The 144,179-nt window shown below is 38.4% G+C and overlaps 2 protein-coding genes across 3 annotated transcripts; one reads left to right on the forward strand and one right to left on the reverse strand.

Moving 5' to 3' along the window:
• Window positions 1-16,007: 16,007 nt before the first annotated feature.
• mtss1lb (MTSS I-BAR domain containing 2b) lies at window positions 16,008-113,137 on the reverse strand (the record flags this gene model as incomplete). The annotated part of the gene is made up of 14 exons (XM_055154830.1): window positions 16,008-17,708; window positions 18,035-18,197; window positions 18,946-19,131; window positions 22,793-22,867; window positions 23,808-24,075; window positions 25,985-26,082; window positions 26,180-26,287; window positions 27,198-27,355; window positions 30,411-30,485; window positions 32,087-32,178; window positions 34,175-34,259; window positions 76,123-76,196; window positions 76,301-76,362; window positions 113,030-113,137. Coding segments are annotated over 14 exons (2,409 nt in total), but the record flags the coding sequence as incomplete, so codon positions are not given.
• A 2,175-nt stretch (window positions 113,138-115,312) lies between these two features.
• Window positions 115,313-122,562, forward strand: dhcr7 (7-dehydrocholesterol reductase). Of its 2 annotated transcripts, XM_020927483.2 has the most exons (8): window positions 115,313-115,415; window positions 115,973-116,075; window positions 117,219-117,441; window positions 118,244-118,334; window positions 118,949-119,162; window positions 120,156-120,360; window positions 120,696-120,827; window positions 121,586-122,562. In XM_020927483.2, the coding sequence occupies exons 2-8, from the start codon at window positions 115,975-115,977 to the stop codon at window positions 122,048-122,050; spliced, it is 1,431 nt and encodes a 476-aa protein (XP_020783142.1). In that variant the 5' UTR covers window positions 115,313-115,415; window positions 115,973-115,974; the 3' UTR covers window positions 122,051-122,562. The 2 variants fall into 2 exon arrangements, with proteins under 2 accessions (XP_020783142.1, XP_055010576.1); XM_055154601.1 differs by lacking the exon at window positions 115,313-115,415 and having other exon boundaries at window positions 115,970-116,075; window positions 117,310-117,441.
• The last annotated feature ends 21,617 nt before the right edge of the window (window positions 122,563-144,179 follow it).

Genomic DNA, 144,179 nt, shown 5'->3' on the forward strand with positions numbered 1-144,179 from the left:
GAATTTGTATGTACAGTGAGTGTGCTGCTTTCATGTACTTTTGTGTGATTGTTGTTGTACTTTTCCCTGTCCTGTAGATGATTTTACATCAACCTGCCGAGGGCCTGAAGATGGAAATTAGCCACGCTGGCTGTAATCTTTACATATTAATAAGTGCTGTCCCTTTACTAATACATAAATAAGAAATAAGATGAAATATCACACCGATTTCAAGATCTAATACAGCTTCAAATGTAGTGATTTTGATACACATTTGTGCTGAATTTTATTCAGTTGAAACTATTGAATTTATAATTATATTCAATCTGTTTTATTTGTTGTTATATTTTTGCTCAAATTATGAACTTGGTTTAAATACCTCTAAACCCCTCAGGCTTTTCTGCAGGTTTCAAAATATAATAAAAAATCCTTTAACTTTTTGATCTAGTTAAAAAATCTGTTGGAGTAGAAAGTACAGCTACCTGCTCTTTGATATAGTGAAGTAATAGCAAAAAGTATCCATTTAAAATGTACTTATGTAAAGTGCAGATACCTAAACATTTTCTTGGTTGGGGTTCCGTCACCGTCTTGTGTCTCGGATATGTCATTGCTCTGCCTGGAATGTTCCACAGTATGACATTAAATGGTTCCACCTTATATTTATTCAATTACATGTGGTTTTATAGCTCAAAGATATGTAGAAAACATGCATTCTGACAGTTAGGGGGTCACCTTTCCACAGATCTGTGCTGCAACTTGGTCTGGTTTGGTTTCCATGATGATAGAAAGGTTTAATGCCATACTGTGAAACATTCCAGAGAAAGTAATAACATCTTCATGAAGAACATCTACACAATGCATCTTTAAATGCTACTTTTGCTTCATTATGCTCCACCACTGGACACAGCACCTTTAAAAGCAACAACTTTTTAAACAGAGAAGTAGTAACGTCCCACGAGTAGCCCTCTACCCATCTGCACATTTCATGACTACTTTCAAGAACACACACTCGTACTCAGCACCGTCCTCTCAGGTCTTCAAATCATCCCTTACGTAACCAACTCATCTTTTGAAATCTAAACTTGGGCTGTTACCACTTCACAGCAGCTGACAGCATGAGCACCTTCTTTCCACCTCTCCTTTGTTACGGCTCGCAGCAGCGCACCATAAGCCCAGCTCCCACCCCCCCGGCTATATCACTTAAACATTTAATTAGAGTCTCAACACGAGGAAGACTCTACGACCGCTCCTGCGTTTTGTTCGCATTGTTCCATCTTGAATGGGGAGCCTGTGTCAGATTAATTGTGGCCCACTTATTTTTAATTAAAGTGCTTTTGTGCAGACCTTTTCTGGAACATAGAAGTATGCAGGGGAAGTGGTGCGTCCTTGACTACCGTTGCTTCCGCGCTTTAATCAAGTCTTGGGTTGATGAGATTGGGCTAGGTTAAGCAATGGCTCCTCATCTATTCTTAATTATTACAGCCCACGGCGAGGGGCTACTGTTGGTTTTTGGAAATATTTCTTGTCACAATTAAAGCTACGTTTCCGGGGGTGTAATGAATATTTGACTAATTGATTCATGTGGTATAAAGAGGATTAGCCTTCCATTCCGCACCACTTGAGGCGACGTTAAGCGGGGCTGGTGATGTGAGGGGAGTGGAGAGTTCCCTTACAGTAGCCCAGGTGACCTATACTGTAAATCAGCGTGGTAATGGGCTGTCTGTCTCACTGCATTATCATCAGCTCAGAACAGGCAGCTGATAATGGTTTAGGGGGAAAAACAGTATGCTACGGCGCCCCCTACCTGTGCAAAATGAAGTTCAAGGAAAGACTGTTGAAGCAAATGGGATTTCTATATAGGCATTAGTTGATATTACCTATTGTCTTTCTTTGTAAAGGCATTTTTGTTCAAAAGATAAATTGAAATAGGAGTTAAAATTTAATTAGATAGGTCATCTGTGTATAAACAAATGACAGCAATATAATGGTAAAGGTGCACTTTGTAAATTTTCTGGTGCAGGGTGCATCAAATACTTTCTCTTCTCTTTGTCTGGAATGTTTCGCAGTATGGTATTACTGTATTTTCCGGATTATTGAGCGCACCTGAATATAAACCGCATTAACAAAATTTTAAAACTGTACATATATAGGCCGCACCTGAATATAAGCCACAGGTGTCCACGTCTTCAACAACGTTTTCAAGTTGGGGCCATCTGCTTTTATCGCCTCTGAAAGCTTTTGTCGTCTTTCCGCACTGCGTCAGTTCGTCACACTGCCGTTGCTAAAATCGCACCATTGCCTCACTGATGCCGAACTCACGTGCAGCAGCTCTGTTTCCTTCTTCGAAGCCTGATTAGTTGCCTATAACTTAAAAGCTGCATCATCTGCATTTCTTCATGTGTTTTCCATGAGGAGGGTGTGTGTATGAAGCGCAAAATAACTGTTCAAAACACAGTCAGATGAGCATCTTCCTCTGCATATCACCCCTGTCTAACCCCGAGCTCTACTGCACATGTCTACTGTAGTAAGAGCCGCTGTTCTGTCTGTATCATGTCAGTGTCTTGGAGGATTTCAGCAGATTTCAGACTCTCTCAGGGGCTAGGTTAGTTCTATCAATCAGGTATGAGTGGATATCCAGCTACTGAAGTTTGAGATGTTTCTTCTCGTCATTTACACACACTGGTAAGACGTGTCCTCCTCACTAATGTTCAGTTAGCATCATAACTTATTTTATCACGTGGTGATAAACTGAGTGCGCTGACAATATCACTAGTGTAGCAACTTCATGTTAATCTGTGTGTTACCAGCACAGACAGCGTTGTTTTCTGCACTTAGGCTGCGCATGTATCCGCTGTGTTACCAAACCATAGACCATTTTAATGGGCAATGTGCCAAACAAAGAATCCGTCCATATATTAGCCGCATCGTTTTATTAGCCGCAGGGTTCAAAGTGTGAGAAAAAGTTGAGGCGTGTAGTCTGGATTGATGGTAAACTTTTCTGTCATCATGGAGACTAAACCAGACCAAGTTATAGGTTAGATCTGTGGGGAGGGATAAATGTAAAGTAGAGCTGTTTAATGTCACACTGTGGAACATTCCAACTGGAGCAAAGATCCATAAAAACAAGCAGGTGATGGACCCTGAACCCAAAAAGTTATATAGTAATACACCTTTAAAGCCAAGCTTGAAACATTTTATACCAAAGGGACTTTTTCTGTCTTAGTACAAATTCTGCACAAACATTGAACAAAACCAGTATGTGTTCTTTTATGGACTGAAAAGAATACATTCGGAGAGGTGTTAGAGAAATTGCACCGGTATGCTGTACTGTAGGCACCGATGGCAGCTCAGTCCTCATTATCTTGGTCTACATCATCACAGGTGTAATACTCCCTACAACAAAAACATAGCTAGACTAAGCCAGACTGTTAGTGTGATCAGACTGGACTGGACTGCACTGCACTGCACTAGACTAGAATGGACAATATTATCACATTGTCAAATATCCAATCCAATTTACTTTATTTCTATAGCACATTTCACAAACAGTTTCCAAAGTGTTGCACAAATACATAATAATAAGCACAATAATAAAATGATAAAATAAATGCTCAGATTTAATCATACTAGTCTTAAAATAATAAAACTAATCAAATAAAATAAGAGCAAAACCACAGAATAGCAATAAATAAAGCCAATAAAATACATAAAAAAATAAGTAAAAGACACAGAGGACCACACAACTCACACGGAGTTAAAAGCCAGAGAATAAAAGTGAGTCTTAAGACGAGACTTAAAATACTCCACTGTAGGCGTTGTTGAGACGTGGGGGGGCAGAGCGTTCCAGAGCTTAGGGCCAACCACAGAGAAGGTCCTGTCCCCTCTGGTTTAAAGTCTCGTCTTAGGCACCAAGAGCTGGAGCTGGCACTCAGACCTCAGAACGCGTCCAAGGGTGTAAATTTGGATGAGGTCCGAGATGTCCTGTGGGGCTAGTCCTTTCAAAGCTTTAAAAACAAACAATAAAGTCTTAAAATCAATTCTAAAATTAACAGGAAGCCAGTGCAAAGACGCAAGGATTGGGATAATGCTCTCTTCTTTTTGTTCCTGTCAAAAGTTGCGCTGCAGAGTTTTGTTCAAACTGTAGTCGGTAAAGTGCGTTTTGTGAGATGCCGGAATAAAGTGCGTTGCAGTCGTCCAAGCGTGATAAAATAAAAGCGTGCGAGACTTGTTCAAAAAGTTTAAAAGATAAAAAAGGTTTGACTTTAGATAAAAGCCGCAAATGATAAAAACTTGATTTTAAAACACCATTGATGCTTGTTAAATTTAAAATCACTGTCTAAGGTGACGCCAAGGTTGGTGACTGTGGGGCAAACATAACTTTTGAGTTGTCCCACATGAATGAGGGTACTGCTGGCCCCAGACAGTATCACCTCAAATATGTTGTACAAGAATAGCCTGATTCATCAACCGGTTTCACTTTGCGGAAACTGTCTGACCTTGCAGCATCAGGATTTGTTCGTTCGAAGGCAGGCAGGTACAGAAAGAACAAAAGTGTGGCTCCTTGCTGCAGGTGTTCCAATCAGTGGGACAGGTAGAGGGTGCTCTTGGAAAAAGGATAAAACTCAAACACAACAGGACTCCAGGTTCTCCAAAGAAGTTAAAAAAAGTAAAAAATCACACAAGGAAATATATAGTAAAAGGCCTTTATTTAAATGGCCAAAGCCAACATGTTTCAACCTTAACTGGTCTTCATCTGGACTTAATAGTAGGCGGGTACTTTTTTAAAATTAAAACCAATTGCTACTATTTGGTCGTGACGTATGTAATGTGCCGCTCGGGGCTAACTAGTATATTAAGCTTTTCTCAAATTCTGTAGGAAGAAGGGTAATAACGTATTTCTCCTTGATAAAATTCACCAAACATTCTCTTTGTTCTGGCTTTAAATTCTCGATCTGGTGAATCGTTTCCAACATAGAATATATGGCTCTGATTCTGGAGCTCAATACTGAAATATGTGCATGTTTAAACACATGGAAGAATGCCCAAAAAACTTGCTTTCATGCAGGCCAAATCACCTCCGGGGTTTTTGCCGACACCTGGTCTAGTGTATTCTGATTCGTGACCTAGTGGCTGGAGAGAAATGAGATTGAGCAGAGGCACTAGGTGGCACCAGCCTGGCTAGTACAAGACAGGAAGGAGCAGACCTTCCTGGAATGTAGAAAAAAAATATATATGAGAAATACATGTTATCATTATACTTGATTAAATGTAATAGAAACCAATTAAATATGTATAGTCCAAGCAAAAACAAACATCAGACCTGTATATTATGTCTTTTATTCCCTCACCCCACTATCCCTCTCCACCTCCGTGAATGATCTACAAGTCTGTCATGTGCACTGGCTCGGAAAAAAAAGGCAAATGAAATCAAGTGGAGACAGCACACTCAGCACTGGGCCTAATAGAAAGCAATCCTCTCTAAATGACACTGACTGGACTGATCTAGACAGACAATGCTGCTTCTGGAAACACTAACCACACTACAGCATTCACTCCTCCCAGGCAATGGTGCATATTGTTGTGGTTCTATTATTACAATCAGATATCCAATCAGAAATCAGGAGCCCGTCACTTTGGGTTGCGAGATCCTACAAAAAACAATTTGCACTAAACCCAAACAAGCCCTGAAGATATGCCCTCACTATATGATACGATTTACCACAGTTTATACCAAAATGTAGCAGTAAAGAGGTCTGATTTTACTATCTATCTTTATGTAAACGTTTGGCTTTAGTTTTCATCTTCATAGTATTCTTCCCCTCAGTTTACTTGTGCCATTATATAGATGTAACTTTCATTATTTGTAGGAGCGCTGTATTTTATTTGATTTAAGAAATTAAACATGTTTGCAATGGCCATTTGAAAGTAGATTTAACATCTCAAAGTTCAGATAAAACTGTGCCATTACTCTTCTTCTTGTCTTGAATTTTTTTGTGCTTTGCTTTGTTTTATTTGCCAAATGTGGAAATTATTTTTGTCTACAAGGGTTTCATTTCCAAGTAACATTATTATAGGTTTATAATTTTTGATTCATTTGTATGTGTTTGTTACTGTGGCTACCTGTATTTTCTTAGACAGAGTTGTACACAGATGCAAACGTGTCTTACTGTTTCATTTGGTCTGACAGTGAATACATCAAGTGCCATGTTTTTCTGCTTCTCGTGAGGATATTGTAGGGGATTTTAGGATAATAGTGGGTTGAGTTCGGATAGTGAAACTTTAAACCGCTCGTCACCTCAGTGCCTATGTTTGAGAGGAGCCACGCAAACTGAATGCTGCAACATTAGCGTCAATAATCTGTATGGTCATCTCTTTTTACAGCATTAGTTACCTGTTTCTGTACAATTGTTTCATAAATGGTTAAAGGGACAGTTCGGAATTTTGGACATAGGACCTCATTTCCTAGTTGAGCCAGAGTGCTGGAAACATGTGGACACACTTTTTAAAATATTCCATCCAGTCCTTGTATTTGTAGAGGTCGCTGGTGCTAGGCTAGTGCATGTCAATGGCCATAGTTAACCAGCCACTAAAAACTTACCCACTCCACAAAGCACCCGAAGCAAAACAATTATTACGCCAGACTGTCGATGTGAATGTCTGTGTTGACAGAATAATTTTAAAAATAAAACCAACCTTGCATTTGAAGGATTTATGTCTGAGCAGCAGCAGCGAGTTGTACTTCCTAATAGAAAGCATGGCAGTGGCGGACTGATATATGAGAAAATAGTCCCTCAACATGCGGCGATTCATGCGATGCAAGTTTGGTTTTATTTCAAACATTATTCCATGAACACAGACATTTACGTCGACAGTCTGGCGTAATAATAGGTTTTCTTCGGGTGCTTTGTGGTGTGGGTAAGATGTTTGTTTTTAGTGGTAGGCTAACTATGGCCATTGACATGCACTAGCCTAGCCCCAGCGACCTCTGCAAATACAAGGACTGGATGGAATATTTAATAAAGTGTCTCCACTCATCTCCAACTCTCTGGCTAACTAGGAAATGAGGTCCAAAATTCCAAACTGTCCCTTTAATGGTCCACTTTTATATAATACCTTTTCACCTTCAAGCACACCACTAGGGGTGCGGTGGGTTAAGCGCTTTGCCGAAGGACAACGACAGCATTCACCTGTAAGAGCTGCGCCAATCTGTGGAGAATCTGACTGAAAGTTCTATGACGTTTTATGTCAAGAGCAGGATTTGAACCGTTAACTCAACTACCAACTAAGCTACTGTAACCTACTGTAACTGTTCCTTTTTATGGTTATTTATAGTAATGCTTGTTTGATAGCGTACTTAACCTCACATTCCCTATCCATGGGTTTCACAGTGACGAAAACCTGGCACTGTTGCCATAGCGATTTATAATTATCAACTCAATCACATCTCTTGAACGGTCAAATGTCATCAAAATGCCACATATAAACAGGAAGCCGAACATGACTCCTGATTTTCAAACTATTTTGGCTCTACCAAAATAGCCTGAAGTCAGTTTGTTTTCAGTTCGTCATGCATAAAATTGGAACTTTTTGTTTTTCACAATGAGTAACCACTCTAATCACACAAAGCACAGTTTAAGTACAACTTTTATTAATACTGGAGTCATCACAGTGCGTTTTGTTACATTAGCAGTGACTAAAGTTAACAAAATGGGTCAATTTTACAAAAGAAAAAGGAAGACAGAAAATAAAACCTTTGTCAGAGTGAGAGTCAAAAAAATGCTTTGTTAAATTAGTCACAATAAATAAAAATAAGAGCCAGGTCAGGAGGGGACAGAAGCACAGTGAATCCAGGGCTAGATAGGAGCAATAATGGTTAGCAACAAAAATATCTGTCAATTTGTGTAGCACTTACTTTCAGTTTAGTTTTAGATAACAATGGCAAATCTGATAAAATTATAATCATGACTTTAGTTTAAAAAAATTAAATAAAATAAAAGCTAAATGCCTTTCTTTTCTATAATTTTCAGTTTCATCATTTTCTTTCAATTTCATGGATCTGTTCTGTTGTTCTTGTTTATATTCTGTTTTGTTATAGAGATTTAGAGAATTTTGGTTGTTTTTAAATTTGGTGTGTCACATTTTCCCTAAAAGAAGATGCAAACACAAACACTACAATGCTTATTTTGAATTTTTGCTTTGACGGGATTCTTAAAAGACCCATGTTGTGCGATTTTCTGATCTATGTTATGTTGTTTCCTCATCACAAACATGCCTGGAGTTGTGTTTTTATTCACACGTTTTGCAGATTTACTGAGTTCTTTTCTGAAACAGAAAGCATGTGGTAATACAAGAAGTGCTCCGTTATGTTTTTAAACTCCATACACCTTTAGAAGAATCATTTGGATCATTTTAGCCTTGAATTTCCAATCTCTACTGTATTAAACAAAAGGTAAAAAGTAGCTGGTAACTTGAAAACTACTGCTTCGTGACATCACAAGGTGGAACAGAACATTTCGAGCTGGGGATGTAGACAGCTCAGTCACGCAGGATTGCTCAAACATGTGTGAATGAAACAAAACGCAACTCCAGGTATGTTTTTGATGAGGTATTAACATTCTAATGTGGCTTAAAGCTCACAAGAGAAAACTTTGCGTCATATAGTACCTTTAAAATATCTGAAAATTATGGGAGAGAAAGATATTTTCTTTAGACAAATCCTAAAAAACAAAGAAAAAAAAAACATTTCATACAAATAGTTGTAATTTTGTGACATGATTTTTGATTCCCAATTGAAAAACTAACCCAGCAACCCACAATTTTGACAGATTTGAACCTCTTTTACAGAACTGAGCGCAACAAGTGATTTCTGAGTAACACTACTGCAGCCAAAGTGGACAAAAATGAGTGTGACTTTCAGTTATAATTACAACCGTGGCACTTTTGGACACCCAGCTCACAAGTTACAATGTGTTTCGCCGATGCACTGTTTCGCACCGTGCAGAATCAATCTTAGTCATGTTTGCGAGCAGCCTTGTGAGTTTGTGTGTTTATGTGATGGAGCAGGAAGCGTTGACAGCTTGAGTGTGGGAGGTGGCGTGGCAGTACACTTGGGCCTAGATCACGTGACCGAACGGACCAATCGCAGGCGTGCACCGAATCGGCCGCTCTCAGCTTAACCTGCGCAGATGGCCGGGAAAGGGTGGGCAGAGAGAGAGAGGGACAATGCTTGGATGATGTAGCAGTTTGTAGAGGTTAGGTGGCGATGTAAATAGTAATTATACGGATGTGATGAATGTTTTCGAGAGGATTTTGTCAGTAGGATTAATGCGATGGCAACATTTGAGGGGGTATAGTTTTTAAAATGAGTTCAGTTTAGGGCCATACTAGTACATAAGTGGTATGGTTTATGATTAATAGCTTTTATAATTACTGTGCCTATCTGCATGAAAAAAAGACTGTCAAAAGTTTCAAGTCATATGAGCTGTTCAAATAAATTCAACTTCAACATTATTTTTGCATTATTATCACATAATATAGTTACAAAATGTTTTTAATCCAGGTTCATATTAACTGTGTTGGTATCTAAGGTAATTTATCATTTGTTGATTGTCATGGGGAATTTTGTCCTTCGAATTTGACCCAACCAAAACGATAATTTTCAACATTTGTGGATAAATGAAAAAAAGCTGTTACTCCTTCAATTTGCTATTTGGACATAATCACATTTTCGTTTTCTACAGTTTTTCCAAATTGTGTCCAAACTTTGTGCTCTGTCGACTAACCTCAGTGTGCACTAGACATAGGCTACGTTCAGACTGCAGGGCTTAATGCTCAATTTGGATTTTTTTGTGAAATCAGATTTTTTTTTTGCGATGTTGTTCACATTTCCAATTAAATGCGACTTGTGTGTGATCTCCAGTGAGAACTTTAAATGCCCAGAAGTGTCCCATATGTGCACTGGAGGACACGTGTTTACGGAAGTAGCCTAAACACTGGGCTCATCTCCCAAAATTCGGATTTTTTTGTGAAATCTTTTTTTTTTTTTTGCGAGGTCGTTCACATTTTCAATTAAATGTGACTTGTATGTGATCTCCAGTGTGAACTTTAAATGCCCCAATAGCATGTGCATTGGAGGACATGTGTTTACGGAAGTAGCCTAAACACTGGGTTCGTCTCTCAAAATATGATCCAGTCCTTAGACAGGTTACACTTCCACAGTTGCTTAGTTTGTTTGAGTCTTTAGCCTCCTTGTATTTGGCTCGCACAGCTCTTTATTTTCGTTGACATTGGAGCCAGGACCGCCTGTAGTCGGCTCGGCCATTTTTTTTGGCAATCATTTGAGTAACCGCCCAGTAACGATAAGACAACTCCAATTTGGCCTGAATACAGCGATCCCCCCAAATATTAATAAACTTGCTAACCTCGCTTTGCCTCCGTTAACTAGACTCCGAGCCTGACATGTAAGTCTGATGAATGCATGTATCGTTTTTAGGACCACATATCTGAGTGGCCTGGGTCGCATAAAAAAAAAAAAATCCTATCTGTGTCGTTCAAACCAACATTAAAAGTTCAGATACGGGTCACGTAAGGGCGAAAAAATCTGATTTGAGTCACTTCAGGCTGCAGTCTGAACGTCGTCTTAGTTTTATTTACTTCACTTTCGGGTCGGTTCTTGTTTACATACACAGCGCATCATTCAACCCAAAGAGTCTATCAGCTGATTGCCGAGCTTATTTCCATGACAACGCGCTTCAAGCAGACAGACCGTGAATACAAACGCGTGTGCTTGTTTCTCTGGCTCTATACGTCGTGTTTTTTTCTTTCACTTGCGGCTAAACACGGGCCCGTCGACGGAGATTTTGGGGCCCGGGGCAAGAAGCCTGAAATGGATGAGTGTGAAAACAGCCATTGTTGATCTATATACGTCAGAAGGAAATGCATTTTTTAAGATAATAATAATTGCACCTGAAAACCTAATTGAATATTTACCTAATCAAGACCCGCACATACACCTAACAGCACTATTATTACTATTACTGGTGAAAACTGAATGACAAACCCGACTATATTGTTGTGAGAGTAATATTTGTCCTGGCCTGCTTTTATTAGATGTGATGTCCTCTGAAGCCACGGGGCCTGCCTGTGGGACTGTGATCATAACAAGTGTTTGTCAGCCCGAAGGCAACTGCAGCTGTGCCAATGGGGGCCTTCTTTTGTTAGAACAGGACAAGTACGTATACTGCCTACAGAAGTGAGAGCTGCACAGTCCAACGCTGGCTCTGAGGCAGGTCAGAGATTGCGCTAGGATATTGTCCACATTACTATAGTTTGCGTTCGCGGCTTGCTGCAATTTGATGTCATGAATTTTGATGTCAGCAGAGGGTTGTAGACTCACTATTGTCGAAAGGAAATGGAGAAATGTTGGACTTTAGGATGTTTTGAGAGGGTTTGAGTCAGCAAATTCCCCATATTAAAAGGAACTGTTCAGGTCAGAGAGAGTCCTTTTAGGTTTATTTAGACATTGGAACTGGCAACCCAAATGATTCTGCGTTTTTGATTGGACAGCCTTGAGAACTAAATGAATCAAATTACAATTCTTACAAAGCTATAGGTTTTGAGCATGTCTACCTTGTATACGGTGCAAGGATAGGTCATATTTATGGAGTTTAAAATCAAAATCGTGCATACGGTTCTTTTAAACTTATGGTAGTATTGTGCGTTTTGTTTCATGCGGATAGGCCCAGTAATTACAGACATATTAATGGTGCATTGCGTAACTTTTCCGGTTGAAGGTCTGTCAAATGCTTTTCTCTATGGAGATGTTATTGCTTTGTCTGGAATGTTTCGCAGTATGGTATTAAACGTTTCTATCTTCATGGAGACCAAACCAGACCAAGTTACAGGAGAGGCAAAGTATTTTTGAGCTATAAAACCACCTGTAATTTAATAAATGTAAGTTATAGCTGTTTAATGTCATACTGTGGAACATTCCAGACAGAAACAATGTCAAGTGAACCCAAGCTACTGCCGATGCACTGTCAAATTTGGTGTAATTTAGTATATTTTCAAGCTAGTCATATTTTCAGGCTGCATTGTTTTCCACAATTTCAGCAGCTTTTTACTCGCGAGTGCAACAAAATTAGAGATTTTTTGCCGTTCTTTTTTGGATAGCTGCTGGGTGGAATGGAGCACAGCTCAAACGATACAATAGCGGTTTTATTTTCCTGGCAATTTGGAGAGCTGTCTTATTATTTTGGATTGTGCTCAAAAGAATTGGAGATTTGACAAGCATATAAAGGTCTATTTTTCAGCTGTTGGGTACGAAACTTCATCGTCAATAATGTGAATGCGCAGCGTATAGAGGCCGAGAAAGTGAAATATTTGGCATTTTGTGGTATTTGTTGGTTAGCTGATAGCAACACTAAAATGCGTCCAGTTTTAGTAGCCAATATCTGTCTGATGAGCTGTACTGTGTTTGTCTGTGTGTGTGCGTACTTTTTTAGATTGCTAACTATCTGCAAAAAGGCATTAAGAGAATTGTCAATTAAAACATGTCATAAATTAACAAAACTGAAATTGTAACAAAGTAATCCAACCACATGCACAGGGGTCACAAGGCAATGTACTTTTTAAACCAGAATAAACACGTAAGGGAGGGCATCTGACGTAAAACGTACTTCAAACCGATACATAAATCAGGTGACACGTGAAATACAATAGTTTGCAAAATGAGATGTGTCCAAATTCTTAATCATAAACACACAAGTTAGATATTTGTACAGAATTTTTCAGACTGTGTGAGCTGTGTTAACCTACTATCCTAAAATCCTCACATTACAGTTGCCATACAGATTTTGAAGTATCTGTTTGTATATAGTCATAGTAAGTCATGGAGTAGTCTAGAAGCAATCACTTTTGTGCATGTATGTGTCAGCACGCATGCCTGCACGCATGGTTTACTCAGCACTTCGATGGCCTCTATGGAAATTCGTATTGTTGTATTAATATTTTCCGTTGTTGTATATTGGTAAGTCTAATTCTACCCCATACACAGGTACATACAGTACTTATAATCAGAGCTGCAGAATTAGCTGCAAAGTACTTTTTTTGAGTTCATCAGTTAGTAGTAGGGATGTAACGATATCCAAATTTCTTGATATTTTCACAATTTGCATCTCACGGTACGATATTTATTGTGATCTTTTGCGAATATGCTTTTTCTTTTTAAATGCCTTCACAAGACTTTGGTTCTGTCATCATCCAAAGAACTAACATTCAAAAAATTGTTGTTGTTATTATTATTAGCAGTTATTTCTTCATGTAGTCTGCACTTAAACAGAGCAAAGCATTATGGTCTATGTAGTTCTCTATTGCTGTACCATAACAATGAGTTTAAGCAAAGAGACTTCAGTATATTGTGAAGGTCCACAATATTATTGTGTGACTTTTGACGATACAGTATCACGATATTTCGGTTATTGTTACATCCCTATTTAGTAGTAGTACACAGTTATTCTCAAATAGACATTGTATTACGATAATTGTTGTGACGTTTCGGCGAAGATACTTGAAATTAAATAGCAGTATTCTTACTTTAAGGGAATAACATACTGTAGTATCTAGGAATACAATGTATAATCTTCATTCAAATTGCATTTTCCAGCTATTTTGCTCTCTATAATTGACATTGGATACATTACTGTCAAATTCTAAATCTAAGTTGAAATGTTGATACCTACAAATAAGAATGCTGCTATTTCCATTTAACATCAAATAGAGTCTATGGAGCTCAACAGCGATGCCCTGGTTTTGGAAGCCAATTTCTGATTCATTTTTCCAATAGATTTTCTTAAAAAAAAAAAAGTTTGAAAGCTTGCCAGGGTTAATCAGCTCCATGGTGACTAATGACCACGAGGCCTATAACTTTATTCAAAATCTGTTTCTGAAACTTTACAAACTGCTAAGTTATTAAAACATTTCGCCTTCGTCTTGCATTTTAAACATGCTTTTTGGTTTGGATATCAGTTACCACATAGCTGGTTAGCCTCCGCAATGTCTTTGAACTCTTAATATTTGAATTTTTGAAAAGTGTATGGGGAAAAAAATATGGAAAATTTACTTCTGGAACCAGAGCTGACTTCAAGTGGGCGGGACTGTTGAGCATCCTTAGCTGTAGTAATGTAACAGACACAGCAATGGCACACTTCAACGTCAGTTTAAAAGTTCTACCCAAACAACAGCTGCTCAAATACAATGCAACTATAGATTTGTTGTTCCCAAATGTGCATTCTTAATTTTGCTATTTCAAAATTGTGATCCAAGTCTGCTCTTCCCTCTCTCCAGTTTCAAATTCATTTTTACACAACATTGGCATCTGGGCACACATACAGCGATTAGACAGTGTATGCCAATGGACAAACCCAATTCCAAAAAAGGGCTAGACATTTATATTAAAACAAAGATTTTTATTTCAAACAGCCACTTCTGTTTAATCTCTACCAACATTGCGCATTGTTGCTGTGTACTTGGGCAAAACACTTAACCCAAATCGCCCACCGTTTACATGTTACGCCCATTTTTTTGTCTTCACAGTGTACTATAAAAACGTTTGAGATTTGACAATGTCTGTTGCTTTTTAAATTAAAATTTGTGTCAACTTTTTTGGAATTGGATTTCTGTAAGAGTTGCATCCATTTCTCGTCTTAATTTAACAACCTCCTCATTAGAAATTCTACTTGAAGCGACAAAATAAATAAAAATATTAACAAAATATCGACAAGATGCCAGTTACAGTTTATCAAAGTGTCACAACCACTATGTCCATCACACACCCATGTCTCACACTTACTGTAGTTTCATTTTTACATTTAACACAAGATTTTAAAATGAAAAAAAAAAATGTGCCTTGTACAGTATGTTACAGCACATACCATTATAACGGGCAGTGAAATGCTCCTTCGACATCTGCTGCTCATCTCTCCAAATCGCCTTTAAAACCGTTATCAAGTGCGTTCCAATGTCCTGAACTGAATCCTCGTTTAAAGTGCAAATTCACGACGCCTTTGACTACAGCATAATGTAAAGCACTTTAACTACGCAGCCATAATAGGTGGTGATTGAAAAGATAATAACTGTCTGACAATCCAGGGTTTCATACATTTTCATTAAAGACCCTGTACCTGTACCTATTTTTCTCGTGTATTTGAGCAAAATTTGTCTTGCCCCAGTACAGAGATAATGTATCGTATGTTTGCATCTAATTATAAAGCGTTTTGCTAACAGAGAATCAGGAAGTTCACTGTTAGCATGCTAGTTGTTTCACTGAGAGTTGTGAAATGTGCTCATAAACTCATTGTAGTGAGTAAATAGAATGTTCGGAAAGTGAGGAATAACTTTGGACTAAACTGTTTTAACTGAACTAGTTTTGCTTTCACTTTTTGTTTTGTTTTTTATCTGTAAAAATCAGGTACAGCGTCTTTAATGCAATATGTAGGTACAGCGTGTGTATACAGCAGTTATGTGGCGCAAATTCTCCTCAAAGTAAAACTGACAGTATATTAGGATGTCTTTTGTGATCACAGCTACCATTTTGTTTACTCTAAATTTGTATTCTACTTCCTTATCCCATCTCTCATTTCACCAATCAAATTCTCCCATCGTCGTTCACTTCCTCGTCATCCCTCCTGTCTTTTCTTATAAACTAAATAATCACCTCACTCGTTTTGTCAAGGGCAGACTTATTATTGGCAATCCAGACCTCTCTCGGTTACACCTCCATTTTAACACTATGACTACAGCGACATCTAGTGGCTATTACAAGTACTCGACCATCACCTACCAAAGTGCGTACTGTTTTACTTCAATTTGGCTACCCCAGAGAGAAAGACTGAAAAAGATGTGTTGCGAAACTGGCTATAAGCATGAATTCACAGTTAATTAATTTAGCATTCCTGATGTGGCAAAAGAGAACGTATATAGTCCCCTCCCATCCTTCAAAACAAGAAAATAAATCACATTTATTGCTCCATTTCTGATTAACATTGTCTCTCTAGAAAATATATAATTATGAATATCTATACGCCTGGATTACTACAGTGGTAACAAGGTAAGGACGTCACGATAGAAACAAGCAAATACGCACACGACACACAGAAGTAAAGCCCTGCCCTCAATGGGTGACCTGTAGCTGTCCCGCAGCAGAGCCCGACCCACCCCTCACTCGCTCCACACTCACACTGTTTATCTGATACACGCACGCCCACCCGCACCGAGAGAGAGAGAGAGAGAGGGGAAGGGGCACTAGCACGGCTCAATGCCCACAGCGTGTAATAACGGCGGCTGTTAGCTCCCCATGCTAATGCCTAAGCTTGAGTTCTAGTGGGCCGTAGGTACAGTGCGTTTGCCCGGTTCAGATCCAGCAGTCACATGGCACCTCTCTCCTCCTCTTCGTCAGTCTCTTCATGTGGCACTAGACCAGCGGTTAGTGGAGAGCACAACTGAGATAACTAGAAAGTGGAACCCAGTCTTTCTCTCCAGAAGCACTCCTCGTCATCACAGTTTGTCCTGCAGGTTCCTCCATCCCTGGGTGAGGATGTACTGAAGACACACATGCGTCCAACACACACTAGTCATGGTGGCCCGCTAAAGCCGGTCAATATTTTACTTGAATTCTCAGCATGTTAATGTTTATGTTTTATCATTATTATATTTCATATATTATACTCTAAAGATGGTTTTAAACACTTGTATGTTTTTGTTTTCATTCGTCTTCTGTTGAAGTATTCCCTACATGGTTAATTTTGTGTATCTCTATGCAGTTGCACCTGACTACACTGGCTGACAAACAAACATCTTGACTTCCCGTGTTTTTCATCACAAGATGCGAGGTGCTGAACGGTCATTGGACACAGTCTTGCGGAGGCGCACCCCTCTCCTGATGGTGGTTAGCATGTCCCCCGTTCCCTCTGCCCCCTCTGTTCCTGTCTGAGCCTCACCAGAGCCAGATGGTGGTGTGGCCGGATCATCAGGAAGTGCGGGGAAAGGAAACTGGCCTTCTCCGAGAGCGTGTGCGCTGGCCACTAGCTCACCGATCTTCTCCACCAGACTGTGTCGATTGGCAGCGATCATCTGTTCCTCCTCTGATCCTGAAGCCGTGCCCATAGCCAGGCCATGCTGCTGGGCGTAGACCTCCAGAGCGGCCCCTGACCCCCAGGCCGTGTTGGGCAGGCTGAGGCGCTTGGGTGATGCCTTTACGTAATCCAGCGCTCCCTGTGAGTCCTCCGCTCCAGCAAAGAACACACACTCCTCGCTCCCCGTGCGTACAGGGACCCCAGCATGTCCCCCACTGGCCCCGGGTGAGTGCGAGTCCCCGGGCACAGTGGGCGTCTTCACAGGCACAATGGGTGGTCGGATGGGGATGGGCCCTGCGCTGGACAGTGTGCGTCTAACACCAGGTTTAGTGGATGGAGTCCGGCGGATGGTGGCAGTGCCAGGAGTTCCAGCTCCTCCTCCACCAGCTCCACCAGGCTGCCCCGGTATCCCGTGAACCCCAGGACCCAGCACTCCACTGGGTAGGCCGGCAGTACTGGCTGGCCTCTTGGTCTGGATCATCCGCCGGTAGTTCTGAGCAATGTTGGAATGGCGTGGAATTGTAGAGGACTTATCAAACTCTGTCTGTCCATCTGCGCCCTCAGTATCTCCATTCACAGAGTAGCAGTCATAATCCGAGCCTGGGATCAAAGGAGACAAAGACACAGGAACAAAGCTTCAGAAACACAGCAGAATGTGAACTCCTTGTAGTGAAGTCAACTTGACTGAAAAGTTTAAAAGATCGAACCACTGCCTTCTGCTTCTCTCTTCTGCTTTTCTAACAGATGAGGCAGCAATAGCAATCTGTTCATCCATAATTCATTTTGTAATAAGGTTGGAATTTCCATGGTGACAGACACTTTACAACAGTCTTTCAGCTCGTTCTAGTTCTTTGTTTTGGTAATTCCTTTTTCCTCATTCTAAAATCTGTTCTGTTCAAAGGCAGTCTGACTTCTTTGGGTGTTACCTTGTGAAGGGATGGTGTCTTCCGAACATGATGGGGTGGTCGTCTCAGTGCTGTATCCACTGGAGTACTGTAGAGAGTCTCTGTTGCTCTTCTGCTCCATGCTCAGCCCTCTGGTCAGCACCATGGCCAAGTCACTAGCCGCAGGTGATACCTCGTCCCCATGCTGGAATCAAAGTAAGAAATCAAATACAACATGTCCTCACAAGGGTGCCATGCAAAAAAAAAAAAAAAAAAAGTAAACAAAAGATCTGTTTAACAACCCAATAAGCTGCTACTGATACATACATGTATCACACTTTTGAATAAATGCAAAATTTAGTATTAACCATCCTAAAAGACTTTAAAAAAAACTATATTTATATGAATCCTGTATTTTAATGAACTTTTGTTTACTTGGTCCCTAATTAAATTTCACAATGCTTCAGAATTTATTCATTTTACTAATAAGCTTGAAGAAATTTATAAGCTTACAAAAATGTACAATTAATAATAAAATGTAGTTAATCCTGATATTAAACTTGTGAGTTTAGTATGATTTTTGATGCCAGTGCTGTTTTCTAGCTTTGAGAGGGCCCTTTGCAATAAGATGTCTTAATAACAGTGCCTCAATCTGCTAACCCTGTTAAACCAACGAAAAATACATCTGTAACAAAACAACTAATGTCAATTTGATATCTGCAAAATAATCTGCAAAACTATGATTGTGGACTGCATTGAAAAAGACATTATTTACCATCAATTCTTCAATCTCATCATTTCTATTTTATACAGTTTTGTTCAGTTTTGTTAGTTTTTTTATTACCCAATAGGAAATGTAAGTGAATTCCAGATAAGAGTTAACATAAACAGTCATAACTAAACAAAAAATATTTCAAATTTAACCACTGCTTTAACCTCCAGTCTATTCTCACCTTGCCCGCTACGGCAGCCGCCCCCATCCGGGCCCTCTGCGCATCATCAGCGTGGGACGGCCCCGCGTAGCCCTGTGCGCTGGGGGACCCCTCGCTCTCCCTCAGCCTGTCCACTGGCTCCTTCCTCCGCTGGACCGCCACCGCTGCTGCCACTGGCTGTTCATACTGGCCTGCTTTTGACCAGTCCTGAGGAGGTGAACGGAATTAAGAACAGAGCCAGACAGAGGAGGGGGATTGGTGCAGACTTGTCCGCGATCCAGCAGTTTTGAGCCCTTTATCTGAGTGTAGAGACAGGGGGCTTTCTTTGTGGATTTTCGGCTTGAGCGAGTGCCGGAGTGTGGGTGTATGTGGGCAGAGGACATTTTTTTTATTTTGGTTTTATCAATGTTGTCTTTGTATTATGAAAAAGGAGTGAGTGAACGCCAAATAAAATGCATGCACACACAGCAATCTGCAAATGGAGATGGTAATATAAGCCAGTGGTTTCCAACCTTTCTTGTCTTGAGTATTCCTAAGATTTGTCTCCCACTCTGAGACCCCTTAACTGGGATTATAAAATAGACAATAAATCTTACAAGTATACTCACTAATTTTACCATTATAATGTTTTTGTTTTAATGGACAACAATTGCAAAATCGACTTTTTTGAGCTCTGAATCATATTATAAAATTGTTCCCTCATCAAAAACATACCTGGATTTCTAGTTTGCTTTATTCATATATGATGTTGCTCACTATAGTTGATGATTTTACCACAGTAATTCAATCTACTGACAGTAGATGAGGACCTTACCCCAGTTCTCAGTAAAGGCATTGCATCTATAGTAACAAGGTCTGTCTGAAGATTGTCTGAAGAAGCCAAGTTCTCTTAAAGGTCTTTAGGATGTAATAAGCAGTGCAAAGAAAACTGTATATTGAAATACTATTTAATTCCATCTTCCAAAAGGTTGGGAAACACTGAATTATAAGAAATGAAATAGAATGATAAAATTGTAAAACATGAGTAGAATATTAAAGAATAGGAAATCATAATTTTGATGGAACAGAAGACATAAGGTGCAACTGAAGAATGGAAGCGTATGGGGAACAAACCTTCCACATAGGAACCTTTGATGTGGGAGAGGAGGAGCTGGATCCAGAGGGGCGGATATAGGGTGGGGACGCAGGAACAGGAAGAATGACAGAAAGAGGTCGGGTGGGGCCAGAGTGAGAGAGAGCGGGGCGGAAGGTAGCGAAGGACGAGCCAAACTGCGGGACGAGAGACAGTCATCAGAGAGGATAGGAAACACAAGAGATTGGCCTTGGCCTTGGGAAAGCTTTTGCCAACACATGCTATGGACATCACATTATTCACACTGCACTGCAAAAACAACATCTGCACATGTTAAAATGGCTTGAGTTCAGAATATTAAGCTTGTTCTTTTGGGTATGATTCATTTGTCTGGTTCGGCCCCAGATTTATGAATTTTCGAGGTATTTTTGACTGGTTACAATTGTTTTAATTTAATTTAATTTCAAGAAACAAAAACTTTCTGAGGAGTAAGACAGCAAGCTTGTCTGATGTCTGAAGCTAAGAAAGGATGGGCCTCAGGTTAGAACTTGGATGAGAGACCACTGGGAATACAAGATCTCACAGAGTGGCAGCCGTGGCTCTAGGGGAAACTGTCCTTGGGCAAGACACATCACTCAGTATGAATACGGCGTGTGCATGAGAGCTGGTCATGCTCGGAGTCCACCCCAGAGCTAGAATTCATCAAATCAAGATCAATATTCTGATTTCAAGTGATTTTAACTCATGTAGCTCTTTGGATTTGCAGTGTACCGATCTGAATGACATCAGGAAGTTTAGAGATGACAGAAGATCAAGGTCTAGAACATATGTTAATATAAGAGATGGAATTAATGTAAAGTCACTAAAAGCTAGAAAGTCTACAATGTAAAGCTCCATGTAATCACTGTCTAAAGGCCAGGACATGTTAATATGGCCCCACTCATGCATGCCAGTCAACATGTCCAATTCATTTAGAATTCTGTACTACCACATTTCTCTATTGATTAAACCTAGTCTCATATCAAAGCAGTTTTAGCAAATGGGAGATTGCAATAACAGAATGCAGTACATGACCTGGTCTGATAATGCTTGTAATTTAAATGAGAGCTGCGAAACTGCATTCAGATGCCGCCTGGTAATCAAGTGAAGGTGAACACAGTCAAATATGAAATCTGTGGAGCATGACAGAAGCTCCGGCAAAACAGAAATGGATGTTGACTTTGCCTCTGCGTCGTCACGGCCACAATAGAAAATCACCCTTTTTTTCCGAGATGTGATTTTCAAGAAAATAGGGAAGACAGGCAAGGTTTCACATGAATAAAAATGTGATGCAGGTTTTATTGTGTCTACACCAATTAAATGGAGAAAAAGGCACCGTCGAAGTTTTTTTGTGCGGGGGTTGTAAGAACATTTCCAGAAATCTTGACACCTAAATTGAGCTTTGTCACTGGATTGGTACGGATACTGAATTTCTAATATGAGCAAGGTGAGGGAAAACACAAATAGTGATACACTTTGAATCCAAAAATAAAGTTGTTGGAAAATAAGAAGTCTACTCATAACTAAATTTTTGTCATTGTTAGCAAAACATAATGCTGAATTAAAGGTTCTGTATTACACACAATTTATTCTTGTAAGCATTAAGCCATGTTATAATGCTGTTACCTCATCAAAAACATACTTGGAGTTGAGTTTTGTTTCATTCACACGTTTGAAAAATCCTTTATTATTAGTCTGTCTACACAACCAAAGCTCAAAATGCTCTGTTCCACCTTGTAATGCCAAGTTGTTGTTTTTTTTACAGATATCCTTTGTTCAGTAGAGATTGGCAATTCCAGATCTTAAATCATCCAAATGATTCTACTGAAGGTGTATAGAGATTAAAATACAGTGGAGTACTTCCTGTATTATCACATGGCATCACAAGCTGTGTTTTTTTTTTTTCTCAGCCTAAATATGCAGGGTTTGTGTGTGAAACAAAACATAACTCCAGGTCTGTTTGTGATGAGGAAACAACATTATAATTAAATAAAATTATTATTTAAACAAAGGACTAAAATCACAATATAAAAATATATAAAAGCAAATAATACTTGTAACATTCCAATAGTTATTCCTAAAGAATTCATAAAAAATTGCACTGTTTAACTTTTCTTATGGGAAGTCTGAAACCTGCTTGTCTCCATGGAAATGTTATTGCCGTCTCTGCAATGTTTCACAGTATAGCATTAAACTTGTCCATCTTGCATTTATGTAGTTACACGTCTTTTAATTGTTAAAACATACCCTGAAAAAATGCATTCTTATTGTGAGTTGATTCACCTCTCCATATATCCGAATGTAGATGTTTAATGCTATACTGTGGAACATTTACAGCAAAGCAATAACATTTCCCCACAAGAGACCCTCCACCAGAAAAGTTGCACAGTGCCCCTTTAATTTAAATCATTTTTTTCTTGTGTTTTTGTCAACTTTATTGCAATAAATAAGTAGCACTTATATTCACAATGAGAAGCTTGTAATTTGCCATTGACCTGCTGGGCTCATTGACTGCAAGGCTGTTTTAATTTAATTACCCTCACAGTTTATTCTCAACATGTAATTTCTCCAACATTGTATAGAAATGTGTTACATATGTGATACAAAAACTACAAGCCTTTGTGAATGTGTTTTGCCATGTGAACTCCAGCTCCAGAGTTATTCTCAGAGCTTTGAATAACACTACTTAACTTTGTTCTGAATAAAACTCTGTGATTACCAGTGGCTTGTGTAGTGCTGGTGACAAAAGGTACTTACAGTTGTGGGCGAGCTGCATTCACTGACTGACTGGCACGTCTCTGAGGCCTCAGAAGAAGCTGAACTGGAAGATTTCTGCAGCACAATAAGAAAAAGCAGCACCTTGACTCAATGGAACTACTTAAGAAAAAAATCACATACATTGAGAGGCAATGCACAAAGAGCATAAGTGGCATTGTGGGCTAAATCTAATTATACCGTGTATTAAATAAAAGTGTATGACATTCAAGGCTGAACATTTTCATTGATTTTGAGGTATTGAAGATTTAGAGGTACAAAGTAATATTTATGTTATATAATATTCTCTTTAACGGCATTGTGATGTTTTTATCTGGCTCCAGGTCTTTGTACTAAGTTGTTTTAAAAAGGCATGGACATGTTTGAAATCTGTCGTGAGTTGTAAAGTCCGTGCTCGGAAATACATCTGTAAGAGACAGGACTGTGCATCTGACCATTCCTCTGCAGAGGACACATCCTTGTTTTGTGTTTGGGGTTTCCTCATATGACAATCAATCGCACAGTGAATTTGGGAATCATTTGGAATGTCTTAAAATTGTACAAAATTGCACAGAGAAAGCCCAGCATTACAGTGTCCCCGAATTTCTTTGATTCATCAGGATGTTCATACAAAAAGTGCCTATTTCTGCTTTTGTTGTATATTGGAATTCTGAACGTTTGGACCCATGCACAGTCCTTTGGAAATTTAGTTCCAAAGAGATATATTATATTATTATTATATTATATTTGTGTTATTTTCAAAGAATTTCTTCAATTCTAAATTCTAAAGTATAAACTTTATGGACAGTAAAAATGGACAGCAGATATTACTACAACATCTACTGCCCTCAAATACAGAGATAATATCCTCAAAGGGACAATAAAGCATTCCATAATCTGTGTGTGTGGGAAATGAGATCTTTGAGACATTTGCAGAACAAAAGAAGATAGTCCTGTAAAGTTACCAGAATGTGCGTCTACCCTTTCTATTACTAACACCAGTTTAAACTCTTACTACCTGGCTGGTGATGTCCGAGGGCATGGGCGAGGGCGGTTTGGAGTAAATGTTGGCGTCCTGGGACACAAAGCCCGAGTCGTGTGATGAAACGCTGCTGAGGCGGTGTGCTGCAATGCCCCCCGCTGGAGGAGGCTGGTGTGGCAGGCTGCTGCGGTACCGGACCGAAGAGGAGGAGGAGGAAGAGGTCGGTGAGTGAGGCAGAGAGCCCCCAGCAATACTGCCCCCTCCTGACGAACGGGAGGCACTACTGTGGGCACTGTTGACACTGCTGTGGATGCGAAGAGGGGAGGGGCAGACAGAGGAGGAGGATGGAGAGATGGAAGAAGGTGTTTGATTGGGGTATGGGTATGGTATGAGAGTGAGTGTAGAGGGCAGCGCATTGATCCAAAAAATTGACAGGCAAGCAAAAACCCCAGCGAAAGAGGGCAGCACAGACAGACAAAGAGATGGATCAGAGAAAGGTAATAAAGGGGAAAAGCGGGAGAGAGGGGAGAGATAATGTGAGATTATGAGCATTATTGTATGTTAATTTACATAAAAGAATGCAAATGAATATGACTGTAACCTGTAGCACCTATATTCCTCTATTAAACTAAGCCACAGCACTTAAAACAATTTTGACCTAAAATTTACTTGAGAAGTACCCCAGATCCCATTGCTAGATTTGATATGGATAATTTACAACACACAGAATGTGGTTAGGTCATATTTGGCTACAAAAAAATAACAGGGCACTACCATGCAAATTAGCTGATTCCTGTTTGCATCGGGCAACACTTTGAGCTTGATCCAGAATAATGTGCTCTAATGCTGAATTGAAATGGCTCATATTGAGCTATTTTCTGATCTGTGTTATGATGTTGTTTCCTTATCACACACACCAAACCTGCATATTTAGGCTGAGTTCTCCTCTCAAACAGAAAATACTCTGTTCCACCTTATGATGCCATGTGTTACTACAGGAAGAGCTTTACTGTGTTTTTACACCTTTACTAGAAGCATTTGGATCATTTCAGCCCTGGAATTGTCAGTCTCTGTTGAAATAGATGTAAAAGGTAGCTGTTAATTTGAAAACAACACACTGGAGTCTGAAATAAAGCTTGATAATGATGATGATCTATTCTACAACTTACAGTATATAATGGTCAATAAACACTTTATATAGCAGTATTACTCAATATTGTGTGTGTGTTTACTTTGACATGTTTCGTGTATCATAATGAAGCAACTTTGCCAGGGACATTTTTATATATTTTGTGTGTGTGTGTGTTTTTTGTGTGTGCGTGTGTGTACGTGTACATTTCAAGCATATAAACTTGTACAAGGCAGTGTGATATGTTCCCGTGTTGACCTAGTGAGTGACAAACAGCCGTTCAAGACACAAGTGCGCAGAGCTCCACATTTAGAGTTTCTGTTCAGCATCATAGTAAGTGCAGGTGTATGTCTGCTGCTTCCTATAAGTGAATGTGACAGGCAACGATGAGTGGAGGAGACAGAGACAAAGGACCAATGAGCAAACGCACAACACAAAGGCTCCTCTTTCTGATGGTACCTGAATGCATCACAAGTATACCTACACAAAATGCTCTTTCTTATAGCTCCTGAATGCATCCTAAGTATAGGTACTATACATACCCATTCTGAGTTACCTAAATGCATCACAAGTAGTATGTCTACATCCACGGCGCTTTTGTATACAGGTGAATGCAACACAAGTATTGACGTGTTTCAGTTTCCTGTTTATTGCAACATCTTTCTTTCTCTTATTATTTCCTTCTCTTAATAACACAATATTTAGTTTGAAATTGTACAGTCCTGAACAGTCCTAGACGTACAGCTGTTTCTCATAGCACCTGCATGCATCAAGAGTATATCTGACCTGGCTAATGATGGTATGTTTACATTGTATGTTCATTAATATGCAAGGTCTCTGTGTTTAAAAATCTCAAAATCTCTAGCTATAAATGAACGTAAAAAATAATACGCCTGAACACAGCATGTGTATACTGAGACAATCATGTCTTTCTGATCGACCTGTATGCATCATGAGTATCCCTTAACAAGCCCCTCTTTTTGACATACTTGAATGCATCACAGGTACACAAAGACTGACACATACTCCACGTTCTGAAAGACTTGAATGACGCATTCAGTGAGAATCCCTATTTTGAGTGTACCTGCACATGCTGCTCTTGCGTGAGCCGGAGCTGCTGGGGGAAGAGGGCGGAGTCTGATAGGACCAGGTGTAGTCAGAGCCCTTCAGATCTTTAATCACCTATTCAGTCAAAAAAGGCAGAACACTTAGCTTCTTTCACTTCTGTTCAACAGTAATACCAGTTCTGATATGATTTATGGTAAAGTGAAGCTGTTACCTGTTCACTGGCAGGAGGCAGCTTGTGAGGGTCGGTGGTCAACACAGTGAGGTCATCAATAATGGCCTGGAGGTGTGTGATCTCTCCTAACATTGCGATCTCTCCATTCTGTAAAACCAGTCTGTACTTAGGTAAAGTTACACACATGGCATGAGTCATGAGTAAAAAGTATGTGATCATGGCATTACCCAATGTGCTCAGAACTGAATTATGCTAGATTACTATACACTATACTAGTTTACCTAATTCTGACCTATACACATATTACATTGCACACAGAGGCATATGCAATAGCAAAAAGTAGTACTGTAAATACAACTTATTGGCAAAGTAAAAAAAAAACAACAACAAAATAAACCACAATTTAGACATACATAATAATGAATACATTTTGCTGTACAGTTCACAATGTTAGCCTCACAACTTTGGCTTATTTATTCTGCTTGCTTTTGACACAGTTTTAACCTTCTTTACATGTAAACACATGGAGAAAAAGTTCATTTTCCACATGTGCACAGTCTTGTGGCAATTTTATCTTGCAAGATGCAGTGGCACAAGAAGATGAAGATGCATGATTTGTTATAAAAAACTTGATAATGTTCAGCGTAAATAAACCCCAATAGTAGTTCTATTTTTTTCACAGAAATCTTAAACTACTTCAATAAATAGTCAACACTGTATTGATTAGTGTTAGTCATGACGCTAACATTTCAAACTCAATTCAGTACGAAAGAATAGACTCGATATTTGACTACTGCACTCTTTTAGACAATATTGTCATTTTCAGCACACAATAATAGTATTTGTTTATTACATGGACTCACACAGGTTCTGATAAAATTCAAGATGACACTATTCAGGGAATAGGTCACATTTTATCCAGCTATTTGATTTGATTTGATTTTTTTTTCAGCACTGATACTTGCTTAAATGAGTATCTAGTTTTCGATACCAATTTTAGTATTGATTAGTGTCTGATTTTCAATACTCTGACAGCCTGAGTATTGATTGCTCTTACCACCACAGGCTGCAGAAAGCCAATGAAGGTGCAGAATCGGCCCCTCTCCTCCACCAGGGCCCTCCTCACCGCCTGCTTCTCTGTCTCCTCCATCAGCAGGCACATGTCTGTCACATCCTGCATGGCACTGTCCAGCTGGGGCTGCAGGTCTCCACGACCTGGGGAGCGAGGGCACACTGGAGGTCAAGGTGAGGGCAGAACAATAGAGTCAAGTCTCCCCAAAATGAATCAGAGTAATGTACAGTTATTAATGGACACATGAGGGAATGGGGCATGAATGTTAAAACAGACTTTGAGCACTTGGAGTCCAAGACATCCTCCAAGGCATCGGCCCTATCCTGCAGTGGTAAGGATTTAATACTCAGTGGCAGATTCAAACGGGAACATTCAAGAGTAAAGACTAGTGTTGTGGTCAAAATCCAAGAGTTGAGTTGAGATTAAAATGCTACACCAAAATGAAAAATCAAAGGTTCATTGGTAGAACTGAATAATGAAGATTTACTAGTCTAGTCCTTTTGTACATCTATGAACAAATGTATAACTTTATAAATATTGTTTGATACCATGCAAGTTTCATAAAACAATTATATTTTTACAATATTAGGTTAGAAAATCTCTGAAAATATCTGAAAAGAAATGTGAAAAATACACCTTAGCAAAACAGTATGAAAGTGCTTGGTCTACAAAGGTACAACACTAACAAAGTTTTGATTTATCACTATAGTAAAAAAAAAAAAAAAACCTAATTAAACCTAATTTACTTGGTAAATCTTGTCAACATGGTGTTCTGGATCTACATATGAGAATGGTCAAAACTTTACCTACTTTAGCTTAGTATGCATGTTGAATAGATGATGCCATTTTTGGAAAAGCAAGCCATGCAAACCCGTAGAGGATTCCAGCATGCAGAAGTCTCACTCAAAGAAAAACCCGGTGTGACTACAAAGCTAACTGCAGCTTGTCATGCAGGAGTGATTACGTCAGGCACTGTCGCTAAAAGCCTACTGAGCTTCAACTACTGAGAAAACTTTGAGGTGATACACGGTAAAGTGGAGAGACTAATATAATGTAATGTGTTATATCACCACTACCCAGAGATGGGGGAGTAGTCAAAATCCACTCAAGAATACTGTTGCTTACTGAGCATAATGTCTGTCTGAACCTTAAGTAGTAAAATGTAAATGTGTATTGTTTGTACTTAGTATCAGATTTATGTTTTAGTATTGGTGTAATCATACAGACTTGATCTTATTGCTTTGCTGGAAATGCTCCACAGTGTGGCATTAATCACCATGGACATAAGCAGGTGGTTGACTGCAGGCCAAATTATAGTACAGATCTGTGGGAGCATATTTTCTGCACTATTGGGCGCTCTGAATTATAAGGTGCACTGTCATAGAATGGTCTATTTTCAAACTTTTTTCACAAATAAACCACACCAGACTTTAAACGAAACACAACAGTTAGATGGCTCAGCGGGGCTTTGTTTGGCGCGTTCACGGTGACTCTCGGCTTTGTTCAATTGTGGCGCATAGGGAGGGTGCTGTTGGGGACCGCTAGATTGTTGGCGTGTTCGCAGTGACTCAGTTGTTCAGTTGTGTTCCTCCATTCAATTCCTCGTCGGCGTGAAGTGATGAGTGTGGCTGCGGGTGTGTTTCGCTGCCCCGTCACTGTCTGCTCTGTGTGCGTTTGCGTGCGCTGCGGGTGGTGCGGCTTTGTAATTTACTGAAGTCGTGCTGGGACACCCGAGTGGTTTCGTGTATAGGGCGCTCTGCATTGAGGGGCGCGCAGTCATTTTTTGATGGGGTTAGAGGCTTATGAGCGCGCCCTATGGTGCGGAAAACACTGTAACTAACATGCAAGTACATTTAATGTGATAATTTGGAGAAAATCTGGCAAAGCAACATCATCTCCATAGTGACAAACACTATGGTACCAGAAATACAAACTTCCAAATCATCTTGCATTTGTCACTTGTAGACCAATCCAAGTAGTTTACAATTGGTGTTAAATTAACTCTTAATATGGGGAATACTAAATTCTCCCCATTACTCCTCTGGGTAGTATATTCTGATTTTGAATGTGGATATGTACTGCTAAATGTATGGCTTGACATGCAGATAAAGTGACTGAGGTCAGAGGTGAAAACAGCAAACAAAAGAGCAATACTTACCCTGCATCTCTACAACAGGGATACACATTTGGGACGGAGACAGCGACAGGGAGGAGGGGGAGCGAAAGAGCAAAATAAAGAGAGAGAGGGGGCAGAAATAGCAGAACTTATGGTTAAGGTTAGTACAAGGAAGCCATCACAGGACAGTCACAGTGCACAGGTTAGAGCAAATCATACTTCTGCAACAGAAAAATACAGAGAAATCAGAAAAGCAACTGAGAGCAGCAAACGCACTGAGCAACTTACAGATTTCTGTACATATCAATCTGTATAATTTTACTTTTGAATTACAATGAGACTGAACCAAAAACATGATTATAATTAGTAGTAAAAGTTTCATTCTTGTAATTGCTGTCAAATTAAATAAGTCAAATTTTCATGTATGGTTTATGTAGAGTTGTTAAGTGTGATGTCACTTTCGGATCCAAGGCAGGCAGCACTGTGGCAAAATAAAATAAAAATAAAAAAATATAAGGGTGCTAAATGATTATGTCAAACTTCTGGTATGATTATTGATCAAGTTATTAAAAGAGCACAAAAATTACTAGTGCATTCTGGTTTGGGGATCGTTTTTAGACAAAAATATGAAATTCATTTTCACTTAAGACTTCTAAGCCTAAAAGAAAAATACAAATTAATTAATGTGATTGGACAATGGGAATATATCTTCAACAACAATGTCTTCCTCAAAATAGGTTTTTACTTTAATAAATCTGTTTGTGCATGGGAGTTTTGACCTAAACAAACTGTACTGATGGAATGTATCAGACTCATCCTTCAAGGCCAAGCCAATCTGTATTTTCAATTTAACAGTCTTGACCACTTGGCAGTCTTTGTATGAATGACCTGCTATTCTGTTTTTCACCACTAGATAGAGCCAGTCACCCATTTTCCAAGCTAACAGCGCAGCACTTGGTTTCAGTGAGTGACAAATCTTTTTTTCATAACCATGACTAGAAATGTTATTAAGTATACCTGTAAAAAATGATCTTGTCAGTATCAAAATTCAACTTTTTTATTCTTCATGTTTTTCTTCATACCTTTGCGCGCCTTCTTCTGCAGCTTCATGGTGTCAGATGACTTCTTTTTGATCTCGTGGCGTGACCTCTTGTACTCTGCAAGCAGAATCAACAGAGATGTCTTAAAGCTAGAGGAATGTCAGTCTGCCCGGGTTAATTATGTGTGCTACCAGAACTAATGCGTACAACAACTGTGGAGGCTACAACTCTGCTCCTTTTACAGTCTTGATGTTACAGTGACAGATTTTCATCTCTTGGTATTTATATTTTTGCTCAGTGGGAAAGTACTTGTGGTTAATATGCATCGTAGTGAGAGTTTGTGGGGGAAAAAAGTACAAAAAATATAAATATTTTCAAGTTGAGAAGTACAAAAATATAGGAAATAGCAGTTCTCACACGAATACCCATCACATTTTCTGCCAGATCAAAGACTGATTTAACAAATATGTAAACAGATGTGTGTTTTCATCTATTGGTATTTGTCAAATCATAACTATTGCATTCATGAAAGTTTTGGGGTAGAGTTCTGGAATTATCTCTACATATTTCATACCTTCAATAGAATGATGTTAAATATATTTTTGTGCAATGAGTACTCAGACTTGTCATATGAGCTCTGTAAAGCCCTATTTACACATGCAGCCTGACCTGGGAATTTACTGGGAACTATGTGTGAATGGGGCTTATGATTTGTGGACATGCGGATTCATGAAAATACATTTTACATATTTGCAGTGCTTGTCGGTTTGGCATGTGAACAGAGAAAACTGTCTCTCCTGGTGGAATAACAAAGGTGGCATATCAAAGTGAATACAGAATATAAAGCAACTGTCTGAAGTCAGGATCAGAGGAGGGCTTTGGTTTTCAAAAGGGTTTCAAAAGGTCTCAAAGGGCATTGGCTATTTATTTACTTATTTTTAGCAATGGTTTGTTTACGTTCATATTTTTTATAGCAATGCGTCTGGAATTTGAAGAAATGTTCTTTAAGAAACGGAGTTGAGGGAAGCTATGGCTACAACAGAACCTTACCATCATGTGTGGAGTGAATGAATAATTTGCTATAAAGTATCCATGAGTGTATTTATATGACTTAATACCATAACTCTAACTCCTAAACTCTTAAGGGTCCTGTATTACACAATATTGACTGCTGTGAGCTTTAAGTCATGTAATAATATTGTTATCTCTTCAAAAACATACCTTATTATTAGTCTGTCTATATCTCCAAAGCTCAAAATGCTCTGTACCACCTTGCGATGTCATTAAGTGGTAGTTTGCAAGTTAACAGCTACCTTTTGCCTTTAGTTCAGTAAAGATGGGCAATTCTAGTGAAGGTGTATGGAGTTTAAAAACACAGTGGAGCACTTCCTGTATTACCACATGACATCACAAGGTGGAGCAGAGTGTCTAAATATGCAGGATGTGTATGTTAACCATGTGAAAATGAAACAAAACAAAGCTCCAGTTTAATTTTGATGAGTAAACAACATTAAAACAGATCAGACAAAAATCAAAGAGTAACATGGGCCCTTTTTATGTGATACCTAATATTAATGGATTTGATTGCATAATGTATTTTCCACTCCACAGTCAAATTGTAAGCATTTAATGAACAATTTATCATACCCAGTGTCTGATTACATATGTCTTGGATGCAATACTTTGAGAATTAAAAGAGTGTAAAGAATTCCAAATACCTTTGGCATGATCCTTGTCCAGCTGGTTTGCAGTCTTCTTCCAGTCCTCAATCTTGTCCTGAAGAGGTGTGATCAGACTCTCCATCAGAGCACTGTGGGCAATGGACAGCAAAGTGTTAGCAGAGACCATATGTTACACACAACACAATCATTTAAAAAAACAAAAACAAACTTGAATTTCACTTTAAAACGTCACTGCCATACCTCATAAAGGCTTAATAAAGTATATGTCAGTCGATAATGGTAGTATAAGAGCATATCATGTAGTAGTATTAGTAGGCAGTAGTATAAGTGATGAAATTATTTTGAATTGATACTTTGAAGGTGGTGCTAACGGTAGGCACTGCTCTGTCTCAAGCTCTGTTTCTCAGTTAAGACTTTAACCTATATAGGCTCATATTGATCACAGGCTCCTGAAACAGAACTTGCTAATGTGTGCATTGAGTCACCATGGTAACTGCTGAACATTCCGCCACTAGACATACATGTTGAACACCCCTGGCATGATGTCACTGCAAAGTATCAGTTAGTAGGCAGTAGTAGAATTGATTAAATATATATATATATATTTTTTTTATAATTTGTCATTTTTGAGGGAATGGACACCCAGCACATTAATAACAAAGTAGACATAACAAAATGTAAGACTAACATGCATACAAAGAAGGGAAAAAAAAATGTGTGCAGCGCAAAGTTTCTGAATACAGTGTTTGCATGTGTGTATTTTCATTTTAGGGCTGTCAAATCAAATTTACATTAACATATTTTCTGTTCCTTTATATCTTTTGTTTGTTATTAAGTAGAATTTTGAATAGACAAAACAGAGCTGTCACTTTACCTTCATGTGTCTGTTATTTTTATATAAATCAAACTTAAAACATGTGGTCACAAACCATCTCCCTAGAAATTGCTACAAGTGTGTTTTAAAGAGGACATTATTTTACTTTTAAATTGCCCTAGTCTTATTCTGTAGCACTAAGGCTTTGCACATTGGCATTCAGATAGAGTCAGTCCATCAAGCGCCGCAGCTGCTGTAGATATGACCCTGTGCCAAGGGAAGACAATATGGAATACTGGCCTCACCTTCAAAGGGCCCCATTACAGTAGACATATATCGTAATCATCATTAACATCAGTGTAATAGCCTGGCTGTGGAAAAGTCATTAGAGTAATGTATGGAGTGGGGAAACAAGGGCAAACAATGGCTGAACATGGGTCCTGGGTGAAGCTTTCTGATTGGTCAGGTATGCGTGCAACTAGACCAGAGGTATATATCTATTATGCACAGATGAGGTTGCATTCAATTGACATCATGTTACTAAAGAGCCAGCTGTTTAATACTGATGTCAGAACCATATGGTAGAATTTGACTTTTGACCATGTTATGCTATTTTCTGATCAATGTTTCAATATTGTTTCCTCATTAAAACATACCTGGAGTTGTGTTTTGTTTCATTCACAAATGTTTAACGGACAAACCCTTCATATTTAGAGCACTTCTCTCAAACAGGAAACACTCTGTTCCACCTTGTGATGTCATGTGGACAGAAAGTGCTCAATTATGTTTTAAACGCCATTCATCTTCATTTGAATCATTTGGAAGATCAGGAATTGCAAATCTCAACTGGGCTAAAAAGTAGTTGTTAACTTGAAAACTACTGCCTCCTGACATCACAAGGTGGAACAGACCATTTTAAGACAGACTAATAAACCAGGATTACTCAAACATGTGTGATTGAAACAAAACACAACACCAGGTATGTTCATCTTTAATGAAGCAACATTATTACATGGCTTAAAGCTCACAAGAGTCAATTTTGTGTACTATAGGACTTTAACTTGTCCACTTGAAATTGAAAAGTTAAAACATTATTACAACAGACAGACTTGAAAAACAGGATCAATATAAGAACTCACTCCCTAACAATATAATACAGTATGTAAGCATTTTCTGTTGAGACATTTCCTTCCAAATCAATGAAAATTCATGAAGTTATATTGCCTCATCCCTTCTATCTCAAATTATGACAGCAAATTCTTGAATGACAGCAACATTTTGAAGCAATTTATTAAAAGTAGTTTTCTTACTTTGTGAACTGTCGAAGTTTGGCCTCGATGCTGCGATGCCTCATGCACATCCTGGTCAGAGCTGAGCCAATATCTCGGGTCGCCCCTGGAAACACAAAACAGTTCCACATTTTAGTTGCCATTGCAAAATAATCACTCAAGTGCCCTTTTACTCTGCAATTTTTACCAATTAAGGGCTGATGTGGTCCTCTGGGAATGGTAATAACATGGAAAAATGCACATTAAGGTGTTTACAAGTTGGGGAAAGGATTAAAAGGTGTTGCTTTCACTTTCCAAATGATAATTATATCCTTTATAGAAGAAAATATAACTAACACTATACTTAAGTTTATTGGACGCTGGCTGGTTGAAAAGTGCAAGTTACAATGCAATACAGTTTAGTTAAATTTCTTAAGCTACAATAACCATTAGTACACATTCAAATTTTCATTTGTGAAAATAAATAAATAAATAAAGGCACAGTATGTAACTTTCTGAAGGAGATACCATTGAAATTTAGAAATGGAGATGCAAATCTGCTCAGAGCAGGATGCATGTTTTTTAAAATGGAAAAACATGAATTTAAGTCTATTTTGGGCCAAAAAATTATATACTGTGGCTTTACATATATTCCTTAATCAGTAAAACCAAGCAGTAAGTAAAAAAAAAAAACTTTACCAGGTCAAGTTATAAGTAAGATCTGTGGAAAGGCAAACCTGCTTACAGTAATGTTGACTTTCTCTGTTTTGTTGGTTTCTGTTTTTTGTTTTGTTTTACCTAACAATACCTAGCAATACCTAACACCTTTAATTAAAGACAGACTAAGTTAGACTGAAGATAGATATGTTTAATGACATACTGTGGAATATGCCAGGCACAGTAATAACGTCTAAAAGGACACAAGCAGCAACCCCACAGTGCACCTTTAAGTGGAGATAACAGTCAAATGGTGCAACAGGCCTCAGTGTAATTTACACAGAAATACACCAACAACTTCACATTTTGGAAAGGCAAACATCAGTAGACCTAAAGTATATTAGGTATTAACCAAAAACAACGCTTTTAACCATCCTCTATCGACTCAGTGTTTACAATACACTGCTCCAGAGACACTCTACATTTAAAACCCTTCAATCCAAATAAACGTCTCCCCCATGAGTGTGTGTGACCCATATTCACGAGAGCCGAACCTGCCACTGTAAACACAAGTCTATTTTCAGCCATAGCACATCCCAGTGGAAAAAGCTGACCCGGGTGAGAAAGTCACTTTAAATGATGGCAGTCTGCGCCAACTTCCAAACAAGGCCTTCTGAGACCGCAGGGACAGTACAGGTGCAGAGCCAACAGAGGAACAAGAGCCAAGAATGATCCATTTGCAATGGGCTAGGAGACATAGTATAAGTGCTAGTGGCTGAAGACATGGCTAAAAGGGTACAGTAATGGCCCTGCCCAGTCAAATGTAAACAGTAGAGATCAGATCAGCCAAGCGGGATTTCCTTAGATGACACACTGTTTATGACAAGAGCTTAAGAGGCTCCTGTAACAGACACTAGGCACCGGGGGAGATGGCATTATTGCATAGGGGCAGTTTACACATCAACATAATGGTAATGTTATAAAGAGACTTTAGAAATTCTATTAAACATAATAACAACTTACTTATGCCTTTATTATCCTTGCAAATGCATGAATAAAGATGACATGAATAATGAACAAATAGTTAACTGATGCAAATTTTGAGACGTCCAGGAATATTATCAACGAGTTAAACTAAACTAACTGGACTAACTGGCTTGTGTCGGTGACTGTGAATCCCACCAGATGTAGAGGTGTCTTGTGATGTTTTAGTGACATCCTTCATATGGCTCTATCCCAGCAAAACATCTGCTTCAAAAGCTAAATCCAGTTGGTTTAGTTTCACTTGTTGATAATCAGCAGTGTATTAAAGATAGGGTATTATGCAAAATCAACTTTTTGAAGCTTTCTACCATGCTATAGCATTGTTCTCTCACCAAAAAACATGCCTAAAGTGGTTTTATATGTCATTTTGCAATCTCTCCCAGGCTCTGTTGAAACCCACCTTACGCAGTACGATCCTGTCCAAAACTCAGCCCACAAGTCTATCTCCATCCATGTTCCCACGTGGCCATTTTTCATAAATACACAAGAACAAACAATAGCAAACAATCCACTACATCTTCACAAACCTGATGCAATATGCAGTAGTTTAGAATAATTAGAAGTATGCACACTGATTGACTGTGTTTTAATAGAGCTCTGAAGGGGGAGTCACTTGAAATGAAACTGAAACTAAACATTTGAATATGTTCTTGCTAATATAGCCTTTTCAAATCAATAAAGGGAAAAACTGCGATATTAAATAATACCCCACAGAAGTGTAGTTGCCCCTATTAAAGAATGATTCAGGCTTAGTAACTTAGTACCCCAGACATAACAAATAACTCTGACTCAAGACAATTTGTAACAGATAATGACTGTATAATACAAACACAACTAGTCGTAAGTGCATCCTGACGGACAGTTCAATTAACTGGAGGGTTGGCAGTTAGATTTAAATGGTGCATACTCTATGCACTTGGATAAGACCTTTGTTTACATTGTCTAGTCCAGTTACCATGTCATCGGTTGGGCATGTGATGTAAATATAGAATCAAAGTCTAACAATGAATAGGCTCAGATCAATCAGTTTTCAATCAATGGTCATTGCACACATGATGCATGCATTGGGTGCAAATAGCCTAATACGGGACAAGATTTATGCTGCTCCAACATGGTTTCTTCTTGTGTTAAATGACCCAGAAACATGGTGGCCACGATAAGAACTCCTGTGAAAAGGTGATTTATTACTTTCATTCATATATCCACTTCAGCTTTGAATAGACAGTACTGGATCCCATTCACAAGAAATACACCGCCAGCCCATAATTCTTCTAAGTGGAATGTCTAAAATAGTACAATAGTTTCAGTTCCCGTGACAACACATCATCCAGACAGACTTCCTAGTTTAAAATTGAGCTGGAGGACAGGTTCGTATTCCATGTTAAAATTTGCTTGTTTCACTTCTGGCAGATTTGTTGACTTGGTTTATGGTTAATAATCTCTGTAACTACTGGCCAATCCACATGAGACAAATTAAATCCAACATTTTCTCTGTCAGTATAAACAAAAGTGAAATTATGTTTTCACAAAAGGTTTAGAAAGTGCTGACATTATTCAAACCCAAAGACATGATTGTTGTCTGAAAGAACTTTAACCCATAAATCGAATCTGTCAAGTTTCAGGTGCCAATTCCTCACAAATAATGATACAGTTGAACATTTGTTTATTTATGCAAAAAAAATAAATCTTCCATAGAGTTCCATCTGAAATGATGACATCAGTAAATTCAAAACTATGATTTACAGACATTTACACCAAAAAAGGAAGGTTACAACGCTCTAGTTCGCTTTGAAATCAAGGTTAACAAATCAATTAAGAGCTGTTCAGTTTTGCAAGAAAACAAAAATACAATTGCAATTTCACCTTTGTACAAGCTGAACACAAATTCCTTTACACTCTCACATCAATTCACTGCAGCATATGTGCAAATAGTGACAGTGTTCTGGTCAAATCTCCAGAGAAGAGCTCCATTCATAATTAACAAATTCCTTCCTTACGCCTCCCGTTCTACCCGGCAACCATTCACTAAGCTGCGACTCCCTCCCCATACACACACATGCCGTAGTGCGTGAGAGAACATACACTTTGAATGCTGATCAAGACTTGACAACTGAAAGTGCATCAGGACTTCCTCTTTATGTTGATACCATGTCCCAAATTGGTACATTTTTTGGATGCGATTAAAAGGGGGAGAGATAGAGAGTTGCGAAGCCCGTATCTGTCTGTGATGTTTGGCGGTGATGCGTGGGGAATTCTGGGATAGAAATGAGAGGAGAGATGAGAGAGGCTGCAGACGAAAGAGGTCATTTTGCACATTTTAATGAGATCACGGCTGTAGACAGAAGCAAGGGACTGCGGTGAGAAGCAAAGTCTATATGTGCTCAAGGTACGCCTCCGGTTATGTTAAAAATAATACTTGACAGTTAAGAGAGATATGAGTCAAGCTACATCTGGATGGATGCACAATGAAACTGTGTTCTGGATTGTCTATAGCAACCATTTCTGTAGTGCTGCTTCCATCCAAAGATTGTGTTGGAAGAATACTTGGATTGGATTGACATATTAGACATACAAATAAGTATGATTAAGTATTCCAGTAGCAAACTCAACGATTTATATCATTTTTTCCTTTTTTTATGTGCTTGCTTTGTAAACAACTGTTAAGGGCCCCCCACAGCGCCCCTGAGGCCCCCCTTTGCATCAAATTTTTAACACATTTCAGGGTTTAAGCAGGGCACAAACTGAACATACTTTAACTCTTCTTTCTCTTTTTTCTCATGCTTATTTTCATCTTACATGCTTTTCAATGGCTCAAACCACATGGCCAAGAGCTGACGTCATGAGGTGGTGCACTTCATCTCCAGGATGTGTTCCTGTGTGTTGAAAACCCACACTGCGATACACTTCCACAGGGTTGGTTTAGCACTCAAATGTCTTTATTGTTTGGCTAATCAGCAGCAATTGTGTTTTATTTATTTGCATTTTAACAACAGTTTTGTTTTGTATAATGGCTGAATAATAGAAAAAAAGTACTTTACAACTGAAAGCCTAAAACAAGCTCTCTAAACCACAAAGCCTGAGGTGAGAGAGTGCATGAGACTCGCTGATGAGCACTAAGAGACTATAACACAGGGCTTGTTTACCAACATCTCTTATAAATCTAGCTTTAAATGACAGCTTTACTGCCGTTTCTATGGCGGCCAACATCGCAGTTTGTTGCTAAGGTGAATATATGGGTTGCTAAGGTCAGACTGTGCACTGTTCCAGACAAGAAAAACATCAGCTTTGCAGGAAACACAAAGAAAAGAAAAGATGCCGCAAAAATATGCTGATGAAATCTAGAAGAGGAAAAAAAAAAATGAGTGGACAGGATTCAGTCAATATCTGTAACACAGGCTTCAGGAGAGAGAAGAACTCAGCTTAAATATGCAGGGTTTGTGTGTTAAACATGTGTGAATGAAACAAAACACAACTTCAGATATGTTTGTGATGAGGAAACATAATAACATAGATGAGAAAATAGTATAATAAACTTTAAAGCAGATGTGGGCAGGTAAGATCACTAAGCAAAATTTTGTTAGAGTATGGTAAGTTTATGAGCCCACTACCTAGTGCATAGGCCTAGAAAGTTATGAGAGACTGCCTTGTGGATATTTCTCAAGAAAATATGTATTCATTTATAAAACTGGCTCATGCCCCCATTTGGGAGCATGACATCATCACATTCTAGTCATGTAAATATGATTCGCCATCTATCCAGGGGTCCAGAGTGATGAAACATTGGGAGAGCTGCCATAGCAGTTAACAATTCAAATCTAAATATTTTATTGTTTGAATCAGCAAAAGTCCTCTAAAAGTCCTTCTAAACAGGAAGAATTCATGTGACCAAAACTCATGAATAAAAACTATCGTCTCCCAAAAACAAACAAATAGCTAGGTATGAATGAGCACAGCAACGCATTCAAATTCTGAAAAACAGCTGTTCAACAATTTATTTTTATTTCTTCATCCATCTCCACATCACATGGCAGACTTACTTACTACTACTTACTACTGCATATCCCAGATTTGGAGTATGCTTCACTTGCCCCATAGTACAACATACTGATGTAATAAGAACGACAGGCTTGTGATTGCCTTTGCCTCTTGGATGCCACTACGAGCTAACCGTGTTAATGCCCAAGCAGGTGAGGATGCAGTTGCCAGGGTTACAGACGATCACTGCAGCCGCCCATCTGCTCCTCGGTATCATCTGCACGGTGACACAGCAGCAATAAGAGCAAGGGGGACACAGAGAGGGAGACACTGGTAGAAGAAGAAAGAAAAGCTACCGTGAGATTAAAACATACAGTGGCGGAGTTAGCAATTTGGGAACCCTAGGTGAATTTGAGTTTGGGGCCCTCACTATAGAGCACTATTTTTTAGATTTATTGTCTGTTTTTCCCCATTGTTCTTGAGACATGCACAACTCTATTTATTTGAATTATGATGGATTGAAAACTTGTCTTATTAGTTAGTGAAAACTTGTCTAATAGATAACCAGAGCTGAAAGTAGTTTTATTTATTTTATTTTATTTTATTTTTTTACTAGTACAGTTCTATTTTTGTTTACATCAATAATAATAATAATAATAATACATGTTATTTATTAGGCATCTTTCTGGACACTCAAGGTCAGCTTACAACTATATAAACAAGTTAAATACTATTAAAACATATAGTTAAAAGCATACACTTAATATGGAAGAGTATTTTAATGGATTGACTGTATTGAATTTCATTACATATTATTATATTATTATTATTTTTCATATGATTTTTTTATTTATTTATTTTTTAAGTAAACTACTCTCATTTCATGTCATATTGAGAGAAAATCAAATTGCTCTGAGGCCTCGACCGTTAGTGGCATTGAGGGGAATTATTGGGGGGCCCCTCCAGATTTGGGGGCCCTAAGCAGCTGCTTACTTTTGCCTAATGGTAGCGCCACCCCTGGAAACATAAATAACTATTAATAAACACATCTCTACCATGCAATTTTGTTTAGTTTCACAGATATTTGTAAGATTAATATTAACTTCAGACAAAGTCATATTGATATTAGAATCCTAACTATGCCAATGAAAAAGTTTCTGTGACATATTCTTGTATTTATATCTCTGATCAAACGCTACTCATGTTACCAATAGTATCTATTTGCTAACATTGCCTTGGTAATTAACCATGCTGTTTTGATGTGTCATTTTCTCACAATGCAGTTCCTCCAAGACCCAGTAAACATATCGGTCCCAAAGCGTTAATGTGGCCCATTTATGCAAAATTGACTCTTCAGAGTTTTTAACCATTTTCTAGTTGTTTCCCTTCACCATTTTCTCACCCGAAGTTGCATTTGGAGTGATTTGTGCATGTTTGAGTAATCCTTAATCACTTATTTTCAAGACGCCATTTTCCCGATTAACTCCCGTTTTCACCTCCACTGGTATATGCCCACTTCTCTGTACGTACTTTAAAACATTATATCATTATTTAAAGAGTAACAGCTCCTCATAAAACACCTTCAAATTAAGACCTGAAACCTAAGACACACACCAAATCTAGGTATTCAACTCTGAAAGAAAAAACACATTTAACATGCATATGCATTATATTCAGTTATAAAACAAACACTACCAATGCAATGCTGCCTTGCATAAGATCCCATGTCTCCTTTAAAGGGCAAATACATGCACTGCAGTGAGGATCAGATCAATCAGAATTATTCATGAACCCTGGACTCTGTGGCTATAAAACCAGGCAGAGGTTATGTTTTCCAGACAAGTAGGCAGCCAGTCAGCCCGACCAGAACAAGCTCCAGGTCTGATAAAGCTACTCTCACTCTAGTATAACCCCTAGCTAATGTCCTACCACAGATCTTGTATCGCATGTTGTTGGAATGCATTACACCATGAAACTGGACACTAAAGAAGCAAACCCAGGGAGAGCTTGGTTTGGACCGCTCTGTATGGTTTAGTTGCACAGGAGATTAAATAATTTGTTTTGCATGAATTATTGATCTGGTATCAGTGTAGTTTGGTATCCTAAATGAAAATATGCACTGTTTGCCAATCCTCCAGCTAGGTAGAATAAAGTTCCTGTCTTCAGATCTCCAAAGAGTATCCAGATGCTATGATGCGGTTGCCCACTGCTCTAGGAATGCATTAACAAGTGGGTTTGAAACTGAAAGATCAAATTCAAACAACAAATTGCCTTACATGGGCAAGTGTTAGTCTGGCCAGCCAACACTACTCACCACTCTATACAAAAATGTGGAGTCTGGGCCCTGTTTAATTTCTGAGTTAATTGCAGATTTACATGCAGATAGACCATGTGCCAAAACAATGGTGGCTTCCCAGTAAAATAATGTGAGATATGAGAAAAAGATATGTGAAGTTTGATTTTGTGTAAATGATAAATGACATTGTTTGCTTTTCAACAGTCATTGACAAACCTAAATTACACAAAATTGACTCTTGGGAGTTTTAAGACGTGTTATAATGTTCTTACCTAGTCACAAACGTACCTGGAGTTGTGTTTTGTTTCGTTCACACATATTTGAGCAACCCTTTATTATTAGTCTGTCTCCAAAGCTCAAAATTCTCTGCTCCACGTTGTGATGTCATGAAGCGATAGTTTTCAACCCAATAGCTACCTTTTAGCGTTAGTTCAGGAGAGATTGGCAATTCCAGGGCTGAAGTAATGCAATATATGGATTTGTGGGCTAAATCTGTGTACCGTATTTTTTGGACTAGAAGTTGCACTTTTTTCATGGTTTGGGTGGTCCTGCGGCTTATACTCTGGTGCGACTTGTATATTAAAAAATTTCAGAGTGACAGCCGCGAGAGGGCACTGTAGGCTTGTGTGTCAGTATCTATTACTCCTGTACCACTGTCACTTCGCATTCTACTGCACATGCCTCCTGTAGAAAAAGCTGTTGTTCTGCTGCAAATAGTGAAATATGTAGCTAAAAACAGTAATCGAGCAGCAGAGAGAAAGTTTGAAGTGAGTGAGAAACGTGTTAGGCGGGGATGGAGAACACAGCTTCATGGCAACCGGGCGGGTGCACCACACAACTTTCCTGGAAGTCACTGGATGAATCGACAAAGCCTGAACTTCAATGACAACCAAAACCATCCTGTCCGGATTCAGAAAGGCTGGAATAATTCTAACTGGAACTGATATCTGACGACAGCTACGTAAAAGAGGAAGCGGCGCTCCATTTACATCATGAATCTATGGTTTATCTCTGGAGGTCACACAGAAGTGACACCGAGGATGAAGAATTCAATGAATTTAGTGATTTGGAGTGAGACTGTGAGTTTGGTAAACTTATGTTCTGTTGTTTATGCAATAATTATCTGAATAGCTGTTAATATGTTACATTAACATATTAATGCCTATTCAGCCTGTTGTTCTCTATTCTGTTGTTATTACTATAACTGGTCTTTCAAGATGAAATGTCAGTTCCTGGTCTCTGATTTTATAAAATACATTTCCCCAAAAAGTGCGACTTATAGTTCAGTGCGACTTGTATGTGTTTATTTCTTCTCCATTGCACATTTTTTGGCTGGTGCAACTTATAGTCCGGAAAATATGGTAAATGAAACAAAACTCACTACGTCACTACTTGTGATGAGGTAACAACATTATAACAGAGATCAGAAAATAGTCTAATGGGGGCATGATTTTGACATGAGATACAGAGAAGAAACCAGCATTCCTTGTACGTATAATACACAGAGAAATCCAGTCTGTAATGACCGGGCAAAAATCTCAGAGGTATTAGCAAACTGTAATTATCACACAAATGCACCTAACAGTGCCTTGGCCTTTACCCTAACATGAACCAGTAACATCACTCCTTGTCAGAAGGTCAAAACAAGGTCATCCACAGTCGAATCTGCACCATAAGGACAGTGAAACGTACAGCTGACAGAAATACTATGCGCCTATTAAGAATTTACCAGTACGTTAGCGTTAATATGATCGCACGCATCATCATTCATTCAGTTTTACCCCAGGGCAGAGTCAAATCAGAAGTCATGGCTGAATTCAAAGCTGTAGCATGCTGCCCTTGTAACCCAATGGTGTTTAAAACGCATCTCTGATAAATGTGATTGTGGTCCGGCTACTTTTTCAAAATTAATTATACAATAACACAAATGAAGTAAGGATTATTTTAAAACATGATTTGTGACATTGACACTGTTTATTATGCATTAAATTAGCAGACATCTTAAACAAATCAGTATAAGCTTTTATTTGTAGCTTTGAGTCAGAATCATGAACTCATCATTTTTAGTTCAAGAGAAATCTAAAATTGGAGTTATGCTGAAACTTAGTTAAATTCTGTACTATTTGTGACTATGAATGTATAATTTCTTACCCTGCTAAATCCAGAATGATATCTATATATTTTATTTTTACAGCCTGGCCTTCACGCCCTCTGTCACACTTCGAGTCTGAACAAATGTGATTGTGCAATCACATTTTTTTTTTTTTATTTTTTCAGTGATGCATGTAAAACGAAGAAGTTCATTGGTCACCCATCATTTTGGACAGAATCAGAGAGTTTAATGCTTCGTATGGATGGGACAAGATCTTGTGTCACAAAAAAAAAAATTGCCACAAAATTGTGCACACATACTAAAAATTAAAGTGAGCTTTTTTTCCTGATGCTTTTAGTACTCCTCCTGAGCATGCCAAAGACCAGCCGGAAGCTCAGAGGGGACAGAGCCTTTGCGGTGGCTGCAAAACTATGGAATGAGCTTTTGCACATTAGACAAGCCTCTTCTGTACATGTTTTTAAATCTCTTCTTAAGACACACTTTTATGTTAGCACTTTGGTCAACCTGTGTTTTTTTGAAGTGCATTATAAAGTTGCAGTTGCAGTTGCAGCTGCAGTACTAGTCCCAAAAAGAAGAGATACAACGACAGCAGAAACATTAAATAAAGTAAATCAAAAATTGTGAGGCTAAGACTGGGAACTGAATGGCACAATGTATTTATTATATCTTAAATAATGTCAAAATCTTGTCTTGTCTTGTTCTAGTAGATCCAGTCTCGTGTCTCGTCTTGTGAAAATTGTATCTCGCCCACCTCTAGAGCTTCGTAAATCCCTTGTGATATCTTTAGCTATGGTTTTCCTCGTAAGCAGCATAGTTGTTTTGATAAAGGCGGACCACGTGTGTCCCTGATTGAGTAATCCACCTGTCAATCATGCTCTTCTAAAAATGGGGACATTCACTTTAAAGGAGCGTGTATTCTGGATCCCAGGCAAATTATGTCTTACTCTACTGTTACAAATTAGACAAATATTGCAATACACTCTCATTTGGCACATGCATTTTAATTTCCAATGCTATGTCATTAACTAAATTGCTAAACTAACAATCTAGCTCATTCAGACATTTTGTTGAATTCTCTGATTGAACTCAAAAGTTGAATATTTCTAAAGCGGCTGTACATCTGTTGTACTAGTCACCACTTTAGCTCCTGTTAGCGGTTAATGAAGGACACCTGTATGGAGGAGTGATTCATGTAATAAGAATGAGGCCGCTAATTTGGGACTGAAATGACTGCCAGTCCCAACCAAATTGCTGGTTACAAAAACAATGTTCTGACCTCATAGAAATTAGAAGAGTCAAATAAGGTAGTTCTAGATGACCAGACAAAAGCCACACTGCAAAAAGCAACATCTAGTCAAGTTACAATGACCTTTAAATTAAGAACAGTTTACTTTATTTGAGTAGATTCAACTTGACAAGTAAAATGATCTACCAGTCGAATAAGTGTGTTTTTCTTCATTCAGATTTTGTTTCTTTTAAATTCAAACAGTTGTGTTTTTCTTATCTTACGTGTAGCATGATGTAACTACAAAAAGTCTTATTCCTTTGGTAAATAATTTTTACACATTAAATGAAAGTTACTCAACTCATGATGAAACTTTTTTAATTCAAGAAATCATAAAATAGCTACATTTTATGTTTTGCAGTGCATAGTTTCCATATGGTGCCAGCTACTCATTTGGACAAGCATCATTACAAAAATGACCTTTCCTGAACAGTTTTAGAATGATCTTGCTCTTTATTAGAAACACAAGGAACTAAGAAAAAAGCACTGCGATTTAGTGTTGAAAATTACAGTCTACTGTCTAAAAAACGGATTATCAAGTCTATTCCTTAGTATTGAAATCGAGTCTGACATTTTAATATTGCATCAGCTCTAATTAGGGCTGGGCAATATGTGAAAAAAGAATGCTGATTTATTTTCCCCATATTGACCAATCTCGATTTTCAATTCGATCTTCTCCCATCTAATTGAACACATAGATCGGCATAAAGAGCAGTGTGTCAAACTCACTACAGTTTTCATGTGTTGATAGGACCAATAATCCTGGAGAAATTCATTCAAGTTTGAAATGCATTTGTACAATATATTAAACTGAAATGCATACACGTGTTACTGATAGAGGCAGACACATGTGTATGCACATGCTACCATGACTTTCACTCATAAACAGTGAGGAAATGGTCATTAACTTTACGTAATGTGGATTATAATGATATAATGATGAAAGCAGAAGAGAAGAGAAAGAGGAGAAAAGGTGAGGAGCTGGATCAGAGAGGGAGGGGGAGGGAGCAGACGGAACCACACACACACAGAGGCAGACGCACACACAGAGGCAGAGAGGAGACGCTGGACTTTTAGTCAAACTGTGTAGATTTCAGTCAAAACCTGTGAACAGGCAAGGACTTGTGAGGAAACAGAGACACATTGTAGCCTTAACAGCTTTTTCCTCAACAAAACACCATTAAGTCCTCTTCAGCATCACGCACTCTTACTGCCCCATGATTGGCTGTAGACCTGTCGATTAAAACATGCATGCCTTATCATCAAGATCGACCAAAGTTGAGAATGCGATCTTTGACAAACCCTAGCTCTAATCCCTTACTTATACCTTCCACGTAAGTTTTTACCAGCCCCACTACCATGGCATCATCACAAACATTTGCCCACATCCCAGCTCTCTCCTCTGTCTCTCTTTATGCTGCAGGCAGAGGCTGTTATTGTTGTCTGTGGGCCATGTTCAGGTCTGCCAGCCTCATGTCTCACTTCTGATCTCCCCTGACACCGCTCCGCTGGACACACTGGAGATGGTTTTATTTTCTGTCATGGGAATAGCCTCAAACAGCTCTGACAGCCCCGAGCACGGCCGTAACAGAGAGGCAACCATAACCCAGCATGACGGAGGCTATTTACCATGGTCCCACTTCACACACATTCTTTTCTTCTGTTCTTCAAAGTCAGGTCAGAACATTACAATTTAGATGAGAAGTGATACCAAAATTAACATCTGTCGCTATGCCAGTGATCATAACAAGATCACACTTTGTTACACCCAAGTAATATAATTCAAGCAACGATGCCCTCTGAGTGAACTAAATCATATCTTAAACACTTAAAAGGACTATATTATGCTATTTTCTGACCTAAGTTATAATGTTAAGTTGCGTTTTGTTTCATTTACACACATTTAACACACAAACCCTGCAACGGCTGAGTTCTCTCAAAAAGAAAACACTATTTCCCAACTTGTGATGTCATGTGGTACTATAGGAAGCGCTCCACTGTGGTTTTAAACTTCATACATCTTCACTAGAATCATGCGGGTGATGTCAGCACTAGAAATGCCAGTCTCTACTGAACAAAGTGTAAAAGGTAGCTGTTAACTTGAAACTACCACTACATGACATCACAAGGTGGACATAGAGACAGACTAATAAACCAGGATTACTCAAACATGTGATGTGTGAATGAAACAAAACACAACTTCAAGCATGTTTTTGAGGAGGTAACAATGTTCTAGCATTGCTTAAAGCTCACAAGAGTCAATTTTGTGTAGTATAGGACCAAGTATATCTCTGTGGGGTTTTTGTCAAGCTCCTCTAAAATCGATAAAAGATTAAAAGATGTGGTGGAAATAGAGTTATGTCAATGATAACTCTTTGGTGGAGGACACTGTTCATGAAGGTAGGTTGTTCTTTCTTCTTAATTGTTTATTTATGTCTTAAAGTTGGTATAAGCGTGAAAGGGCCCATATTACGATATCTGCTGATCTATGTAAACACGGTGCACTTAGGCATTTAGGTGTTCTTCTCTCAAATAGAAACCACTTTGTTCCAACTTGTGATGCTACGTGGTAATACAAGAAGTGCTCCTCTGTGTTTTTTAAGATCCATACACATTCACTAGTCATTTGGATAATTTCAGCTCCGGAAATGCCAATCTCTACTGAACAAACGGTAAATGGAAGCTGTTAATTTGAAAACTTCATGAGATCATAAGGTGGAATATTTTGTGTTTGGAGAAGTAGACAGACTAATAATTAAGGATTATTATAACATGTGTGAATGTAACAAAACAAAACTACATGTACCTTTTTGAAAAATGGCATTATAACCTGGCTAAAACACTTCACATGACTCAGTTTCACGTAATATAGGACCTAAATGCCTACCTTTGCACAGAGCTCTTCGCCATTGTATTCAGCTCATAATTATCCCTCTGTAACTCACTGTCTGTTGCACAATCCTTATTTGTTTATTGTATGGCTGCATAATTTACTGCTAAAGTGACCGGAAGTCAAGAACTAAATAAGGCGCTGTTGTTCACAAAACATCGTAAATCTGATATAACAGTCACATGTATTAATAATGTATCTGTGACAAATTATAGTGGCTAATGTATTACAGAAAGTAAAACAGCTAACTATACTCCACACTTCAAACCACACAACTTGTATGCATTTCCTATGAGGCTGCCCAACACTCTAGGATCAGAGAGCGTCTGGCACATGACCTCCTCAAACTGTGAGAATAACACAGAGGAAGTCCATGCAGCGCCGGAATAGCCCCCCTCCACACACATACACACACACACACACACACACACACCCATACACAAACAAGTACCACTCGGACTACATTCACAACCAGCACAGCCTTCAGGAGCAGGAACCAGGAGAACAGAGGAGAGTTGCCGTAATGGTTTCGAGTGCAGTCAGCTGGCCCTGGGAAAGCATGCACATTCTCTGGCTTTGATTACAGAAGCTTTAAATCCCCCTCTCTCTATTTCCCTCACACACACACACATTGTTGCTGTGTCCCAGAAGGCCAAACCAGAGCTGAACTGCATGCCTACAGACAGGACATGCTCGCTCCAAAAAGTTTAACAGGGTCACAGGCAGTTTCTTGGGCTAAAAATACCTCGCAGTAGACAGAGACGCAAGGCTTTCCAGGTTCAACATTACAAAATATGTACACTGATAAAAAGTCACAAGGGGAGTACAAGCTGCACTGTGAATATGTTGAGAGTTGGGTCGTCAAAAGTACTGAAACAAAGATTCTAATCATTGCTAAACCTAGTATCAAATAGAGCTGTATTCCTTTAGACGTTCAGTCGATTAATCGGTCAGTGGTGTCTTAGTTGACCAAAGTTTGTAGTAAACAACAACTACTCATTTAATTTAGATTATATGTAGTGAACGCTTGGGTATGGAGTGAGCTAGTGAGTGAATCATGTGTTCAATCTACCTTTTACATATAATCTACATTTTGGATAAAATACTTTTTGCATCGATTTAGATAAGGTTGCCAGTGCCTTCTGGGTCAGATATAGCCTGATTCATCAGCCAGTTTCACTTCGTAAAAACCGTGTGATCTCGCAGTGTTAGAATTTGTTCACTTGACGGTAAGCGGGTACTTTTTTATCATTTAACCAATCACTGCTATTTGGTAGTCACGTACGTAATGTGCTGTTAATGGGGCTAATGTAGTATATTGGTATATTAAGCTTTTCCCAAATCCCATAGGAAGATGGGCAATAACATCTTTCCCCTTGATTCAATTCACCAAACATTCTCTTTATTCCATCTTTAAATCCTCAATCTCGAGAATCGTTGACAACACTGAATACATGGCTCTTCGCTGACTGGCTGGTGTCCAAACTTGCACTTTCAGGGTTTTGTGAACCGTCTAGTGTATTTTGAATCCTGACCTAGTTGCTGGAGAGAAATGAAATTGAGTGGAGGCACTAGGTGGCGCCAGCCTGGATAGGTCAGATACAGTACATGGTCAAATCATGAAAATGTCCTTAGTCAACCGAGATATTTTTTTAACTGACTCACAGCCCTAGTATTCCCTAATAGCAAAACTATTTGATCTGAAGTGTTGATGCTTAAAATCACATGAATAGGATATTAGATTTTTTTCTGAATAATTTTGATCATCATCTTGATCTATGTCACAATAATCTAAGACCACAGAGTAATATAAAGACAATTTTTAGTTGAAAGTTACATCGTATTGTTTGATAATTAGTAGAAGTAGTGTAATTTGATAAATAATAATAATAATGAATTTGCCCAAATAAAAAAAAAAAAAAAAAAAAAAAAAAACAAGAACTATGCTAAGATATGGACAATGCATATTTGAACACATTTTCTTACAAACTGTATGGCTTTATTCTTTTAGTTGTTTAGTCGATTAATCGGTTGATGAATTGTTTAAGAGCTATTGCCACTTCTCTTTACAGTCGACTAATCAATCGGAAGGACATGTCTCTCGTTTTCCAAGAATTTCCCTACTTGTGACCTTTTTTGTGGATGTCGAAATTGCCAAAAATGCATTTCATGTTAAGGTTATTTCATGTCATTGTTTATCTTAAATTGACACCCTGCTATATTGTCAACTGGGTGTACCCAAAAGACCACAGCAGCCCCCTTCTGTGTCCTTGTGAGTGCAACTGGGCTCTCTATTAGTCCATGACCTCACTAATGCATCTAAAAACACAGTGTCCTTCAACATTGACTGGCCCCATCCCAGTATTATCACTATGTACATCACTGCCGCACACTCCCTTTCCTGGAATCCAGTAACCGGACACTACAAACGCAATCAATAATAAGCAAAATCAATTGAAAATACATTTGTGCACCTTGGCAACCTTGCTATTGATCCCTCGTCATCCTCCTCGTCAATGTAAACGACTTTTCATGTATTCATTTGTTGTCGAATTTTACGGAGAATGTCACTGTCACGCAACCATCTCTAATCAGATCACTCCTGCCTTGTCTAGACCTTCAAATCGAGTCATCTGGCACCAAAATTTTAACAAAGGTCCCGTTTGATGGAGAATGTGGTGACTGGATGTTTTTGGCGTTGTCAGCAGGATCTAAACTCTGCATGCAAGGAACATAAACTGTGCACAATGTCTGCAAAATCACTTTTAGTTTTGCTAAGGTTTATCTAACTTTTGTTTCTTGTGCGCTGTGGTGGAGGTCAGATGATTATTGTTCTTGCTAGCAGGCAATCAAACTCCCATCTCTAGATCTTTAGATACTCTTCGCCGGGAGTACTGAGGAGGAAAATGTGTCCATAGAGAGCATGCTTTAGGTTGATGGGGGAAACTTACAGAGAAACTGAAGGGAAGGGACACCAATACAAAAATAGTATCTTTATTAATATCACACATTTACAACACCTAAACCTTGCTTCACAGACCACAGAATACAACTTTAACAGGCTATGTAAAACCCAGGAGCTTTTTGCTATGAGGTAAGAGTGCATCCTTCAATGAGGACATCTGAGACCAGACATCGATTGATTATAATTTAGAATTCTTTCTGTTTCTTGCTGCACTTGTCTTTATATTGACTTTGCCTGAAACATTTAATAATCAATATTTTTTTGTGTGGCTGTGTCTCATCAATATATGTTATGATGTTTCATGTGATATAAATTCAATTAACATTATGAAATTAAACTGATCTCCTGTTCTCTCATCACTCAAAACATTGATTTCTTCATGTATTGATCCTTGTGATGTCTACCATAATCCTTTCAATTAATAATACTACTCTTGCCTTGTTATCAATACAATAAATCACTTGACAATCAATACATTCATTTTGGATATGTTTATTGTACTGAAAAACACGTATCTTGGCAGTGAGTGAGCTTGCATCTCCACAAACCTCACGGCATAAAATGTATTTATCTCAATGGAGAATGTTCTCAAGTATGATTCTAACATCCATGGAGTCATGCAGGAGACATGCTTTCACAGAAACTCGCATCGTACTAGAGTCCTGCACCGATGTTTTGACACTGGACCGTAAAACCAAATTTACGCAGACAGTAAGGGCTGTGATTGGTCCTCTCTACCATCGCTCTACATACATTTCCTGTACTCCGCTTTCCTTTCTTTTAAGATACATTGAGCGTTGCACACATTTGTTTACATTTTACAGAAACAAAACTTAATACGACATGGCTAATTTACATAAATTATAAGCGCTGAAAAAAAAACAGCTCGCCCCTAGTGCTGCTGATGAGGTCAGCTTCTGTCAGACTGAAGGACACGACTCAGTGGAATATGTGTGTTCTTTCTGCGACAGAGGATGTGCTGATGATGGTGAGTCTGTTCTGTGTTTCTATCGCGTTATGTTGGAGATGGTTCATGTTAAACTTTGAACGCCAGGTTTAAATCCTAGCCTCCAAAACAACGGTGACAAGGCAACAGCGGCAGTGTGCGTTGAGTTGATGCAGAACTAAACTTTGCCCTTGAAATGGGCTTTAGGAGCTTTGACGCTCACAAAATCATATTGTCTGAGATCACGATTTTCAGTCCAAAACAATAGATTGTTCAGCCCTAATGGAGACCAAACAAGTTACCGGTCAGATCTGTGGAGAGACGCTCCCACTCATAGTCAGAGTGCCTGTATTTGTAGGTATTTTTAAGTTATAAAACCACCTGTAATTGAATGAATGTAAGATAGAACTATTTAATCATACTCAGTCAAGTCATACTTTAGAACATTCCAGGCAGAGAATAAAAACAAGCAGGTGACAGACCCTCCACCAGAAAAGTTACACAGTGCACCTTTAAATTAATTAAAAATATATATATTGTTATGAATTAACCACTTACTTTTAGAGTACATAGTGAGGACACAGAATGTAGTTTCCATACGCATTAGACAGTGCTTTTTTCTTCCCATCGCCCCAAGGCACCACACTTACCATAACCTTGCTCACCCGCTGCTATGCATTCCAATGACATACCAGGGTTTGCAAACATGACTACCATACGTGATCGCGAGCTGCATAGGAAGCTACTTGTAATGCTCTGCTCATCCACACTCCATTTCACCAATTACACACCACTCCAGTGAATGCATAGTACTACTGCATGTCTACTGCAATATGGCTCCTCGTATGTGCAAATATGCTTTCTCACGCCCTTTAATAGCATTCCCATGTTACCAACACACAATAGCTGCCAGGCACTTCACAGATGGCGTATCGTGGTCTGCTTCAATGCATGGAAATGGCTTGGAGGTATAAAAGGTAATCTGTACGTGACATAGTAAAGGGGTATTACATGCAGACATATTATTGCACATTTATGTGAACATGAACATGGTTATTATAAAGCATGAATGAGAGAAATATTCCTTATAATGTTTTGATACCTCTAATCGGATTATGGAAGCATACGCATGTCTAATTGGAACAAATGGGGCAGTGGAATCGCAATTGTGGTGAAGATCAGGATGGGTTGTGCTGAGTCACACACTGCAGTGGTCTAAATATAGCATTGTGGGTAATGTAGTTTAGGCATATGGGCACTGGTGATCCCCCCTGCAGATACAGTATTAGTCAGCTGGATTCGGGCTAAGTTAGTAGACTACAAGAACATCGGGTCACGATTCAAGCAAGTAGTTACTGTCACTATACATTAAGTTCAAAGCAGCTTCCTTGCCTTGAATGAGCTTGTTATTTTGCAATGAATTTGTCAGTTTGAATTAGTTTGATTTGTGCAAGTTACTCCAAACAATGTGAATAATGGAGTTAATGCCATATTTTGCAGATTTTATATAGGCTATATGAACTAATAATTACTACAGAATAAAAAGAAATTGGGTATTGCATCGATTAAAAAATGTAATTAAATAAATATTAAAAGTTCTATTCAAAAATCAAAACATGCAGGTTAAGCACACATAGTATTTGTATTACTCCAGTCCAGATTTGTTTGTAAAACTGCTAGGACTATTCCTTTTACTGACACATTTACAGAACTGTTCATTCATTTGCATGGCCCCTGAAATTAAATAAAAACTACTACTACAGTAAGGCCAGTCAGAACAATACATTTTGAAGTAAATGACCCAGCAACTAACCCATTATACATTAAAAAAAATTGTTAATGCAAGATATATGTGAAAGAACATGAGCTTTTATGAGATTAACCCTTTACAATCCATTAACCCCAGAAAGGTGCATGAAGAAAATGATTCATATTTGAATATTGTACAGTAATATTTGTGATATTTGTGAGAGGCCTACACAAGAATCTCTCCTTACACATCGTTATTTTTTTTCCCCTCTAACACCCAAACTGAGAACTGGGAGCCTTGCACAGAAAGTTTTATCCATCGCCAAATAGAGTCCACTTACAAGGTTTTATAAACTGTAAATGCTCTGACTAAGCTCAAAATGACCTTCCTGTCTGCACAGTTAGTTCTGACATTTAAAAGCATAAACAAAGAAGAAAAAAATACTGTGTCATCTGCAGTTGCCATAGTAACCCTGCAGTGAGGGAGTGAGAGCAGACTGGGCGAGGGCTGGGGGCGAAATCGAATCAGGTTTAATGCAGAGACAGTGCACAGACAGGAGGAGCTGGGCTATAGAGTTACACAGGATACACCCAGACTATAGTTCATTATCAGATGTACAGTTAAGGCAGCAGATAATACACAATTCAGATCTTTTAAATCGTTAAACAAAACATCATGAGCCGCTAATATTAGAAAAATAGACTTGGATGTAAAAAATGCATGCACGATGTTGATCTTTGCATTCTTACAGTGGGAAAAGGAGACACTAAATCTTACTTTAAAAACTAAACCACTTGTAGATAATATTATTTGTACTTTTTTGCACCACCTTGAAAAATGCAAGGTCAAAAGAAAGGAGGAGAAAATGAATGAAATGATAAAATCTCCTAAGACAACAATGCTCTACTCCAATGATAGTTAGACTGTAAGCAGCATTCTGTGTCTTGCTTAAGGACAAGATCCACAGAGAAAGCAGAATTTGAACCAATGACCTTCTTGCTCCCAAACTGCTCTTTAGATCAGCTGGAAAGGGTACAAGTCATATGATGATTGCAGCTACATTTACTTTAGCTGACTCCGAGAAGCCGTCCCTCCCTCTACACCCTTGGCAAAGTGAAGCTCCACTACCTCCATGTCTGCTGGGGATTAATACTAAATTTTGAGCTCTAGCCCAAACCCTGAACAACTTAACCAAGTAGCTATCGACTTGTTTGCAGCTTTTTAAAATTGATTTTCTACCGGGCGTGACAGACTGGAGCTATAGCCACTGGCACAGCTTTAAGGTCCTATATTACACAAAATTGAATCTTGTGAGCTTGAATGTTGTTACCACCTCAAAAACATACCTGGAATTGTGTTTTCATTCACACAAGTTTAAGTGACCCTTTTTTATTAGTCTGTCTACAACTCCAAAGCTGAAAATGCTCTGTTTCACTTTGTGATGTCATGAAGCAGTAGTTTTCAAGTTAGCATCTACTTTTCACTTTTAGTTCAATAGAGATTGGTAAATTCAGAACTAAAAAAAAATCTAAATTTTTCTAGTGAAGGTGTGTGAAGTTTAAAAACACAGTGGAGCACTTACTGTAGTATCATATGACATCACAGGGTGGAACAGAGTGTTGTCCTTGTAATAAATCAACTCAGCCCTGCAGGATTTGCGTGTTAAACGTGTGAATGAAACAAAAAGAAACAACTGCAGGCATGTTTTGACGAGAAAACAACATTACAACATAGATCTAAAAATAGTCTGATATAGGCCCTTTAAAAAGTGCAGCCCTTTTAGAGACCCTTTTAAAAATACAATAAATAAAAATAAAGAGTGCAGAGCCTCACATCAAGAGAGTTCTAGGTTGGAATCCTAAACCAAGACAATACTGTTTGTATATTGTCTCCTTATTCGTGCAGGTTTTCACTGGTTTCCCATCCCCATCTCCAGTTTACAATCGCAGCAGATCATGACTAAGCCTCCATCTGATCCAGTCTTAATGACTTGTACGCATACAATACTTGATTAAAATTACCTAAAAGCAAAAACACATTTACAAGACATCAGAATCTTGTTTAGAAGAAGCAGTGGGACCATCTCAGCACTGTGAGCTTGTAGCATAAAGCCAAACAAACAGACCGCTGGAGTGCGTATACATTCTCACACACTCTGCCATGCCACCGCCATCCCACTCCAACGTCCATCTCTCTCTCTCTCTCGCGCTTCTCGTTAAACAGCACTTGGCCTATGGGAGCTCGGGGCCCGGTTAGCTTCCCATGCTAAACCAAAGAGTGGCGTGCAACAGTGCATGTGCTGTGCAGCTGACCTCGGGGACAATGGGCGCTCTGTGACAGGAGGAAATGTCCTTAGAGAGCTGCCAATGACACACAGACTGCGGAGAAGGATGGAGGGATGGAGGGGTGGAGGGGTGGGAAGAGTGATGGGGCCATAGAGGAAGGAGTGAGTGAGAAAAGGGAGGCAGGGGGGACACTGGCTTAATTAAAGACAATAATGTTGTTTTTGTAGGGCCCCATGATGACAACAGGCCGTTTAGATGGAAAGAACGGAGAGGAAGAAAGATAGCATAAGTGTGTATTAGTTAGTCATACAGTAGATGTCAACATTAAAGGTACACTGTGTAACTTTTGGTTAAGGGTCCATCGCCTGCTTGTTTTTATGGATATGTCATCGCTCTGCCTGGAAGGTTCCACAATACGACATTAAACAGCTCTACCTTACATTTATTCAGTTACAGGTGGTTTTATAGCTCAAAAATACCTCAAAACAGGCATTCTAACTGAGAGCGGGATTGCCTCTCCACAGATCTGACCTGTAACTTGGTCTGGTTTGGTCTCCATGAAGATAGAAAGGTTTAATACCGCACTGTGAAACATTCCAAACAAAACAATAACGTCTCCATGAAGAAAAGCATTTGACGGACCCACCGCCAGAAAAGTTACAGAATGCACCACTCTTCAATCTATAATTTGATTTTAGACACGACAATTTTTTAAAAAGTCCTGAACCTACATTTGAACCATGAGTCTGCCCACTTGGTCCTATCTCTCATTCTAATGTTGAACCATGACTGTGAAACAACCGTCTGGGATGGGATAGTTGCCAGCGGTGCTTTCCTTTAGGTTCTCAGCCAACAAAATCTCTTTTAAAATGTATTGTCGATGTCTAGTGCTATTTTTTCTCCCTTTCAAATTGTTTCTTAGAAGATACTGAATGATATCAAGGGTATTTACTCAAGAGTATACAGTTTCAAGTGAGGCAACCACAATGCTTCTTTTAAAGGAAATCTATGTCACAGTAAACCAAAACAATCAGACATAAAGTTGACGCAAATGTAAATGATAGTATATGGTATCAGTGGAGCCAAAGAATGCTGGCCACTAGGGATGTAACAATAACTGAAATATTGTGATATCATATCAAAAGTTAGGCTGTCACAATATATCGAATTACAAGTTCCTTTGCTTAAATGCATGGTTTTATAGTAGCAACAACTACATCGGGAACTACATATCCCATAATTCATTTCAGTGCAGACAACATGAAGAGATATGTTTTTTATTTGAATTCTTGGGATTATGACAGTAATAATTCAAATCAAAATCTTGTCAAAGTATTTTAAAAGCAAAAAAGTGCCCCATCTACAATTAATATCAGCCTCTTCAAAATATCGTAATAAATATTGTACCGCGAGATGCACATTGTGATAATATGATACCATGAGATTTGGATATCGTTACATCCCTACTGGCCACTACCTAAAACAGTGGAATCTACTTCCCAACCACTCAAAGTCAAAATGCCTTTGCAAAATTCTGAATATAAATGGTAAACGGTCTCATTTTTCTATAGCACTTTTCCACCTTCAAGGCACTCAAAGCGCTCTACATCAAGGAACCACTCACCCATTCACACGAACATTCATGCATCAATGCCGTCAGTGTATGCAGACACTGAGGGGCAAGGTGTGTTAAGTGTCTTGCCCAAGGACACAACAACATCATTCATCTGTGGGAGCTGGAATCGCAACCGCCAACCTTAGAATCAGTCCGGAAATGGACCATAGAGCGAGACAAACCACTGTCCTAACTTGGAACAATCCAATCATAGCCGCTAATTTATATCACGTGTATCTTAAATATGGAAGACGTCTCCTCTCGAAAATACTTGTAACATTCAGGACAAATATTAGTTATTTTACCTTCTTTTTTCTTTTTTTTTTTTGACATTTAAGAAGCCATGTTTTGACACAGACCATGCATGGCTCTGATTGGTTAATCCACCTGTCTATCACTCCCAACTGTATTGTGGTGAAAAGATAGGATTCCAGACCCACATTTCTTTGAAAAGTTTCGTCAAAGCATGTGGTTTTGGCTGGCCAGGTATACAATTAAAAAATGTGTTTTGATGACAGCTCATAACCATTCCTTGGATTTCTAGTATACCATTACAGGGTTGGTAGAAGGTCACTGTAGGTCTATTCCTGCTCAGGACAGTTATGTATAGCCAAAGCGAAATGTTTGGTCTGTCCGACTATATCTGACCATCAGTGTATCTCCACCCCACTATGAATGGCATGCTATCTATGAAACGCAATTAAGCACCAGCTCGCTCACTCCGGTTTCTGCTCTCCTCTTGGCAACAACATGGCTATTTTTTTCTCCGCCACCACTTCCCTCTCTCTCGTTCTCATACAGGCTTTCTCTGACTGTCGCCTGGCAACCCTGCTCATAAAAGTGGTTCCTCTGTGTGCGATAGGCTGTGGAGGGGACGGAACAGCCAAGTCAGGGGCATCACTCTCTCAGGACAGTTTGGGCTGCGTTCACTGCTTTTAAGAATTTGATGTCATAGTTTTAGAAAGATGGAAGGTCTGTACAACTCTAGGGGCAAGCTTTGAATGGACTACCCAAACAGACAATCAGCAAAAATATTGAACATTACTTCCTTTTAGAGTTTAGGTCCCCAAACCTGTCATAAAGTTGTGGTCTAAAAAAATAATTTCACCTCAGTTCATTTGTAATGATGGGGAAGATATTGAATGGTATGCCAATTTTTGTTTAAAGCCTTAAAGTGAAAAAAAAAGAGATAAAAATAAAGGCATTTTCATTATGTGTTTTTTTTTTTTTTTTCTTGTGTGAACGAGCTTGCATCTCCACAAACCTGACTCAAATGTGGCCTGGAGTAGCCTGATTCATCTGCCGGTTTCACTTCGTACAAACCGTCTGACCTCGCTGCGTTAGAATTTGTTCACTCGACGGTAAGCAAGTTTTTTTTTTTATTTAACTAATCACTGCTATTTGGTCGTGACATATGTTGGAAGAAGGGTAATAACGTCCTTCCCTTTGATAAAATTCATTGAACATTCTCTTTGTTCCGGATTTAAATCCTTGATCTCGGGAATCGTTGCCAACACAGAATGTAAGGCTCTTCGCTGATTGGCTGGTGCCCGGACTCGCACTTCCAGGGTTTTTGCGAACCGTCTAGTGTATTCCGATTCCTGACCTAGTCATTGGAGGCCTGGAGGAGGAACATGGAAATTTTATTGCTTTGGATAAATGTTCCAAACGTATGGTCTGAACTTCCATTTGGAGTCTTATAAGTAACACGCCACCACCAAAAAGTTGTGTTGCTTTAATGTGAACAGACCGAATAATTATAGAGCTATTATTATACCATACCATACATCTTAATTTTAACAGTTAAAAGGAAGATTCTACCATAGAATTCAGACCTGTCCTCCCCTTCAATATCAAACTACAGGCAGCTTAGAATGTTGTGATGTGAAACTAACATTAGGTCACTCATTGATTTTATGGAAGCTTATTGGATTCTCATTGAGGCCAGTCCTGACCAGCCCTATTTGAATGGCGTGCCTCTTCACTGACAGAATGATGCGTGTGAAAGCTCAGTGGGCTTGGCATGGCCTGAATAATGTCCCCATGTTTACACACATGCCTGAAGCTGTGTGCATGTTACAGCCTCATGCACTGCTCTGTGTGTGGGCATGTGTGTGGGCATGGGGGAGCAGGCAGGTGGTCCTCCTTAGTGGGGTTTCCGCACTGTGAGCTGAGTAAGGAAAACTCTGGCTTTGTTGCATGTATGTTTGTACGCACTGCATTTTTCACATTGGATCATATTGCTTTCACTGTCAAAAATGAAGACAGTGTTCAGTGCAAAACATATTTTTCAAGCTTAGTGAATTGCATTTGACCCAAAAATACTATATGCCACTACAATACAGCATCTTGATACCCATCTGCAGATCTTGAGCCAGTACCTATACCTGTGCAATTGGCCTATTTTGCATATTTTTACCTTATCTGGCAACAGTGACATAGAGTGAAAATACCCTTTTTGACCAGAGGTGCTTGTTCCATGACTTTGGGCTTCCTTCTTTTATTGAGCTTGCAAAATCTGACAGTCAGTTGTTGTTCTGTTTGTGTCGTCACACAAACCAATAAACACTGTTTTTCTGCTATGTAATTAAGGTTACTTCCAGCTTCAAGCCTTATAATGAAGAAGCAGGTAAAGTAAAATGGAAACTGCATTTAAAACGTCAAATTTAAAGGTTCTATATTCCATTCTCTGATCTATGATATAATGTTATTTCCTTATTACAAACATACCTGGAGTTGGGTTTTGTTTCATTCACACATGTTTAACACTCAAACCCTGCACATTTAAAACGAAATCTTCTCTCGAACATACAACAGTCTGTTTCTACCTTGTGATGTCATGTACTCCACTGTGTTTTTAGACTCCAGACACCTTCACTAGAATCATTTGGATTATTTCAAATCCGTGTATCATTCATTTATTCGTTTTTCAAAATAAAACCAAAAATAAGAAAACAAAAAAATCCTCATTATTTGTCTCCAAAGCGAAAAAGAAAAAACAGATAATTATTCGGGTTTTTTTCAGTTTTTGATTTTGTGTTTAAATGAATAATGGAAAAAAACAGATAATGGACTGAACCAGGACTAAACCAGGACTAAACCAAGACTAAACCAGGAGTGTCCAGGACTGAGACCTGGACCAGACCAGGACCAGGACCAGGACTGAGACCAGGACTGAGACCAATTTAGTCCTGGTTTAGGAGTGTCCAGGACTGAGACCTGGACCAGACCGGGATCAGGACCAAGACTGAGACCAGGACTAAGACCAATTTAGTCCTGGTTTAGTGTTGATTCAGTCCTGGTTTAGTTTTGTTTTAATCTTGTTTCAGTCCTGGTTTTGTCCTCTTTTAGTCCTAGTTCAGTCCGGGTTCAGTCCTGGTTAAGTCCGTTATCCATTTTTTCCATTTTTCATTTAAACACAAATCGAAAACTGAAAAAATTAATCATTAGCTGTTTTTTCATTTTGGTTTTGGAGACAAATAGTGAAGAAAATCGTTGTTTTTTCGTTTTCTTCTTTTCGGTTTTATTTTGAAAAACAAATTAACGAATGAAACATGGATTATTTCAGTCCTTGGAATTGTCAGCCTCTACTGAATCACATGGTGGCCCAGAGCATTTTAAGCTTTGGAGATGTAGACAGACAAATAATAAAGAGTTACTCAGACATATGAATACAACTAAACACAATGCAGGTATGTATTTGATGAGATAACACCACCATAACATGACTGCGTAATATAGGACCTTTAAATAGAAAGTTCTACGTACAATCGCGCAGACTGTTACATCAGCAGTGAGCTCAGTCTATAGACGTATATTCACAGAGATGGTGCCTGCCCTTCATTAGAAAGGCCTGCACTGGGTCTCGCACACTATCTGAACCTCCTCAGACATGTCATGCATATCAAGCATCTCTGGCTTATGTAACCGTCTTCATGACACAATACTCTTTTAGTCCAACTAGTTCACTTAAAAACCAAGACTCATTGCTACACAGGAGTTTCACATGCACAGAATTACACAGTTCATTTCTATATCTGACTTTAATTTGTGTGTTAAAGTCAAATATAGTTACTTGTATTCAGTAACTTGCCTGCCTCAGTCTTCCACACTAAGGAGGGCCCATCAAACGCTTTTCTCTATGGAGATGTTATTGCTTTGTCTGAAATGTTTCAGAGTGCGGTATTAAACATTTTTATCTTCACGAAGACCAAACCAAAGTCAGTTGCAGGTCAGATCTGAGGAGAGGCAACCGCTCACTGTCATAATGCTTATTGTTTTTCCAGGTATTTTTGAGCTATAAAACAACCTGTAATTTAGTCAATGTAAGGTAGAGCTGTTTAATATCATGCTGTGGAACATTCCAGGCAGAGTAATGACATACCCATAGAAACAAGCAGGTGATGGACCCTTAACAAAAAAGTTACATAGTGCACCTTTAAACAACTGAGCGTCTCTTTCTGTGTCCTGTTCTCTGCTTCAAACCAAGAAATTCTGTTCACTGAATATTAATAAAGACTAGGGGTGGGGAAAATAATCAAATTAATCACATACTTTGTAATTCATTATTCTCAATTAATCACAGAACAATATTTTCCCCAAAGCAACATTTATTTTATGTAAATGAATTTTAGATGACTTCATCAAATAATACACACAGACTTGACTTTTAAACTCAAGCTCTTTTGATGTCTGGAAAAATGTCTTGAAAAAATAAATTGCTTTTCATTTCAACATAGTAGACAAAGGAAAGGTCCCTGTCCAAAGTTGAAGAGACTAAAGATAAAGTGTGATTTTACTTTAAGTTGTTACCTTCTGAATGTAGTGTTTCTGTGCTCACCGTGACATGTTTTGCATTTAAATGGTATATAGGGTTGAGGTGCTTTTGTGATATGCAAGTTTGTTTTAGTTTTTTTTTTTATTATAGAAATGTACCGTCCAGCAGACCCAGAGAGCTTTCATGCTCCGTTGTTCAGAACTGTGTGCGTCAGTATAATTGGTGTACCATGACATGGTGCACTGACAAACGTTCCGCATTGTTTGGCAGGCAAACTGCAGTAAAAAGCGTTAATATTTTAATACATTATTTTCTTTGTAATTAATTAATTAATTATAATTAACGTGTTAATGTCCCACCCCTAATAAAGACATCTTGTAATCTGTCGTAAGACCCTTGTGATTGTTTAGAATATTACACATATTTTAAGACACAGAAAGTAGACGTTACTTCACTTAATCACCATTCCTTTATTTTGTCACCAGCTTCATGAAATCGAACTTTCTAAATAACAAAGTAAAGATAAAGGACATAATCGATCAGGTAGTTCAGTTGAAAGAGTGTTTGTCCACTTATCCAAAAGCTGGCGGTTTGAGTCCTGCTCTCACATATGAAATCACTGTGTCCTTGGGCAAGACACTTAACCCCACCTAGTGTCTGCATACACTGGTGTGTGAATGTGCGTGTGAATGGGTGAGTGGTTTCTTGATGTAAAACGCTTTGACCACCTTGAAGGTGGAAAAGCACTATATAAAAATGTGACCACTGACCACATATAAAACTACTGAACATTTAGCTTTACTTTTCAGGAGCATAGAATGAATAGAAATTAGGTATTTTTGCTTTCAACAATTCTCAGTATTAATACATAGATTTTACTTCTCATGATTATAGTTTAAATCGTAATGCAGTTGTGAACTAGAAATCAATTAGCCGTATAATCTTGACATCACTGGTTGGGCAATAAAATAATCATGAATTCATAAATAAAATATATTAAATTAATATTTCTGAACTCAAATCTGTGATAATCACTCATTTTCGTGACCTAAAAAGTTCATATCCAACATGTAAATCTGCGCTGTACTAAATGCGTAGAAGCCATGTCATGATTAAAGTTGATACAGTTGTAAAAGTCCTCATGGCAACCACAGGCAGGATCCCTGTGTCAGAGCAGTCGTATTATTAGTGGTAGCATTTCTCCCCAAATCAGAAGCACATTTGCCATAAACGTTCATTGCTTCCTGCCTCCCAGCTTCCTCCAGCTTTACCCAAGGAGAAAAACATGTTGTGAATGACTTTTCCATCCTCACGCCATCTGTAGCTAAGACAACTCCGCTCCAACTTCTTGTTTGGTGCCGTGGAGCATAGTAAATAATCAGAGCTGTTCCTTTCATGTGCCAGGGGAAACATCAGACTGTTTATTGAGAACAGGGACAAAAATGGACATGAGATGGGTAGGCTTATTGTCGCATTGTGATTTGGCAGAATTTTACACCAGATGCCACACCATATTAATGTGACTGGAGTTTGCAATGGTGTATTACCCAAAGATACAATGCATCTCGAGCAAAGACTTCCACGTTTTTGATTTGCATTATCAATCGCTAAGAGAAATGGTCTTTTTGATCACTTTGAGATTCATGAATAGTAATAAGTCAATAATCACTGTACAAGCTGAAGAAAAAAACTCTGAACAAAAACATGATTACAATAAATAAAAATCATAAATCATTTTCAAAGGAACTACAAATCCTTTAAAGAGACTGTAGCCAGTTTCTTCACATAATACAATACACTTTGTTTTGCTCCAGTAGAAATATAGAGATGAATTCTTGTGATTTTTATGAGTTCCAAACTCTTGCAAATCCATCTTGTTAGGCTCCAGCTGATGTGTTCACTAGGTCCCGAACCAACCGAGGTGCAAGGACAGACCAAGAACAGCACTGTGATGTGGGTGGAAATAAATGGAATAAACCAAATCAAACATGGTGATGCCAACAAACATACTTCAACCTGTTTTAGCAGAAATACAGACTATTAAGTTTTTGAAAAAAGCACACAAGGAAGGCTGTGCTTTTCTCAACAAGATTTGACAAAAGTTAGATTTTTCAGCTTGTTTTGCTGTTGTGATGCTTCAATCAATTAGCCAAAAGTTTTGTTTGAACATTCCGATTGCTAACAGCGAGAGCCATCCCGGATTGATGTACTCATTCCAGAGGGCTACACACATCAATCTGACGAGAGCCAGGTTAGATATACTGTAAACGAAGCTCTAAGAATCCAAATAAAACCGCTGCGTGCTGTCTGAATTTAATTATACAGCTTTTTTCATCATCCAAGAACCAGTACGTAAGGCTGTTGCTCTGTTAGCATGCTAGTTGTTGTTTCCATTACTGAGACGGCAAAACTCCACCTCTTGTAAACTCATCATGGTGAATAAGTTGGCTTGAGTAAATGAGTAATAACATTGGATTTATAGTTCTGTTTTTCACATTGTTAAGACAGTAAAAATCAGGCACAGCGACCGCGATTTCACTTTTATATTTTGCGGATTTAAAAGATTCTTAATCCTGGTTAAATAATATGTAAGTCCAATTTACAAAGAATGTAAAAAAGACAGAAAAGCCTAAACTTGTACGAAGCTCATCACAGTTCCATTACCAACCACTATTAGAAACCACATTAGAAAGACAAATGCTTTTATATTTCAGAATTCTTTGTCGCAGTCATATGAGGACAAGCTCACTACATTTGACTTTCTCCACGCATATTGTGATTAATGACGTTGATTATTAGAAACCTCAGTGGAACGCAGTGTGTGGATGGCAATAAACATGTCCATAAAATCATCAGACACTGGCTACATGCTTTACCGCTCCGCCTCGTGCCATATGATCATTCTCTGGGTGGAAGCCATTTTTATTACTGCATCATCGTCATTATCATCATAAAGAAGGGTGATAAAAGAAGAGGAAAAAGGCTTTAAAAAATGGTTTTAAATGTGCAGTGGTGCAGAAAAAAGTCATTGTCATAATTTTCACTAATCCTCACTAAAGCGTAAAGGTCCTATACTGCACAGAATGGATTCTTGTGAGTTTTAAGCCATGCTGTACTGTTTCTGCATCAAAAACATACCCAGAGTTGTGTTTTGTTTCATTCACACATGTTTGAGTAACACTTTATTAGTGTGTCTACATCTCCAGAGCTCAAAATCCTCTGTTCCACCTTGTGATGTCATGTAGTGGTAGCTTTCAAGTTAACAGCTACCTTTTAACTGTAGTTCAGTAGAGATTAGCAAATCCAGGGCTGAAATCAACCAAATGATGACAGTGAAGGTGTGTGAAGTTTAAAAACACAGTGGAGCACTTCCTGTACTGCCACATGACATCACAAAGTTGAGTGTTATCTGTCTGAGAGAAGAACACAGCCTAAGCATTTGTGTGTTAACCATGAGCAAATGAAACAAAACACAACTCCAGGTCTGTTTTTGATGTGGAAACAACTATTACTAACAATTAGAACACTGATCAGAAAATAGCGTTATTAGGGATGCACTGATCCAGCTTTTTCAGTTCCGATACCAATTTCGATACTACAACTTTAAGTACCTGCTGAAACCCAACATCAATTGATACCAGAGCTGAGACTGAAAATAGCTTTTATTTCCTTTAACCTAAAATAAAGTAAGACAAGACTGATCCAAATGTGTCATGTAGCTGCTATTTATCTCTCTTATCTCTAAGTAATTACAGAATAAGTTTGTACAAATAAAAATTCAAACATAATGAGACTTTCTTGGCCGACTATGACCAGTAAATAGTCTTTTATTATACTTGGAAGCCAATATTAGATTGAGCTAATTTTTCAGTATCTGCGCTGATATCCGACACCAGTATCAGATCAGTGCGTCCCTAAGCGTAATATGTGCCCTTTAAAGATTTTTGCATTATTCTTACATTCCCAGACATATTGTAATCATTGTTGTCTTGTTTAAACTTACTATTCACTAGCAATCAGCGGCTTTGTTTACATGCACATGATCATTATCTGATTTCTGGAGTAATCAGATTATCGAAATGTCATGTAAACATTTACACCTAATGTAATCTGGTTTCTTTTTGATAGTTCACACCTGTGCAGGTTTTGACAAGGACAATTATGCAAGAATGAGATCTCTCTGTATTTGTTAACACAGTCTGGTCTTCACTCCCTCTGAAGAGCCAGATTCAGACCTGTTTATTTCAGTGACACAAGTGAAACGAAGGAGCTTATTGATAGCCCTGTTATAACAGCACCATGTATTACTACAGAGATACTGCGATAAACAGTAATATTTGATAATCCCAGTAAACCATTTTCAAATAGAGCTGCAACCAATAAATAACAGAATGAAATGAAGTAGGGATGGGACAAGATCTCGTGCCACAAGATCTCACGAGACAAAATTGCCACAAGATCGTGCACACGTGAGAAAAATTATCTCTCCCTTTTAATTTACCTTTGGCTTGGATTAAAAAAAAAATAAATAAATAAAGAGTTAAGAGTTGGTGAGTTACACAATTTGAGAAGCTATAATTCCAAAAAGCAGTACAATGACCGCTAAGGTAAAAATTGTGAAATGGATTAGCAGTACTTATTTATTACAAATTATGCCAAAATCTCATCCTGTCCCAATTTCGTGGTCTGTTTGTATCGTGAAAATTGTGTCTTGTCCCACCCCTAGAATGAAGCAATATTTAGCCATAGAAGGTATTTTTTAAACCTCATAACAAAAAAAAAATACCCCGAATCTCCCACTTTTACCAAAAAACTGCACACGATACATTTTGAGCCCAATAATATATTGTACGATAAGTTGATTCCCTTATTGAGGAAATCTGTGATATCTGTGATATTTTTTATTCTTGTAAGCAATGATACTTGACCATGCATCTCCTTGTTTAGCAAACCTTTGTGCTTTCAATGTGCTTTCTCTTCCAAATAAAACAATCGCTTTGAATATCCGTTCACTAACTGACACACGTCACAAGGCGTTTTCATGATCCGATTTCTTTTCTCTGATCTGATTTTTACCGCCCATGTATATGTTTGGCAAAAGACAAACAAAATGCTGATGCTGCAGGAAATTCTTTGGTATAACGTTGAACAAAGAAAGCACTTTGCCATAAGTCTGTCGGAAAGACAAAGGGCTGCTCAATTGGTCCCGACTGACATATTAAATGCATCGCAATTAGTACAAGCGATTCAAACCAATATATATGCTAATAACCAGAGAAACAACATGCCAATATCCTGTGAAAATGAGAATGGGCAGGTATTTTATTTCATCCAATTATCAAGGGTTCATTTTAAAGGCCCTGTGCCACATTTTGAACCATCAAGCCTGCTGTGATCTACGTCCATGGTAGTTTATTCTCTCATTCTTGACCATGCACCGTGATAGAGAAACAACTGGCAATTCCTTCCAAATGGTTCTTATCTAATTAACTGAAGTAACTGGATATTATGTAGCGTCATACCCGGTTGATACTTCAAGAATGGATCAGTCTGTCTCTCCTTCTTTACAAAGTTGATTTTACAATACACTCATGGTACAAAGGGTATGATTTGGGAAAAATATCTACTTGTGAATTCTCAAGTATTGTGATTAGATGTGCAATTTGTGGTTTATATAATAAGATTCCTTTCAAAGTTAACATTTTAAAGAGCCCATATTATGCTATTTACTGATCTATGTTATAATGTTGTTTCCTCCTCACAAACATAACCGGAGTTGTGTTTCAATTAATTTACACATTAACACACAAATCCTGCAAATTTATGGTGAACTCTTCTTTCAAACGGAAAAAGTCTGTTCCACTTTGTGATGTCATATGGTAATTCATCAACTGCTCCATTGTGTTTTTAAACTCTATGCATTTTCACTAGAATCATTTGAACTATTTCAGGTCCCTGGAAATGCCAATATCTACTGAAAATGGTAAATAGTAGTTGTTAACTTGAAAAATACAGTTTTGTGACATCACAAGGTGGAACAGGGCATTTTGAGCTTTGGAGATGTAAACAGACTGATAATTACTACTCAAACATGTGTGAATGAAACAAAATACAACTCCAGGTATGTTTTTGAGCAACATTCGAACATGGCTTAAAGCTCACAAGAGTCAGTTTGCGCAATATAGGACCTTTAAACATCTTCAAAATAATAATAAGAATGATAAAAAAACTGATACAAGAATCACATTTCAGATCGCAGGGTTAGCTTATATTTATGTTGTTTATGGAGCAAATGATGGTACTTCAAACATTGCACCCTTTGTGATTTCCTAATTGCATCTATTCAAATAGCAATTTCAATTTGATTATGATTAATCCTGGAGTCCTACGGAACATAAGCACCATTTTGTGCAACTGACATATTTGCTAAGTTAAGTCACTGATGTTTTGGTAACTGGTAAAAATAGAACTTCTGATATAAGCAACTCATAATTCACCGGAGTCCTGGTTTGTGAGTTGAATGGGCCTTTTAGTTCATAGCGCTTTGGTAGAATCAGTCCTGGAAGAGGAAGAAAAAAAAAAAGAAAATACAACGATTTGATTATTACATTATAAATCGAAATTTCAAATTGTGGTTCTCGTGTAATGCATTGAATTGTGCGGGATTCTCTTATTCCCCACACAATTTTGCGTATAAAACAGGTTTGCAATCCCTTCTCTCCACGGCAATATTTGTGCGACTATAAACTTTACAAAATCCATCTTTCTCTGAGTTTATTCCTTTGTCCCATGAGGCGGTTTACCCCATTGTGTTTGCTGATTCTTTATATAGAAACATAACACAATTGGAACGCCTGGTCTCCATCACAGACATCTCAATCACTCAGATACATGCCCTGGAGTCTTTTCCCATTAGTTTGGACAGCACACTTTCCACCAGAGTGCAGAGAAGCAGTTGTAAGCTGTCATGGCTGCTCGTCACATGGAACCAGTTGAAATCACATTGTGTGCCATTTCAGTGCCTCCATTTTCTTATTGTCTTTGCCCTGTTTCGTCACAAGCTCTTTACAAGGCCAGTGGAAATCAGATAACTCGATTAATCAGATAACCTTGCCTCGGATTCAGAATACACACTTCTCCAATACTTTATGAAGATGTAAGTCTGGTCATCGATGAATCTCAGGGTTCAAATGGGTGAAAAGAAAAACAATATCACAGGGTTTGAAGAACATTGTCAGTTTTTTGCAGAATCAACATACCCAACTCTGTTAATCTGATGTGAGAGAAGGCTGATGATGGATGAGCTCCTTCATTTCACTCTGTCAAATCTGATTGGATGGTTGTATTTGGGTCTGGCTCGAGGCACGGTGAAGGGAGTGGGGACCAGACTGATACCTCTCAGATGAACCATGAATTTGATCTCTATTTTGGGGTGTGTTCCCATGCGCACAAGAAATCTAAAGCATCTGGTAACATGAGTCAGTGAGTAAATTGGTGCGTTCGTCCTTTGAGTGTCCGAAGGTTGGTGGTTCGAATCCCGCTCTTGACGTTAACATCATTGGTAATGCAGTCCAATCCACTGACAGGTTTGTGGTGTGGTTCCAGCTCCTACAGATAAATACTGACAGTTGTTACGTCCTTGGGCAAGACACTAAACTCACTTCACCCTCAGCGTCATGGTTGTACATGTGTGAATGTGTGTGTCAGTGGGTGAGTGGTTCCTTGATGTAAATTGCTTAGAGTGCTGTGAAAGTGGAAAAACAAACAAATTTTACCATTTACCAGCTAGAATCATCAAAAACACCTAGTAACACCTAATACCTAGTCAGATCAATTAATGGATTTTTAGAGAAGCAGCAGTATTTGGAAGACCAAGTACAATTAATTTGGACATGTCATCAGTTTGCCCTTTTTTGCATAAAGAAATCAGCTTATTCATGTCATATGTAACTATTTGCATGACATAATAAAGAAATCAAATAAAGGGCAGATTTTTGGTGTGCATGTAAACAAGCCCAGGAGAGAGTGACTGTTTGTGTTCTGAGATGGCATCTAAAAGCGCACTCCAGTTGACTCCGCTCACCAGGGAGTTCACGACAAGCACATTTCCTCCTCCTCCTCCAAGATTTCACAAACTTGTTAAAAGTCTCTCGCCCACGCGCTCAGCATCCACACGGGCATAGCACATCACTCTCACACACTCTGCTGTCCTTTTAGCGCGCTGTCAGGGCAACTATGATTTGGGTGTGATCGATGCTGGACGAAGTAAGAAATAAAGGCAATAAAAGGACATAGCACAATTATAAAATGATATACAAGATACTAAGATGGCATCATCCACAACTTAGAATGGCCAAGGTTAATAAGAAAAAGAAAAGGCAACAGAAAACAACCTATTAATGAAATAAATAAATAAATAAAATGAAAGAAATGCACAAAAACTAAGAAAAAACAGCTGGTCTACTTTGAATTTTGGATAATACGAAGATTCCAAATTTGGCACTAAGATTTAGAGTTTTATGTCATAGCAAATGGTCCGGTTCTTCCTGTGTCTGGATGGGCAGCCTGAGTTCTTGCAGTTAGGCATTCCTCTTGACCCTGATAAGATTTGGAGAAGGGTCCCTAAGCACTGCAGTCCCCCACTGCGGCTGACAAGGTCAAGCTGGGTCAAATGCAAATTGAGGACAATTAAATGTAACATAATCTTATCATTTGACATGCATTTTTGAACATGTACAAGTGCATGCACATATATTTGCATTATAAATATCGGATTATATCATATAATTATTCATGGTTTTTCAGAGTATTTGAGCAAATAAAAACAGTATTTGAGAAAAAAAAAAAACATCAAGCAAAATTATCGCATGGAAAAAACTACTTAAGTATTAAAGTATTAAAGTACCAGTTTAAAAAAATTACTGAAAGAGTGAAAAGAAAAACTATTTTGTGAAGATTTTGAGATCTTCAAACGTACCGATTTTTTATAAAGATTTGTGCTGAATTTTGTTATTAAATCAGTTGCTTTTTGGTAGCTGTTTCAATTTGTATATTTTGTTTACTCAAACTATGAAAATGTAAAAAATAATAATAATAATCCTTTTTCTGCAGGTCTCAAACAATAATAAATACTTTTACTGTTCAGACAAGTTCATAATGTAGTGAAGTAAAAGTACAGTACCTAAAATGTATACTTTAACTTCTTAGGTTCTTTTTACTTCCGCCTACAGGACGTAACAACAGCTGATATACGACACGTCACCACCAACACCGGTGACAGTTCTGATGATGGCTTGCAGCTAGCAGCCGAAACATGTCAACAAGGTAAATACACTTTACTGCATTGTCTTTAAAAAGAACCTAAGAAGTTAAAGTATATAAGAAGACAAAATGAACATCATTGGCTTAAAATGTATACTGTATAGTACTACTATTACTTTGTTAAAGCCCTGCACTTTTCAGCTTGTATTGAAGTTCTGGTACAAAAGCAGAGCTGGGTGTCTTCAGTACTTTCCCTGTGTAACCACTCGCTCTTTAAAAGCCACACATTCATATAGCACATGGCACAGAGACAGGGAAACTCATTATGGGTGCCAGCGCCTACTTCCATCCATTTAACAAATCTATTAGAGAACGCCGCACAACATGCAGAGAAGAGCAGCCATTGTGAAGAGGCAAATGTGACAAATAGACTCCAATAGGAATGAGTCATGATTCACTAAGTACTGAGCATGTCTGGTACACAGCATTATGTGCCAGCAGGGTCTCCCTCTGGCGCCCATCTATGGTGATAAAGGTTGATTTTATTGTAGTTTTGGACAGTTTCTGAGCCCAAGATTAACTTCTGCAGTCTCCTGTTGGGATTTTGAGCTCCTAGAAACGTACACATGTATTTAAAAAATGTGTGAATATTGAAAAGGTATGGTATATGTTATGGTTATTATATTGTATTTTTCGGCTGAATCCACAAGAGTAAAAGTCTGTAGCACACTTAACTGTAAATGGTCACAATTTTATATAGCACTTTTCCAACTTCAAGCATTTTACATCAAGGAACCACTCACCCATTTGCACTCATACACCAGTGTACACAGACACTGGAGGAAAGGTGGGTTGTGTGTCTCGCCCAGTGACAAAACAGCAATATTCATCTGTGGGAGTTGGAAACACAACAATCAACCAATGACCTTTACGTCAAGAGTGGGATTCGAACCACTAACCTTTGGATCCTTGGACAAACACTACTATCACTTGTCAGTACTAGGGGTGTGCAAAAATATCAGAAAATCAATATATATCGTATCGTTTAATGTGATGATACAGTATCGATATTGTGGGCTGCTGTATCGATATATCGTAGAGTATTTTTTGGTATATTTTATAGAATTATTTTGTTATAGTGCCACAGTTTTGTTGCTTGTTTAGTGGAAGGAAACCCGTTTATACAACACATTTGACATATTCACTGTTTTGATGATTAAAATGGATTCAAATTCACTTTGAACAAGAAGTGTTTCAAAGACTTTTAGTATCACAGCCATATTTTAGCCTTTATTTTTTATTTGAATCATATGGAATCAATTTGAAATATAGTGTATCAAACCAAAAATGTACTGTATCGAGATACGTATCGTATTGTGGCCTATGTATCGAGGTATATATCGTATCGGCAACTTATTAATGATACACAGCTCTAGTCAGTACATTCCATAACTTTTTTCTTTTGGGTGGAGGGTTTGCCACCTGCTTCTGTCCATGGAGATGTTTCTGCTTTGCATTTCATGTTCCATGATATAGCAGTAAACAGGCAGGTTACACCAACAGTCTAAGCCACAGTTAAGATCTGTGGAGAGGCGACCCTGCACACATTAATAATAAGCATGTTTTTTAAGGTGTTCTTAAGCAATAAAAACACCTGTAATTGAGTAAATGCTTAAAAGCTAGGGTTAATGTCATATCGTGGAACATTCGCGACAAAACAATAACATCTCCAAGGAGACGAGCAGGTAGCAGAGCGCCACCAGAAACGTTACATTCGAGAACCTTTATCTGTAGCACACGCAAATGGCAAAAATAAAACGCTGATGTGTTTTGTGTGTGAATATTAAACACAGCCTTTGCTCTACATTCTTGGATGCAAATACGGAGGGCACTATACATGGAAGTGCGTGTGTGGCGGAATATGTAATGAGCTGACAGAGCTGGCTGATTTCCTGTCTGCGCCATAAATCAGCAGGGGTCTCTTCCTGTCCTGATTCTGTAGCCCACCTGGGGAGCACACACAGCCCCGTCCCATGTATACCGACTGCAGCTGCGTGGAAGAAGCAACCAGAGAATGTGACTATGCTTACGTGCGCTCTAGGAATAACAAATAAGTGGCTTAAACCACATTAAACCGAATTTCTAAATGTGTGGTTTGAATCTTCAAGATCACAATAAAATCTTGAGAACAAAGATTTACCTGAACTTCTCTTAGCCCCACGTTTGCACCTATCCAGTTCTTTGTCAGGCATGTAGAGTAGATTGTGTATGTAAACAATCCTGTCACAATCATGCTAGGAAAAGTCTAGAGAGAGGTGTTCAACTGCATGAGATAAGAAACAGGAAAGTATTGGACATTTTTGGCTGTTTATTGTCTTCTTTTAGATCAGCAGTGATTATAGACTATGGTCCCTCCATCGTGAAGTAGATGGTGTTATTTCATTGCTTTGGTTTGCTATATGAAAGGTGTATTGTGCAACTTTTCTGCTGGAGGGTCCATCACCTGCTTGTCTTCATAAAGATGTTATTGCTGTGTCTAGAATGTTCCACAATAGAGATTAAACCAATCTAACTGAAGGGAGACAACCATAGGCTACAATACAGGTCAGATCCATGGAAGGTCAATCCTATTCAGAGAGAGAATGTTGTATTTTTGTGTAGTAGAAGCACCCATGATGACTAAATGCTAGATAGATGTGTTTAATGTGATACCATAGAACATTCTAGACAACGCAATAACATCTCCATGAAGACAAGCAGGTGACAAACCCCTACTACCACCAGATAAGTTGCCCAATGCCCCTTTAAAGTAAAAATAACCAGCACTTCAAAATGTTGTTGTTTATGTGTGGTCCAGAGAGCAACTTGTGAGTGACGGGATTCCCAGCTTGTCTGAAAATGCTCAGTGCTCAGCGTAAATGAGACGTTGCTAATATGTTTCTGGTAAAAGAAAATAGCTATGATAGCTGTTTTTAGCAGCTGTAGCTACAAAGTTTCCATTTTAAATACAAAATGACTAGATGCTCCTGAATATCTCATAGCTCCTGTTTGCACAGGGACCTGCAGGTAGACTGGGATAAGAGTGATCTGGCACCTTCTGGGGCAAAAACAAATTAAATTTGGTTGTTTAGCGCACTCAGGAGTTCTCTGTGTGAACATAGTGAGCGTCTATGTGGTCCTGCAGTAGTATAGATAGGCTACAGCAATATTAATAGACGGCAGTGTGAGTTAGTCTGACCTCCACTGCTCTCAACCCACATAGTGAGGAAAGTGGAGCAGACTGCTTGAATTTAAACAGGGTCAAAAGGGAGAAAATAGCAGCATAAGAGCCAAATAAGCTCTGAAAGTTTGTAGTGCAATGGCCGAAATAGTGAAGTTAATATTTACTCCTTAAAATGTTGGATCAGTGGAACCAATTTGTACTTAGGTTGCAGAAGAGTTCAAATTGAACACTTCTAAAGTACTATCTTTTTTAAGTATTTTATGTATGTAACCAGGAGAACTTAATTGAGATTAGAATTTTAGTTTTTAAGAGTTTTCCTGGCCAAGAGGCAGCTTTTCAAAACAACAATGCTACCATGCTCTTCTTCACCAACACAGAGACTACCAATCAAAATCAAAAAACAGTTAAAATATACAAAACATGAGGTGATATACTAGCGAATACAATTCACAAACTGTGCATTAACAAAGTCAAACATTTGGAAGAAATAATATCAAATACAAAAAATCAGTGATTCACACGTTACTCTAAGCACACCATTAAAAACCCCATTCCTAAATTTTTTTTATTTTTAATCCACAAATCAGCAACAAAGAAACATAAACCTCCAGTGCCCTGCTCTACAAACGTCTTCCTACTGCGTCAAAGTATAATGAGTATTTTCCTTTTCCACACCCTGCTACTTCAAATACTAGGACATCTCTGACATACTTTCATTTGTCTTTGTAAACAATGATTTGAAGAGATATGCAAACTGTTCCTTTAGGCTGGGGGAACCACTTTGATCAGACAATCTACCCGCCTGCTTGATCATATCTCATAACACAGCGACGATCCTAATAAGGGTTGCCATGTAATCTCCGAGTCTGGAGATTTCTCAGCAAAAAATCAAATTTATAGCATCCTACCTCGAGTGTTTGTTGCCATGTCTGCCACTTTCTGAAAGGCATCCAGGAAGGCCACAGCAGCTAGGACAGTGGTTCTAAAGACAAAGAAGATACATTAGTGGTTGCATAATATTTGTACTTTCTTTACAAGATGAGTATGAAAGATTATGCAGTTTTTTGAGTGGAAGAGGACTCTAACCGGAGTTGTGAATGCAGCTTGGTGGCCTTGGCGCTGAAGTCCTCCCATACAGGATAGGAGCACTAGAAACAGAATACAAAGGTTGGGTTAGATATTTTTTACATAAAGGTACACTATGTTCTACAGAATGGCATTGAGCTTATGTATCTGTGTGGAAACAAGTCAGTAACACCACCAGGTTACAGGTAAGATCTGTGGAGAGATTGGCTTGTAACTTCCATGTTCCACTTTTTGTAACAAAAGGCTTGCAACTTTGCCTTCGTCAATCTTTTAAAGCAAGTCCTTAAAAAGATCACACAGGTACACAGTAGGAGGCTTCTTTTTGTAATTTTAATGTTTCTAAATAGTCCTTGAGGAGCAGAATTTGTACTTTAGGGCGCATTAACACACTCCCACCTCTAGTCTAAAAATCCCTGTTTTTCAAGGTATTTTATCAATAAAAACACCTGTAACTGAATAAACACAAGAGAGACAAGTATAATGCCATACAGTGGAATTTTACAGGGAAAGCAATAAGCAGAGATAAGTTGATAAACAGTAGGAATCTCACAGTATGATATTTATTATGATATTTTGAAGAGGCTAATATAATTGTAGATGGAACACTTTTTGTGCTTTTAAAATACCTTGACAAGATTTTGGTGTGAATAATTTCCAGCATAACCTCAAGAATTCAAGTAAAAAACATATCTTCATGTTGTCTGCACTGAAATGAATCATGGGATACGTAGTTTGCGATGTTCATAAGCTGTTGCTACTATAATACTTAAATGCATTTAAGCAAAGGAATTTGTAATTTGATATATTGTGACAGTCTACAATATTATTGTGAGACTTTTGACGATACGATATCACAATATTTCAGTTATTGATACATTCCTAATAAACAGACATTCGTAGATGTGAAATTCTCTATTTCTTCCTCTCTCACTCATAGTATATAAGACTTATAGTATTTAAAATGTTTATTTAATGCTATTTATGTAATTTATCTGATGTCCTCACCAGTAACATGTTGAACAGTAAGTTTAGCGGTCACTAGACGCTTAACAGAAACACAACAATTCAGAAATCTTAATATAATGTTGGCAAAATTTTGGGGGGTACTGTTACTTCCCCTTGCCCAGTGTCCCAAAAGACAGTGGGCATGGACAGAGCAGTCAAAATAACACATAATTTTGGGACAAATAAAACAAAAAATGTAAACAATAGCCTATATTTGCCTAAAATTGTGAGGGTGAATCCATTTTTTGTTCTAGCACTTTGCGCATTGTTCTGCCCAGACATTCATGCATCAATAATACATATATTCAGTATCACCCTAAGCTTGTCATAAATCAAATTCCATATTCCCCTAAAACATGCCCCCTCTCCCGATGCACCCTTCTCCTCCTTTAATTCCACTTGCACCCCACCAACCCCCCACACCCCGATGCTTTTTCACCACACTCAGCAGCATCTCCCCCAAAATATGATCCATGTCTCCGGTCCCCAAGAGCAGCCTGCTCATCAATCTACCCACCCAAACACAGATATACGAGGAGGGGGATTCTGACAGCTATAGTGGCATCAAAGAGAATTGCTACCACCGACCACCATCGCAAAGCTGTGTCTCTCTCCGATAGAAGTGCCCCCCCTCACCCCCTCCTCCTCCTCCCACACCCCAGCCGCAGCAGATTACATTACACTTGATCCAGGTTAACCTCTCGCACTGTTAAGAGCCTGCGAATTGTATAAGTGGGGTGTGGGGCTGGATTTGTACATGTATATTGGTGTGTATTGCTTATGGGACAAATGGACACACATACAATTTAAATTAAAACCAGTATTAAATATTTGGTTGTACGTTGATAATGGGTATGTTTCTGTAACTACATTGAAAAGTGTAGTTTTATTATTATGTGTGATTAAAATACAGGATAAAAAAGCAAGTGAAGCTTTGTCAAAATCAGCAAACTATCTTTTTTTTTTTAAATCATTACCTGAATGTTAGCATCAAAAACAGTACAGTGGACATTCATTTTATTCTATCTGCAAATTAGGGTTGTCGAATCAGACCAACTGAGCTACTGTCGGAAATCAGACACTAATTGAACTAGTATCGAAACTAGATACTCATTTGAGTTGATGATTCTAAAAAAGTCACATTCACAGGACAGAAATGAACCTTTCTTGAATAGTTTTAGAATGATTTTTAGCTGTATCAGAACAAATATAAGAGCACATAAACGAGTAAACACCCATGGACCACTATGGAACCCACCTGGACGACTGAAGGAAAATTCTTATTAAATGTTGAAAATCACATTCTATTGTCTAAAGAAAGTGTTTTCATCATCGTGGTATCGGCATTGAGTATTGAGTCTATTCCTTAGTACTGAAATTGAGTTTGATATTTCAGTTTCGTGAAGAGAATATTTCACATACACAGGCAGTTTCTCTTTCATCCTGCTTGTTTAATGCGCTCTCAAATCAGAGTCCGATTTCCCCCCGGTACCATACCCCTGCCCCCCATGCCCCTCTCTCTGCCCGCTCTCTGCCCCCTCCCTCCCTGTTTGAAGTGTCCCGTGAAGCTGAAGCGTTGCGGATGGGAGATAAGCACTGACGCCCTCCTCCACACACACACACACACACACACACAGGACTCATTAGCATTTTGGTGTATTTTAATCCAGTGGAGTCCTCCGAGAATGAGATAGAGATACAGTAGATGAGTGAGAAGTGCTCCGCCTCTTCAGTACGCAGCGGTGGAGATGGGCGGTTAGATGGTTGGGTGATGGGACAATGAGGCAGCAGAGAAAGTGCAGCAGTTTACATAATTGCTTTTCATTAAAATCATGTTAACAGTTTTATGTCCACACACCGTACTTCATTATTGACACCCCCACTCCAAATTCAATCTGCTTCTTTCACCAGTATACACACTCGCTCCCTCTATTACCAACTTGGGTATTAGGTGGGGCAGAACTTTCATGTAAGACCCATTAAACAACTCAGCAAAATGTTATTGTTTCACTTTAGGAACTACACTCTAATTCATACTGTTCTGAAAAGCTGGTACATGCCTTTGTAGTGCTGTCACGATACTAACATTTCAAACTCAATGACAATAAAAAACAGTCTCTCTTCAATAATAGTATTTTCTTTTATATTAGCATTTAATGATATCTATGTAATCCCTCAATAAGTACGAAAACAAACGACAGGTCAGAATGGTCAATCTATTACTAATATGCACATATAAAATGTACAAAGCCTTTATTCACCATATTTCAACCTTTATTTTGGTGATAATGTATTTAAAAAGCCTCAATGTACTGGCCTGATTCATCAGCCGGTTTCACTTTGTGGAAACCGTCTGACCTCGCAGCATCAGGATTCGTTCGCTCAACGGTAGGCGGGTACTTTTTTTTATTTAACCAATCGCTGCTATTTGGTTGTAACGGGGCTAACTGGTATATTAAGCTTTTCCCAAATCCCATAAGAAGAAGGGCAAGGACCGACTTTTCCCTTGATAAAATTCACCAAACATTCTCTCTTTAATTTCTCGATCTCGGGAATCGTTGCCAACACAAAATGTATCGCTCTTTGCTGATTGGTTGTTGCCCGGACTCGCACTTCCGGGGTTCCTGCAAAACATCTAGTGTATTCCGATTCCTGACCTAGTTGCTGGAGAGAAATGAAATTGAGCAAAGGTACAAGGTAATACCAGCCTGGCTATCAATGTACAACAGAAATAATCGTTGGAGTAGTCAACTGCTAAAATCATGTTTCGTTGCAGCCCTCTAGGTCTACATAATGTTAGCTTTTCTCCTTCTCTGGCTCACTGTGTACTTATATCACTGCATATATTGAATAAACTCTTTGTGTGTGAACCTTTTGACTATAGACCTTGGTCTGAAAGTAAACACACAAATCATGGAGAGAACCTTAGAAACTGAATGTCACAGAGGCTCCTGTGCTGAAAGAACATGATGTTGAAATTCAAATAAGACACAAGGCCAACTCAGTCATACGACATCTGCAGTAAAATGCCTCACAATATTGCAGTACATAGCACTGAATTTAAAGAGTCTGTATCCAATTTCTTTCATGTATTTTGAGCAAATCTGTGTTGTATTGCCCCAGAACACGTATATTGTATAAGCAGCTCTTGAGGTCAATATATGCCCACTATGTGCTGTCTGCATTCAATTATAAAGTGCTTCCTGTCCAATAATCAAGTGAATCATTAGGATACTCAGAATGTATAAGGAAAGCGAGGAGTAACTTTGGATCACTGCAAAACATTTAAAATGAACCCGTTCTGTTTTCACGTTTTTAGGACAGTAAAAATCAGGCACAGTTATTAATTTATTACCTAAATCTTTTGAAATACGACAAATTTGACTGCGCTAGGCAATGCAAATCAGAACATTTAGTAAACACTGAGTTGGAGGTTTTCTTCCCATAAATGACTAAAAGCAGGCATTGTCCTATATCTGTCTGACTTCTAAGCATGCATCTCTCTTCACCACAGTGACCAGAGTGAGGCTGTGATTACAGACTTGAAAAGCCAGTGGCCGAGGGGTGAATGCTGTGTGAGAGGGGAGAGAGGGAGACAGTGTGAAAAAGCTTAGGCATTCTGCACGATTACATCACCACTTCCTGTATCAGAGAACCGCCATAAGCACGCATGATTACCCCCATGCACACCACAGCCACTAGCACTGAAAACATATCATGGATTGGACATCGAGGGACAAAATATCAAGCTTCTAAAAGGTTAAAAAGAAAACATTATGCGCAACTGAATGCTGTCTGAACTTGTAACCTTTTTAATATTGTTTTCTCATTTAAAAAAAAACATTCCTTGGGTTGTATTTGGTCTCATTTGTGTACTTTTAAGACATTCTTTTTGTTTAGGTCATTGTCTGAACTGATAAAATGCTCAATGTCAACTCTCAACATTGGATTTCAGAAGCACTTAATTTGGAAGTCCTTACAACTTCACTAGACTAGAACTAATTACTGAATTGTCTCCAAAAATAAGAATCTGTCTAGAGTTAACGTCTGCGTTTGCCCCATCCTTAAACTATAGTCAGTTTCAGTCCCAAAAGTGTCACATCACTCGACAGCAAAATTGGAATTTGCACATTTTAAATCATAGAACAACTTAATAAAAGAAACAAGTCCCCTGGCTTCCAGCATCGCAGTAAATGTAATCACAACAAAAAGACAGCTCCTCATTAGGATCTCACGTTAGTAGCCTTTTTTTTTTCATTTGTACAGAAATGACTACGCTACACTGCTGAATCCTACATGTATCATTGGTTAAGAAAAGAAAAATGGAAAATGAAGTAAGTACAGAACAGTGGGCATATGTAGTGAAAATAATCTGCAATATAGCGTCTTGAAAATAAGTGATTAAAGATTGCTCAAATGTGCACAAATAATTCTAAATACATCTTCGAGAGGGTAAAGAGAAGGGAAAACAATCTTAAAAGTGAAAGCCTCTCAAAAGTTTGAATAGGTGTGCTTTAATAAACTAAATACCAGGTGCTGATGTACAACGCTTCAACCCTTTTTTCAAGTTATACTATATGAAATACCAATACAAGGGCGTTCTCACAAGTTATTGCAGTCATTTTCACCTTCACCTTTGATTTCTTTCCTCCTCTCTCCCTCCCATCCTCCTCTCTCTCGCTCTCCCTCCATCCCTCCCTTCCTTCCTCTGTTCTTTCCTCCCACTTCTCACAGGACAAAGACAGCCTGCCTCGGTGAAAAGTGGAGCTGTGTGGCACAACATTAAAGCCACAATAAATCACCTGCGCTAAACAGTCCTGGTGAGGAGTGCAGAGTTGAAGTAGGGTTAGTTTGAGAAAGAAAACAGGTCAAAAAATAAAAACAACATACACCGGATTTACATATTGACAAGGTAAAATTAAAAGTGACCTGGTTATCCTGCTATTGTGCAGCTCAACACTATTCTTATTTTAATGCAGTGCACACAATAATGAACTCATTCATCTCCATCACAAAGGCCTTGGTTCATAGATTTTTACTGTTTTTCAGTGGAGGTTGAATATTGTCTGAGAATTTAAAGGTGAAGTTTCTGCCTCCTCCTTGTTACCATGGAGATGTTATGGCTTTGCCTGGAATCCTCCACAGCATTGCATTAAACTTATCTTTGTATATAATGCCACCAAGCTGATATTTGGTACGGAACTTTACACCCAGATGAATCAATGCGTAGATACATTTAATGCCATACTGCGGAACATTCCAAGCAAAGCAATAACATCTGCAAGGATACAAGCAAGTAGCAGATAACTCACCTGAAATTGTCTTGTAATTTTGATCATATATTTGTGGTCCGACTGCCCGTATGTTTCTATAGTGCCCTTACAGGACCTGGCCAGGCTGGCGCCACCTAGTGCCTCCGCTCAATTTCATTTCTCTCTAGCGACTAGATTAGAAATCGAAATACCCTAGATGGTTCACAAAAACCCCAAAAGTGCAAGTTTGGGCACCAGCCAATCAGGGAAGAGCTGTACATTCTGTGTTGGCAACGATTCCCGAGATCGAGGATTTAAAGTCGGAACAAAGAGAATGTTTGGTGAATTTTATCAAGGGGAAAGACGTTATTGCCCTTCTTCCTGTGGAATTTGGGAAAAGCTTAATATATCCGTTAGCACCATTAGTGGTACATTACATATGGTCACGACCAAATGGCAGCAATTGGGTAAATGAAAAAAAAATACCCACCTACCGTCGAGCGAACAAATTCTCACGCTGCGAGGTCAGAAGGTTTTTACGAAGTGAAACCGGCTGATGAATCAGGCTACACAGGACCCACTAGGCATCTTTTTTTTTTTTTTCTTTTTCAATTCTAAAATTTTTCCCTGTATCATGCTGGTACTTTCATAGAATACCCATACTTCGTATTGTAACTACTTTTGAGTGCTAGTGCAAAAAAACATGCATGGTGGAGTGATCTTCTCAAATGGGAACCATAGGCTCATAACAAGGGTAATAATGCTTTTTACTTTATTTTTTTTCCTCCTATTGATTGTGAACTCATCTATCCACTCTTCAGTACCTTCTTATACACATCTCACCCCTCCTCCTCCCAGTTCCTGACACCACATTGACCACTATTTGCCTTCTACTTCTGTATAATCCTGGATCTCATTCCCTCTTGACTGCTCTGCCCTACTTCTCACCACCCCCCTGCCCAATACCAACCATCGCACCAGGACCATACCAGAGCCTCACTCCCTCACTCGCTCCCTCTCTCACTACAGTGGGATGAGGAGCTTACTGTCCCCTCTCCATTCTTTTGTTCCCTTTGTTTGGCCCACAGCAAGACAGAAAAACAGAGGAAATCCAACAGCAGCGCGCGGGGCGGAGGCAGGAGGATCGGGGAGGATTAGCCTGCTTCTGGGTTGGGACATCCAGCCAATTTGAATGGGACAAGACAAATGTTAGCGCAAGAACAATGGGAGATGGTAGGATTGGAAGTGGTCTATAAATCTTATGAAGTGTTTGGTAATAACTAGGGTGTATTTTCTCAAGGTTGGTATGGAAATTGAGGACACCCTGTGGAGCAAATTATTGTATATGCTCTATATTCACATTTCCCAAAGAGAGTATGAGACCTTCACATGTATTGTTCTAGCAGATATAAGCTTGGAGATACGTACATGCTGTAGAGAATGTAGTCAATTACTGTGTATAGGGCATCAATACTAAAGCTCTCTATTTATCATTTAATGACAATGATCACTGCATTACAAGATTTAGAAGCATTTGAAATGAACGCATTGTTGAGTACTTGAGTCAATAAATGAAAGTTGAATGTGATCGTAAATGGAGATGGGAGATAAATCAAATGTTTTTAATGAAAGCCTATGTGCTTATGCCTGCTACATACAGTAGTTACAATCTATGACACGTCATCACAACAAAGATACACAACATTGTGGACACATCCTACAGATAGATACAGATCAGAATTAAGAAATTAAATTGGAAAACAGTGTAAGTACAGTTAACTGGTAAACCAGAACCACATGCTTTGGCAAAACTTACAAAGACAAGTGGATCTGGAGCCGTATCCTGTCTCCCCGCTTTCAGAGGGCATGATTGACAGGCGGATCAGAGAGACACATGATCCATTCATGTAAAAAACAAACATGGCTGGTTACACATAAAAATGGAGAAAAATCTACACGAACTGAGAAACAGCGCTGACAATTGAAGCACCAAACTACTACATATTTCAGATAAAAGAAATCATATACTTTTTTCAAAATGTTACAAGAATATTTGAGAGATGTCTTCCACATTTGAGGGACACATGCTACAAATTATCATCTGTGGTTGAATCATAAAAATTTTGGACGGAGGTTTTTCATGCTCTGCGGTCCGGTTCCAGACCCTTCTGGATTCAAACAGAATGTAGAAGGGAACTGGCTGGTCAGGCAAGTACAGAGCAGCTGATCGGCAAAATGGCTTCTTGGAAATAAGCGATTAAAGATCGCACAAATCAATCCAAATACAACTTTGGGTGAGTAAATGGTGAGAAGAAAAAAAACATGGTTAAAAGCTCTGAAAAGTCCATTTTGCATAATAGGTCCAATTTGCTGAATGTCTCTACCCTCTCTCTCCCCCAGCCACCCAGAGTAGTTAGCTGGTAAATGATGCAGTAACAATTGCCAGTAAAGACTTGGGTCCGAAAATAAGAAAGCCAAAAACACACTACTCAAACTGAAAAGGTTATCCTGGATGAGCCACCCTCTATTGTCTGTCTTGAATGGACTGGATGTGCGTCAGTCCTGGACACATCTACAACCTGTCCATCCTGGTTTAATCCTGGCCCAGTCCTGGTTCAGTCATAGTTTTGTCCTGGTTCAGACCTGGTTCAGTCACGGTTTAGTCCTGGTTCAGTCATGGTTTAGTCCTGGACACGGCCTGCCTGTCCATGAGAGTGGATTTCTCCTTCACTGTGGTCATTCCTCTTTTTCCCACTGGGTTTGTTTTTGTTTTACCTTGCTGAGGGACAGGGGGCGCTCTGGGACAGTTATTCATTTGCTGCTGCTTGTCTGTTATTGACCAACGTTTCACTGTTTGATTTTCTAACTTTCTGTTGGTTAAATCAACAATTTTGTGAAGCCCCTGTGAGGCGACCGCTGATGTGATTTTGGGCTCTACTAAAATAATTTGAACTTTGAACTTGAATGTATTTTCAACCCAACACCACTTGTATACAGGGCGTGATGCAAGATGGACACTAAAGTCAAAATGGCTAATGAAGGTAATGCATAAACTCTTGAACTTTTTATTTTAAGTAAAACTTTTACTTTCTTTCATAATAACATCCATGTTTACATCAATGTGGTAATACCAAGAGAAACAAGAACAAAAAGCAAGTAATATGAGTGGCTATTTTTTCCTTTTGCCCAAAAAAGAGTGGGACAAAGAAAACTTATTTAATCCCACCCCCATCTAACAACATAATGAGCTTTCTTTTGCATTCTTCCGAGATTTTACATCAAACCATATGGACTATTACACATGAAGACAATGAGTAACTGTTATATCTTGGTAACCTACCATCATATTATTTTTACCAACAATGGTAAGAACTTAAAGATACAAAAAAATACAAATACAAGTAATGGTAATGGACAGCACATACCGGCCATGCTAAGAAAACAACAAGCATAGACCAGCACTACCAAAGGGAGTATTGCTTTGAGATATAAGACCCTCTCTATATATACTGTGACCAGACCACATGTTTAGAAAGGGTCTTACAAAACTCCCCTCTGTAGCACTGGTATGCTTGTTGTTTCCTTACCATGGAACATTTGTGAATCAGAATGGATACTTTGCAGTGACATCAGGCTGCAAATAACACATTTTCAGAAGTCTGCAATCAATACAAGCATTCATGTTTCTGTTAAGAAGTTTGATTTTCAACAAAGAAGGTGAGCATGACTGAAAAACTGCTATTTTGTGACAGTTATTTTACTTGAGAGAGACATGTTTAAATGCACAAATATCTCACCTCTTGTAGTTCCAACCAAGTCAGCTCTTTCTTGTCAGATTGTGTTAAAATAAAGTTCAGATCAAGCCTCACTTAAGTAACAGAGCTTCTAACAGGGCAGTGCTTTCACTTAGCATCACACTTCCAGCTGCAAAGTATCAATACCCTCGATCTCAGTACATTACAGAGTACAGAATGTGATGTCATTTGAAATCCAATAAGAATACCAATGCTATCAAATGCTATCCCACTTTTTATCTCCCTCCATCTGAGCCAGACCCATGACTGCATTACGGCATTGATCGTGGATGCGTTTTGCGTCTGTGTTGTTAATGGCTGACAAACAAAGCCCAGACAGGAGGAGGCCTGACTTTGCAGCCTTTTTCCCCCACCACAAATTCAGCTGATGTCGGAACCCATTCGGAGCAATCAATTTTGTTAGCAAGAATGTCCATTATAACAAGCACAACTGTTCAGTGCCTGAAAACGACTCGAAAATGCAAGCACTATGCATTATACTGGAGAGGATGGTGATGGGGGCACATGCAGATTTGGAGAGTGGATGGATGCATAATTGATGAAGAGCTGGAGCTAATTCCAATCTAAACACATGAAGAAGACAGGGCAGAGGAAGCCAGCTGCATAGAAGGATGGCTGTAGACTGAAGGCTTCTGGTAACATAATAAAAGATCTACAAACAATATGGCCCAGAGCAGTTAGCTGGTAAATGAATAATCAGATGCGGTAATAGAGATTGGAATTACAGTAAGTGGACAGTGATCTTGCAGTAAGTAAACACAGTTGCAGTTACGGACAATATGGTTTAAAAATGTGATTAGTCTGAGCAATGACCGCTGGACCGAGTGACACTGCACAACAACAGCTGAATACAACAACACAAGATTCAAAAATGACTTCAATTTGAGCTGGATGACTGGTCAGAATTCTGTGGAAAAAAATCCTTTTTAACTCTCAGATTGCAAATTTGTTAAATAATGTTGTTTCCTTGTCAAAAACACACCTGGAGTTGTGTTTTCTTTCATTCACACGTTTAGCACACAAATCCTGAATATTTAGGGTTTTTCTCTCAAATGGGAAACCCAATGTTCCACTTTGTGATGTCATGTGGTAATACAGGAAGTGCTCCACTGTGTTTTAAACTCCATACATTTTCACTAGAATCATTTTGGATGAATTCAGACCTGGAATTGCCAATCTCTGCTGAGATGAAATAGCACTACATGACATCACAAGATGAACAGAGAATTTTGCGCTTTTGATATGTATACATACTAATGATAAAGGGTTAATGTGTGAATGAAACTAAATGCAACTTCAGATATGTTTTTGATGAGGTAACAACAGTAGAACATGGCTTGAAGCTCACAAGAATCAATTTTGTGTAATATTGGACCTTAAATATGTCTGTGATTACTGGGTCTATCCATATGAAACAAAAACTAGCACAAAGTCCAAAATTTTTAAACAAAAGTGTTTTTTTTTTTTTTGTTTTTTTTTAAACATTTGTATAAAAAAAAGTGTTGCCATTATTGAAACATAAAGACGTGATTGTTGTCAGCTGAAAGGACTTCAAGTCACAAGAGAAAAATGGAAAGTATATGGCAATCTCTAAAACAAGGTTCATAAAAAAGATTCAACAGTTTGTGTATTATAAATCTGGATATTTCTTTAAAAAACTCCCATAGAGTTACACAGGCTCCTGCCCATTTATATCAACTACAACTTGACCCATTCACTTCTTTCCAATTCAAGAAAACGCTACAACAAGTGACCATGTTGTATAGTCACAAAGGCAGCACAATGGTATATATAGCACTTTCACCTCACAGCGAGGAGGTCCCAGACTCTGTTGGACCTTTCTGTGTGGAGTTTGCATGTTCTCCCTGTTTCTACTCTGAATTTACTCTGGACAATACGTTTTCCGCCATTAACCTAAAATTTTCAATAAAAAATCCTGACCCCAAAATTAAAAGCTTATCCATACCTACAACCAAATAATTTACTGAGCAACTTATTTAAAAAAAAATAAATAAAAATTATAACAAACAACAAACAGTTTTAAAAAATACCCCCAAGAGAGTAAGAAAATATTTATATGATGACCAGTAAACCAAATTCCATTCCACAGTAGTAAAAGTCCTATGTGGCTAGCAGAAAAAGCTACGCAAACACAAGCTGCTCATTAAGACGCTCACCAAAACATAAAAACAGCAACATTAAGTCTTTGAGAAATGAGGTTATAGCCACAAGCTAAGTCCCTCCTTCAGTGGCTCGGTTACAGCTAAATAAAGATATCATGACGTTATTAGTATGCAGAATGTGCAGGGTATGTATTATTAGCATATACTTCATCCATATTAACAAAAATATTACTGATTCAGTTCAGCGTTTCCGTCCCTGTGCATAAGTGGCATTGGAGCTGTGGTGGGAGGTCTGAATAATGATACATATTATTTATCCAACAGGCTTCCTTAAAGGGACCATATAAGGTCATTTTCTGAGATTTTCTTATAATGTAGTTTCCTCATCACAAACAGACAAACATTCACATATATTTAACACACAATCCCTGCACATTTAGGCTGAGTCCTTCTCTCAAACAGAAAACACTGTGTTCCACCTTGTGATGTCATGAGGTAATACACAACATGCTCCACTGTGTTTTTCAACTAGAATAATTTGGATCATTTGAAACTAGAATAATTTTGATTATCTGAGACCTGGAAGTGCCAATCTCTACCAGACTAAAGGTAAAAGGAGCTGTTAACTTGAAAACTACTGCTCCATGACATCACAAGGTATCATTTTGAGCTTCGGAGATGTTGACAAGGATAACTCAAACACGTGCGAATGAAACAAAACACAACTCCAGGTATGTTTTTAACGAGGTAACAACATTATAAAATGGCTTAAAGCTCCCAAGTGTAATTTAGGACTTTTAACAATGTGCCACCTGTTTTAACCTTCAACCTTAGACCCATCTAGATCTGTTTTGCAATAATGAGTTAGAAATATATTATTACATAGAAACAATAGAATAAAAGCATCAAACAAAGCAACATTAGAGGTACAAAAGCAGTTTGTAGATTTTTTAAAGTATAGTAAAAAAAAACAACAAAAAAAACAGACAAAAAAAAAACAGAAGAAACCAGATCACAAAGTTTCAGTTCAGTTTGTAGAGTGTTCTAAGCTGTGAGAGAAGCCTAACTAAGGGCTCGCTTCCCCAAATTCGTCCAATTGAGAGACAAGTAAAGGATAAATGTCATGTGAACGCAGGGTATAGTGGCTTTCGGCTTTCTGCAAAAGGTGGCAAAAATAGGAAGTAAGTACAGCCACAAATAGTCTTATGTCAAGAGCATCCAATGATGTGGTAAAGATGTAATTACAGATGTTTTAAATGCTCGAAAATACCTTGAACAATTGCATTACATTCTTAGGGTGAGCAGGTGTGCCTTTCCACAGATCTGACCTATAGCTTGGCCTGGTGAGACATACAATATTGCAATATCATGATTACATTCCTACTGCCAATAAAGCGTTTTTGTTGAAGGGATGTAACAATAACCAAAATATCATGATCGTACCATTAAAAGTCTCACAATATATCGAATTACAAGCCCCCTTGATTAAATTAATAGTTATGATGCAGTAATAAAACAAAAAAACAGAGGGAAATACATAGACCATGATCCTTTGCACCGACTCGGTACTGATTTGACATGACGAAATAACTGTTATACGCACTTTTAAATCTGATTTTTGGGGTTATGACAAAGCAAAGGACTGTCAAGGTATATCGCAATAAATATCGTCGTGAGATGCATATCGTGAAAATAACGACTGAGAGGTCTGGATATCGTTACATCCCTAGTTTATTGATTACTTAAAGTGCATTGTGTTTCTTTTCTCACATACCACAGACTGCAGGTCTTTCCACTGTGCAGGTGAGCAAGTTAAACCACATGGAGATAAGTGACAGCATGTGTAACGGTTGACCTATGCACTTTAAGGTGTCCGACTGTGACTAATGCTAAACACTTGGGCTTTCCTTAAATATAAAGCATGCGCAAGGTTCTACTGACCTAGTTCAAGATGTGGAGAAGTGTGCCTCACAGATAATGCACGATATAATTACTTTATGTATTTTATAATCGCACGAAACGTTTTGTGAAATGTTGCCAGCAGAGGGCATCGCTATACATAACTCAAGCGTTCTTAGTGAAAAGGGAAGTCTGGGTGGTGACATATTGCTGATGAAAATGAACTGGATAGACGATTTATATTGGTAGCAGGTTGTGTGCACAGCTGTACTATAAACTCCTGGATGTCTATAAGGTGAATGAGATAAAACGGTGTGCATAAAAACCATCTATCTGCACACTCTGTCAACATAGTTCATGCCGGGAACGGGAGTCGCACCGTCAACCTTCAGATCAGAGGACAAGCACTTGACCAACTTAGCTTCTGCCGCCCCAAACAGCAACACATATGCAGGATTTCTCAAAAGCGTGAATGAAACAAAACACTGTGTTTCTCTTAACAGGTTTTATAAGTTTCAGTTTCATTTTTGGCACCCGCTTTGCTCTCCGCACAATGTTACTGTCCCTTCAGAGCGCAATAACAACACAATCAGTATCACTAATTAAACTAGTGCACATCACATCAGGTTTGACAAGTTGTTGTGTGCAGTTTTGTATCATATTTTTTGTTTATTTATTGGGAATGAGCATGAGTGAGGTAGGCTTGAGGGCTGAACGTTGCACAGAATCTTACAACTAACTGCAAAGAGGATTCAAATAGAGCTCAGGAGAGATTTTTACAATAGTCCAAACATGCATGGGTAACATCTAAAACCTCTTTAGGCATGTTTATGATGAGGGAACAACATTATAACATGGTAGTCGAGAAAGCTAAAAAAAAAAAAAAGCTTTAGTACAATACCCCTTTTTTAAGAAAATTCACGAACGAATGCGAAAATGTCCAAAAAATCATTCAAAACCTTACAATAATGAGCGATACGTCTCTTCCTAAGCTTGGTCCAAACTTAATACTCTCGCAGTTGCTCATGTTTGGAGTTGAACAAGAGTTTATTGATTTGCCACATCAGTGCTTTGTGAGCCTGTGGTCTGTTCATAATGATGAGTGTTGTACAGTGATGAGAAGGCTTTGACAGCATTCACAATGGCTGCAGTGACAGAAGGAGGTTTGGCTTGGCTCTGCTCCCAGCTCCCTCCACTGACCACTGCTCTCCATTCTGTCAGAGTGGGGGTCCCAACAAGACCCTGAAATGAGCACGAATGCTAACTAGGCCTGTCACAATAACATATTTTGAAGCAAGCTACAGTATATTGCTACAAGGAAATATTGTGAATAATACTGAAACTACTTTATGCCACTGACACAGAGTAGGATAATTCCAGTCAACCAGTTTTTATATAGACCGTATTATTAAAAGGCATAAGCTGCAACAAATAAATGGCAGAAACAACTGATAATAAGACACAGACATGATTTGTTCTACCCTCTACAGCTCAAATCTTATGTTATGGCATAAAATTGGCGGCACAAAAACTTCCTCTTAATTGCATCTGAATGTAGAAATAATCTGAGAGAATATGGATACTAGAATGTAAACAGTTAAAAAGTTTTTGGGTCCGAAAAGCAAAGTTCATATATGCAAACAATGTGAAATGCTATTGAACCAGCACAACTGGTCAATATTGGCTAGTTTCCAAAGTATGCACACCCCATTTAGATACATGCAAATAACTACGTGGTGCTTTCTGTGTTTTGATGTGTAAGCGGAAGAAGCTTCTCTTGTAAATGCTAATAAAATAAGTGAGCAATATATAATATATATAGCAATATTTCAGCTGTTTTATTTGTATGTCTATAAAAAGAGGTTTAAACTTTCTTTCTTTGATTTGGTAATTTATTGTACAATTGACTTAAATTAGTTTAGTTATGTCTCAGAGGTTCTAAGGGAGGTTCTGTTGGAGAAAAATGTTAGATTGCTTTCATCTAATATACATGAATGGTATTATGGTATTATACTGTATGTCAGCCAAGACCACACACACAATGTTTACTGGACTAACACAGATATTTGGCTATTGGCACTGGTGGATGTAGTATTCAATTGTGTTACTCAAGTAAAAGTATAGCAACACAGACAAAAGATCAATCAAGTAAAAGTAAAAATATCACATGAAAAAATCTAAACCACTTTACCTGTTTAAAAATGTACTTTAAGAGTAAAAAGTAAAATTATTTTGCAGAGATTTTTTTAGAACAATTAAGGCATCAAATATCTTGATAAATAATTTAGTTGATTTTAAGTGAAGTCAAATGATTTCTTATTTGTGGTAGCTATTTTTGTGCATTTGGTTTGCTAGTTTGCTAGGACATTAAGTACTTTGTTACTTTCAGTCCAGTTATAAAATGTGGAATAGAAAGTACAGATACCTGTTCTCAAATGTAGAGAAGTAAAAGTAAAATGTGTCCACTAAAAAATGTACATATACCTAAAAAGTGCACTTTCACTTTTGTACTTTGTAACTTTCCACCACTTGTTATTGGTCACCCCTGGCTCTTCATGATAAACCTATTGATGTATAACTTTAGATTCACATTGTCCTTTTATTGTCAGAAACATTTTCATGCAAATAAAACATGCATCAAAGTACATGTTGTGGTTAGTTCTTCATTCTATTTTGCAAGCTGTCTCATCACCTAGACAAGGAGCGCTTTAGCTGGATCTTCTTTTGCCATACTTGCGATTTGGTAGGGAAATCAGACTAATGAAAATTTTTCCTAGCACAAGGAGAACATGCAAACTCAACACAAAAGATTCACGTAAGACTTATGGAATCAAGCCTGTGTCATCGTACTAACAGAAGACCTACTTCCAACTAGGCCTGTCAAGATAAATACTATATCAGCTTATATCATTCAATATATGAAACCCCGTACAATATACCGTGGGACTCAATATTTATTGTGATGCTGTAAATTTTGGTTTACTGGCATTATCTTGCTTTGTGTCAGTTGCATAATGTATTTTCAATATTATTACTTATCGCAATATTTCTCTGCAATATATCATGCTTCAAAATTTGTCACCGTAACTTAAAAACAGACGATTAAAATTTTGTTCTCGTTTGTTACTGCATGTAGCATGATAAACTCAAAACTTTACGTGTTTACAAATATTTGCGGAGGCTCTCATTTTGTCAGAACTTGGAAAAAGGGACCCCATGTGAAGAAATGGACTACATAGCCAGCTTACTTCCACTTGCTCTTCTCTGCTGATGTTTATTTAATTAGGGACTGCTTGGTTTTCCATTTCGTCAAACATTCCCATAAACAGCTTCCTGACAGTGAGTGAGCACGGACTCTGATACGGACACATAAATCATGAGACAATAATGTTATGATTCATGAAGACTCCATGTGCATAAAAGGTTCGCCATGCTTTGTGCTATATCCAGGGTAAATCTTGGCCCTGAGCAGTGAATGTAAGCGAAACAGATGTGTATATGATCAGTTAAACACAGCCTGGACTTAACAATTTATCATTTAATATATGACAGATGGAATGATATATTTTTGGGGGTCAATATTTACCACGGTTTTCTTTTTTCTTTCTTTTTTTGCGCTAATTGTGTATTTTTTGTTACGTGTCTGTTTTAAGATGAGATTTGAGTTGCAGAAGGTTGAATAAATAACTTCTAGGAGTCACTGTAGATACATACAAAGTACTTAAATGTGCATTGTGTAACTTTTCTGGTCGAGGGTCTGACAAACGCTTCTCTCCATGGTCTGGAATGTTTCCCAGTATGATATTAAACCTTTCTATCTTCATGAAGACCAAACGAGACCAAGTTACAGGTCAGGTTTTGAGCTTTAAAACCACCTGTAATTTAATAAATGTAAGGTTTAGCTGTTGTCACGCTGTGGAACATAACAAAGTGCACCTTTAAGTATTTGATTGTGCTGTTTATTTATTGCAGTTTGTGCCCGCGTAAACCGCCGTATGAATTTGTGATTGAATAGGTGAGCAGTTCCTTGAAGTAAAGCGCTTTGAGAGCCTCGAAGATGGAAAACTGCAATATAAAAATGTGACCACCACCAACACAAAGAACAATAAAACAAAGTGTTGCTCGCACTAAAAAAAAAAAAAAACTAAGCGAAATCCAGTACTTCATGCCCCCAGGTCAACGTTGACATAGTTGCAAACAGAAGGAGTATGGGCCCTATAAACCACACAATGCACTGGGAATTTCAAAACTGTTTATTTAAGATTTAAAGCCCCACTGTTCTGCTTTATTATACAGATATTACTTCATTTCTTGCACCACAGCCAACAAATCCATCCAAATATAGAATATGCTCAAACCAGGTGCCGGTTTTGCAGTATAGAAATGTCTATGACTTCACAAGCAAGCAAGATCCACAAATGTTTAAGCTGGCCATTTAAAATACTAAAAGTCCCAGTATATAGCTTATCTAACCATAACTCAGCATCATTTACCTGACCGGATTCTGTTCAAATCCAGAAAGGACTAGAACCAAACAATACAGGGTGAAAATCCTCTGGCCAAACTTGAGACACTCCAACCACAGCCACTAATTTGTCTCAAGTGTCTCTCAAATGCAGAAGACATCTCACCAAAATTCTCATAACATTCGGAACAAAATATATAACTTCTTTTTAGGAGCACTCTCAGATAATGTATGTGTAAAAGAACAATGGTATGTTCTTCGTATTCCTTTGATGATTGCACAAAAATGATGATATCTGTTAACTGGAGGAAACGCTCCCCTTCGACAAGGATAGAATGGACACAGACACTAAAACAAGTCTATATCAAGGAACAGTTGACAGCCAAACTTCAGATGAAAATGGACTTATTCTTAGAACGATGGACACTGGTGACTATGTACCTGAATAATAACTAACATAATAACCCCTTGTCAAGGATTGTTCTAAATGTTTATTTGCACTGCTGATCTGAAAAACTTCTTTTACTTGAAATAAGACAGAATATGACTCCAGATCCATTCGTCTGGCTAGTCAGTTAACAGAATTATACTGTCAAGCTCCATATCATTTGAAGAGAATACATGCATTGTCATATAAAAACCAACACAAACTTTGCACTTGCATTGTCCTAAAACTACAACTTTGACCCTCAGCTACTATTATGAAATCAATTCATAAAAGGTCAAAACATTTTCTTTACAAACCAAACCTATATTATCAATACTACAACTCCACTACTGCATTGGTCTAAATACTGTATGCAAGCTGCTGACCGTGAACGTGACCCTAGCATTTCACCACATTAACCCTAGGTGACCTGTACGCTACAGTGAATAAGTGAATAATGCACTAAAGTTCACCGACACTGCCCCCAGGGATCACATTGGCCATCGTCTGCTCTCTCACTTCCTGAACACAAACCCAGACTGCTCCACTTTTAAGGGCAAATACTAGACATTACAGTATCAATAATGCAGGGCTGGAGTTACATTGTCAGCATGATGATGTAGAAATTGTTTTGAAGATACGTAAAATTAGAGTAAGTTGATCACAATGATGCAGAGAGATGGGTAAAGAAACTAGCTGTACAATAAAAATGGTATTGCAGTATTGCATTCATTATTCATTATAAGTGAATATTTTTGCACTCGTGTGAATCATTTTATAATTCATCCACAGCATTCTACATTAGGGCTGTGTAATTGCATTTAATCACAATTATTATAGTCAGTGATTACAACAATAACAACACTGAAGTGTTCTATCTGTGTGCATGTGTTTCCATCAGAAAAAAAGTTGTCCATGTGTTGGAGCTTTCTACATAACAGCTCTATTTTGGGATGCAAAACATATCCCAATTGAATAAATAGCAATTTCCATTGGCACAATCATTAAATCAGCAAAGAACAAAATGTCTTTTTATTTAAAAGCACTATAAAATGCAAAAATGATGCAAAACAAAATCGCCGTTTTGAATACTTTCATTTTATCTGTTTTTTTTTAACACTGACTTTTAATTACTTATATATTTTCATCATTTCTGATGACTTGCCAAAAATATAACTGTAATTTAAATATTCCAATGAATTAGATGCATTCATTTTGCCAATGATATTTGTTCTCTAATCCATCTTGATATTTTATTTCTAATTCTTAATATTGTAATTATACATGTAACTAAATGTTAAAGAGAAGCTTTAGCAGAGTGAGTGCAGGGTGCTGGGCTGACAGAATCTCTGGGTGGAGCGTACACAGAGGAGCAGCAGAGGAAGGGACAACCTGCAGACAGGGTCAAGGGTCACAGCGAGGCAGAGAAGGAGGAAAAGGAAAGAAAAGTGCCATTTTCAACACTTTCCTCTGCTGACAAGAGCACCAGTCCGGATTTGAATGAAGCTTGGTTCACTTTTCCTTATTATACAAAAGTTATTTGAACATAAACATATTTGGGGAAATAAATGCAAATTAATTAATACTGTTATTGCCAAATTGAACAGTTAGCCAGCAATACTAAACTTGATATTTTTTTATGACACCACACCTATGCATAGCAAATGTCGTCATTATTATGGATGTTATGGTAATAGTAAGTAGCAATTATATAACAATAGATAAAAGTGAAAACCAGGAAGGGGATAGGGTTTTTAAGTTTTCATAAAGCCCATTAAAAACTAACTTAATCCAGTGATTCCATCTCATATTCCTCATGATGTCATGTACCAGCTTTGAGAACAATGGAGTTAGCCCACAGCAAAGCCGAGTTATTCATTTATGTTTAGTGGTCCTGAATTACAAACTTAAGTGCAAGAGCAATAAGCGACCCGCATCACAGCTTTAGTCCATAATAAACAGTAATCTAGTCTGTACAGTCTATACAGGGAGAATGGGCTCTTATGTGTGGAGACAGAGCAGTGGTACCTCCCTCACATCCATGTGCACAGCCTGTTGTGCAGTAGTGCTGTGTCATAGGTGCTCATGTTGCTATGCAACCATGAATGGATGATGTTCATGCCTGTTGTCATGTTGAAACCAGGCAGACTTTAGCTGAATATTAACTTATTTTGAACTACATATTAGACAATCACTCCATAATTGTGGGCTTTAATGAATCCTTGAATAACTGATACCTGCACTCATATTCTTGTAAAACATTGGGTCACCGTCAGAGTCTTCATTGATCAGAACGTAGAGCGTAACCAAAGGGGAATAAATAATAAAGTGTTTTATGAATCCACTGAACAGTGTACATTGTAGCTGTGGCATAAATGCCGTGGCTGCATCCTGTATGGGCGGGTACTGGTCACCAGAGAGTGAGGGCGACTGACAGGAGTTCCCAGGACAAAAAGCTCCTTAACTCCTCTGACTGACCGACAGACCACTGCTCCGGTGCAACCCACGCCGATGCTGGGTGTGTGACGGCTGTGCGCCTTCTCACGCCTTCATGTGCTGCTCCAGATCAGCCTGACAATAAATCAATGACGCGGCACTCTCATGGAGACGCACCGCGTCTCTGTGCACAGCAGAGGTGTAAAGCAGGGCTCAGTGTGCACTAGTCATGTCTACACAGCGGCGGACACGCAGGCTTTGTCCAACACAACGGAGCGCTGAATGATGGCGACAATGATCATGACGACGACATGTAGCATCTCAATCAGTCTTCCCTTCACCCGCAGGGCCAGGCCATTTAACGGAATGTCCGCCGCCTTTAAACGCAGTTCAGCTCTGTTACAATGGGCACAGGGAGGCAGCGGCTCTCAATGAGTCACCTCACAGCCCTATGATGTGCCTCATGTTCGCCTGGCTACTCACCTGGTTCACTGGGACTCTAACATAGTGGTTTTGGATATTTAGGCTAATAAGAATAGCAAACTGCATCAGCCCATGCGTTTAAGTCCCAGTCTACATGTAGCCTACAAATCCGTAAAGCACCATCTCTCTAATGAACGTGAGTATGATTCGCACCAGATACACGGGAAATTGGACACATAGAAGCCCATGTTAATTGTGCAGAGAAAAGGGGAAGGTGTATCACATAAGAGCACCGGGCCGCCGCATTACTGTGCCGTGACTATTTACACAGTGAACTGAACATACAAGCATGCATACACAGCCTCTGCTTTTGCAGGACAACAGACTGCAACATTAAGGGGACATTTGACCTAACCTAGTGGCGTGTACCTGGTGGTGCATGATCGATTTGACAGTCGCGTTTATTTACCTTCATGTCGTTGACAATCGCCTGGAACAGACCCCCAAGGGCCCCGCATTCCTTCTCCACGGTCTCCATGTTCGCCAAATCCACCATTCTCTGCTATTTAGAGGCGCGCTGAGTGCGCGCACCCAACACCCAGAAGAAATAAATGCAAAACGTATTTCCAAAAAGCCTCGCTCCTCGATCCTTGTCTTGGCCCGACAGGAATGAAAGGATGCGGCGAGCGGAGAGGAAAGTGTGACGGAGAGATGCCGAGAGAGAGGGCTGCCGCTGCAGTGTGGGACAGGGGGAGATGGGCTGCGAGTCTCTGGGTCAGTCAGGCGGAGCAGAGACGTGCAGATGGTACCGGTTCGACCACGCTCATCTTGGCGCAGCTAGCGGTACGCGGAGTCACCGCTATGTGAACGCAGCGCAGGAGAAGGATCTCAGTGCGCGTGTGTATGTGCCAGGGTCCGTGCCTGTGCGCTCGCATGTGCACAGGGCTATAGGCACGCTGTGATTGGCGCAGAGGCGGTGGGCTCAGCGGTGCAGGGAGAGCAGCCAGTAATACGATCCATGCAAGTGAGTCAAAAAGGAGGCTGGGCAACCGCGGAGCCGCTGTCACATGGCCGTAAGCACGGTCCGAGTGGCACAGTCATGTATGCACATACGCTATATGGACCACCAGCAAAACCTGCAGGGGATGAAGTGTTAAGTGGGTTTACAAACCACACCAGTGTCTAGCACGGATGCAGTACGCTCCATGGGCTTTTACCTTCACATGACGCTCTGATCCCACAAACGCCAATCATATTCGCTTTTGTTTTTCTATGAAACATTACAGATTAAATATTTTATTCAGGCCTATGACAAAAAGTGTTTTTAATCAAATATGATTATGAAGGGCATCATGTTTACATGTTATGTGCATTCAGTCAGAAACTTAACCCTGTAAGTAGCCTAAATGATGAGTCAAAGATCAAAGGTCAGAGAGTCTTGGATATTCTTGTGGTCACAGATGGAGTTAAGTTCTGGGAAATAAGACAGCTGAGGGCAGAACTCGTATAGATTTTTATTACCTTAGAGCTTGTGACAGAGAACTGTAGGCTACATGTCATAAGCTACGTGTCTCATTTAGGACAGAAACAGAAAAGGAAATAATAAAAACAATATTCTCCAATAATCGGGATATTTTCGATAAGATTTTTTTTTTTTTAATTTGCACCTTTAAATTCACAAAACTCAGTCTAGCAGTTTTACAAGGTCTCTTCTTCCAATATCCTGTTATGTGATCCAAGCTTGTCGCAAATGCATTGACTCTGCCATGTCTTCCACCCAAGCCTATTCACAATGCGTTAACCACAGTGTTCTATTATAAGCAAAAATGTTCTCTTTCCACTTTAAGTGAGCTTCTTGCTGGGCCGTCTGGCAGCTCTGTAGGTACAGAACTATAAATGTATGAATGCCACCTGCACTCCCCATGTGTTCCTGTTTATTTGAGTCGACTGCTCTTCTCATATGACCTTGAAAAGAGGAAAGCCATGTTAGATATCATATAACCTATTGCATTCTAGTCCTAACCCTATATCCTTCCTGTGTGTTAAATTTACACTTTGTCTGATCAATATCAAACCAACAAAACGGCCAAGAACAGGTTAAAGGTTCTATATTACACAAAACTGAGTCTCCTGTGGTTTAAGCCATGTTATAATGTTACCTCCTCATAAATATACCAGGAGTTGCGTTTCGTTTAATTCACACATCTCTTCATTATTAGTCTGTCTACATCTCCAAAGCTGAAAATGCTATGTTCCACCTTGTGATGTCATGTAGAGGTTCTTTACAGTGCAGTAAGTATGGGCAGTTCCCAGGCTGAAATGGAGTTTAAAACCCCAGTGGAGCCATTCCTGTATTGCCACATGACATAACAAGGTGGAACACAGTGTTTTCTGTTTGAGAGAAGAACTCAGTCTAAATATGCAGGATTTGTGTGTTGAAACATGTATGAAACAAAACACAGTTTCAGGTATGTCTGTCATGAGGAAACATTATAACATAGATCAGAAAACGGTGAAATACGGCCCTTTGAGACATCGGTAAATTCTCTTTTTCCCACAGGGCTCTTGCTGAAAATGATCCTGTTGATGGTAAACATGGTTCAAACGGGTGGTGAAAACAGGCTTGTATTAACAGCTGTGAATGGGAGAGTGACAGATTCCAGACAGGTGAAATCCATTGGACAAGGCGTTGTGATGCATTCCGAGCACTGACGCTGGCCAAGTTGAAAGGTGCCATTCACATGGTTTAGTATGTTTGGATGAGAGTGATCTGCTTCTGTGGTCTGCTGAAAGGAAAATATTTGCTTGGTAATAAATGAGTCATAATTAGGGCAGAGAGGAATTAGAGTTTATTAAAACATGTGGGTGTTTATACTTCCAGTGCTAGTGTTTTTTTTTTAGCTTTCTACCATGTTATAATATAGCCTGATGCCTTGGCCGGTTTTACTTCGTTTCACTTCGTACAAACCGTCTGACCTCGCAGCCTTAGATTTCGATTGCTCGATGGTAGGTGGGTACTTTTTATCATTTAACCAATCGCTGCTATTTGGTCGTGACCTATGTAGTGCACTGCTAACGGGACTAACTGGTATATTAAACTTTTCCCAAATCCCGTAGGAAGAAGGGCAATAACGTCTTTCCCCTTGATGAAATTCACCAGACATTCTCTTTCTTCCGGCTTTAAATCCTCGATCTCGGGAATCATTGACGACACTGAATATATCACTCTTCGCTGATTGGCTGGTGCCCGAACTTGCACTTCTCGAGTTTTTGCGAACTGTCTATTGTATTTTGATTCCTGACCTAATCGCTGGAGAGAAATGAAACTGAGCGGAGGCACTAGGCGGCGCCAGCCTGGCTAGTTATAATGTTGTTCCCTCATCAAAAATAAGCCTGAAAAGTAATTCATATTTGAGTAATTTAGCGATCTCTCTCAAACCCTATTCAAACCCTCCTTACAGTTAGCTTTAAGACTGTCCAATGCTCAGCCCAGAAGTCTACATCACCCTTGCTTCCACACAACAATTATCCATAAGTACACAAAAACATGATACAAAACTTTACACAACTTGACAAACTGAAGAAAAAAAAGATACAATGTGCAGTAGTTTCATAACGGAATGCACACTGATTGTGTTGTGACAGAGCTCTGAAAGGGGAGTGACTTATCATAGGGAGCAAAAGGGGGAGTACTCAGAGAGACTCTGATAAAAAGTAACATGGTGATCTAAATGTCTTGTGTTAGCAGTTTATACCCACAGAAGTAAATGACCCGAAAGAAAATGACCCAAAAGATGACTTGCGAAAGATGAATTCTCACAATATTTATGAGTATACTAACTCAGGAGAATACATCTTACTGATGGTCCAGCTCAAGACTTGGCCTGGACCATCAGTGGTTTGGATCCAGACCAATCACAGAGCAGCATTGTGGTTTGAGTGGAAGCCAAAGGTGAAGCTCCTAAGCGAACCAAAACAAACATGGCAAAGCCGTCAGACATACTTAAGCCTATTTTAGCAGAGAAACTGACTATTTTGTTTTTCAAAATGGTGCAGAGGGCAGTGCTTTGTGCATTTATGGATGTGTAAGACGCCTGTGCTTGTCTCTCAACTGAATGTAACAAAAGTTTGATTTCTCGACTTATTCCACTGTTCTGTTACTTCAGCCAATCATCTTAATATATTTGTCATTATATTCTGTCTTTTCCAGAATCCTGATTCTCAACGCCTCAAAGTTCAGTTTCACCAGTCTATTTCATGGTCCCTCCTTCTCCAAAAACAATCTCCATATTCAGCAGGCGTATTCTGATAACCATGACATTCAAATTCCCTTTGCCCATACATCTTTGATACTTGCAGTGTTTTAGCCTTTTAAAATACTCATCACTGTTGCCAGATGCTTTCTAAATTATGTAAATATTAAATGAAAATGTGTACAAATTATAAAAAAAAAAAAAAACATGCATGAGATTAGAATGAATTAACTCCAATGACCACTTCAAAGAGTGTTTGAAAGTGATTTATAACAAAAGAAAATGCTTATAGTGTTGTGCATGAGAGAACAGAGAGCTTACACACAACATAACAGACCTAAGACTATTATTAAAGGTACCTTCAAGAAACAAACCCACCAGGAAACATCAGGTGGCCACATTCAGACTAATGTCACACCTCATTACCTAACCTCCTCCGGTGTGAAGACTCCTGAACTCCGGCACACATGAACATTTCACCCTTTATGAAACCATAGTCTAACAAGCAGATTCAGAAATGTAACAAACTGGACAACAAAAAAAGGCATAGGCACAATTTTAAAGGGCCAGTATTATGCCGTTTTCTGATTTATGTTATAATGTGTCTTCATCACAAACATACGTGGAGTTGCATTTTGTTTCATTCACCCAAACCTTGCATATTTAGGCTGACTTCTTCTCTCAGATCTTGTGATTTGGATGATTTGATCAGCCTTTGGAGATGTAGACAGACTAACAATAAAGGGTTATTCAAACATCTGAGAATGAAACACAAACTCCAGAATCCATGTATCATTTGTAAATTCGTTTTTCAATATAAAACCAAAATAAAACTATTTTCTTCATTATTTGTCTCCAAAACCAAAATGAAAAAAACAGATAATGATTTGTTGCTTTTTTTTGTTTTTGATTTTGCGTTTAAATGAATAATGCAAAAAACGGATAATGGCAGTTTCCTGTTTCCGTGACTTCCATGAATGCAATGCCGGACTTTGCGTCGCATACGGACAAAACCAGGTCCGGGACTGAGACCAGGACTTAGACCGGGACTGAGACCAGGAGTGAGACCAGGAACAGGACCAGGACTGAGACCGGGACCAGACTGGGGCTGAGACCACGACTGAGACCAGGACTGAGACTGGGACCAGACCAGGACTGAAAATGGTTTAGTATTGGTTTAGTCCTTTTTTAGTCCTGATTCAGTCTGTATGCGGCGCAAAAGTCCGTCATCGCAGTCACGGAACTCACGGAAACGGCCGTTATCCATTTTTCCCATTCTTCGTTTAAACACAAAATCGAAAACTGAAAAAACGAAGTTATCCGCTTTTTCATTTTGGTTTTGGAGACAAATAATGAAGAAAACTGTTGTTTTTTCGTTTTCTTATTTTTGGTTTTATATTGAAAAACGAATTAACGAATAACACACGGAATTCTCCAGGTATGAACACCTTGTCATGTCATGTGGTAATAAAGGAAGTGCTCTACAATGGTTTTTAAACTCCATATATGTAAATACTTGAAAAATTCTCAAAAAATAGCATTTTTTTTTACATTCATCTACAGATATATCCATTTTTAGACCAGTTCAAACTAGGATGGCACAAAGATAATGCTATCAAGATAAAAAATGCATTGTTATCGGTATCATCTTAATTTCCCGTTACTTGTTATATAGTATTACTTGGCATCGGATCAAAACAGCAATCACTGGTATCTCCCAACCGCATTATAAAGTGTTACCTAAAATTTCAGTTGCAATATTGGCTTTATTGTGGTTTAAAAAGACGCTGCGGATTAGGTGAATCATGCAGTCATTTTTAGATGGCCTAAAAAGACACAAAGGAATGACTCAGATTGACAATGACTTTTATATAATGGAGCTGTGGTTTCATGCAGAGAGTGTAGGAAGCTTTGTGGTTATGATGAATATTATAAGGGGCCATGTAGTGTCAGATCAGCCCACCAATGTTTATGTGGCCATTTACTGCATTGCATCAAACAGTACAATGGAATAAAAGCTACTTACATGATGCAATGGTAACGCATAAAGGGTTTGTGTTTTCAAAGAGATTACATGAAAAAAAGTACATGGTCTTGTATATCAGAGAGAGAATGTCTGTACTGAATTGCTTACTGATACTTTGTGGCTAATGTCATCAAAATTCCCTGGTTGTGTGACGCTAACTGGAGATTCTGCTCTGTCTGAGGCTTGTTAGACTTTATTCTGAGCTTTATTTTAACACAATTTGACCAGAAAGCAGTGACTTAGTTGGCACCGCAAAAGGTGAAATGATTTGTGCATTTAAAACAAGTCTCCCACACGTAAAATTACTGTCACAAGCAAGTTAGTCACCCTCACCTTTTTTCTTCTAAATCAAACTCTGACACTGGACCATAAAAGCTTTCATTGATCACAGGCTCCTGAAAATGTGTTGTTTAAATCCATTTTGGCAGTTGTGTGCATTTTGTCACCATAGATACTGTTGAAAATTCTGCCAGTAGAGATACATGTAGGACACCCAGACATGATATCACCGCAAAGTATCAATATCGAGGAGTTGAGGGTCATGAGGAACAACCTGGAAAATGGTCAGATATGTAATGAAAATATAAGTATACTCATTTCCAACAGATGAGGATTCAAACAAGAACATTACACATACACCTACAAAAATCAAGTAGTCCAAGAAATTAGTAATAGTAGTAAATTAGCAAATTAGTAAGAAAATATACATGACCGGTCAAAAGTTTTAGAATATCCAATTTTTTTCATTTATTTATTGCAATTCAAGTCGTGCAAGTCCAATGAAGAGCTTGAAATGGTACAAAGGTAAGAACTGAACAGCCAAAAGTTAAAAATAAGATAAAAGTTAACAAAACACAAGTCCAAGCTCTGCTAAAACTACTGCAGGAAAAAAGAACAAGATGGTAAGCTTGAAAAGATTTGAAGATTTGATTTCTATTGTAAAAAAGAATGCCACGAGTGTGTTCAGCTGTTATATCTGCCAAAGGTGGTTACTTCCATGAATCAAAAGTTTGGAATATGTTTTGGTCAACAGTAAACAGTAAAAAACTGGAAAAAGTGTGGTGTTCTAAAATTTTGATAAAAAATTTAGAAAAACTAAATCATATCTAAAGGGGTATTGCAAGAAAAACAATGTATGTTTACAGCTTGTATTAAAATGTGCACCATTGTAACCACAAGCAGGCATTTTTAAAGGCATTGTCTTTCTTTTAAATTGGATGTCATTCCTTACTTAACCACTCCAATTTGGCACACATAAGCTAAATCACTGACTATACATTATGCTTAAATACTTGTTTTCCTAACCATGCAGCTGTATTTTCCTACTTTTGCATAAGGTTTGGTGTCCTGACCAACAACAAGCAATTCTCTCTATCTCATTAAACATAAATGCTTTGCCAATATTAGTCCACTTTGTTTCACTTTTTCCCTATTGAGGTAGTTATTTGTTTCAAGCTGTTTCTCTCCAGACGTAATAATTACAAACACTACTTCTTTCTTTGCAGTACTTTTGAGACTTGACTAACCAAGTGGACAAGTCCAAATGTTTATAAAATAATTGTTTCATTATAGTAGTTCTAGGTGCACAATCTTGTTCATCTTCTCTATAAAGATTTAAATTTTTTTTATTTTATAAGCATGACATATTGACATATTTGTGTCCCCAGATACAAGGTAGATATGTTCAAATATAGCTTTTACTAACAACAACTGTAATGCTCATTTGTGCTTGTTGTCTTGTTGTTCATGTTATAATCTGGTGCTTCAGTTCTCAAGTGGATTATCCAATCAGAAAACAGAATAAGCCTCACATAAGTTTCTCTAGAGGATTTCTCTGATCTGAATGGTCACTACCTAAACCCCAGCACCTAGAGCCAGTCATTATTCAGTGTTAGTGCAGCCTGTGCAGCTCAGTGAGTGAATTCATATCCATAAAGTGAATGAGAAAAACGCTTATGCCTACTTTATATGCAAGTACCTTTTTAACACTGCTGGTTACACTTCCTTTAAAATTGTTGTTGATATTGCACTCTGAACATTCTTAAAGTCATTGGGTGAGTTCAAAGTTCAGAGTCACAAGGTCCGGGCCTCTACAATCTGACGACTAAGCATTTGTGTAGAGAAGCAGCAGAACAGAAAGCAGATGTGAGCTGACATGTCTTCTCCTAAATGTGACTGTGGAGTTATCCTGATGTACTCTGAAGAGTGGGGTCATCAGAGCTGAGAAGAGTCCCATGAGAACTGTTCTTTTGATGGAGGAACTGCAATCAATTGTTACACAATTAAGTTGTGCTTTAGCTGTTACACTGCACATTATAGCTGATAACAATGGCATTACTTACAGCTCTATGTGTTTGAGCAATAGATATATTGTATAAAAGCAGCTGTTGAGGAAAATAAATCCACTGTCTATTGTCTGCATAATTATAAAGCATTTTACTGTCCAAGAAGCAGTTAACATGCTGTTGTTGGCATTGTCGTAACACCTAAATAAATGCATTTGTCTTACATAGAGCTTTTACTCCACTCTGGTCTTTCAACGTTCGTGAAATGCACTTATAAACTCATCGCGGTGCACGGAAAACATAAGGTAAGTGAGGAATCAGTTTGGACCACTGCAAATTAGCTAGTTATGTGTTTATTTTCTTAAAGCATTATGAACACACAACAAATCAAACAATATGCAGTATGTAGCTACTGTTACCTCATCACTCATAACCTGAGATGACCTACATCTACGAATCCTACCATTCTGATGTGTAAGTGCACATTAGAACGGTATTAGTGTGCAGCTGAAGCAGTGCACCCCTTCTTCTACAGTCTCCCATTGCCACCAAAAGCCATACATCACTACTGCACCTAATTCTGCTTAATCCTCCATCAATGTCACAAGCATTATCTCATTCCTACTTGTGCTGAGTAAGTCCCATTCCGCATTAGACAAGAGCAAATATTTCACGCTTGACAGTTGGTGGGTGTCTTAAAAGGAAACCAATAGACCCAAATTGTCAGCACACCTCTCCTTCCCCTGTACGGCAGAGGAAAATGTAGGTCTTTGCTTTGCCTACAGCCATCAGCAACAATCAGTTCTGCCCCAGTTACTGACGCGGCTCACCCGCCGAACACAGCGCTTACGTCACTATGGAGACAAGATCCAAAAACTGAGGAGGTGTCGGGGTGTAAAGACAAGGTGGTAACATTTTGATTCATAGTAATAATCCGTTAGGGTCTTGGTATGGTGGTGGCGCAGTAAGTAATGGTCCACTGGTAAACTAGAGGTGGGGGACATCTTAAAAAAGTAAACTGTGGTGATATCAAAAGCTTAGCTGGGTTGGACTGGTTAGTACTTGGATGGGAGACCACTGGGAATACCGGGTGCCAAAAAAACTAAAAAAGTCTATGTGAATGGTTAAAATAATGTTAATTTGGAACAGAAACTTAATCTGCATATGTTTGAATTTGGATATTTTTGTTCAGGTTGTTTTGTTAAGTTCCATGACCAATGTACAGAAGCAACCACATCATTTCTGAAACTATGTCATGAACAGGGGTGGGTTAATACACGTTTTTCTTCTTCCCACTCCTTTTCGAGAGATGTGCTTTTCTGTTGTTTACAATGTGTATAGTATATATGATTATTCTTTCTCTCTTGGCACAAACTCGAAATAAAAACGAAATCAATCCATCAATCAAAGATCCTATATTAATCTAATTGACTTTTGTGAGCTTTTAGCTATGTTATAATGTTGTTACCTCCTCAAAAACGTACCTGGAGTTGTCTGCCATTTCATTCACAGATGTTTGAGTAACCCTTTATTATTAGTCTGTCTATATCTCCAAAGGCAGAAATCACCCAAATGATTCTATTGAAGGTGTATAAAAACACTTCCTGTATTACCACATGACATCACAAGTTGGATAGATACTAAACGTCTTTATCAAAGCACAATTTCGTCTAATATGGGAAACTAAGCTGTGTTGGGCCAGGTTAGCACTTGGATGGGAGACCTCTGGAAAAAAAAAAAGCAGGTCACAGAAGCAGTAGCTCTAGTCTAGTGCAATCTCTCCTGAACTAAACCGTTAACTTGAAAACTACCACATCGTGACATCACAAAGAGAAACAGAGCATTTTGTACACACAATAATAACGCAGGGTTACTCAAACATGTGTGAATGAAATAAAACACAACTCCAGGTATGTTTTTGATGAGGTAGCAGTATTATAACGTGTCTTAAAACTCACAAGAGTCACTTTCGCGTAATATGGGACCTTCAATAGCCTTAAGAATCACAACCAATTATTAAAGCATTACTGGCTACACGCAAGGCTAGCTCTCTGGGGGGTGCAACAACAATTAACAAGAGAGAAATTATAGTTCGTGTTTCCAGGTCACAGCTTGAGCAGGGTCAAAATTGCATAATATATTAAATTTTTTTGGCAGGGCTGATTTAAATGCTAAAATCCACCTATTTTTTAATCACATGGTTCATTATGCTTCATTAAGGATGCTTCATTTCACTCTTTCTGCATGAGCTTTATTAACACACTGTTGGTATTTGGTATTTTATTAATAATAGACGGACTTAAAGGTACATTATGTAACTTTTTTGATGGATTGTCTGTCACCTGTTTGTCTCCATGGGGATGTTATGCCTGTACCCAATTTCAGGGGCCTGTAACTGATTTTAGTTCCATGTATTTGAGTAAAATTAGCCTTGCCCCAAGTGCAGATATATTGCATAAGCAGCTCTCTCTGCAAGTAACAGCAAGAAGTGTGCAGTTAGGATCCTAGTTGTTGTTAGAATTATGTTGTCAATGATGTGATCTGATGGCCTCAGAAAATTGCAAAAAGCACTTGTAAAATCATTAAAGAAAACTACAAACCATTTAAAACTAACCATTTCTGTTTTTCAAGTTTTTAAGATGGTAAAAATCATACACAGCATCTTTAACATTAACACATGAATTTAAATGTGCAGTATGTAACTTCTGGTGTGCCATCTGTCTCCATGGGCACGTAATTTTAAGCACCACTTTTGACTGACAGTAAGTAAATGTCTCTCAAACTGGTGTGCTTTTGCTGCCAGTCCTGAATATTGGTGTTCTATAAATAAGCATGACTCACCAGGATGTCCATCTGGGCTGTGTTGTGTGGGTCCCAGGAGAGGCTTGTGTCATTTGCCAGTGGATTCTGTCAGCAGTAGTCTCAGGCATTCAAAACAACACCACTGTCACTATGAACGTAAAATGCTTAACCAATCTTTAACCAAACTATGCTGATTATAATGATGGATTATAAAAAACAAGAGATAAGGCGAGTGCTACAATGGGGCTCTAGTGAGTCAGATAGAAGGATATAGGGCACAGGTGCTCTTCAAGGATGATGCCACATATCATGAAAGAACAGAGAATGAAAGAAAGAGATTTAGCTTAGCACCTACCAATGTAAAAATAATAATAGTAATAATAATAATAATAAAAAGTTGAATGGTAGTGGAGCTCAAAAGAATCCAAGGCACTCATGTGCAGAGTAGAGTGCCTTCATCGGGAATAAAATTATGTTAAAAATGGGTGCTCCTACTGTAATGTATTTATTGTGATTGATTCTGTACATTTTAGGTAAATTAATTAGACCCGAGCCCCGACAGGGCGTAGGGCCTATTGCTTCCGCTAAGCGGAGCGAATGGGGAGCGAATTGCGGGCGTGGTGTTCGTGGGCATGGTGTTCACGGGCGCGGCGTTCGCGGGCGCGGCGGGCGAGGGCCGTTCGACGCCGCTTGCGGCTTTAATTTATTATTATTCTGCCTATGTCCGTTCATTCCATGACATAATCACAAAGCAAGAACCACTTTTTAAAACTACATATTGATTTCCATCTATTGCAATCACTATATGGTACAATGACTGCAACCACTCGTGCAGCTCCTCACTGAAGTCCAATGCCATACTTAGTCCAGTCCCAATAACGCAATAACATATTCATGGATACATGAGAAAAAACTGCTTATAATCCACCTTTATTTCTTTATTTGCACTATGCATTGCTGTTTTTGCATTGCCAGTGTGCTGTTGATGCAGTTTGAATTGAATTAGTCCCAAGTAGGGATGTAACAATAACCGAAATATTGTGATATTTTTTCGTCATAGTTCTCACAATAATGTTGTGGACCATCACAATATATCGAATTACAAGTATCTTCATTTAATTAAGAGTTATGGTGCAGCAATAGCTAAAAAAAAAAAAAAACAGAGGGAACTACATAGACCATGATTCTTTGCTCCATTTCAGTGCAGACTACATGAAGAAATTACAGTTCTAAGCACTTTTAAATCTTAGTTCTTTGGATTAAGTCTTTTCAAGGCATTTTAAGAGGAAAAAGTTGCATATTAACAGTTTTAGCTGTTTAGCCTCCACAAAATATCACAATAAATATCATACCCTGACATATATATATATATATATATATCATGAAAATATTGTACCGAGAGTTCATACCGTGGCGATATTGTATCGTGAGACTTGGGATATCATTACACCCCTGGTCCCAAGTCCATCTCATTCTAGATTTTAGCAAACCAAAAACTGCTATTGCTGCACACTTAAAGGACTTAACACGTAAATCACTGAACTGAGATAAATCACTGAGTTAACCAAATATAATCCCGTTTGCACCAGATTTGGTTGAGTGCAATGTTCTTATGTGTAATCAGTGTTAACCAGAGGGGGGAGGGGGGAGGATAACAGGGGGAGCACATACACAGGATCTGCTCTCATTAATTTTTCACTTTAATTTAGAGTGAATTATTAAAGACGTATGTTGCACAGTGTCTCTAATACAGCCCAGACCTCTGTAGTCATCAGACATTCAGAAGCCCAACAAAGACCCCTGCACATACATGGCAAAAACACAATGTCTTGCTGAATGATTTTCAATTTGGAATATAAACGCAAATTTCAATATATCTGACCTTTTCTTAAAGCAATTATGATTTTTTTTTTAAATGTATGTTTCTAATATCACAAAAAATAGGTTGGTGGATTTTTTAAATATTTCTGACTGTTTGGCTGTTTTATTTTATTTTTTAGAGAAATAAATATTGGTGTCATTTAAAACATTTGGACATGGACAGACAATGTTTGGGAGAAACTTACAAAATGCATTGAAACCAATCACAACTATCCAAAAATGGCTAAATGTATCAAATCTCATCTAAACAACTTTATTTGATTTTCTGAATTCAAGTCATTTTAACTCATGTAGCGAACGTTTTTGCAGAGCACACAGAATAGAACATATCATTTTGGTTTACATGGATTCAGAATTTGTGCTCAGATTTAGTTATGCATGCAGAGATATGTGACATCTCAGGGGATGTGATTAGAGCAGAATGTGTCAGTCACCCTGCCCCCTCACACCGCACAAGTACCTCTGCCACCTCTGTCTATATTGATCATGCAAATATTATTTTCAACCCTGCATTATTTCCTTTTTAGTTCATAAAATGGAATGTCACAAAATGTGTAAAAATCCTAACAAAAAGTGCATAAGCAAAAGAAAATGACTTGAATGATGAATTAAAGCCCCAGCAGATAACTTTTTAGCCAAAAATAAACTAAAATAAATGGTTGTGTTTATTGCACTGAAAAATATGAAAAAAAAAAAAAAAAAACATGCATCCTTACTGTGTAAAGGCTTGCATCTCCACAAATCTCCACAAACCTTCACAAAAGAGCCTCCTCTGGCTTGTTTCTATAGAAATGTTGCTCCTTTGGCTGTAATATTCCACAGTGTGAGTTAAAACCTGTCTGTCTCCATGCAGAATGTTCCAAAGTATGGTTGTAACTTTCTATTTCCATGGAATCATGCAGGTGACATTCTACCATCAGAAATTTACTAACTGGGGCTTTACATGTGATTGAATTGTTTTTTTTTTTTTTTTTTTGTTTTTTTTTTTTTTTTGGATGAAATGTTTGGCAGGATTATGATAATTTATCTTGAAACAAATATTTTTGGTAAGTGTAATTTTCATATCCAATTGGACAATATGTATACTTTTAACTATGAAGCCTTATGAAGCAATGTATTAAAGTTTTAACTAGTTCATTTCAATTACTAAAGTCAGTTTAAGTTGACAATTAAAACAAACATTGAATTCTAAAGATATTTAATGTGTCAATTTACCTGTTCATGACTGTTGTGCTAAAACCATGTTTATAGGGGAGGTGATCTTATAAGACCGAAAACGTCTTCTCATTCTCTCCTGCACAGTCTTTTTTTGTTTTGTTTTGTTTCTACCTGTTTGAAATGTTTTTACTATACACTATATGCAAATAAAATCTAAATCTAAGTATTATATTTAGATTCATGCACATTAGTGGTCCTATATTTTATATATTTAAACAATAGTAATCTGTTGAGTTTAGTTGAGCTGTTTTAGATTAATACTGTGATACTAATGATCTAAATATGTCATGGTTTAATACTGAATACTATATCTCAAAAAGCATAAATGTCCTTTAATATTCCAAATGCAAGTTAAATTTCCTAATCTAAACTTTTAACAGTGTAAAAAAAAAGAGCAAGTGGCAAACAACGCAACAAACCTCATTCTTCTTTTCTTCTTGGATTGAAGGGATCTTATGAGGCCATGTCTGTGTCTTGTCCCAGATACGTCTCACTGTCTGGATGCAGCGTAGCCACAAGGCGTCACATCAAAGACTGCAGTAGAAACAGAACGTATGGAGTAGACAGAAAACGCAGGGGTGGAAGTCTGGAGAAAAACAAAAATAAACCTGAAGTTGGAGTTGCATGTACAGTGGCATGATTTAATTCTCCCAAAAAATAAATTTTGATTACATGTTTATTTAGTAGAGATATACTACACCTTATAACAATGCACTTTGTCTTACAATGTGTCTTCTGCATTTGACCCATCCTTTCAGCCACTGGAAACAGAACACAATCAACAGTCAAAAGGAAGGTAAGAAGAAAAGAGAAATGACGCCCTCATGTGGGCATGGAGTAAAGTGCATAACCAATACTAATGCATAATTGCTACTAACAATTCATAAAATATTCTAAATAATTTATAAAAAGTAGGAGTAAAAGCAGCGGCTAGTGCTCATACTATATGCTGATAGACCTAAAGTATTTCAGTTGTATTTTTAGCAGGCTGTAAGGCGTTAACTAAATAGGCCTAAACTTTATTTTGTTGAGCACAATACGTTTAATAATAAAATTTTGAGATATGTTTTGTGACCAGCAAAACGTTATTGGCAGGTTTTCTTTAAATGGCCCATATTACACTATTTTCTGATTTATGTTTCTCATCAAAAACATATCTGGAGATGTGTTTTGTTTCAATCACTCCCTGCATATTTGGGCTTTTTCTCTCAAACAGGAAACACTCTGGTCCACCTTGTGTAGGGTGACCAGACGTCCCTATTTACCTAGGACAGTCCCAGTTTCGAGCTCTGTGTCCCCTGTACCGACAGATCCAAAATCATTGATTTGTCCCAGTTTTATGCAAGAAATGTCCCAGGTGTCCCTATTTTTACCTCCGCCAAGGAGGTTATGTTTTTGCCGGCGTTTGTCTGTTTGTTTGTTTGTTTGTTTGTTTGTTTGTTTGTCTGTTAGCAACATAACTCAAAAAGTTATGGACTGATTTTGATGAAATTTTCAGGATTTGTTGGAAATGTGAAAAGGAAGAACTGATTTCATTTTGGGGGTGATCCGGAAGAAATCCATGGATTCTGGATCACTTTGAAATTTTAGTTAACATTGTGATAAATGGGGCCAAATATTTTGTTTCTCAATATCTCAGTTAATTATTGACCAAACCCCATGAAATTTGACTCAGGGATGGACAATGGGATCCTCTTTCATATTCCAAAGGCTGATCAGGATCTGATCCAGAAGACTGATTTTATCACAATTTATATAAAAAATGGGGGTAGTCCTTGGCGGAGGTCTGCGCTCTCTGAGGGCTTTTCTAGTTGACAAATGTGATACCTGCAAACAGTAAAGAGATGCATAAATTGGGAAACTGAGGCATTAAAAATTACCAAAACACAAAGAAAATGTGAATATGCTGACTCATATGGGCAGAGAGCATAACAATTTTCCTTAATTACGCCCTGCTTTCACAATTTTATTATTACCAACCAATCTAAACCGGGAGTGTCCCAGTTGATGGTTTTAAAAATCTGGTCACCCTAACCTTGTGATGTCATGTGGTAGTACAGAAAGTGCTCCATTATGTTTTTAAACTGTATATAGATATTCACTAAAATCATCTGAATAACTTCAGACCTGGACTCGCCAATCTCTAATTAACTAAAGGTAAAAAGAGCTGTTAACCTGAAAACTACCGCTTTGTGATATCACAAGGTGGAACAGAGCATTCTGAGCTTTGGAGATGTAGACAGACTGATAAAAAAAAAGTGTTAGTCAAACATATGTGAATGTGACAACTCCAGGTATGTTTATGATGAGGTAAGAACATTCTAACACGACTTAAAGCTCACAAGAGACAATTTTGATGTAGTTTGTCCATTTCACAGTGGGTGGGCTAACACTATTTAGTTGGCTTATTTTGAAACGTGTTTACTGTCTTTATTGTCTGAAACACAAATGGATAAATGCATTAGAAACAACTTGACCTCCCACTATCTAAAGTTAAACTACCAATTAATATTATTCTTTCATAACCTTAGGCTTAAGTTATCACCTGTTTACCTTTTGCAATCTTCCATTCAGTGGAGAATGGAGAGGTGCCAAATCGCTCCAGTTTTTATCCTCCAATCACAGACCAGAGTCAAATCTCGCGCCCGCCTCTCCTTACTTCCTATTGGTGGATTCTTCGTACGTCGTGGCGCTATGGGCGTAGTTTCGTAACCCGTGTGTTACGTGAGACCTCAAGCTGCACCGCTAGGGAGGCAGGAAAAGAGAAAAGCGCGTCTTTGCTTCTTGGATTACGCTTTGGAGCAGGTGAGTAAAATACAGCCCGTCTATTGTGTATCATTTGGATATGGGATTGTTTTGCGTCGTGTAGTCTCCAAAATAGGATGCGTAATTGTACACTGAGCCGCACATCTGGTTGTTGTTGCTCTGTAGTAAGCTTATTGTTGCGCATTTATTTTATTTTGACAGCCGTGTTTATTATTTTTAAGAAGTGAATTACAATCTAGAAGTAGTCTTTTACATTTTGCATGCATGCTTTCTTTTCCCACCCTTTGCTTTTCGTTGTAGCATCATCATGGGGTTAAGTGTAGTAAAGTAGGCTAACCCCATATGACTTGGCTTTTATAACTGTCAGGAGTTAACATGTTTAAACAAGATTGTGTCTAGTGTTGAAATGGCTTACATGTCTTATGTTTTCTATTACACAAATTCAGCTTCATGTCCGAGACCATACGTTACATATTAATTATGTTATTTGAACTAGATTTGTGGTATTGATGGTCTCATTAGTGTTTTGTTACCATCCAAAGTGCAATGTCCAGCTGTACCAAAGATTTTAATCTGTTATTATGGTCCTTTTCCAGAGATGAGCAGCACAGAGGCCACCAAGAGACGCACACAGCCCAGCACCAATGGCAAATCCTCTAAGAATCACGTGGAGGAGCCAGGGCAGTGGGGAAGAGCATGGTCAGTATTAGTGACTACAGTAAAAGCCCATGTCCTAACTTAACTAGGTCTACACATTAATTTGAAGTCAATTAAATGTAGGTATATCCTGCCCACTACAAAAAAATACATCCTTGAAAGTGGCTCAGGTAGTGGAATTGTTGACAGCTCCAATCAGTGCATACTGTTGCTGTGTCCTTGGGCTTGACACCTCACCCATTAAGAATGTGAGGCCTGTTGCTAAAAGCCGGTTTAGGCTGGGTTTGGGCTAAATTCAGTATTACATTGAGCAAACTTAGAGATTTATATCAGTGAAAAGAGGTTGGGACTCCACATAGCTATCTCGCTCTGAATCAGTGTAAGATCTGATTTAGAGTTAGAAAAAAACAACATGGACCAATCAGGTGTGAGTACAGGGACATGTGCACAGATGTAGAAGACCAAAAGGAATTTATATCATTACAAAAATTCAACACATAAAAGATTATTAAATAGAATACATGGAAACAATATGATTCATCCAAGTTATTATAAGTTATTGTATTAGTTTAGTATCCTGACCACAAAGAAACAATAAATGCATTAATCACAACTGGCAACATTCGGGCAGTTAAAAAAAAAAAAAAAAGTAGTCTCCACTCTTTACAGTTTTAAAAAAGGAACTACAATCAACCATCACCCTACATGTAGAGGTCATACAAAGTTTTCTCATGTGGAAGCTCAGAACCTCCAGAACCAAAACACCAAATTCATAAAAACTTCACCATCATGTTCAGAGTAATTCAGAATTACAATTATTTACATTTGCTATCAGTAAGAGCTATTTGATTTGAGCATCTTTGTCTTGTATGTGGGGACCCAGAGAAATTATGTTTATGAAATTTAAAATCCAAATCTTATATACACTTCCTTTTTAAAAATCTAGTAATTTATAATCTTACAACCTTGTAAACTGGATCTTCACCATAATGCAATGGCAGGATGAGTCTATAGGTGACCAAAAATCTTCACAAATTACTGCTGGAGAAGACATTACTTTGTTGAGTGATGAGGTCAGAATGTTTAGAACACCAAGTTACCTTCATCACTACTTACAAGTAATATTCAGAGGTGCTATTATTAGTAGAGGGCATTGTAAATACTATCGCCCTTTGTATGTTCCAGGGAGGTGGACTGGTTCTCCTTAATGAGCGTCATCTTCTTGCTCTGCTTTGCCCCCTTCATTGTTTTTTACTTTATAATGGCGTGTGACCAGTACCGGTGTTCTGTGACTGAGCCGATATTGGACCTGATCACCGGTGAGGCCACGTTGCGCTCCATCTTTGAGCGCTCGCCCTCCTTCACATGGTCTGCTGCCAAAGTGTATGCCATCTGGGTCTCTTTCCAGGTAAGACACAGAAATTAGTTCAAAGCACATTTTTAATAGTGCACATGACAGGTTAAACTACTCATCATTTCACTGACGATGTAGATTTTTACTAAAATTCCCTCCCCAAGTGTCACATACGAAGAGGTAATTCCATAACTAACGACAGGACTAAACTTGTCTCAGTTCCACAATAATTATGATTAGACTAATAAGAATAAATGACAACACCTTTATTTTGTTGAGTGATGGTTTATACTGCCAGAAAAATGTGTTCTTGCTTGTAAATTGTCCCTGCACTTTGGGTTGAATTTTTGCTGTTCATGTCAGGTAGAGGTCTTCCGTTTTAGAACTCACTACTTCTTGTATTTTTGTACTTTTTTCTCAACGTTTTCCCACAAACTGCCACTTAAAGGTGCATTGTGGTGGAGGGTCCGTCAAATGCTTTTCTTCATAAAGATGTTATTGCTTTGTTCGAAATGTTTCACAGTATGGCATTAAACATTTCTATCTTCATGGCAACCAAACCAGACCAAGTTAAAAATGAGGTGAGAATGCCTTTTTAGGTATTTTTGAGCAATAAAACCACCTGTAATTAAATAAATGTAAGGTAGAGCTGTTTGATGTCACATTGCGGAACATTCCACACAGACCAATGGCATCTCTCTTAGAAACAAGAAGGCGTTGGACCTCCAGCCGAATAGTTACACAGTTCACCTTTAACTGAAACTATGATAAATGATAAATATACACCACAGATACTAGTCATATGCACTTAAATTTGGATTACTGAATTGAAATTGAATGGTGATGTCTTCCATAGGTGTTCTTGTATATGTGTATACCGGATTTTCTTCACAAAATAATCCCAGGATATGTTGGTGGGGTCCAGGACGGAGCACGTACACCTGCAGGTAATCTATATTCATAATACTCTTAATATCAGAATACAAATGATTTTACAATAATTCACTTTTTCAGCTCAGCAGCTCAAGACTTAATGCATTAGTCAGTGGGTAGTTGATGTATAACTTTGCAATTTATAATGAAATAACTTTGTTTCTAAGTATTACGCAGGTGTCGAAATGCATTTTTCCCATATTTTGCTAAGTACAGCCCTAGATAGACTACTACTGTGCCTATATGCAGTTTTTTTCTTGTGGTAATATCTCCTAAGCTTATTCACATGAAACTAAAGTGATAGGAAATTCCCTTTTTTTTTTTTTTATGTCAGCACATTTTGAGATATTCCAATGTTATGTAATCACATCTTAAATTACCGCTTAAATAAGATAAATATGTCCAATGCTATCAAAAATATTCAACTCTGTATTTAGTTTCCTTCTAAATACAAAGAAAAAAATTCCTTCTGTCCCAGGTTACATCAAGGCACACCATGAGCTTGCTTCCTGTTGTAACATTTTGTAATATTTTGTATCTATTAATTGCTATGACAGCTGTCCAAACAATCCATCATTTCTGAAACCCATGGAAAGAGCAAGCAAACTTCATTTCTAATCTATTTTAGGTCTCATAAACAAATACGAGATCAACGGTCTGCAGTGCTGGCTCATCACTCATGCACTGTGGTTTGCCAATGCCCACTACTTCCACTGGTTCTCTCCCACAATCATCATTGACAACTGGATCCCCCTGCTGTGGTGCACCAACATACTGGGCTATGCTGTGTCCACCTTCGCTTTTGTAAAGGCCTATCTGTTCCCCACCAATGCAGAAGACTGGTAAGTGTCTCCACCGGGAAATAAGTTTTAATATTTGTGTTTTAAGCTTTATTGTACAAAAGGAGTTGTATTATTGGCACCCTGTATTTAGAACAGGGGTCTCCAACCTGTAATTTGGGAGCTACTGGTAGTTCTCCACTCCCTTCCAAGTAGCTTGCCAAGGGATTTCTGAATTACACGTATTGTGCTGAATAAGTAAAATCGGATTAATTAAATGCCTTTTACCATTGCACATGTATCATTTTGATTCCTAACTTTGTGCACTAATAAATGGATAATAGTTTGTTTTATAGGCATTTAACTGTATGTCTAAGGCTTGCCATGGCTCTTATATATACTCAATTTCTTAAGACTAGTAGCTCTCTGGCATTTTCATTTTGTACAGATAGCTCACTGGAGAAAAATGTGATTTAGAAAACTAATCAAGGGAAAGGTAAATGAAGAGTAAACTGTCTATGTAGTATATTGTCTAAACTTATCAACACATTGTAACAAAGTATACTGAAGTAGGTAAGTATACCTTACTTAAGGGTGCAGTAAGCAACTTTTCTGGTGGAGGGGCCGCTATCCCCAAGTAGACAAGCAGGTGACGCTACCAGGTTAAGTTACACCTCAAATCTGAGGAGAAGTAACCATGCTCGTCGTAAGAATGCAGTTTTTACGCAATTTTTAGCTCTAAAAATACCTGCTATTAAAATTAATGCAAGATAGATCATTTTAATGCCATTGTAACAGGCTATAGACCCTATAATAGGAATACTAGAAGCAGTAGTAGTAGTAGTAGCAGTAGCAGTAGTAGTAGTAGTAGTAGTAGTAGCAGTGGTACTATGACTATAGCACAGATTGCTGGGTTAGAACCAGATGACTAAGCGTGTAGAAAAACCCAATATTTACAATGTATGAAAACATTTCTACAATTTCTACTTTGTTTCAATATTATACAAACTGGTGTGACATTTTCTGATTGCTGTCTTTTCACTTGTCTTTTTACAGCAAGTTCACCGGAAATATTTTCTACAACTACATGATGGGTATTGAGTTTAACCCACGGATTGGGAAGTGGTTTGATTTTAAGCTCTTCTTCAACGGTCGACCGGGAATTGTGGCCTGGACTCTCATCAACCTGTCCTACATGGCCAAGCAACAGGAGCTATACGGACACGTCACAAACTCCATGATCCTAGTTAATGTTTTACAGGTAAGGAGTTATGTATAAGTGATTAAAAAAAGTAGGTGAAATGGAGCATAACAAAACTGCATGAACAGAAAATAGTAACTTGCTTTGACAATGTGGTACAACATAAATGGTAAAATAAAGGCATACAAAAATACGGTGTTAAATAAAAATGAACGTTGACTGAAAATATATATATATATATATATTTATATATATATATATATATATATATATATATATATATATATATATATAATGCAAAATATACAGTACGGACATAACAACAATGCATTTTTTTCTGTTATGGTTAATTATTTTTATGATGTCGTGTTTAATTGTCTAACTTTGTATCTTAGGCTATTTATGTCTTGGATTTCTTCTGGAACGAGGCGTGGTACTTGAAGACCATTGATATCTGCCATGATCACTTTGGATGGTACCTGGGCTGGGGAGACTGTGTGTGGTTGCCATATCTTTACACGCTGCAGGTACTTACACTCATTTAAATAATGTGTTAGAATGAATAACCTTCATCTTATGTGGAATTTAGTTTACCATACAATACTGAAAGGAAGGACTCTATCAGCAGCAGAGTGGTATACTTTTTCCTCTTCATCTTTAGACAAAATAAAATATGATAATAGTATTTTTATTGGTCCCACAAATAACACAAACTGTAGTGCATAGAATTATAGAAAATATTTAATATTATAAATATCATGACATAATAATACACATCTAATATTAAGATTCAATACAAATATAATCAAATAATGAATATAGAGTATAAAAAGACTAAAACAAAAAAACAAAAATCAGATCAGCGAAGAGTCATATATTCAGTGTTGTCAACTGTTCCCAGGATCAAGGATTTAAAGCTGGAACAAAGAGAATGTTTGGTGAATTTCATCAAGGGGAAAACCGTTATTGCCCTTGGGTGTTGTATCAGTATCAGTCCAGTAAGATTTGCAGAGTAATGGAAAACTAGCAGTGATGCCATAGCAATTCAAAATAAAATATTATATTTTTGATAGTGAAAAGTCTTCAAAATAGCATTACATAGGAAGTTGAAAAACCATGAACCAGTTATATAATGAAAGCTTGAGTTTTAATAGAAACTGTAGCATTTTATCAGTGCTTGAACTGTACCTTGAACCTTTTGTATAACGTATTTTTTACTGTCATGTAACTACTATATCCTATTTTGTTTATGTTTCTTCACCGTCATGTCCTTCTGCATTTTCAGGGCTTGTATCTGGTCTACCACCCTGTCCAGCTGTCCGACGCCCACGCCCTTTCAGTCCTGCTTCTGGGCCTGGCTGGTTACTACATCTTCCGCTCCACCAACCACCAGAAGGACCTGTTCAGACGCACAGAGGGAGCCTGCACCATCTGGGGAAGAAAGCCCTCCTACATTGAGTGCTCTTATCGCTCATCAGATGGTGGGGTACACAAAAGCAAACTTCTCACCTCTGGATTCTGGGGTGTGGCCAGGCATTTTAACTACACGGGGGACTTGATGGGGTCACTGGCCTACTGTGCAGCTTGTGGATTCGGTCACCTGCTCCCATACTTCTACATTGTTTACATGACCATCCTGCTTGTTCACCGATGTGTGAGGGATGAGCATCGGTGCAGCAGTAAATATGGTAAAGACTGGAAAAAGTATACAGATGCAGTACCTTACCGGCTTCTCCCAGGAGTGTTTTAGGATGATAAAGACAATTAGTAAATTACAAAAAATATATAATTGGATAAATGACACCAGCTATTCACAGTCATCACTGCCTTTTATACCTAAGTTACCGCAATAAACAAATGTACTTGTGTTACATTGTGAAAGCTATTTTGCTGCTGCAGTTTAGTCAAATACAATATTGGGGTATTTGCATTCCACTTCAGAGAGTTCTCTCTTCATGCAAAAACTGTGACTGATATAACACATGCTTATTTTTGCCACAGGTAATTTTAAGTGACTGATGAGAAGTATTAGGGTTGACATTAGGAAGAAAGTATATATATATAAAATAGTATAAAAATACTATACTAACCCATTTTGCTATGTAAACTAAATATACTTTTCATAGGCGATTCAGAAAAAAGTGAACCGCAGAAATAGTGCTGTTTAAATTCCCTCATTTCCTGCTGACTGTATATGTCCAAACACAATTGTATTTGTGGGTAAACATGTATTTTTCTAACTCTGCCTTTATACTGCCAATAAATTGACAATGCTTTTAAATATATAATTTTTTTTCTTCTTTTTTGTAAATTATAAAGCACTCCTCACATGACATTTGAAAACTCAAAAGGTCATGTTAAGTTCTCGTTGTCAACGTTGCATACCAATAGAGCTATATCTTTTGGCCTCTATAAAGTGTGCTCATTGAGTATGGGTCTCAGGAACAGTAGCCTAATGTATTTCCATATAAAAAGGCAATCTGTAAGCTTGAAGTAACAGACTTTCCATGCATTGCAAATATATATGCAAATTAAAGAAAAGATAAAAACAACTATTCCAAACCACATAACGGCTAACATAAGTATTGTATTTAATTATGAAGTAATTTTTGTGTGTTTTTCCTTTGTAGTAATTAGTTAGTAATTAGTAAGTTAGCTGCCATAACCGTGGAGTGACCACCAGAGGGCACCAGACATCAGCCAATACATTTACTCTTTAGTTTAATGAAGACATCCATCCTCCACATGTACTTTTATTAATTATTTTCATAAATTTATGAATAATGAAACATAATGTTGAAAAATGACAAACCACCATCTAACACTGAGCACTGATTGCTCTACCTTTCGTATAATGGCCAGTGCAATGCTATGTAAGCACAGACCCGCTGCTGAGCCTCGCCATTTACACTAATGACACAAGTTACTCCTATAATCACAATGGATAACTAATCAATACTCCTTTGTTCAGCAATACATTTCAGACTCAACTCACTGTTCCGTGTGCACAAAGCCACTTAACATCTTTTCCCTGCCAGTATTGATTCTCTAATTATCGCTGATGGTGAAAAGGAGTTATAGTTTGCAGGAGTTACAGTTGCATTGACAAAACAGTAGATCTTTTGGGTTGAAATTGAGTTTTATAATTACTCTGGAAGTTTAACCATTGACGGAGTTTTAAGATCCTTAATACAAGTGAACTTTTCAGCTAACCATTAATTAGTTTTAAAAGGCCAGGTAGAGGTCAAAAAGAAAAATCTGCAAAAAGTGGCTGGCTATTGATATTTCGCAGCTAATGCTAACTAGAGGCACTGCTCTATCTGAGGCTTAGTTAGAGTTTAATATGAGCTTTATTTTAATATAATAATAAAGAGCTGATTTAGCTAGAATTTTAACAGATTAGATGATTTGTGCTGTTAAGCAAGTCCCTTGTACATGAAAGCATAGTCAGTAGGGGTGTAACGATATTCTAGTCTCATGATACGATATCATGACAGTATGATCCTTAAGATTGGACATTTTTTGCGATATTGTGGGAAAGCTCACAATATGGTGTGGAGGCTCACAATTAGTGATGTAACAATATCCAAATCTCTCTGTATGATATTTTCACGATATACACCTAACGGTACGATATTTTGTGGTATTTTGTGTAGGCAAAACTGTTAATATGCTACTTTTTCCTCTTAAAATGCCTTGACAAGACTTAATCCTAAAAACTAAGAGTTAAAATGATTAGAACTGTTATTTCTTCTTGTAGTCTACAATGAAATGGAGCAAAAGATAATGGTCTGTGTAGTTCCTCTGTCTTTTTTTAGCTCTTGCTGCGACATAACTCTTAATTTAAGCAAAGAGACTGTAATTCGATATATTGTGATGGTCCACGATATTATTGTGAGAACTATGACGATACGATATCACGACATATGTAGTTAATATGATTAACTGAGATTCAGGAGCAGGACCACGCCTCAACCGCCCTCTCCTCTCACCAGCGAACCACAACTCACCTCGACCACACCTCTAATTTCCCAGAAGCCTTTATATAGCAGCCTTTCCCATCATCCCAGTTTGTCTCGGCTAGCCTATTTTGTTCATCTTTCAGTCATAAGATCCTTACGAGGGGGGTCCCGTTCCAGCTGGGCCAATTGAAAACTGAGACGGAGCTCCCACCTAGAGTCTCAACCCAGCCATCTCTGCCCCGCTTCGTACATTATCAATAAACTTCTTAGCACTGTGTTGTTGTTGGTGTGGTCCTACAGTTAGTGAATTTGGTTATTGTTACATCCCTAATAGTCTTTTTGTTGGAAAATGAAACACCTAAACAGGACCATGGACGCTTGTTTTTTGTTTTTGCTACTTATTTAGAATTTATTATTATCATTTGTTTAATTTTCTCTTTGTTATTATCTTATATTGTGATGTGTGAGCTACTGTGTTCAAGTAATTTCCCTTTTGGAAGTCTGAGTCTGGTCACAGGCTCCTGCAAATGTGTGTGTTGTTTCAATCTATTTTCTGTTTTTTTCTTGATCTTTCAGACTATCTTAAAACTTTTTGGCAGCGCTAATGTGTGCATTGTGTCACCATGGAAACACCCCAGCGTGATGTGCATGCAAAACATCAATACTAATGAGAGGAATGGCAAAAACACAACAGGATAGTATATAGCCTATAGAGTCGGTGCCACTTCTCAGTTTCAGTTGGCCTGAATTCCCCAGAAACCAAATTAGTTTTTATTATGAGTACTGAGGGGCAAAAGTGTTGTGGTTTATAGCGGTGAGAGAGACGAAAAGGGGCACCCAAGAGAGGTAGGAAAGTACATGATTTGTCAGCAAAGTGAGGGTGCTGCCGATTATCGTAAATACAACAGAGCACTCCAGGTCGAGAAGAGGCTATAAAAGGCGCCGTGGTGCTTGAAAATGAATTGAGACTCGATATAATAATAAATAATGGTGTTTTTTATTATTGTACGTTTAATGGTTCAATTTACAGTTTCTGGCAATCGACTGAAAGACTTATTTTGCATGTTGATTTCATGTTAAAATGTAATTATGTCTGTCCAGGTAGGTCCCATTGCAAAAGAAAATGTTATTTTATCATAATTTTTATTTATTTTTTTTCATGTCAATTGAATCAATGATGGGCTTGCAACCAATTCTTGCAAACCACAGCTCAATAATGTCACTTTTTTATTTAACTTAAAGTGGAGCTAAACGCTAAATCCACTTTGTTTTCCCTAATAAACTACATAGTGTTTTAGTGGCATCATCTACAATTTCTTGGCAATTTTAGCACAAACTGGGTAAATTTGCAACTTTCTTGTCAAAAACACTTAAGTTTGTGCTGTCTTGAGTGGCCTCTGCAGTAGGCTCTATCAGAGGCGGGGATTTGCAAGTGTGACTAATTGAGAAGACTTGAGAAGCACTTTTAAATCTGAATTCTTTTTACTATGACCATAATGATTCACACTAATATCTTGTCAAGACATTTAAAAAGGAAAAATTAACTAAATTAATTTCTACAAATCTTACATAAATACTCATATATAAATATACTATGATTTTTTTTAAGTACATAATATAGTACATAGTAATACATACATAGTAATTGAGCTTAAAATTCATTTAAACTGCAAAAATCTGGTACTTTGTTTTAAAGACTTGAAATCACTTAAAGCTCAAATCAGATGACGTGGACTTGACTTGGACTTACGGGCCAGTGACTCGAGACTCTGACTTGGGCTTGCTTGTCTTTGACTTGGGACTTGACTCGGACTTGAGTTCAAAGACTTGAGACTTACTTGCAAAACAAAGACTTGGTCCAACCTCTGGGCTCTATTCACGCTTACGTCACAAACCAGGAAGACGTATGGAAAGGGTTAGGGTTAGGGCGATTACAACTTCAGTGTAGTTATCGACACTGGGCTCGCCTAACATGGATCTATTCAAACCGACTGTGATCAAACCCACTGAAGTAAATGTGATCAATGGTAAAATGAAGTCTTGAATTTGGCCACGTCATCTCTTCTAATCGCATGTACCCAGTGCGCTCGGAGTTGTGCGTCAGTGGAGAAATGATGAAAAATGAGGTATGGTTGTAATTGTTGAATAGCTGAACGCAACAGAACGCTCCAATGACATTTAGATGAAGAAAACTTGGCCTGGGAGGTTGTAATCACATCTTTCCAAACGTCTTCCTGGTTTGTGACGTAAGCGTGAATAGAGCCTATTTCCAGTAGTTGGTTACAGCACAAAAGACTGCCCTGCTTACAGCTAGGTGTTTCTAAGCGCAAACACCTGGCTGTGGGCGGAGTTTGACGTGTGGATACCTGTTCGATTAATCACAATGTTCCTCATATGTCCAGACCCTTATTATTATTATTAACTTTTTTTTTTTTACCAGTACGTGTGAAACCTGTTACCCATCGTCTCACCTCACCTTATAGTTCAATCTCACCTTTGCTCTCTGGCCTTAAAGCTGGCACACTATCAGACAGCATTTAACTGTTTAACTATTTTACTGTTGCATTATCAGATATTGGCATTGCAATTTCTAAAATGTAAATGTACAAGATTTGCTCATAGGTGAACAATTAGCCCTTTTGAGAGCCATTTAAGTTGTCACTCACCTCTCCTGCTTTTGAGCGTTGATTTCAGTTGAACAATGAGAAATCTTATAGACAGTATGCATTATCATTGTTATGAACTCTGTCCTCATACAGGCCTTTTAAAAGACAGTGAAAAAGTATGTAGGGATGTTGATGTAATATTTATTTTTATTTTAATAATAATCTCATTTTGGTCATTTAAATAGTAAATGTATAATCTGAAAACTGTCATTTTGTTTAAAAGGCCCTTATTACATTATTTTCTGATCTATGTTTTTATGTTCTTTCATCATCAACAACACATCCAGAGTTGTGATTTGTTCCATTCACATATTCATATTTAAGCTGAGTTCTTCTCTTAAACAGAAAACTCTGTTCCACTTTGAGATGTCATGTGGTAATACAGGAAGTGCTCCATTGTGTTAATAAACTCCATACGCCTTCACTCGAATCATTTGAATAATTTCAGCCCTGGAATTGACAATCACTACTGAATTAAAGGTAAAAAAGTAACTGATAACCTGCAAACTACCACTACCTGACATCACAAGGTGGAATAAAGCATTTTGAGTTTTGAAGATGTAGAATGAAGAATAATACAGGGTGTGTGAATGAAACAAGAGTCAATTTTGCATAATATAGAAACATTAATGGGACTGTATGTAGCCTGCGTTCTTAAAAAAAATGCAATGTATTCCAATCACAACTGAAACTGGTGCGATTACACGGCTGCACTAGTGCTGGTTAATGATTGTCTGCTGGTGCTGGGGTTTAGGTAGTGAGGATTCAGATCAGAGAGAGTCCTCTAATGTTTAAACCAACTGGATTTCAGCTCTGAAACTGGCAACGCAAATGAGAGACTTGTGTGATGCTCATCCTGCCTTCTGACTCGATAATCGTCTTGAGAAACAAAACACCAAATTGTAACATAAACAAACTGACCATCATTTCCATGTTTATCTCATACAATACATGTGATGTCAGTCAATACATGCTCCCTTTAACAAGCATAGCTGCATAGTACGGAAACATGCTCCCATCCATTATCCTGACTGATATTTAGTGCTATTGATATAACGTCAGGTGAAGCATCCACCGCACGTATCCCGATAACCCCTTCCATTGACCTTGTGTCGATCTCCAGATGCTCGTCCCACTCCTCTGCCTCTGTCTGCTCTGCTCTGACCCTTGACCTCTAACCCGGCCTGTCAGAGCCACTAATGGATGATGAGGCCAGCAGACTGACCAGCAGACTAAACAAAAGCCTCCCCATGGTTTAACAGAGAACACCGGGCGTGATGGTGAAGAGGTAAACACATGATGGATAACTTATGGACAGGTTTAAAGCTGTTTCTAATGTACGGCCGGTGTCTATAGTAGAAAACTATTGGGTACATGCAACTGTATTAGAATCCCAGGCTTCAAAGCTGACATGACGGTGAAGTTAAAATTCCTTATGGACCATTTGGAAGCAATTCATTTCTCAACAAAGGAGATGTTATTGCGTTGTCTGGAATGTTAAATAGTATAGCATTAAACTCTGTAATCCTGCAAGTAGGGTTTCAGCTCCACAGATCTGAAATGTAGTTTGATCTTCTGGCGTCATCAGCTTGTCGCCATGGAGATAGATGCATTTAATGGCATATTGTGGGGTATTATAATCTCTATAATCATTTGTTCATTTGTTTTTCAATATAAAACCAAATAATAATAATAAAAAAAAAACATTTCTTCATAATTTGTTTCCAAAACCAAAATGAAAAAAAGGATATTGATTCATTTTTTTCAGTTTTCGATTTTGGGTTTAAATGAATGATGGAAAAAACAGATAATGGCCATTTCCCGTTTCCGTGACTTAAACTAAGATGCCTGACTTTTGCACAGCATATGGACTGAACCAGAACTAACGAAGGACTAAACCAGGACTGAACCAGGTCCGGGACCAGACCGGAACCAGACCGGGACTGAGTCTGGGACCAGGACCAGGACTGAGACCAGGACTGAGATCAGGACCAGACCAGAACTGAGACCAGGACTGAGGCCAGGACCAGGACCAGGACTGAGACCATAACTGAGGCCAGGACCAGACCAGGACCAGACCGTGATTGAGACCAGGACTGAGACCGGGACTGAGAGCAGGACTGAGGCCAGGACCAGACCAAGATCAGACCAGGACTGAGACCAGGACTGAGACTGGGACCAGACCAGGACTGAAAACGGTTTAGTCCTGTTTTAGTCCTGATTCAGCCTTGGTTCAGTCCATATGTGGTGCAAAAGTCCGACATCTCAGTTTAAGTCACGGAAACGGCTGTTATCCGTTTTTTCCATGATTAATTTAAACACAAAATTAAAAACTGAAAAAACAAATCATTGTCCATTTCATTTTGGTTTTGGAGACAAATAATGAAGAAAATTGTTTTTGTTTTTTTTCTTATTTTTGGTTTTATATTGAAAAACGAATGAACGATTGATACACAGATTCAATATATCTTTTTGTTATAATTTAACTCTGGTAACAGTTGACTGTTGGTGTATTTATTCATGGGTCTGATACGATTGGGATAAAAACAAACACGGTGGCCATTTCAATATTTATAAAAAAAAAAACATGTTCTGGACACTGCCGTTGTGTCCTTGGGCAAGACAGATTTGGTTCAAGAGGCTATAAGCAGGGAATGCCCATGAGCTATTTCTCTAATTTAACTTACCTTATGCATCCTAATTAATGAGTTCATAAGTGCTTTTCACAACTTTCAGAGGTCAGAGCAGAGTTTTGTCAACAACAACTAGCATGCTAACTGTGCACTTCCTGATTCTCAGACAATAAAAAGCTTAGCAATTAAATGTAGAGAGTACAGCGGACTTATTTTGACAAGAGCTGCTTATACAATATGCCTGTGCTGGAGCAAGACTAATTGTGCTCAACTACATGGACAAAAAAAAAAAAAAAAAAAAATCAGAAACAGGCTCCGTAATGATTCCCATAGGTTTACTTAAAACTTTCTGATGGACAGTCCAAGACAACATGTCCCCAGACGTGTCCTCCTTTTGTCTACTTTCCAGACTGATCGACAAAGGCCTGAAATTGGGAAGAAAAACTAACCTGACAGACTCCTACAGCCCATTTTAGGCTTCACTTCTTGTAAAGTCCCTCGGAGACTTGAATTAAAAAAGGATTAGGAACCGGGAAAGAATTAGAGGGATTATAACGGATTCTCTGCCCCAACCACAAATCCATAGTTGATGTGGTGAAAATGATTGGAAAGTGGAGATATACTACACCTCACATTACCAAGTCCTGTGAGCCATAGGAGCTCTCCTCTTCACACACGACTGACCACAGAAGGAACACAGTAAATTGGACTGTTTACATGTTAGCGGTGTAGGATTTGTACTACCAAGCTCGAGCTGCGTAGATAGTTTTACTTCAGAATAGCTTGAATCCAAATTGAGCTTGACGATAAGTGAGCTGCTTACCCTCAAGTTTGTCCAAAAGATAAGCAAGCAAAATAAGCAAAATGTTAAGATATCACTACAAGACTTGACTTACTTCCTTTACTGCGTTGATGCCAGTACAAATACCTAGAAATACCGTACGTGGCATTCAGAGGGTTTGCTTTCTGCTTGTCTCAATGGAAATGTTATTAATTTGCCTGGATTGTTCCACAATATGGCGTAAATGTAATGGATGAACCTCCATGGAGACAAACAGGTGACGACCCAAGGCCAAGTTACAGGTCAGGTCTATAGAGAGAGAGGAGGTAGGTAAGGTTATTACATTGTGGGGATTAAAACCTGTATACACACATACAGTATATGCCACTATATTGGGACCCTTATGTAGACAAAAATCAGGTCCCCATGATGCAAATTCTTTATTATTACATCAACAACATGGTTTAAACTTGGGATATGTGTTAAAATATGTTAAGGTTAGAGTTTCGGTTAGGCAATTTTGACTATAATTACGGTCAGGAAGAATGGAAGTCAATGTAATGTCCCTAAGAAGTTGTAGTTGTATGTAATGTATTCGTGTATTGGCATCTGTATTTTGTTAGAATGTTTTTAGTGTGATACAAAGTGGGTTTTGTATCAAAAGGGGGAGGGGGGTTCACTGCTTGTGCCTTCCGAATTTGTATGTGTGTGGTACCTGGCACCGGATTGGTCAGGTGTGGTTCGTCGCTGTTGGGATGGTTCCAACGTCCATCATGCCGTGGTTGGAGGATTGATGTCCTGCTCGTCCAATCCTCTTCCTGATCCGCCAACCCCTCATCCAATAAAAGTCCTTGGCACTTGTTGCTCCGTACGGCTGGATTTCAGTGTCAGCTCGCCACCCTCCACATTAGATGTATCTCTCGTTGCTCTGTGTGTAATTCGTGTTTGAGACACTGGCAGTCATTAGTGACTTAACTTTGTATTGCCAGTTCGGCTCAGCCTTTGGGCATTTGTGTTTTCTTTGATTTAGCCTTATCCATTTAGAATATTGTTTAGTTGTTTTGAGAATTCTGATTTATTCATTTTATGTAAAATCTTCATTTTTGTGTTATTGTACTTACTTACATTTACTTTATAAAATCCTTACTTTACATCACATCTTGTTTGTGTTACTTTCCTTTGTCCCTAGCACTGGTTTGTAACAGTTGTCCCCAATAAAACTGTCCTTTAGAAAAGTTACACAGTAAACCTTTAAGGAAGCAGTTAGGGTCATTGACAAGCCAGTGACAGGTGGGTAGTTTCCCATGGGAGCTTGGATTGCTGCATGTTTGGTTGCTTGGGAGATAGAGGGACTTTCGGTGTGGAGCTGAATAGGTGGGTGTGGGTTGCCGGGTGACAGCCAGTTGTCGTGACCGAACTGGGCAATGCAATGGGACATTTGCTGGCAGTGAACTCCTGGAAGCAAAGTGCCAAGCTGGGCTGGTGACCAAAACTAAGTACCATACTCTCCCACAAACTTCCCGGACTGATTTAAAAGTAGCTTGAGTGGCATCAGAAGAAAAGTAAGAACTGATAAAGATACTGGTGTTGATTGAAGGATGGTCTCTTGTGAAATGAAGGAGTTTTGACACTGAAGTTCCAAAGGTCAAAGTGTAGGCAAGGTGGGTCAGTGCTGTGTCTTCTTGAGAGTATTACCGATAGAATAAACAAATTGCCAAGGTCTTAATAGGGCAAGACGTTGGACTAGAAATTACAAACAAAGATAAGAGGGTAGATTTTGGTTCATGGGACAAATAAATTCCCAGTTTGGCATAGCTTTAATAATAATGCATTGAATTTTACACTGAACGTTGCAATACCCTTTCACTATCTTTTACTCTTTTTGGTAGCCACGGCTTTCAATCTGTGCAAAACAACCTCTGCAAACACCAATCCAAACATAAATTGAACACATAATCTAGGAGTTTGCAGTTTAAAGTGTTATTACAAGGAAAGAATAAAAGAACAAAACAACAACAGGAAGGTTGCCTTAAAATAATAACAATGCCTTGCACTTGTAATGTGCTTTACAGGCTAGTCGAAGCCCTTCAATGCACCCCATTGTAGTCATTATTCAATCACTCTACATTTGGTGATGGTAAGATACTACTATAGCCACACGTACCCTGGGATAAACTGACAGAAGCAAGCCTGCCAATCTATGCCATCGGCTCCTCCGACTACCACCAATCTTTCACGCACAAATACCACTTTCATACTTGGCAAGGTGGGTGAAGTATCTACTTCACCCACCTTGCCTAGTATGAAGGACAGAACAACACAACGACCTTCGCGTTGGGGGACCACTGCTCTAACCACTGAGCTACTGTCTCCTAACTGCTAATATGTAGTGGCATGTCTCTCAAATGCCAAAGACATCTCCTCGAGAATATCCTTGAATAATTCAGAACCAAAACTATAAATCATTTTTTCTTAGTTGTTGATTTTTTTCCCCCATGTTTGTTTTGACACAAATTGATCATGCATTGCTCTCATTTGGTTAATCTGCCAGTCAATCATGCCAAGAGAAACTCAAATTAGTATTGCGAGTGTCTGCTTTTGGCTGGACAGGTAACCCCCAGTGTATACTGGTTCATGGAACACCATTATCGTTCCCCATCATTGTTATGCCACAGGACTGCCACTTGCATTGGTGCTGTCCTGGCAAATGATTGACAATATATTGTTTCTCAATCAGGTTGAGATTAGTCTTAAGTTTAGGGTATGGTTTAGGAACAGGTACTTGGAATTTAGTGCTTTAGAACAAGTTTAGGAACTGGATCTTTGCAGACCTGATGGCAAAAATCATGTGGTATATTTCTTAAAACCACTTGTAAATTTGGCGGTCTGGGTCAGTGAGGGTGAGCATTGCAAAGTGAGCAAAAGTCGTACAGTAACAGCAGAATATGCATATTGCTTATACTGTATTCTCATGGATCGATACATATTTCAACACTGAACAAGAATCTGTACACGCCTTGCACTTTTCCCCCACACCGATTAGCTGAGTCGCCCGAACTGGGTCTAATGATAATTGCGGCAGTAGCAACGCCTCCCACAGACACTAATAGCTTTCTCTTTAATAAATCACAATGGACAATCGGTCTTCCATTACCTTCCATCACACTTGCTACAATCACATACCATTAAAGAGCATTACAGATGACAGCAAGCCATTTCACTGTATTTTTGTGCAGAATGGGTGAAGTCATCATTTCAGATATGTATAAGATTCTCAGCCGGATAAGTTTTGGCATTAAATAGTATTGATTTGGCAATTTAATCATACATTTGATCATTAAATAAAATACCATATGCACTACTAACAACCAAAATACCATACAAAGCCAAAAATAAAAAAGGTCTGAGGTCAATATTATGGTGATTTTTCCTTTTATCTTTTTGATGGTGGTCATTTGCATTTATAGTCTACATAAATATACATTGATTTATTAAAATTGTATAAATGTTTTAAATTTCCAGTGGGTAAAATATTTGGATTTTTACATTTAGCAAATGAGAAACACAGACTATGAAGTCCAGTTGGACATTTGAATGTCTAAACTCTAGATAAAGCAGTTATATTTAATTGTGTTGACTGTTTACTGACCTCTACACTCCTTAACACAAGTACTTAATGAATATATGAATTAATGCTATTCTTGTAGTTTAGGAATTAATTTTAGCAAATGTCCAGGAGATCAAAATTGCAATATGTTTACAGTGAATGAAAAGTTAATATAATTGTCAAAACTGGATAAAAAATACTGAATGATACAGTATATTTAAATCTGGTTTATGATTTATAAGTCAGTGTAATTGGACAACAAAATATTGATATCCGTGTCATCCCTCAGTTATCCTGGGAGTTTTCATTCCATAAGGACATTTCATTTTGTCCATTTTGTCCAGGTGACACAATAAAAATGTATTTTGAAATATATCTTGATACTGTGAAATTCACAGTCTCGAACCAGTGGCCCAAAGATTTAAAAGCATGTGGTGTATCCATTACTACACTACATTTTTCTCAGAACAGTCTGGGCTGTTGGAGCTCTTGGTTTAAAGTCAGTTTCTCTGCACAGCTGACTGCACAGTCAATAACAGCACAGTTTCTCATTTTTACAAAAAAAAGAGGCACATAACAAATTGTATCTGAATGTAAGGTGTAAGAAGCACAAATGTGTGAAAGTGTTCAGACTGTTTTACTACTTTCAAATTACTTACAGTGGGAAGAGAAACTAAAACTTTTACTCAAGTAAGAGTAGTGTTACTTCAAACTAAATATTAGTCAATTGTAAGTAAGAAAACTACTCTTTAACAGTGCAACATCTACAAACAATTACAAACAAATAAATGTAACAGAGTACTACCAACCTCTGAATACAAGTGCACGCAACACATCTTTACTGCAAGCAAACCGGCCTCGGGGGCCCATACATAATTCACCGCTAAATCACAGGCTATAAAATGTACCATAAAATACATTTAACCCTTATTTGATCAAAAATATTTCACTCGCCTCGTTCTAAATACCTTTCCCCATATCCGTTATACCAGTCATCTTTATGCTGAGGCAGCTCTTCTTTTTCTCAGATTATTAGCTTTGACCTTTGCATGTTGGCTCGGGTTGACACAGAGCCAGGAACTCTCATGTGCCAGAAATAAAGGGAGAACACATGTTGCATTTTCTAAAGAGTCCCACGGCGCAATCAACTTCTACATAGACAAATACTGGCCTGTGGGGACAGCAGAACCATGCTAGGATCTCCACCACTCCTCTCCACTCCCTGAAGCTCTGCCTTGGCCTCCTGGTGAACTTGGTCGGTCTCCTCATCGTTCCAGCCCCTCCCTCTGTCTTATTCCATTCGCATCTTTATAAAGACGAACAATTTAAAACATCGGGGTAATATTACTATGACCACTGACAGGTGAAGTGACATGTTATATCGAAGATTACAGTACAGTGTCATCATGGAACTTGGGTATTTTAAGATGGTTGTGCACATATTGTCTTGAGTAGAGCTGTTGCAAGTGGTTGGGTTGGGCTGGTAATTGGATGGGAGACTGTTGGGAATACTAGGTGTATCAGTGGGGTAGCAGTGGGGCTCACAGTGTCCAAACTATGGCCAAATCCAGACTTCAAACTATTTTAGTTGGACCCCAGGGATCCTGCTGACTTGGCTCAAATGAGTATAACCAGTACATTTTACTTCAAATTCAAGTGTCTCTATCACTGCCACATCTCACTGCATTGTGATACAGATGGAAAATGTGTCTTCCAAAACTTTTCAAAGGGCCCATATTACGATATTTTCTGATCTATGTGATGTTGTTTCCTCATCGAAAATATATCTAGAGTTGTGTTTTGTTTCATTCACATGTTTAACACACAAATCCTGCATAATTAGGCTTCTTCTTTCAAAACTGAAAACACTCTTTTCCAACTTGTGATGTCACGTGGTAATACAGGAAGTGCTCCACTGTGTTTTTAAACTCCATACACCTTCACTAGAATCATTTGGATCATTTTAGCCCTGGAATTGCCCAAATCTATGTAACAAAAGGTAAAAGGTAGCTGTTAACTTTAAAACTAACATTTTGAGCTTTGGAGATGGAAAGGATTACTCAAACAATCACATTTTGCTCAATTTTGTTCAACAGAAACAATTGAATCAGTTGTTTTTATTTCCTAGCTGTTTTTATTTGTATGTTTTTGTTTGCTCAGACTATGAAGGTGTTAAAAAAGATTGCAAACTACAGTAAAAATACTTAAGCTTTTCAGTCCTGTTCAAAAATGTAGTGTAGTAGAAAGTAAAAAGTATCCGCTTTAAAATATACTTAAGTAAAGTACAGATACCTTACTTTCTTGCACCTTACTTTCACCACCACTGCAAATGAATTCTAAAACTAGAATCTAAATTTAATACTAACTGAGAGGTAAAGGAGACAGGCGTTTAAAACTGCTATGTTGTTGTTATTATGACCCATGCTAATCCAAAATACAAGCCCCCCTATATTTCAAATAGCTAAGTCATGCACTTGATACGCATAGAATACACAGGGGAATGGACATTCTTGTAGGGAAACACATTAGGCCGATGGTCGCATCACTTAACATTACCTCCGCCAATTACAGGCATGTGGTCCTAATCTAATGTGTGATCGGTGTAAGTGACTGCTGTTAGCCACCTCCATATCGTAGTGTGTGAATGATGACAGCACCTGCACTTGGACACGTTAATGTTTGGGTCACCTCTACTCCGGCCCACCTACTCCATGATAAGTCGGAGCCCAGGGAGTAGTGTCCCGTAGCCTCTTGGGTCATTTTTGCCTTCTCAGCAACTAAAGCCTCTTCAGTCATCGATGCTTGTTAGGGCCATCTGACAGTGCAAACGTTCACTCCCTTTTGGCCATTAACAGTCCACTAGGTACAAGGCAGTACTAGGTGTAATACTTTGCATTGACAAGTGTGTACATTATACTTGCAGATAATCTAAAAACATGGTAATGGAATGCTGAGGTTGATCTGAATAAGTGTAATTAACTGAGCAAAGCAAGATGATGACATTGTGATGATTTTGCTGTTCTAAGTATTTGGAGAAAGTTTTAGCAGTGAAGTTTAAAAATTCATAACACACTGCTGTACCAGAATTTTACTGGTTTCTTAAAAAATTTCATTTTAAACAGTTTGCAGTGGTCCAAACTTATTTCTCACTTACCTCAGCGCATTTCACCCATTATTCGCTGTGATAAATTTATAGGCGATTTTCATCATTTTTAGAAACCAATTCAGACTTTTGTCATGACAGTCAAACTAACAACAACTAGCATGCTAAAACACACTTCCTAATAACTGGACACTAGATGCAGACAGAACACAGTGGCCTTCTTTTGACCTGCTTATAAAATATATGTGTTCTGGGGCAAAACAAATTTTGCTTGAATACACTGAAGACTATGAATTATGGTTTTAACAGACTTTTTTTTTTTGTCCTTAAACAACATTTTAGGACAGCATACTCATTCCATTATGCTATTCCACACCCAGATCTAGTGTGTATCCAGCTCAGAGGCTCATTATTTACATTTGAACATTCTGATAAAACAAACAAATATTTTGGGCCAGCTTCATAAAACATGAATTTATCAGAACCACCTGCTTGTGTCCGTTGAGTAAGATTAGTTTAGTGGCAATAGATGTTTTATCGGCAGTTTCAGCACTAACATAATGAAGTCCAGTGACGGTGTATTGATACTTTGCAGTGACATCATGCTGGGGGTATTCTACATGCATCTCTCATGGTGGAGTAAAGCATAAAAACATTGTCAAAACTGTTTTAAGATTGTCTGAAAACTCAAGAAAAAACCCCAAATGGATCTAAAGAACACATTTTCAAGAGCCTGTGATTAATATGAGCGTTCATGGTCCTGTTTAGGTTTTTGTTACGGCCCCAGCTCGAAAGACCGCAACAAAGGGGGGAGGACACGACAATGGTAACGGTTTAAGCTCTCTGCAGGAGCATTTATTAATAAGTTACAATAAATATGTGCAAATAGTGCTAAAGTGTGTTGTGGCAATCAGCTGATGGCGTGGCCAGGTGCATCCAGGTCACCTCAAAATAGAACAATAATTAATACAAACACGGCACAACAGGGGCCGTGACAGTGTTTAATTAACAAAAATAAATAAAAAAATGTTTGATAACTTGCAACTGTAATTTTATGTGTGAGAGACTTGTTTAGCATCGCAAATCACCTCACCTGTTGTAGTTAGGCCTGTAACGAAAACAAATTTTGCTGGACGATTAACTGAATTTATTGAGATAAATGATAATATTGACATTATGAGACCATTTTCAACTCATATAATGACCATGAAATAAAAATACAAAACCACCCTTACACCCTTTCAAAGATCAATTAACTTAACAACAATAACAATAGACTTTTTAAAGAACATTTAACACAGGAACTGCAAGACTACCAAAAACAATAGGCCTAAATAAAACAGACTTGTTGACATAAGAATAGCCTAATAGCTTAATATAGAATAGACAATGGCTTACAGCAAGGACTTGTTAACAAAATGCACTTGAATAAACCATTGTTGAACCAAGCACAACCAAAACAATAATAAAATAGATTATTAAGTCTCCGTAACAAAATAGCTCTTAAAAGTTATTTTAGTCATTGACTTACACTGATATATTGTGTCCCCTCTCTGTGACTGCTGCAGGGAACCTTGGCATTTTGATCTTGAAGTGTTCGTATTAACCCGTGACACAGGATCCTATTTCGCTATGACGGAGCCGCTGTCGTGTCGGCGTCTTGTGGGATTTCAGTGGATTTCGAGCTCTCCCGGGAGCAAGGCTAGATGTGTTGGGTGGGTATGGGTGTATGTCAGCTGTTGGGGTTTGGGCCATTTCGTCTCGTCGTTTCTCGCTGCATTTGACGCATGTGGCCATTGAGACGCGTCCCACTCACTAGTGTTGATTTGGCATCATGACTTGTTTTGTTTTGAACTGTTTTGGTTCTGACGGCAGCTCTAGAGTTGCGGCTTCATGTTCACCGCACAGACAGCGGCGCTTTCTGCACTCAGGCTGCATGCGCATCCACTGTGTTTATGAACACATAATCCATTAAACTATGATAACATTCATTCAAGGGTCATTACGGTTATTAAACGAGAGGAGTCAGAGAGCGATAGAAGCCTTTTGATATTTAGTCTCTTAGGTAGAAAGCGAGAGAGAGAGATGAGGAAAACAAACAAACATGCAAAAACAAATTATCGCGGCTGGAAAAGTTATCGAGCTTTTTAAAACTTATCGTACGATTAACTGATTTATTGATTATCATTACAAGCCAAGTTGTAGTTCCAGCTTAGTCAGTTCTTAATGTTTAGATTGCGTTAAAAACACGGATTAAAGCCTAATAAACCCTCAGACAGAGCAGAGCCTACAGTTAGCATCACACCCCCATAGAATGTTGATGACACACCAATGTAGCATGCGGTTTATGTTATGGAGATATGTAAACACAGGTCTTAATGTTATCCTAATTTGGAATCTTGGAATTGCAAGGTACTGACCTACATACAACATATACGCCCATATATGTAGAATTTTCGGCATCATTCTTATCTCTTCAGGTATTCCTCCTATAGCCTGAGTTTATGTGTCTGTCAAACACCAGAGGGGCTAAACCGGGTGGATTTTTCACAGAACTCCTCAGCAGTCAGCACAGAGCAGTAGAATGTGAAATGTGAAATGTGAAATGCTCAGAGCAGCCGGCTGTGAAAGGGAATTGTCATCATCTGCAGCGCGTTTCCTCTCCGCACTTCCTCCTTCCTTCCAGAATGCTCCTCTTTCAGAAGTCCAAAATGCAGACGTTTGTGTGTGTTTGTGTTTACTCAGCTCTGATCTCCAGGAAAAGTCCCTCCTTCTCCCTTCCTTATTTCCTTCTTTTGTGTTTTAGATGTTTGGCCCACTTTTAGGTTCTCAAAGGGATGGGGTGTTGTCAAGACGCGCTTCATGTTGTGTCATTCTATTTGTGTTACTTTATTATATCACTTTTTCCATTTTATTAATAGACAGATGAAAACAACTTTGTCTTGCTAGACCATTGGTTGGGACAAGGACAACTGAACCTGTATTTACTTAATGGTGCATTGTGCGACTTTTCTGGTGGAGTGTCTGTCAAATGCTTTTCTCCATGGAGATGTTATTGCTTTGTTTGGAATGTTTCACATTATGGCAATAAACATTTCTGCACTCATGGAGACCAAATTCAACCAAGTTACAGGTCAGATCTGCAGAGTATGGCTGCTTGATAATGGAAAAAATCATTATCACGATTACTTTGGTCGGGCGGCAGTAGCTCAGTTGGTAGAGCATTCGCCCACTGATCTGAAGGTTGGCAGTTTGAATCCTGCTCTTGACATGAACATCAAAGGTTGAGCAGTCAGATCCACTGATCCACAGGTTGGCTGGTGTGATTCCAGCTCCCACAGGTGAATGCTGCTGTTGTGTCTTTGGGCAAGACACATAACCCACCTTGCCCTTAGTGTCTGCGTACACTGGTGAGTGAATGGGTGAGTGGTTCCTTGTTGTAAAGTGGTTTGAGTGCCTTGAAGGTATAGCTATAGAAAAATGTGACCATTTACCAATATTGAAATTACACGATGCATTTATTCAGCATTTCTTTCTCAAAAACAAACAAACAAAAAAAACATTTATCATTATTATTGTTTTTGATAATTTATGCAAAACTTTCAAACTGAAAATAAATATAGACCACAAATATGTACCTAGAGCAGTTTTGCGATTTATAAAACATAAAATGGATAAAATATACATTGAACATGAAATAAGGCATAGAAAAACATAAATGTCTCCAAAATAAACTATATATCCAGCTATTCTACAATCTCTATATTTAAAAAATAAAATTAATATACTTATTTATATAAAACAACTCAATTATATGAGTTTGGAGATTGTTTGACACAAATTGAAAGAGCAATTGAAACTCTATTAATTGCACCAACCTTAGTGGAGAGGCAACCCTGGTCACAGTCAGTGCACCTGCTTATAGGTATTTTAAGCTATAAATCCATAGCCAGGCTGGCGCCACCTAGTGCCTCCGCTGAATTTCATTTCTCTCCAGCAACTAGGTCAGGAATCAAAATGCAATAGACGGTTCGCAAAAACCCCAGAAGTGCAAGTTCGGGCACCATCCAATCAGCGAAGAGTCATATATTCAGTGCTGTCAACGATTCCTGAGATCGAGGATTTAAAGCTGGAACAAAGAGAATGTTTGGTGAATTTCATCAAGGGGAAAAACGTTATTGTCCTTCTTCCTATGGGATTTGGGAAAAGCTTAATAGACTAGTTAGACCTGTTAGCGGCGCATTACATACGTTACGACCAAACAGCAGCGATTGGTTAAATGATAAAAAGTACCTGCCTACCGTCGAGCGAACGGAATCTAAGGCTGCGAGATCAGACGCTTTGTACGAAGTGAAACGAAGTAAAACTGGCTGATGAATCAGGCCAGTAAAAACCACCTGTAATGTGATAAATGTAAAGTAAATATGTTTAATGTCATACTGTGGAACATTCCAGGCAGAGCAATGGAACAGGCAGGTGACGGATGCCCAAGCAAAAAGTTACATGGTGCGCCTTTGACAAACCGTACTCCGAAATCCCCCTTTCCAGTACCCCCTCACTCCTGTAGTAGCTTGTCTTTGTCACTCTGCTTTTTTTAGCCTGTTGAGAATGTCACTGGATTTATGCGGCTAAGGCCAAAACAGCTGCCGGTCGCCACAAATAGCTAAATAAGTCCTCCCTTTTAATATCAACGCCAGCGCCGTGTCAGTCAGGAAATTCTCCAGGTTAAGACAATTGAAAGTGTACATAAATTAATGTTTATGTGAGGCGCGGTGAGGTTCTTGACACTTATATGCCACTTATATACCGGTCTGCATTGTCTGTTGTTATCTACTTATCACTCCCATACACTTATATAGGCTTCCTGTGCCAACTCGCTGGCACAGTGCCCATCTCAGTCCACTCCGGGGTCAACATACAATTTCAGTCTGCATTTTTTTCTCTCAGGGCTTTTTCTAGACTGAATACTTGACCTACAAAGTTTACAGCGGGACTAAACACATAAGCCCCGCCCACAACCACTTTTCAAATAGAGCTGCTAAACCGGGCAGTACCTGGAGGACTATAAAAAAAAAGAGTGAGACGAGAAAAGGCGCGGGTCAATGTACATGAAAAAAGTGTGGTTGGTCTAACAGGTATCCACACTTCAAACTCCACCCCTACTGCCAGGAGTTTGTATCAGAAACACACCAAGTTGTGCGTGATGTCACCAACTACTCAAAATTGCTGTCGCCATTGGAAGCAGCACACACAGTTTTTGACCAGAAAGTCGCAAATTTACCTAGCTTTTTTTCCCTCAAATCAACAAAAGATGATGAGGATAATGCTATTAAAACTGTAGTTTTCATGTTTTTCTAATTATTACTTGGTTTAGTGGGATTGTACCAGATGCAGTTTGTGGAAAAATGTACTGTATTTTTTGGACTATAAGTCCCTCCGGAGTATAAGTCGCACCAGCCAAAAAATGCGTAATGAAGAAGAAAAATACATATATAAGTCACACAGGACTATAAGTAAGTATAAAATCAGAGACCAGGACCCGACATTTCATCTTGAAAGGCAAGTTAGAACAGAGAACAACAGGCTGAATAGTCGTCTGGTATGTTAATGTAACATATGAACAGTTATTCAGATAACTATTACATAAACAACATAACATAACAAGTTTACCAAACTCTGGAGGTAAACCATAGATCTATGATTGAAGCAGAGCACAGCTTCCTCTTCTGTGTAGCTGTCGTCAAACTCAGCATCAGTTCCAGTGAGAATTATTCCGGCCTTTTTGCATCCCGACAGGATGGTTTCTGTTGTCACTGAAGTCCAGGCTTTGTCAATTCATTCAATGATTTCCAAGAAAGTTGCATGGTGCACCCACCCAGTTGCCGTGAAGCTGTGTTCTCCATCCCCACTTTTCATCAGTCCCTCACAAGGTTCTCACTCACTACACACTTTCTTTCTACTGCTCGATTACCATTTTCAGCTGAATATTTCACTACTTGTAGCAGGACAGCGGCTTTTTCTGCAGGAGACATGCGCAGTAGGGTGCGAAGTGACAGTGGTACAGAAGAAATAGGAGTAACAGATACTGACACACAAGCCTAGAGCGCCCTCTTACGGCTGTCAGTGTGAAAATTCGCACCAGAGTATAACTCACAGGACCACCCAAACCATGAAGTGCGACTTACAGTCAGAAAAATACGGTACAAAAATACAAAAATACAGTGAAAAAGAATACCTGTACTTATACCCTTGGGTGTCACACATATTTATTGTTCTCATCATAACTACCGTGTAATTTAGTTTGGCTCTTGTTTACATTATAGTTATAGGTAACAGTTATGGAATTACGTCTATCATGTCATAAAAAATTATAGCCAAAATAAAATGAAACAGCGTAATAGTTTAATACAGTTGACTGCATATTGCGAAACAGACTGTCATAAAGCTATTGTCTTAATGCACAAGTCAGCTTCCTGTGGTGTGGTTCCCTTGGCACACATAGTATTCAGTGTAACTTCCTGTACCGCAATCTACCACACCTCCCCTTCCCATTCACATACACTGTCATCTATCAAACACCCAGATTTATGATTGAGCTCATGGTTACGGAGGATGTAGTGGTCCTCCTCTTGGGTCATTTTTTATTGTTGAGTTTTTATGAGTGGACATTGCACCTCAAGGGCTCTCGCTTAAGAGAAATATGCCGCACTGGCTAACACCGTCTTATGTAATCGTAAATAATAGTATGTAAGTATAATAGGGACTGCCACTAAGAATTATCTTCAAAATTGAACCTCTCTTGTTGCTTTGTAAGGATAAACTAATAATTCATAGCTAAAACAGTGGATAATGTGACTTGTTTCTAGTGACAATTTCCTCACTCCAGTTATAACTTAAAGAGGGGATATTATGCAAAATCGACTTTTTGAAGCTTTATACCATGTTAGAATGCTGTTCACTGATCTGATCAAAAACATGCCTGAAGAGGTTTTACATCAATGCATGTTTGAGTAACGTAGCAAAATCTCCCAGGCTCTATTTGAAATCTCCTCATAGTTAGTGCTCATCCCACAGGTCTACATCACCCATACTCCAACTTTCCATAAATATACAAAAGCATGATATAA

The sequence above is a fragment of the Boleophthalmus pectinirostris genome, unplaced genomic scaffold (assembly GCF_026225935.1).
Source record: "Boleophthalmus pectinirostris isolate CB_2022bp ecotype Guang Dong unplaced genomic scaffold, ASM2622593v1 HiC_scaffold_19, whole genome shotgun sequence".
Taxonomy (NCBI): Eukaryota; Metazoa; Chordata; class Actinopteri; order Gobiiformes; family Gobiidae; genus Boleophthalmus; species Boleophthalmus pectinirostris.

Bases quoted from the DNA above. Each gene is read 5' to 3' on its own strand.
- dhcr7 (XM_020927483.2), top strand. From the start codon at position 115,975: ATGAGCAGCACAGAGGCCACCAAGAGACGCACACAGCCCAGCACCAAT. The intron at 118,335-118,948 runs GTAATCTATATT...AATCTATTTTAG, and splicing joins CGGAGCACGTACACCTGCAG to GTCTCATAAACAAATACGAG. The intron at 120,361-120,695 runs GTAAGGAGTTAT...TTTGTATCTTAG, and splicing joins TCCTAGTTAATGTTTTACAG to GCTATTTATGTCTTGGATTT.